This window comes from Pseudorca crassidens, chromosome 2 (assembly GCF_039906515.1).
Source record: "Pseudorca crassidens isolate mPseCra1 chromosome 2, mPseCra1.hap1, whole genome shotgun sequence".
Classification (NCBI taxonomy): Eukaryota; Metazoa; Chordata; class Mammalia; order Artiodactyla; family Delphinidae; genus Pseudorca; species Pseudorca crassidens.
The window spans coordinates 152,683,372-152,826,268 of record NC_090297.1 but is presented as its reverse complement, the minus strand read 5'-3'; the positions used below and the strand labels follow the sequence as shown (position 1 = coordinate 152,826,268).

Here is a 142,897-nt window from a genome sequence, read left to right as displayed (position 1 = left end):
GACCATTTACAATGAAGGCACTTCTGTAGGTAATAAGTTCCAGGAGGGCCAGAAATGAGTATGTCTGTTTCAGCATTTAGCATGGTTTAGCATCTGAGAGGCCGGTACATTATTGGCATATAGTAGACTTAAAAATGAATATTTGTGGGTTGTCTGAATGAGTGGATGTGTGTGATTCATATCCTATTTGCAGGTCCTATGCCCTACAGTGGATTTTCAATGTCAGATTGTGAAAGTACTTATGACGGGGATTGGCATTGTTCCCTATCTAATGGATAAAGATTACACATGAAAGGACTTTACATTGACATCCCAAAAGCCTCATAGGAATTACATAACAAAAAAATAAAATTGGATTCTGTGTAATTTCTAATTTGTTAGCTGGCCAGAACACTGGTATTTCAGCCAGTCCTCTGGTAGTTCCGATGACGTCCCCATGATCACCCAGGCATAATCAGAATGGCTTTAGGATTTGGGAGCCAAAATGTTCCTCAGTATTTACGGCTTTGCTAGTCCATTTAAGAAAATGGACTATTGAAAAAATAGCTTCAGACACAGTATGGCATTTTATGATTTAGCATGAAATCTGAGAAATATAGAGGTTATCGGAAGCCTGCAATGGTAAAGTTCCCTCTGCTATTGAAGTTATTGTCTTTAAACAAAGATTCTACATCACTAATGCTATATATATATATATATATATATATATATATATATATATATATATATATATATATATATATATAAAATATATATATATATAATGATATTCAGGTTAATTTCCTATTCTCTCTAAGGAAGTAATTGGTTGGTTGGTATGAGAGATGGTGTGGCTTCCAAAGATGAAAAGTATTGTTTTGTTGTACTTTTTGGCTACCTAAGGATGGGAGAGGCCCAGGACACTGCAGTCAGTATATTATGTGGAGCAGGTTATATTGTGGTTTATTTATGAACTTTTACATGTTTATTTTCTATGCAAGTTTGTATGCTCCGTTTTGAGTTTTGGTAGATAAGCGGTAACTTTGGAATACTTGGAGTTTTATATATATATATATATATATATATATATATATATATATATATATATATATATATATATATTTAACTTAGTTGTTAAAGCCGTGGAGAGTGTACTAGTCTACCTAGGTTCAAATTCTGGCTTTACCCTATGACTTCCCTGTGGCTTCCTCTGCTCACCTATTAAAAAGGAGGATAATAAGACTGCTGTGGTGAGTTATATACTAAGTGCTATTTAAACATTTGCTATAATGATTATGTATACTCGAAGGCAAGGAACTTGCCCCTTGATCGTCTCTGTATTCCTAGTGCTTAAGAATTCCTAGTGCTTTCCTAGTGCATTGTCTTAGGATAGAGATAGCTCAGTATAGTTCTTCTCACTATAAAGTACTGTTACATTGAAAGTCTTTGCTTGTGTACTAATAATCTATGACATATCTGCTGAGGACAAGGAAAGGAATAGTTTTAAAACTGCAATGGATAACAAAAGATTGTATGATGTAATGCCTTTATTATGTAATTATAAAACTAACAAATGATCATGGTAGGAAATTTGAAAAACTCCTAGACAAAATAGAGAGCAACAAAATTTGGAGTAACTTTCAGAGTGTAGAGTTGTCCATGAATATTAGTGCTTTCATATTTTCCAGGACTTTAAGTAGACTCTGCTTCTTAAGAGTCTATTCATGATATTTTACTTTAATGATGTTTTCATCATGGGGACACACACACACAGAAATCTGTTAAAAAAAAAAAAAGAAAGGCATGTAAATCACTGATGTTTCAGATAGCCACATGGAATAAAATGAGAAAGGTCAACAAGCTGAAAGAATGTGGAGTAGCATCTCCTTAACTGCTTACATAACTCTGATAATTACCTCTTTGTGGATAAAGTAATTAATGGAGAATCTAATTCAAGAAAAATGTATGAACTTCAAGCCTTCTCAAAGCCAAGTATTTCTTTCCACAAAAGGTTACTTTCCACGGCCATGCTTCCTTATTACCTGACAGGGAAAGAGTATTGTATGGCAAAGGATCTTCCCGAAGGATGGTGCTTCCCACACTGATTGTCATAAATGACTTCGGAATTACTGTTGCTGTATTACCAAAATCTTAAACTAGGATATTTTTGACAAATGCGGTCCTTAGTTAATTTTTAGAGCTACAAACTGTCAGATGGCTCTGAAATAACAATTGTCTGGCTATTCTTCAGGGTGATCACAATGTGGTAATGACCTTGAGGCATCACTAAAAAGGAGGAAGGTGTGAGTCTTCCTTTGGTTCCAGAGTGAAATGCGAGTTGGAGTTGGAGTTGGAAAAGAGGCCCACAACCAAGTGATAGAGAAGGAAATGTGAGGTCATTGGTGAAAAACCAGGTTTAAGTTAAGGTGAAGAGGCATGAGGAAATGGTCAACTGTTACAGTATTACAAAGATCATCAAGAAGCATATCCATGAATGTGGTTCGTATTGCAATCTGCTGAAAAAGAGACAAATATCCTGGCCTGGCCTTCATGGAGATTATATTTTATTGATTCTGATAACAGATTATTGTTGAAAAGGGCCTCCTATAAATTATAACCATGGAAAGGCAGCAAGATAATTTTTTTTTCTTTATGTATGTGTTTCTCATTCCTACTCACTTCTCTCTTAGGGGAAGAGAAAATCACAAGAAACAAAAATGTCAAATCTCAGCTATTCATTTTCAAAATAATTTTTTCCCCAAATTCCAGTGGAGGCAATAGGTTAACTGTTAAGATTTGTAAGGCTCAAAAAGCTAGATTTTTACAAAGTGTAGCCAAATTTTATTCCATAAATAATAGCTTTGGAAAGAATATGTGATGGTGCAAAGTTGGAAAAAGCTGGTTTTTCCTCCGTAAATGACTTCACTGTGTTGGGAGAAGAGGCAGAGAAGAAATCAAAGTAATTAAACATGAGGTGAGTTTTCCTTATAGGGGACTCTAGTGCTTTAAAATAGACTAGATAATCCTAGGGATAATCTGAGGGTAGAACAGACCAATGCCTCATTTCCAATCTGGTACCCTGGAAGAAAACAGTGTATTTCCTTTGAGGTTTTTCTTCTGCTTTGTTTTGGTTTTGGTTCATTTTGTAATCAATCTTATTAAGGTATCATTTACATACAATAAAATGCAGACATTTTTAGTCAACGGTTCAGTGACTTGTAATTAATGTATACATTTGTTTAACTACCACCCCCATAAAGATAGATAACAATTCTCAAACCCTAGAAAGTTTCCTCCTAGGCTTTTGCCAAAGTATCCCCATCTCCCACCCCAAGGCAACCACGGATCTGTTTTTTATCTTTAGAGATGACTTTTGCCCAGTTTAGAATTTCATGTAAGTTGAATAATACAGTAGGTGCCCTTTTGATCTGGCTTCACTTGCTCAGCACATGGTTTTTGAGATTCATTCATGTTGGGATGTTTTAAACCAGAACTTTAGCCTGGGTGGCTGATGTTGTCTGAAGGCACCTATAGGTACATCTGAGTCTCTGGCATTGTCACAGTCTGTTCTTGGCTCAGTATTTTCAACTTTACTAAGACGCACAAGGCTGAAGTAAGGAAGATAATTGTCAGTATAATGGAGGTGAAGTGGGTTCTGTTATGTAATATTCTCAGCATAAATTGACCTGCTTGGAATCATTGTGTTGATAATCGACAAGGATACTCTTCCTCCAAAAACCTTGATACTATAAAACTAAAGGACGCTGTCCTAGGACTCTTTTAGTTTTCATTTTTTGGGAAACATTTCTGGAAAATTCAAATGCTCACAACCTGAAAGAAGCAATTATTCACCTGAAGGCTGACTCTGCTAAAGTTGAGTTGTCCGACCTTTACATGCTGATAGAACCCAAATAGCCTTGTGAAACAATGCTCTCTTATTGGATATAAGCACATAGATTGTTTAAGATGGACGTGTATATGCAGTAAAGTGAAAAAACTAAATCTTTGAGTTTCCCTTGCTGGGTTTTTTTATTTTTTCATTTAAGTTTCTATAGCATATGCTAATAGTTTAGGGTAACCTCAGGTTAGTTTTAGGTCCACTCTTTACATTAATGTTGAAGTATTCCATACCCACCTTTTTTCTACCTTCCTTCTTTTCTTCCATCTTTCCTTTCTAACTTCTTATAATCCATTATACTTAATCCTGCATTTGTTGAGGTGGGAATTAGTGTAGGAAAATTGAAAGCAGTGTGAAATTTTGCTGTTCAGAATGCATGTTGACTAAATTCTATATTGAGAAAAGGTCTGAATTTACCCACAGTAACCCTTTCTCAGAGTCTTTGAATAAAGGCCATAGAAACTGGTCTATATATAATATCCTGACAGGTATGTAGAATTCATTGCCCTCAAAGAGCTTACCTGGCGTAGATGCATCTGAATGCATTTAATGATTGTTTTATTGGCAGCAGTGCCAACATACACAGTTTGTTTTGTTTTATATCATTCTCATTACCTGCTGTTTACCACTGTATACATTGCTAATTGTGTGTTTCTATGGCTTGTGAATTTCACGACCAAATAATATGTAATTTATTGCACACTTTAGTGTAGAAGATGGAGACTCCATAACTTTTCGTGTGCTCTTTGCCACTTTGGAATGTATTACACTGAGATCAGGCAAAGTAATAAATTTATTTCAAATGTGCGTGATAGCTAAACATCAATTAGGACTGATGGGCAATATTTCTTCTTCCAGCAACATAACAGTTTTTAAAGACTAAGCCATTGAACGTGGAGTTACTGAACATGGGACTCAGTTCACTGGGATCCTTCTTAGAAAAATAAAGGACAACTTGAATTGGATTTGTGTGGCTTATTCAAGTAGTAACTAATCAGCTACATCTTGGTGAACTTAATTTGTCACGATCGTTCGGTATTTTATTAACTCTCTTCCCCTTCTTCCCCCGACTCTCACGAGAATGGATCATGAGTATCTTAAAACATACTAAGTCGTCTTCCACCCCTGTTAATCTAACTACAAACGCACACTTTCCTTATCCAATGTAACTTACTGTCTTTTAGAGTGGCTGGGGTTTTAATTCTCTACAAAATTAAAACCAGCAAAGAGAAACATTTTCAAGGAGCCACCACATTGTAGAGCTTTAGAAATAAGACTTTAGAATTAAGGGAAAATATATCATTTTATAGGTAAAGCACCTGAGGCCTAAAGTAGGAAGGTAACCATCGAGGTCAGGGAAAGGTGTGGAAGATCAGGTTTCAAGCTGAGAAAGAGACTACAGGAACTCGACCTGAGCAGGTCAAAAACTGAAAGGAGACCACGAATGTTCTGGGAAGGCTGGCATCGGGCCTCAAGTGTGAGATTCAGACAGGGAGTGGGCCCGAGGGGAACTGCGCTTCTGCAGTAGGCAGAGAAGTCCACCTCCTCTCTGGAAAGTGCCACTGACAACAGGGAGTTGAGGGGAAAGAGCAATGAATTCCAGTCCACCTGAGAAAGCAGGCCAATCTGATTAACTCTGAATTTAGGCTTATTTCAGATACTTCTTGAGAAAGAACTTGGACAAGAGCAGGTCCCACGCAGCCTCTTTTAAATCCATGCCCAGTATTTTCTGGTGGAGCTGCTAAACCCTCCAAGTGACTCCAGTATTTTAATTTCACTCTATATTTAATTCCGACAGTTCTATGATTGATTATTTAATGGGCAAATAAGTAGGGTCACAAAAGAATGTGAATGTGTTTTACACATGAGGATGGGTGGAGTGGAGGATGGGTGGAGTGGAGCAGTCTGGAATAGGACACCAATAAAAAGGGATCTTGGTAAAGAAGAACGTCTATTAGAAATGGAGAGGAATTCGCAAAGAAATTTGTGCCTGACACCACGCCCTTCTCTCTGCATGTTTAGAAGCTAGTTTCTAATTTTAGTTTCATAGGAGATGTACCTGTGATGAATTGTCTTTTATCTCCACACTATTTATCACATGGACATATTGTGTAGTTTGTGTGAGAGAAAGTAAGTGTTAGAATTTGTCTTGGCAAGCAGCTATAAACATTTCCTGGAACAATCTAGGGTAGAAGGAAAAGGAAAGGAAGGTGGAAACAAAGGGGAAAGACAGCTAATGATGCTGGAGTCTCTCGCTGGGATTTGTGGTATCTCTTTTTGAAACTAAGTACAGAAAGTCAGAACTTGACTGATTGTTTCTTGATCACGGTTTGTTTTCATTTTTGTTTTTTTCTTGCTCTCTCATCAGTTACTCCAGCCAGTGCCATGTCATTTTCAGTTTCAGTAAGCATGCCGGTCTTGTTTCCATTCACATTATTCATGCAAAAGTTGATGGAACTGATGACCCCGAGTTATCAAGGAAACATTAGATACACCAGTAGATACATTTCTTAATTTTAGAAAAAAATTACCGAGTGAAGGTTAAAATAACTCCTCTTAAATTTGTCATTTAAAAAAAACTTCTCCTAACATACAATACCTCATTGCCTAATAATGCCAGATAAATGAAGAATTCCTATGTATTCATGAATGCAGCCTAGTCTGTATATTTCTTGGCAGGTATGACCGTTACCGAGGGTGACGGCCTAGTTTGCTGGCCATGTCCTGTCTCCTAGAAAGTTGTAGTTTCTGTTGTCTTTCAGTTGGTCCATTGGATATCAGAGGTGAATTTATAAAACTATACTTCCCTTTACACTTTGTTTTGTCTTGTTTTTTTTACTTGAAGTATAGTTGATCGACAATGTTGTGTTTCAGGTGTACAGCCAAGTGATTCAGATACATATATTTCTTTTTCAGATCCTTTTCCATTATAGGTTATTACAAGGTATGAATATAGTTGCCTGTGCTATACAGTAGGACCTCGTACTTTATCTATTTTGTATATAGTATACACTTACTTTGTGTGATTCAGGCTGGTCAGACCACATGATTATTTTCGCTTCTGATGTAATTTTTTCAGGTCCAACCTCAAATCTTTGATAAGAAAATATTTTAAAATAAGTTTAGCATGTGTGTGCTCTAAATCCAACAGTAGATATTAGAGATGTGATTTTGCACTAGGTATTCCTCTCTTTTTTGTTCTTGGCCAACCAATTGAAAATTAGCTTTTACTGTCTGGTTGGTTTGCTAGATGTTTATGACTATAATAAAAATCTTAAATTTTGTCTCATATCTTAAAACACAATCTGAATTAGCAATGGATATTGTGCTATACATAGGGGCTGTGATATAAATATAGTTTCTAACTTCAAAAACATATAGCCTAGAAGGGAACACAGACACATATGCAGCAATTATGGCAACTGCATTTGTTTACTAAGTGAAATAGTACTGAGATGGATAAAGTGCTAGCAAGCCTTGAACAGCCAAATCAGCTTCAAAAATAGATGTGCAGTTCTTTAAAAATCTTTTTAACATTTTTCCAGCTACATGTAGAATGTAACTTAGCATAAAAACGGTATGGGTTTTATTTTAAGTAATTTAGCATTTTGACATCCTCATAATGAATTTAAATCCAGAAGGAGGTTTCTCTCCATGATCTCTTAAAATGGTCCTTGATCATCCACAATATTTCCCATCATCACAAAGGTGGTACCAAGGGCAGGGAACTCCAACATTATTAAAGTTTCATAAAGCAAAGTCAATTTTAAGAATATAATGTCCCCAAACTGATAAAGGTCTTGACAGATAATTTCAAGGGAAGCATAAATTATTTTCTGTTTGTCAGAGGGCAAAAATATTTAGGTTGAGTTAATGAATGGTAGAGTTTTTGAGTGGAGAGTGTACTTAAAATATTACGTAGATCTGTACTGTCAACAGATGCTAGCCACGTGGCATTATTTATATTTAAACAAATTTAAAAATAAGATTAAAAATTCAGTTCCTCAGTTGCATTTGCCATATTTCAAAGATGTTTATTTGCTCCATGTAGCTATTGAATACTGCTTTGCATAGTACAGCTATAGAATATTTTCATTATCACCAAAACTTCTATTGAGCAATACTAAAATTATACCCAGATGTTCACAGAGAAGGCAACCAAGTCTCAAGGAAATAATATAACTTCCCCAAGATCACACAGCTATGTGTTTAAAGAAAAACAAAATGACACAAAGGAAATAGTAACAGAGGCATTAAAGAAACCCAGTAAGTTTCTGGAACAGTCAAAGTAGGGTTTAAAAGTGCATACTTAGCTGTTAGCAGGGTTGAAGCTCTTGATGGTTGGTAAGATCTAGCTGCCTGAATTTGGACATTAGCATTTTATGCAATGAATTAAAAGCAAAAAATCATTTCAACGAATGGCTACCAGCTCCATATTTTTAGCCACTGCCGTGCTTCCAGATTATGTTTATCACTTTCATGTACAGGGCACCACTGTGAAATGTGATGGTTTATCTGACCCCAGAGAAATCAAGAAATCTCGTGGGGGTTATGGCTATATTTGAAAAGGTTGATTTTTAAATGCATCATGCAGACTGGCCCTGTTTTAAAAGGGATTCCTGCCATCAGATAATCAAAATGTAAAAACTCTTCTCACCTTGCAAAAGTCAAAGATAGTCCCTGCATCTTTATTATTTCGTTGAAATCCAAATATTATTTTTCCATTCTCTAACTTGTTTTCCTCACAGTGTGATCAACTATTGCCAAGGAAGGAAAGGTTAGATTTATCAATCAAAGTTTGCTAAAGGCCCCCTAGGTAACTGAACCCTCAGGAGAAACAATCGTCATGTATTCTTTTTCTGTTGTTTCAGTATCTTCGTAAAGAGTCATTTCAATATGTTTGGTTCTGTAGCAGAGGTTCTGTGTAGTGCTTATCCTCCTCAGAGGTCCAGAGAGCCTGCGAGTCTGTGAGTAAAGATGGGTAAGGAGAGAGAGGGAAGGAGGCTAGAGAGAGGCTCAGGGCTGAGATAAGGACAGTGTTCTAAAGCCTCCTGGGGGTGAGGCTGGGGTGCACAAACACCCACAACTAATCTAGACAGAAACTGAATAATCAACGGGACGACCACTATGAAGTCATGTGGTCACCTCTCCCTCTAGAAATAAACATTGCCCTCAGTAAGTCTCCTCCCGCCCCAGAAGAGCATTAGGAAGGTCTGGAGAGGGGGATTATTGGCAGAAATGGAAAAAGCAGGTTGAAGGGATTAGCCTGGAGCAGAGAGACCAAGAAACCCAAGCCAGTAGATGGAAGGCAGACTTTTCATGGAAGTCTCCAAGCCCACGTCAAGTTCTGGGACCACCAAGTACAAGTCAAAGAGTGCTCATTTAACCCCTTTGGGCCCCCACGGGAGTGGAGGAAGGTTGGACAGAGAGGGAGAAGGGGCCATTGAAGGTACAGTATTTACTATGGGATTTAACTCCTCAAAGGCCTCCCAGTAGCTTCAGATCTGCGCAAGAATCCTTCATGTCCTGCTGGTTTGCAGTGAGTGGCTCACAGCTTTAAGGCCTCTTCTGCCAGATGGAGAACTATTTCAAACATCCTGCCTCTATTTTGTACTGTAGCAATGCAGACAGGAAACCTGACCCCATTTTCAGGTTCTAAAGAGAAATTCTAAGTACCTGAAAGATTGAGGAACATGGTGGCTTTTATTTAAGATGTGGAGATAGAGAGCACATACCTGGACTTGGGCCTGCAGCAGCACCAAGAGTTCCATTTATTTTCTCTCGCATCTCTGTTTCTCCCTTTCTCTCTGCTGGATTAGCCACGGGGACTCCAAGTTCTTCATTGTGTGGTTCTGGTACGAAGGTTCTCCTGGGAATTATAAAGCTATTCACCTTCTACATCGAGCACTTCTTATATTTTCCCCAGCAATGTAAGTCATCCTTAAGAGGAGTCAGGGTGCTAGCTTTTAAATATATTTTAGTCATCCCTTTGTACATTAAATGCTCTTTCTTGGAGACTGCTCCTGACAAGGTGTTCACTGTGCTCTCAGCTGGCCTCCTGAAGTTCTGCCCTGCCTTCCCCACCAGGTACAGTTCAGAATCTGCCCACCTCAGGGTAATGGGTTATCTTCTAGTTGCTTTATTCCTTTCCCTTTTACATTTAGAGAATATAATTTGAATACATAAACTTCTCTGTGACCACAGCTTTGTTTGCAACCCCCAGGTTTTGTTATGGCATATTTTCATTATCATTCAATTAATAAAATTCTAATTCCCATTGCGACTTTATCTTTGACCTACATAATGATCAGAAGTATGTTTTTAATATCCAACTCTTTGGTAAAATATTGGTTATATATTTTAAATTTCTTGCTTATTCAGAGTCTTGTTTTATAACCAGAATATAATCAATTTTATAAATGTGCCATGTGCCTAAAAATTTCTGCATAATATATATATTCCATCATTGTTGGTGCAGTGTTTTATGTAAATTTAGGCCAAAGTTTTTAATGATGGTATTCAGATCTTCTCTAATCTGCTGATTTCTTGTTGTGATTCTATGTTACTGATCTAGGTAATTTAGATTTTTCTATTTCTACTTAGTTTTTTGGAATTTCCCTTCATATATTGCATTGAAGTTTAGATTTATAATGTATTCCTTGTAAAGTAACAGTGGGTTTTATTATCCTGCCTTATCGCCAGTGATACTTTTTGCTTTCAAATCTACGTTAACATTAAAAAATCTTCAATTTTACTTATTGTTGTTATGACATAATTTTTGAATCCTTTCATTTTCAATCTGACTCTTGTCTCTTGTAGGTGGCATAGAATTAGGTATTTTGTTTGTTTCAATAATCCTTGTCCTTTAATTTGAGTATTTACAGTTAATGTATTTTCTTATAGACCGTTTACTCCTTGTTTACTATTTGTCCCACCTTGTTATGTTCCTTTTGCTCTTCTTTCTTCCTTTGAGATTCCTTCAAATTCCATTTTCCCTTGTATTAGCTTGTTGTTTTTACATAAGTAGCTGTTACACATGTACCATGACTTATTAGGTCTTTTACTGCTTCTCAAGCAATGCTGAGATCTTAAATTTCTTTTACTACTTTTTCCTCTTCCATTTGTTTTAATGCATTCTAATTTTTGATATATTTTATTATTACTTTTCTGTGCAGTTAGATTTTATTTAGGTTTATCCACTTATTTATCCTTTCTGTTATACATAATTCTTTATAAAGTCCGTATTTTCATCTGTGATAATCTTCCTTCTGCCTGCGTGTCTCCCTTTATAATTTAATTCATTCAGTTCTGATGAGAACATATTTTCTAAATTTTGCTTGTCTGCAAATTTCCTTATTTCATCTTTCCTTCCAAACAACATTTTCTCTGCCTCTAGAATTCCCAATGGGCAGTTCTTTTCTTTAGCACTTAAAAAATGTTATTCCATTATTTTCTAGTATCCAGTCAGTTTCGCTGAGAAGTAGGCTGTAATCTTAATCCTATTGTTCCTTTGAAAGTAATCTATCTCTTTTTCCTCGGGCTGCTTTTAAGATGTCATGTTTTCTTTGCTATTCATAAATTGTACTGTGGTGATCTTAGGTGTGGTTTTCTTTGTATTTGTTCTTGTTGCATGTTTTTAGTGCTTATTGAATTTATGGCTCCATATATTCCTTTTAGTTTTAGAGAACTCTCAGCTGTTAACATTTGTGAAATATTGTTTTCATCCCAATCTCTCTCTCCTTTTTTCTTTGGATTCCAGTTTACACATATGATAAAAATGTTTACTGTGGTCCATATGTCTCAAATGCACTTTTGTGTACTTTTTATTCTCTTCGTTTCCCATGCTTTAGTTTTAATATTGTTACTACTCTATCTTCCAGTCCACTTACCTCTCTTTACCTGTGTCCAATCCACTACCGAGTTTTAAATTTCATATAATTTTTAATTCTATCAGTTCAACTTCAATCAGTTTATGTTTTCTAGTTGTCAAGTTAAATTCTCCACCTTGTCATCTATTTTCTTGAACTTGATAATATTTACCAAAATATGTATGAACTTTAATGTTTAGGTCATCTATGATTCTGATTCTGTTTTGTTTTTTATTCTAATTCTCCTTTTCTTGGTAGTCTTGGTGGTTCTTCAGTGAATACCAGACTTGGGATATGACAAGTTGTAGAGAATCTGAATGACATTACAGTTGCCCTTTGAACAACCTGGGTTTGAACTGCACAGATCCACTTATACATGGATTTTTTTTCAATAAGTAATACAGTACTACATGATCTGTGGTTGGTTGAATCCTCAGATTCAGAACCACAGATAAGAAAGGCCGACCATAAAGTTATATGTGGATTTTTGACTGCACAGGGAGTCAGCGTCTCTAAACCCTACATTGTTCAAGGGTCAACTGTATTTTCTTGAGGAGAGAATTTCCTATTCTTAGGTAGGGAGGAGAGGGGAAGATCACCTCAGTCACTGGACCAACTTCATACTCATTTTCCTTCTTTATAAGGTTCAATGTAGATGTTGCATCAACCTTCCTAACACACAGACACACAGACACACACACACACACACATACACATATATGTAGAGACTTCCAATGTCCTAATTCATATCATTAGTTTTCTATTGGGCCACAAATCTTTCATAGGTTCTGAACCCCAATTTTGTCTCTTCAGCATTATGAGCCAACTAAGTGTTTGCTTTGACTTCAGTTAGCTTTTGTTTGACTTCTTAGCATCTTGTCTTGTCTACCTATTATACATGGAAAATACTGCAAGGGAACACTGTTGCTGAATCCAGCTCCGTTCTCTGAATCTTTACTCTCTCTGTGATTTTGGTCCTTAAAATTCTAGCTGCCTTGTTATTTCTCAATTCCAACTCTGGTTTCCTTAGTCCTATGACATTGTCCTAAGATCTACTGGCTTTTCTACCTCTTAGGAGTCACAGTTGGTTTCTCAGACTTTTGCTCTTCATCAGTAGTTTCTAAGTGACTGGGCTAGAAACGCATGTGCAGAATATTGTTCTCACTTCAGTGAGTCTCTTTCTCTATTTTACTTTCCTAGGTCATGGCTACCTCAGTAGCTTTCTAACGCTCACAGTCAAATGTTGCTTATGATTTATCTGGCCTTTCTAGTATGTTTTCCTAAGGTAAACTGATATAGTTGGAAACAGAACTTTGTACTCACTGTTTTAAAAATTCTGTTTTGTCTTTCTATGAATTCTCTTTTTGTCCCATCTTCTGTCACTTTTTCCTACCAAAAATTCCCATTCTCACAGATAGATTATTTTAAGATTAAAAATTATTATTAAGCTAATATGTTAATTTTGAAAGGAATTAATTTTGCTTTGAACAAGAACACAGATTGGTGAATAGAATACGGAAGATTCCTTAAGACCTTTTTCATCTCTAAGAGTAGTATCCAACCATCGGTACCATCATAAGTTTGTCAACTATGGAAGAAAGCAGTCTTTATAAAATCAGCATTATTCAGTAATCTCAAAAACTGCTTCACTTTCCTGCTCATGCCACCAATTTCCAAATGTTCAGTAGGAGCAGAGAATCATGGGATGGGACATGGAGAAATGGCCTGTCGTAGTAAGTATAAATATTGGAAGAATGGAATTATAAATCAAGAGGGTTTTCTATGAATATATTTGAAGTGTTTGTTCCTAAAGAACTTCTAGAATAAGACTCAAAAGTTTAACGTAGAAACACCTCTTGATAAGTATGAAACTCAGTAAAATTTATCTCATAATAGTTTTTTCTTTTGTGTTATGTGATTGTCAGAGTCACACAAAACTATTTTTATCTGTACTTCACAGATCTTATTTTTACTATGGGATCAGTGACCCTACATTTTTGAAATGTGGCAAAATAGTTAAAATTGGAACATTTCCCCAAAATCCAGGACATATGACTTACATTTCTGTAGAAGGCAATATTATATTTCTGTCTAGTTCTGGGGTAAACATTTTCATACCTGCCAATCCAATTTGACTAATGTATTGTTTTTACAGTGCATTAGTGGAAATTAAATGGTAAATTCAGTCAAACAGTCATTTCATACATCAAAAAGGAAAATCAGTCAACACAACTGTCTGACTGAAATGAATGAAGAAAACAATTCAAGGCAAACAACTGTCCCAGTAGACTTGTATAAATACAGTAGTGGTGTCATGTGCAGAATTAATCCTTCCTCACCCTTAACTGGAGAACACTCTGCCAGCCAATTCAGTCACTCAAATGATACTGAATTATAATATTCCAGTTTCATTTGCTCTCAGTTACTGGTGACTGCCCTTCCTTCTCCTTCATCTGTCCATCAGTGGAGAATGTCAGAGCAGGAGAATAGTAATATTGGCATATTGTAATGTACTGTCTTGAATTCTACAGCTTCAAAATTCTTAGGCTAACTCAATGATCTTAAAGAGTCTGGTGCAGAAAGGATATGTGAATTAAATCACAGACCACTGGCTGACCCTTCCAGCACTAACATCCCTTATTCCTGGTTCTAATATATCACAGAATACTCAAGAGGAAGGTTTTGAGTGGTCAGCAGAAATATGGCTCCAAAGCAGGCACATGGAAAAGAAATGTTGTCATCTGTGATCCACTTTAAACTTGACTTTTCTTTTACTCATAAACCAGATTCAGTGTGAATTCTGTTCTGCTAAATGTTAGAATCTGTTGGAGGAGTGTGGCCAATTCTTTTGAATTTTTTTACTCTCTAAATTTTTTTTAACATCTTTATTGGAGTATAATTGCTTTACAATGGTGTGTTAGTTTCTGCTTTATAACAAAGTGAATCAGCTATACATATACATACATCCCCATATCTCCTCCCTCTTGTGTCTCCCGCCCACCCTCCCTACCCCACCCCTCTAGGTGGTCACTAAGCACTGAGCTGATCTCCCTGTGCTATGTGGCTGCTTCCCACTAGTATCTATTTTACATTTGGTACTGTATATATGTCCAAGCCACTCTGTCACTTCATCCCAGCTTAACCTTCCACGTCCCTGTGTCCTCAAGTCCATTCTCTACGTCTTCGTCTTTATTCCTGTCCTGCCCCTAGGTTCTTCAAAACAATTTTTTTTTAGATTATTCCATATATCTGTGTTAGCATACGGTATTTGTTTTTCTCTTTCTGACTTACTTCACTCTGTATGACAGTCTCTAGGTCCATCCACCTCACTGCAAATAACTCAATTTCATTTCTTTTTATGGCTGAGTAATATTCCATTGTATATATGTGCCACATTTTCTTTATCATTAATCCGTCGATGGACACTTAGGTTGCTTCCATGTCCTGGCGATTGTAAATAGTGCTGCATTGAACATGGTGGTACATGTCTCTTTTCGAATTATGTTTTTTTTAGGGTATATGCCCAGTAGTGGGATTGCTGGGTCGTACGGTAGTTTTATTTTTAGTTTTTTAGGGAACCTCCATACTGTACTCCATAGTGGCTGTATCAGTGTACATTCCCACCAACAGTGCAAGAGGGTTCCCTTTTCTCCACACCCTCTCCAGTATTTATTGTTTGTAGATTTTTTTTAAATGATGGCCATTCTGACTGGTCACACAAAGAGCTTTGGCATGGTGTTCATCATATAGCTAATCCTAACATGCAGACATTTATGAGAGTTAAGTCAGGTCTTTGCCAGAGTGGGTTGCTTATTTGGGCAACTGGGTTAAATCAAGAAGGGCAAATGTAGGCTGCCAGAGTAAATAAGGAGAGGAAAAACAAAAAGAGCAAGACATATCATTCATCAGTGATTTTCCCCCCAATATTCTTAGCCTCCACCTATCTCCATCTTACTGGTAACACAGGAACTAGACTGAAGAATCAGGTAAAAGGTTTCTACAGAAACTGAGGTAATATAGAAAATAAAATAATAAAACATAAAATTGTAAATTTTCTTCCTAGGGATAATTGAGATGATACTTCAATAATAACATAAGATCAGGTGAAGTCTAAAGAAATTTTAGAAAACCTGGATAAAGTAAGAAAACATCTCTTCGCCAGCATCCGAATGTTAGAAAGACACCGAGACATGTGGGCCAAGTTCTGGAGAGAAGGGAAACACAGACGCAAGCTTGACATTTGGTGCAGCTTTTCTCCTTGGGGCATTTGCTGATTCAACTCATACAGCCTAGGAGCTGAAAAGCCAAGGAGTTCAGAAGACTCTAACCACAGAAGCCAAAGGGCAAGAGCTCAAGCTGAAGGCAACAACTAATGGAATGACAAGCTACACGTATCCTTAGTCTCACAGGGCTGGGGGAACCATTACATTTAAAGCCTAACAAATACAAGGGTAGTTGGGAATAGGGAGAATCCAAACGTTCACATGGTAATCCCAAAGGGCAACACCCGTAGAGGAAGGACAAGACAGAAATAGAGCAACCGTCACACAGACTGAAAAACGGCTTTGAATGAGCTCAAACTGAGAATGGACTAAGGTTTCCAGGCCCTATAGTAACTGTCTGCCATGGGCAAAAGGAAATCTTTTCAAGAGAACGATAACAACATCCGGAATGTGGAGGCATTTTTATAGTTTCCTAAAATAAGTTAAGCCCCATTTTAATATAAAAAATAATTGGACATACCAGGAAAAAGACTAAATGATCAAAAGCTCAAAAAAAAAAAAAAAAGAAAGAAAAAAGACAATATAAGTAGACACAGGAGGACAACAGTTAGTAGGCATTGGTTAAAAAACAAAACAAAACAACTATGATTAAACAAAGAAAATAGACACATGGCAAATAAGTGTATGAAAAGATGCTACACATTCCATGTCATCAGCGAATTTTAAATTAGAACAATAATGAGATACCACTACACACCTATTCAAATGTCTAAAATCCAAATACTGAAATACCAAAGTTGTTGACGATGCAGAACAACTGGAATTCTCATTTGTTGCTAGGAGGATACTTGGCAGTTTCTTACAAAACTAAACATACTTTTACCATACAGTGATCTAGTAATCATGCTCTTTGGTATTTACCCATAGGAACTGAAAAGTTATGTCCTCATAAAAACCTGCACATGCACATACACACTCACAAAAAGAGGACAAGGGGAAAAAATCATAAATCTTGCTCTCGAAGTCCACCTCCTCAATTTGGGATGATTCGTTGTCTATTCATGTATTCCACAGATGCAGGTACATCAAGTTGATTGTGGAGATTTAATCCGCGGCTCCTGAGGCTGCTGGGAGAGATTTCCCTTTCTCTGTTCTCACAGCTCACAGGGGCTCAGCTTTGGATTTGGCCCCGCCTCTGCGTGTAGGTCGCTGGAGGGCGTCTGTTTTTTGCTCAGGCAGGACGGGGTTAAAGGAGCCGCTGATTCGGGGGCTCTGGCTCACTCAGGCCGGGGGGAGGGAGGGGCGCGGAGTGCGGGGCGAGCCTGCGGCGGCAGAGGCCGCCGTGACGTTGCACCAGCCTGAGGCGCGCCGTGCGTTCTCCCGGGGAAGTTGTCCCTGGATCCCGGGAACCTGACAGTGGCGGGCTGCACAGGCTCCCCGGAAGAGCGGTGTGGATAGTGACCTGTGCTCGCACACAGGCCCCTTGGTGGCGGCAGCAGCAGCCTTAGCGTCTCCCGCCCGTCTCTGGGGTCTGTGCTTTTAGCCACGGCTCGCGCCCGTCTCTGGGGTCCGCGTTTTTAGCCGCGGCTCGCGCCCGTCTCTGGAGTTCCTTTAAGCAGCGTTCTTAAACCCCTCTCCTCGCGCACCAGGAAACAAAGAGGGAAGAAAAAGTCTCTAGCCTCTTCGGCAGGTGCAGACTTTTCCCCGGACTCCCTCCCGGCTAGCCGTGGTGCACTAACACCTTCAGGCTGTGTACACGCCGCCAACCCCAGTCCTCTCCCTGCGCTCCGACCGAAACCCGAGCCTCAGCTCGCAGCCCCGCCCGCCCCGGCGTGTGAGCAGACAAGCCTCTCGGGCTGGTGAGTGCCGGTCGGCACTGATCCTCTGTGCAGGAATCTCCCCGCCTTGCCCTCCGCACCCCTGTTGCTGTGCTCTCCTCCGCGGCTCCGAAGCTCCCCCCTCCGCCTCCCGCAGTCTCCGCCCGCGAAGGGGCTTCCTAGTGTGTGGAAACCTTTCCTCCTTCACAGCTCCCTCCCACTGGTGCAGGTCCCGTCCCTATTCTTTTGTCTGTTTTTTCTTTTTTTCTTTTGCCCTACCCAGGTACATGGGGGAGTTTCTTGCCTTTTGGGAGGTCTGAGGTCTTCTGCCAGCATTCAGTAGGTGTTCTGTAGGAGTTGCTCCACGTGTAGATGTATTTCTGGTGTATCTGTGGGGAGGAAGTTGATCTCCGCGTCTTACTCTTCCGCCATCTTCCCCCCATATATATCTGATTTCCAGCAGGTCTTTACCCTGCCAGTTAGTAATTCAGGACTAATTAGGTGATTGCTTTCATTTATGGCAGCAGTTGGGGGGGGGGGATGAAATGGCTTTGCCCCTATTCTTGTTGGAAAAATAAATTACACCCACTGTCACTTGAGATCTTATTTTTGCCCCCAATCAAACAAATTAGCGTGGTTCATTTTCCCAGCATTCACTCCTGAACAGACGGCAGTGCCCGGGAACGTGGCTTAGGGCTGCGTGGTCAGTGCAATTGTTTGGGGCTGTTTGTGCCGACAATGACAGGAGACGCCTGTCTCCCAAAAGAAGAGAGGCCCTTGTCTTACTTAGGCCAACGAGCTGCCCAGAGCGCTGCCCGCCTGGCTTCTGAGGAAGATGTACACCGCCATCTAGTGGAAATGGGGGCTCACTGCAGTGTGCTCGTTCTCCCGCTTTTCCTTCTGGCCGGTAAGAACAAGCAATAATGTTTCTTGTAAGTTCCTAAAAATAGGGAGGTCTCTTTATATCACCAGGAGTGAAATGTTTGCCTCAATGTCTGTAATGAAAGTGCAACCCCATGCTTGCACAACGTCTGTCTTGTCAGTAGCCCTCTTTCATCCCGATGTTTAGGTCCAAGACAGGATCGTCATTGTCTGAGCAATGGGTATCTCTGTGAAGCTGGGTAGTTCTCCCTTGTCACAAGTAGTGTGGGAGGAGACAGTCAGCACCTTCAGAGGCGCCTTCATCTCTGCAGCCTCGCCATCACTCCTCATCTCGCCCACAGCAAGCCCGATTCCAAAGTGCACAGGGTAGAGGCGTTCGAAAGTTGGCTTGTTCAACCAGGGGCATTGCCACTTCCCAGCGGGAGCCACAAGCTCACCCACATCCTAAGACTCTTTTCAGTCTTGGCATTGAGGGGGTTCCCACTCTGTCTCCTGCCTACACACAAGTCAGTGTCTTTTTCCTTTCCGCTCATTCTACCTACATGAAGAGCACGTTGATCTCCCCAGTTTTAACACAGGAACGATGATTTTCTTGGGTTTTGTGTACAGGGGGAGAGAATGGGAGAGAGAGCAAATACATCCCAATATGGAAGGGCTTGGTGCCCTGGTTCTCAACCAGGGGCAATTTTGCACCCAGGAGACATTTGAAAGTGTCTTGGGACACTTTGGATGGTCACAGCTTAGGGGAGGCTAAAAGTCCTTCCATCACAGGACAGGCCCACAGCAAAGAAGCATCCAACCCCACCCAGCAGTCGTGCTGAGGCTGAGAAAGCCTGGTTTAGCCTCGCAGATATCGCCCTCTAGCAAGCTGGTGAGAACACTGATTGTCCTCAAATAGCCCACACTGCAGAGGCTGTGGATAGATAATGCATCCTCTCCCAAGTCAGTACGGACCGCCGTTTTTCTTCTTTTAGACTCTTCCATTTTAAACATAATTTAGCTGTCTCTTTTTGTTCCCTCTGCTCTGCTGGGAAGAGAAAGGATTGGAAAGGGGGAGGGGAAGGTGACAGAAAAGGAGGATTAGAGGCCTGACCTGTTTCTCCTGGAGAAGCTGGGCACATTCCTCTCTCACACGTGCTGTGTGACCGAGCAGGGTACAGTTAAAAGCACAATAATTTGCTTGTTATTCAAGTCAGGCATTAGTCCAGGTAATGGTGTGCTTGGTGTAGAGATGGATTTCCTTGTTAGGAGCTAAGCACAGGACTAGCTGAATTCTCCATGGAGAAATCTTGATTGTTCAGGTCTTTCATGTTTTCTACAGAGAATGGATTATGTCTTCCTAAAGAGGCGCCTTGCTTAAAAAGCTACAAAGTATAAGAAAAGGATTTAGGGCAGAGGGGCCTGTGGTTACCTAGCTGAGGGGTACAAGGAATTTCAGAGCCAAGGATTATTTAAATCCATAAAGTTCAAAAAGTAACTGGTTTAGGGACTTACCTGGTGGTGCAGTGGTTAAGAATCCACCTGCCAGTGCAGGGGACGCGGGTTCAAGCCCTGGTCCGGGAAGATCCCACATGCCGCGGAGCAACTAAGCCCGTGTGCCACAACTACTGAGCCTGTGCTCTAGAGCCCGCGAGCCACAACTACTGAGCCCGAGTGCCACAACTACTGAAGCCCACGCGCCTAAAGCCCGTGCTCTGCAACAAGAGAAGCCACCCAATGAGAAGCCCACGAACCGCAATGAAGAGTAGCCCCCGCTCACCGCAACTAGAGAAAGCCCGTGCGCAGCAACAAAGACCTAAGGCAGCCAAAAATAAAAATAAATAAATTTTTAAAAATTTATTAAAAAAAAATTGGTTTAGCACTACTGCATTAGTGCTGGCGAGTACGCTATAAAGACAAGCATGAGCTAATATTCATTTTACTTTGGCTAATTACTGCATGGATCCAGGAGAGGGAGAGGAAAGAAAACATGCCCCCTCCCTAGCAATCAGGGAGGACGTTGGTTTTGGTTTCTTTGCCTTATAGGCACGCTTATTAGTTGGGGTGCCCAGAATCCAGCCATCACAGGGCCTTATTAGTTAAAACACAGGAAAATTGTTCTCTCAAGGCAGAACAGTGAATGCTCTGCTGTCCCAGTGACCAAGCAGAAGCCACTATTCGTTTTAACTCCATCGATTATTGTTAGCCAGAGAGGACATGACATACACAGTCCTGACTTCACCCATGTGCCTGCTGAGCCTGGGTCAGGGGCTCTCAACCCAGAGCAACTCTGCATCCCTTCCCCCAGCTCCACGCCCCCGGGACAATTGACAATTTCCGGAGGCATTTCTGCTGTCACACCTGGGGAAGGACTGCTGGCGTCCACTGGGCAGAGGCCAGGGATACTGTAGGAGTATCCCACAATGCCCAGGACAGCCCACAGCAAAGAATTATCGGACACAAAATGTCACCAGTGGCAAAGGTAAGAGGTCCTGGTCTAGACAGAGGCAATTTCCTCTCCTTGAGTAGGTGAAGGTCTTCAGAATCTCTGCTTCCTCAAATACATAATGGACAAGTCATCAGATGACCATATTTCATGCTAACTAACACGCTTTTCTTCCCCCTTTTCTACACTGGGTATTCATTCTCCCACTTCAGGAAATCGAGTGACGCTAAGAAAAACTTGCCCTGGAAGGATGGTCCGTGGGGGCGAACCGAGACCCAAGTCGGTGCCCGCCCTCTCCTTCCCCGATTCACACACACGCACCCAAGAGAGAAGACAGCGAGCTTCTCTGCAATCCCCTGGTTCGGAGTTTTCAGAAGTTTTATTCCGTTTTCTGACATTACCCACTCCTCCCTGCATGAAGCATGTTCAGCGAAGTCATTTGTCCTGCAACTTTACAGGTGTTAAGAGCCCGCAGCAGTGAGATACCCATTTCCTCCCGGAGAATGAGGACTCCCCATGAGGGAGGTTAATGCTCAGGACAGGAGCATCCCTGGAGCTGGTGACAGCCAAGGGGCTGTGACTCAGGACTGTCCCAGGCAGGCCATCAACTCTCTGGGAGAGCCTCAAGGATGTACTTAGCCTCCGTTTACAGGAGGTGAGGAGGGCAGAGTGCTGCAGACGGGGAGCAGGGCGCCACTCCCAGACTAGACCCTAGCCGGCACCCTGCAAGAGACAGAAAACCTCTCCCCTCAGGTCCCATCAGCCCTGCTCTCCCCTTCTGTGCACCCTCTCCAAATGCCGTTTTCTGCTTTGCCCCCTCCCATTCAATCTGTTCTAGGTACAGCGGTCACGGTGATCCTGGTAAGTCCCAAGTCACATCGTGTCACTCGGAGCTCAAAACCCTTCAGAGGCTCCCATCTGGATTCGAATAAAAGCAGTCTTCTCCCTCTCTCCCCTCCCCATCCCTATCTCTCTCTGTCTCTCTCTGTCTCTCTGTCTCTCTCTGTCTCTCTCTCACACACACAAAACACACAAAACACACACACACACACCGTCCCTCCCCTTCCCTCAAGCCCTTCCAGACACACTGGCACGCTGTCCCTGGCTGTTCCTAGCAGCTCCCTCCCCATAGCCTCTTGCACTTACTATTCTCTCTGCCTAGAATGTTCTTTCTCTCCGTATCTACAGGGGCTGCTCCCTCGGATCTGTCCACATGTACCCTTCTAATTAGGGTAGCCCTCTTTCCCTTTGATGCTTTATTGTTCCCGTAACCTGCATCATCTGGTAACACGCTAAAAACTTCCATGCTTTTATCTGGGGGTCCTTCCCTACCCCACCTCTCACTCCCAGATTGCAAGGATCTTTGTATAATTTTTTCACAGCTGTCTATCTCGAGGACAAAGTACAGTGCCCAGCTCCAGCAAGCACTCAGATATTCATTGAAGAAATTAGGAAATGGACCAGTCTACTTAGCTTCAGAAGCTCTTTCATGGAAGTTCCCATCCCCTCTGTAACAGTTCTCAGCTAGTTGACTGAAGACTAGCACCCTGACAATGAGGCAGCACTAAACCGTGAACGACAAAAATATTTACTGTCTCTCCGAGGGGCACTTGTGTTTGGTGTTTTTTTTTTAAAATAATTTTTTAAATTAATTTTTAAATTTATTTATTTATTTATTTATTTTTGGCTGCGTTGGGTCTTCGTTGCTGCGCGCGGGCTATCTCTAGTTGCGGCGAGCGGGGGCTACTCCTAGTTGCGGTGCGCGGGCTTCTCACTGTGGTGGCTTCTCTTGTTGCGGAGCACGGGCTCTAGGTGCATGCACTTCAGTAGTTGTGGCACACGGGCTTCAGTAGCTGTGGCTCGCAGGCTCTAGAGCACAGGCTCAGTAGTTGTGGTGCACGGGCTTAGTTGCTCCGCGGCATGTGGGAACTTCCCGGACCAGGGCTCGAACCCGTGTCCCCTGCATTGGCAGGCGGATTCTTAACCACTGTGCCACCAGGGAAGTCCATGTTTGATGTTTAATTGTAGTGAAATGCACATAAAATTGTATCATCATATCACTTATGAGTGTAGAGTTTAGAAACGTTCAGGAGATTCACGTTGGGCGGCAGCCAATCTCCAGAACTCTTTTCTTCTGGAAAAACTGGAACTCTCTGCCCTCCAGCAACCCCTACCCCCAGACCCTGGCGCCCACCATTCGACTTTCTGTGTGTATGAACTTGACCACTCTAGGTGCATCATACAAGTGGAATTGACAGCATTTGTCTTTCTGTGACTGGCAGGTTAGCATCATGTCCTCAAGATTCATCCATGTTGTAGCCTGTATCAGAACTTCCTCTTTAAGGCTGAATAATATTCTGTTGTGTATACACCCCGTTTTGCTTATCTATTCATCTGTCAGTGGGCAGTTGGGTTGCTTCCACAGTTTAGTTATTGTGAACAATGCTGCTATGAACATAGGTATACAAAGTATCTTGGAAAACCTGCTTTCAGTTATGTTGGGTATATACCCAGGAAGTGGAACTGGACCATATGGTAATCCTACTTTTAATTTTGAGGAGCCACCATGATATTTTGCACAATGGCTGTACCGTTTTACATTCTCACCAGTAGTGCACAGGGTTCCAATATCCTACATCCTCATCAGCCCTTGTTATTTTTTGTTTTCATAGTAGCCACCCTAATGTGTGTAAGGTGGTGTCTCACTGTAGTCTTGACTTGTATTTTCCTAATGATCAGTGATGCTGAGCATCTTTTGAGGTGTTTATGGGCCATTTATGTATCTTCTTAGCAGAAATGTCTAATCAAGTCCTTTGCCCATTTTTTAACCAGGTTGTTTGCTTTGTGGTTGAGTTTTAGGAGTTCTCTGTACACTCTAGATATTAATCCCTTATCAGATATATGATTTCCAAACATCTCCTCTCATTCTGTGATTGCCCTTTTCCTCTGTTGATAGTGTCTTTATGCACAGATTTTCATGAAGTCCAATTTCTCTATTTCAAAAATTTTCATGAAGTCCAATTTCTCTGTTTTCCTTTCATTGCCTGTGCCTTCGGTGTCATATTCAAGAAATCATTGCCAAAATCTAATGCCATTAAACTTTGGGACACTTGTGCTTTTTCAAAGGAACTTTTAATGACAAGTTCCCCAGTTTGGGGAGTTCAGAACCCTGAAACCTAACTATAAGTGTTCCCAATGCAGAAAGTACTTAAGAACCAGAGTGCTTAATCAACATTTTTGTTGGCAAGCGAGGTTCCAAGGAGCGTGTGGAAGCACACCAGAAGTAACATGGAGGACTTTTAGGAAAGCCCTCTGCCACCTTTGTTTCCTCCCTCTTTCTCCATATATCCCTCCCATTTTTCCTTCCTTCCTTCCTTTCAGATAACATGTCTGGGGCAGGATATGGTGAAGAAAATACTTTTACCTCACTCCCCTATAACAACACTGACCGCCCCATGAGCCTTGGAGAAACAATTTGCCTAATTTGGAGAGAAAAACTCCATTCAAACCCTGCTGGGATTCAAGTTCAAATCTGTGTGACCACAAAACCCACATTCATGGACCCACTTGCCTCTATTGCTTTTTTAAGCTATAGGAATGCTGGATGAGGAATGTTGTCTGTTATTAACTAGAAAAACATGATCCTCCTTTGAGCCTTCATGCCGTTACCTATAAGATGAAAATGGACAAGCACAGCACGTTTCCAGTGTTACTTTTGAAATTTTCAGTGCGATCTTACATGAAAATAACATGAAGACACACAAGCAAACCTGCCTGATTCCCCCTTATGCCTTGACTTCTTGGCCTGTAGAGAGGTCTCCAAGACCCTCCTTGGAAGATCCAGGTTTCCACCCAGCACTGAGCTAGATGACCACGGGCTCCCTTCCAGCCCAGTGAGTCTTTGCATGACTGTTTTGGGTTTCTTTTTCCTAGACTCCCATTTCTTAGAAGTTTAAGAGGAGAGCCAATCACAGACCTCCATTTCACCCGAGAGCTGGCATGCCATGAGGTCACCAATATTTGTTTTATGTACTGCTAAGAGATTAAGTGGCAGTATAATTTCAGAGAAAAGTTAGGTTCCCTGGAACCCCAGCATCCTGCCCTTAAACACTCGAATGACCTTGAGCAATGAAAGGTCTCCAGACCTTCATTTCTCATCTTCAAATGAGAAGACAAATTGGACTACATCACTGTTTCCTAAAGTGTGGTGTGTACACCGCTGTGGAAACTAAGCAATAGGTAGAAAAAAGTTAGGTGCTTTTATCATATGTATATATCTATATATACTTAAATAGCCTCTCAGCTCTACAGTATCTTAGCTATTATTGCTACAGCAAGGCTGAAGTCGGTGACACACACACAAGCAACACCCAATGCTAGTATACGTGGTGAAGGTATCGCACCTTCAGGAATTGTCCTTTCCACCCAAACTGTCCAGAAATATTGACACCGATGAAATGGATCGCTAGTGTGGATCCTCATATACCAAATTCCCATGAGCTTTGCTGAGAAGACCTCAGCAGTGCATCAAAGCATCCCTTTGATGCAATGTGAATAAGGTTTTAAAAAGTTATTAATGTGGTTAGTAACTGACTGCAGTTTGGGCAATCCCACGCTTGATTTCTTGGTTTCTTCCACGTCTAGCTGTCTTTGACGTGTGACGTGCTTAGAAGAAAGTCAGTGTGCTCTCTTCAGGTCAGTCTTAATCTATAACGTGTGTTATACATGTGCCTCATTAAGGACAAACTTTCTAGTTCCAGATGGGGAATTTGGAGCAGGCTCTTTTTTCTCTAAATGAATGGGGCTCTACTCCAAGAACACAGACTTCACATATATGGGTATAAACACATACATACACCAAAGTCAAGTCACTTCCTATCCCTCTATTCACTGTTTAGGCCCTGAAGGTATTGTTTACAGCCCGACACTTGGCCTGCAGGGAAGAATCTCATCCACCTGAGATCTTAGGAACAGTGCCTCCAATCCCCTCCTCTCTTTCTGTTAAATTTCTGCAAAGGCAGGAAGTACCAGAGTGATGCAGAGGTTGGCTGGAAGGTTGAGAAGAGGCCCCAAAGATGTAAGGCTTAGGATGACCCTGAAGAACAGATGGGGTTTGGGCAGTCGGCATGGAAACTAGAGAAAATTCCAACTGGGCAAGGAAGGAGTGGGCACTATAAATGGGGGACAGGGAAAAGACTGGAACACAGGGTTTGGACTGGGAAGCAAAGAGGATGCTATAAGGCAGGTTCAAGGGGTGGGTTAGAGAGAGCATGATGGCCCGCTAAATCTTTTAAGCTCCACTCTGTGCCACTCACGTGCTACAAAAGGATTTATTTCAGTGTGAGGTGAGATGTGCTACTTTAAGAATTTAACGGAACCAAAATGACCTGGGGACCAGGATGCTAGTCTACTGTTATAGGTACTGTTCTCCTGGGGCAAAAAACCAACATAAAATGGTGCATTAGTCTGCTTGGGCTGCCATAGTAAAATACTAGAGACTGGAGGCTTAAACAACAGAAATTTACTTTCTCGCGGTTCTGGAATTCTGCAGTCTAAAATCAAGGTGCCAGCAGAGTTGCTTTCTTCTGAGGCCTCTCTTCCTGGCTTGCAGACAGCTGCCTTCTCACTGAGTCCTCACATAGTCTTACCTGTGTGTGTGCACGGACAGAGAGAGGCCGCTGATGTCTCTATCTTCTTATAAGGACACTAGTCCAATCTGATTAGGGCCTCACCATTATGACCTTATTTAACCTTAATTACCTCCTTAAAGACCCTATTTCCTAATACAGTCACATTAGAGGTGAGGGCTTTAACACAGGAATTGGCGGGGGCGGGGGGATACAGTTCAGTTCCCAATAAAAGGTGTGAACTTGGACCAAAGCACGTGATCACAATGGAAATGCAAGGACAGGACAAGAGGGACTTTGGAAGGATGAAGAGAAGATATTTGTGAAGGGTAGACAGGACTCAAAGACAGCACTAATGTTACCAACCCAAGCACATGGGGGCTGGAGACGCCTTCCGGAAGAGCCCGTCGCATGGCTTTATATGCCATTACCCTCCTCCCCATCACTCTCTCCTGCAGGGTGACTCATGCATTTTCCAATGTAAGAGCAGCCTGTCTTGTATCAAACGAGAATCGTTAGGACCAAGTATAAAGAGTTTTTAGGATGGTACAATAGACTATAACTAAGGAAAATGGGATGGTATTAAATGAAGGGGATTTAGACCTCAGCAAAAAAAAAAAAAAAAAGACCATAATATTGAGCTCTGTTAGACAGGATAATATTCAGTTTCCCAAAGGAAGAGCTGACACATTCATTCAGCGATCCAAAGCCAGTTTCAAAATTGCACTCAAGTGCGTTCGGCAAACCACTGTCAGAAGCTGTGAAGTCTCTTCCCTTTTTCATCTACCTCCCAAGGTACCTGAGATCCAATGTCACCGTCCAGACCATCGTAACGTCCCATCTGACTAGCAGTCGTGCTACCTCTTAATCATTTACATTAAATGTTTGTGCCATCAGAAACCTGAAGATCGTTCACAAGCTGGCTTTGATTGCACTCCCCAGAAGCAGACCCTGAGACGAGGATTCATGCACATGTTCCCAGGGAGACTGGCAAACGGAGGGGGGAAGCAGAACAGAGACGAGATGAAGCCACACAAAGACACACACCCAGCAGGTCCTGCAGAGCGTAGTTTCACCACTCTGAAGTGCAAATGGTGCCTCAGAGCTGAGGCCAAGGAGCTGGGCTTTCCTACCCCCTCATCTACCCATCACTGGCTAAGGGCTACACCAGAGTGATTTCCAGGCACCACAGTCAACCTTCAGGCACTTCAGTTTCTCCAGGTGTTCGGACAAACTCCAGTAGCCCAAGTGCAGTTTTCCCAAAAAGAGTCCCAGGTACCTACTGTGGCAGTGAAAGCACATCAAAGCCAGTGGGAACATAAAAACTGTAAAAAGGAATTCAAGGGAATCTGGCCAAACACACACCCCCTAATTGCACAATTCTACTAAAATATAGGCAAAGGAAAAAGTCATGGATGGGCACAAAGATTTAACTGGGTATGTTTGTTGCAGTGCTGTTTTAAACGGATGTGTCAACTAGGATGCTTTTGGTTTCAAGTAACAGGAACCTCAGCTCAAACTGGTCTCAGTAAAACAGGGAGTCTGCCGGTTCACCCACTGAAAGGTTCAGTAGTAGTTCGAGTTTCCACCATGGTTCTACCTGGGCTTCTCTGCCAGTTCTCCCAGCTCTGCCTTCCTCCATGTGCAGACTTTGTTCTTAACTTGGCTTCCACGTGACTTTTTTTTTTTTAAGGGCTGCAGCTGTTAGAGGAGAGGAATTTTTTTCCCCTTTTCCTAACCACAGAACACATAGAACATAGTACTGAGCTTCATTCCAGCGGAATTAACTGCAGTTCCGTGCTTGCTCCCGAACCAGTCCCTGTGGCAAAAGGGCATGGGGCCACCTTGGGTTAGTTTACACCAAGCAGGGCTGATTTGGGGTGGGGAGGGAGAAGGGAAATCCTACCCTGACCACGCAGCTGACAGGCAGCAGACAAGGGGAAGTTCTAAATAGCCACTAGAGCCAGGCAAACTGAAGATAACCTAAAATATCTGTAAACTGGACACTGGTTTTACCATTTATCTTCATTCGGTGGAATACCACACATCCATTTAAAACACGTAACAAAACAAAAAGATGTTGAAAATATATATAGAAAGAGTAGATTATAAAACTCTTGGAAAGACATACACCCATTCATTAACAGCCATTATCTCTATGTGGTGGCATTCTGTTTGGTTTTAAGATTTTCATGTTGAAGTTTTACTTACCCATATTCATATTTTCCAAAATTTTATAATAAAGTATTTTTCTTTGTAACAAGAAAAATATCCATTCCACTACCTTCATGCTTTTTAAGGGGCTGCATTTTTCTTATCTGCTTTTCCCATTAAACTTCCAAAGTAGTGTAGCATTTATTCTTTTTTTAATAAAAGAAATAGGTCCAACAAAATTACGTGACATGCCCAAGTTCTCACAGCAAGTTATTATAGGAGTTGATGTTAAAAATCAAGGAATCTCGGTTTCTATGGCAACTCTGTTCCAGTTCTCCATGTTCAGTGATTCCTTTCCCTGAGCTGATAAGGATATTCACACTCTTGACACCTTTACTCCAAACGAAATCAGCGCTGACAAAGGGACTTCTCCACTCGGCACCAAAAAGGTTCAACATTTCAAAGAAATGCCAGTTCCTTTCTTGTCACCCCAAAAGCAGTCTAGTGGACCCAGCCCTGATGAACAGGATTATTAGTGACACACAGTGAATGAGATTCTCCAGCCAGCCCCCATTAGTGGCGCATGGCTAACTGCTGACTGCTGGGGCCAGTCCTGTTGGAATGGGAAACCTGACTCTACATCCATGGCTTATTTTGTACTTTGTTAACTGTCAGTGCTGGTGTGACAGAGGATTGATCCAACCATCGGGGCACAGGGACTTCTCCCACTTCACAGGCCCAAAGGTGCACTGGGCTGTCTTTCCAACCTCTCCATGAATAGCAGTGCCAAGCCCTCCCTTGGGAAAATAACGCCAAGGGAAAGATCAAAATACCAGATCCATGTCCTTAGTGAACGACACCACGTGGGATTTAGATAAATAATCGTCACACCCACACCCTCATTACCAGCACCAAATCTCTCAGAACCACTACAAATCATCTCATTTTACGCTTCATGTATTTTTTTTTTTTTTTTTTTTTTTGCGGTACGTGGGCCTCTCACTGTTGTGGCCTCTGCCGTTGCGGAGCACAGGCCCCGGACGCGCAGACTCAGCGGCCATGGCTCACGGGCCCAGCCGCTCTGCGGCATGTGGGATCTTCCTAGACCGGGGCACGAACCAGCGTCCCCTGCATCGGCAGGTGGACTGTCAATCACTGCGCCACCCGGGAAGCCCCTTCATGTATTTTCTATGAAATATCAGCCTTATTCTAAATTTGGGCCATTATTTTAGACTACCCAGGCCATCCGGAACCCTCAATTCTGAGGACAAATGAAAAACATAAGGTCTCTTTAAGCCCTAATGTAAAACTTCAAACTTCTGTGGCTCCAACATCAGCCAACTTTCCGGAGGACATTTGCCTGGTATACGGCTGCACTGTGTACTGTGACATTTTCTTTATCTATGGCAACATCGAGTGCGGGGCTCATCCCCTTCTGGGCACATGGGAAGATTACATCTTTGCTTCTTTTAACTTTGGGTCCCATGACTAGTTCTGGCCAATTGGTTCTAAGGGGCAGTGATATGTGTCATTTCTGGGCCAAAGCACTTGACAGACAGTGAGACCCTCCACTCGCCTCCACCTACATCATCGATCACAGAAGTATGTGTTGAGATGGAGGGGCCACGAGGTTGAAGCGGCCTTTACCATTGAGCCAACCCTTGGAAGAGTCTCCCAGACCCACAGCCAACATCAGGTGAATGAAAAATAAACGTGTGTGTTTTAAAGATACTTAAATCCTATGTTGATTGTTACAATAACACAACTAGACTACCTTGGCTAATACTCATGCTTACTATGGGGTCAGTCACAGTGCTGGGCACTTCACATGCATTATCTCACTTACTGTTCAAAAGTAAGATTGATTCTATTAGGATTCCACTTCACTGATGGAGAAACAGAAAGGTTAAGTAACCTATCCAAGATCACACAGCAACAAAGTGATGCAACTGGATTAGACTCCTAAACGTACATTCATAACCACCACATTGCTAAAGAAGCCAAAGGTGAGCTCATAATAATGAGCTGAGTCAGAAGAAGGAGAGAAGCAGGGAGCAAGAGAGCCTTAAGGGCTAGGATTGAGAAAAATTTGAGGATTAGGGGAAAAGCAGGCACCTTAGAGAAAGGCCTAAGGCATCAACTCCCAAAATAACGTTTGGCAATTTAACTACATCAGAATTATTACAGGTTAAAAACTACAAATATATAAATAAACTAACAGTTAACTGAATTACATTTGTGTAAATGGAACATGTCATAATCAAGATGAGTATAGAAAAGTTTCACCTTTTTTTTTTTTTGCGATACGCGGGCCTCTCACTGTTGTGGCCTCTCCCGTTGTGGAGCACAGGTTCCGGACGCACAGGCTTAGCTGGCCATGGCTCAAGGGCCCAGCTGCTCCGCAGCATGTGGGATCTTCCCAGACTGGGGCACGAACCCACGTCCCCTCCATCGGCAGGCGGACTCTCAACCAGTGCGCCACCAGGGAAGCCTAAGTTTCACCTATTTTAAATGCTGAAAACAATTGCCTGTTTTCCTATCAGGTGGAACACTGAGCCATTTTTCCTTACAAAATACTTTACTTCCAATGACTACTCAGATGCCAGTCTTCATATAAACCCAACAAAAATTTTAGGAGAATAAATTCTATTGACCATTCATTTGTTTAGAATATAACCAGACTTGGCATTCCATTGGACAGTAAATCAAAGAACCCAAAGCAATAACATTGAACCAGAGTCATTGTGGCGTGCCTTAGATGCAGACACATATATTGCCACTTTTAAGAAAATTTTCAAGATGTGATTATAGACATCTCCAGACGTTAGAAAAAAAAATGTAAATTCAAAATTTCAAGCAATAAGCATGAAAGATGATTCTTCAGTAAATTAAAATTCATTTTCTAACAATGTTGGAAAACATCTACATATATATACATATTTATGCATATAACATTTTATTATGCTTTAAGGAAAGCCAATTGGAAGAATCAATATAAATGTATCATGTCTTAATATTCCCAAAGTTTAACTCCACCTAAATACTGACAATGAAAATATCAATTTTAATTTAACCCGTAACTATAGATTTACTTTAGAATCTATGGAACTGTTTTAATTTCTTAACTTGTCTGAATCCACTTGCCCTCCACTCCTGCATTTAGTTCCTGTTTCAATTTCCATCCTTTTCTGCCCTGTAGTCTTCATGTTTTTTCAGTTAGACTGGACTAAATATCAGCAGAGGACAGAGTCACCCCCCGCATCTCAACTAGAAGAGAGGAGATACCATTTACATTCTTTATTGAAATGTGCCTATAAACTCATAAAAAATATCCAAGGAATAAACAAAAACTGAAAGTAGGTTGTCACCCGATGAGACCTTCTCCTAAGATCGTGTCCACTGAGCACAAGGACTCTAAAATGCTTCCAACCTTCACGTTTCACATATTGTTGCCTTTTTAAAGCAATTTAAAGCCCCCCCAAAAGATGTTTTAGAATGGGAGGAAATACAGGAGATACAGGAAAGAACAACTAACTACCCATCTCCCCGCTGTCCCACCTCTCCCCCACACACAATTGCCACTCCAGTTTGACTTCTCAGGGATTCCCAGCACAGCACGCCAGCACTTATTCTCACCCTTTGGTAAATGCCCTTCCCAGATTCTTTTTCCTACCAGAACCTGCATATCCATCCTTCAGAGCCCAGTTCAAGTGCCACTTCCACCATGAAGCCCCCATGAAAGTTCAACCCACTGCAATCTTTTCTAAATTTCTATTGTTCCAATCTTCTTTTATCACACACTCAGGATGGGGTTGTTTTGGTCAACATTTCCATGTGATTAGTCTTCTTCCCCCACCTAGACAGTAGCCTTCACACATTTTTATTTTCCAGGGTATCTAGCATGACATTGATCATTAGCAGAGGCTGAGTTTCAATGTGTTGTTTAGATAACTAAACAACATTATTATGTATAATAATGAAATATTGAAAATGGGATGACAAAAAGTCAGACTTAAGGATTACAATCCAGTTTCCTCAATATAAGTAAACATCAGTCTTAATGTGGCAAACCCAACCCCAATGACCTAATTCATCATTTAAGAACCCATAAATAATTACTTTTTAAATATCCTTTGCTTCTAGGAGGGAACAAAAGGTTACAGCCTTGAGCTTTGACACTAACCCCACTAACACATTCTGTAGAATGGCAGCTCAAAAATCATGCCGCAACTGAATTTCATTATGGCGAGAATAGATGGAAGGCAAGGGCTTCACAGTTGTAGTAATATTGATTTTGGGGAAAACTTGGTTTCAGTAGTACTAGCTTTTGTCCATTAAGCAGCAACCACTGCTGAGCACGTCAGACAAAACTTCTGAGAACAAAACTTCCGCTCCCGCTGCCCCCGCTCCCCAGCAGGGCGCCCCCGCCCCCGCCCTGCTTGATTTTAAACCCGCAGCAGACGGAACTCGACTTAAAATAACTATTTTGACAGTTCAGATGTAAATATGTGAGCGATGCGTGGGGCTGTTTTTCCTTCACACTTCCCCTCACCCCTCGCTCCCTACAGCAGCCCCAACTCTGTTGAGGCGGAAATGATGGGAGAGCGCCGCCTGCAGGATGCTCCCCAAAACGTGGCCAGGGAAGTGACTTGTCCTAGACCTCTCAGCCCCGGGGGGACGGGGAGAATCAGAAGTTAGAGGAACCCTTGCTGACTTTCACCACACCACACTACTGTGCTAGAGTCAGTACGATATGTGAGATATGCAAAATCCACTGCCACTTTTAATTCTTTCAACTAACCCCTTCACTTAACTCACTGAACTCCTGCTTTGTGCCAGGCACTAAGTAAGCATTTTAGCACATGCTGTCTTATTTGATCCTCAAAAAACATGCGGCGAGCATTATTATCTGTATTTTACATATGGAAAACAGAGGTTTGGGGAGATTGAGTTCTCTAGGCTGCCATAGCTAGTGAAGAGAATTGAGATCAGAACCCATGTCCTGTGCTCTTCCCCACCATAGCCAGTTGAGAGGAAGGAAGGTGGAGGCAGAGATCCACCCATTCTATAAGGAGGGAAACCAGAGTTTAGACAGTCGAAGTCACACGTCTTTCTGGCCACTAACAAGCATCTTAGCTGGGGCAGATCCAGGACAGAAACACAGCATCTTTAGGACAGCCAGCCCATGCCTCTCTCCCCAGTCTGGACCCAGGCTGTGTGCTGGGACATGATGGGACATCCTTTGGAAAGAGGGTAGGAGAAAATGTACTTGGAGAAAGAAAAGAGGAGGAAGGGAAAAGGAGGGAGGAGGTCTAGAGAGTGAAGGAGCTTAAGTAGGCATAGACTGCATAGCCTGGCCAGGCAGAGCTGTGACGTAGGGGAAGTTCATTGTCAGAGCTCCCAGCTACCCCTTTCTTTGCCCCCTTTTCCCCACCAGGTGCCCTCTCCCCCCACCAACCCATGCCGCCCTGGGGCCAGATGCCCACTGATACTCCCATGCTTTTCTCCCATCCTAATGAAACCTGCTCCGGGAGGGAATCCAATGTATTCTTTGATGCTGTGGGGCAAATGCCTGATAACTGCCCAGTGTTCACCATCCTCCTGGATGACAAGCCCCAGGGAATCAAATCCTGAAGTAAAAGAAAGGAAGCACTACTGAAATGTCAGACTCCTGGAGAGAAAAGGAATTTGGGAGCAATAGGGCCCACCTGTGACAGGAGAGGCTATGTATAGCACCTGTTTGCAAGGTGACTGCTGGGTTTGCATGTGCATACAGCTATGGGCAAATGTCGTAGAGGTTAGCAAGGTAGAGAGAGGGGTCCTGGGATCTGTGCTTTGAACATGCCTTCTGCTTCATCCTTCAAGTCTCAGCTCAAATTCCACTTCACTGTGAAACCTTCCCTGATCCCTCCCCACTCTCCAAACACTTTGCTTGTACTCTACATCTTGCATGTCACATCCTTCAAGCCTTTGCATGTTGCTTTTTATTAAATCGTGAGTTCCTCAAGGGGCAGGAATGTCTGATTTCCCTGTGTTTCTCCTACAGCTCTTCCCAGAGGGCTTTGCACAGTCAGGACTCAATATTGATGGGACGGATTGAATTGACAGGCGTGCACAGCACACATTTCCCCATACAAGGGGTAAGGACTGGGATACTGACAGCAGAAGGGCCAGGGGCAGGCACCCCAGCTGACTCCTGGAGACTGAAAGGTGTGGGGCACTTATTTGTCCCAGACCATCAGCGACCACTGTTGAGTGCTTATGTACTAGCACTGTGGTGGCTGCTCCGGGAGAAGGGGCAGCCCCTCCAAGGAGCAGCCAATCCACCCTCTAAACTACGGAGCAGCATGTGACACTTCAGCCTCATCCTGCCCCGGCTACTCCATGCCTTACAGGATGCTGGCTCTGGGGTTAAACCTGATGGCTCTAGCTCTCTGGCCCCCTCAGAGCCTCTTGCTTCAGTGATAATTTGGATTTGCTGGCCCTCCAGTCAAAGTGGAGTTATGATATAATAATTCTTTTAAAAGATAGTTTTTAGGGGTAAGACAGGAATAAAGACACAGACCTACTGGAGAACGGACTTGAGGATATGGGGAGGGGGAAGGGAGAGCTGTGACAGGGCGAGAGAGAGTCATGGACATGTACACACTAACAAACGTAAGGTAGATAGCTAGTGGGAAGCAGCTGCATGGCACAGGGATATCAGCTCGGTGCTTTGTGACCACCTGGAGGGGTGGGATAGGGAGGGTGGGAGGGAGGGAGACGCAAGAGGGAAGAGATATGGGAACATATGTATATGTATAACTGATTCACTTTGTTATAAGGCAGAAACTAACACACCATTGTAAAGCAATTATACCCCAATAAAGATGTTAAAAAAAAAAAAGATGCTCAACAACGCTAATCATCAGGGAAATGATGCAAATCAAAACCACAATGAGATATCAACTCACACCTGTTAGAATGGCTATCACCAAAAAGAACACAAATAACACATGTTGGCAAGGATGTGGAGAAAAAGGAACCCTCGAACACTGGGTTCCACTGTTGGTGGGAATGTAAATTTGTGCAGCCACTGTGGAAAACAGTATGGCAGTTTCTCAAAAAACTAAAAATAGAACTACCACATGATCCAGCAATTCAACTCCTGGGTATATATCGAAGAAAAAAAAAATGAAAACACTAATTCAAAAAGATATATGCACACCAATGTTCATAGCAGCATCATTTGTGATAGCCAAAATACGGAAGCAACCTAAATGTCCATCAATAGATGAATGGATAAGAAGATGTGGTATGTGTGTATGTATACACACACACACACACACACACACACACACACACAATGGAATATTACTCAGCCATAAAAAGAAATGAAATTTTGCCATTTGTAGCTACATGGATGGACTTAGAGGATATTATGCTAAGAGAAGTAAGTCAGACACAGAAAGACAAATACTGTATGATATCACTTATATGTGGAATCTAAAAAATACAAGAAACTAATGAATATAAGGAAAAAGAAGCAGACTCACAGATATAGAGAACAAACTAGTGGTTACCAGTGGGGGGAGAGAAGGGGGAGGGACAATATAAGGGTAGAGGATTAAGCAGTACAAACTATTAGATATAAAATAAATTACAAGGATATATTGTACAATGCAGGGAATATAGCCAATATTTTATAAGTATAAACGGAGTATAACCTTTAAAAATTGTGAATCATGGGCTTCCTGGATGGCGCAGTGGTTGAGAATCTGCCTGCCAATGCAGGCGACACATGCCATGGAGCAACTAAGCCTGTGCGCCACAACTACTGAGCCTGCACTCTAGAGCCTACGCACCACAACTACTGAAGCCTGCATGCCTAGAGCGCGTGCTCTGCAACAACAGAAGCAACCGCAATGAGAAGCCCGTGCACTACAGTGAAGAGTAGCCTCCGCTGGCTGCAACTACAGAAAGCCCCTACGCAGAAACGAAGACCCAACACAGCCAAAAATAAATAAATTTATTTTTTAAAAATTGTGAATCACTATATTGTACACCTGTAGACTTATATAATATTATACATCAGTTATACTTTAATAAATATATGTATATATGATCTGATTAAAAAAAGAAGAGGGCTTTCCTGGTGGCGCAGTGGTTGAGAGTCCGCCTGCCGATGCAGGGGACGTGGGTTTGTGCCCCGGTCCGGGAGGATCCCACATGCCGTGGAGTGGCTAGGACCGTGAGCCATGGCCGCTGGGCCTGCGCGTCCGGAGCCTGTGCTCTGCGATGGGAGAGGCCACGACAGTGAGATGCCCGCATACGGCAAAAAAAAAAGAAGAAGAAGAAGAAGAAGAAATGATAGGTATTGCAAATTAAATAAAAAGAAATAATTTCATTAAATAAAGAAATAAAAACGGCTCCTTGGACTTGAATCAAGATGGCACTTGAACTCATCTGCACCTGTGAACACATCAACAATGTATCTATATGTGGAACAACTCTCACTGAAAACTAACTGGAGACTAGCAGGACTCCTGCACAACCAAGGCTTTAAGAAAGATCACACAGAATTGGGTAGCAAGGGAAGAAAAGCAATCAGGTCAGGATCCGTGCCCCTGGGAGAGGACTCAGAGTAAAAGAGAGACTACACAGGTGGAGACCCTCCCTAAAGAGTGAGTGTTTTGAGCCACACACTGGGTGCCCCAACACTCAAATCCAACAAAAGGATGATGAGCCCCTTGGCTGACTGGAGGACCAGTGAGACTAACAGGAGGGCTGTGGGAAGCCTGGACTCTGCTGCAGAGGAGTGCATAAACACTTGCTTCCAAAGCAGGGCAGAGAGGGCAGACTGAAACTGCTTGAGTGACTGACTGGTGTCTTGTGACCACCCTGGTACCTGCCCCAGCCTGAGCTGATTGAACCCTCCCGCACCACTTACCTGGCGTTGCAGCTCCACACTGGAGCAAGGGCTGCCATGACTAAGGAAAAGGCTTGGCTGTGAGATGCCGAAGTAGTTCAAACCATAAGCAGCATCTGAGCAGGGAGGGGGCAGCCATTACAGATGATTGCAAAAGGCAGCCTATCAGAGGCAGTCTGGATTTCTGATAGCAGCCAGACAGCAACACACCATGCTTGACCCTCACCAGATACCCACAACAACCCCTCATGCTCCGGTACTGCTCTCCTCTGGGGCGAGGGTTTCAGTGCTGGGAGGGGGAAGAGCACGCACTTAAAGGGAACTGACTCAGCTTGGAACTGACCCTCAGGGATTCTGCTCCAGTAGCTTGGGACCTGACCCCACCCCCAGTAGGGCAGTGACAGCCACTAAGCAGAGAGGAAGTCCCGCCTCACAGCCACCTCTGGCTCTAGCCCTTCTATTTTCAGCCCCACTTCTTACCAAGGTGATAGCTGCCAGCACATCCTGAGGAAAGACAGGACTTGTGTTCATGTCAAATACAACTCTCCCACCAAAGCCACTGGACACACACAGACTATAGGGAAGCTCCTACATAAGGACACTCCTTCAAGACTGCTATAGGTAACTGTTTCACCTAATTTCATAGAGACAGAGAAATATAAGCAAAATGAGAAGACAGAGGAATTTGACTCATTTGAAGAGCCAGAGAAAAACCCTGGAAAAAAACCAATGGACAGAAATAACCAATTTACCAGATAAACAATTCAAAGCATTAGTGATAAGAATGCTAATGGAATTGGGAAAAAGAATAGATGGACATAGTGAGAATTTTACTTAGGAACTATAAAATATAAAAAAAAAAACCAGTCAGAACAGATGAATACAATAACTGAAATGAAAACACATTAGAAGAAATGAACAGCAGTCTTGGTAATACAAAATAATGTGCAAGTGATCTAGAAGATAGAATAATGGAAATCACCCAATTAGAACAGCAAAAAGAAAAAACATTCTCCAGGATACAGCACATGCTAGGCCACAGAATAAGTCCCAGCAAGTTTAAGAAGATAAAAATTATATCAAGTATTTTTTCCAACCACAATGGTATGAAAATAGAAATCAATTACAGGAAGAAAAATGGGAAAAGAACAAACATGTGGAGATTAAACAACATGCTACTAAAAAACCAATGGATCAATGAAGAAATCAAAAGGGAAATCAGAAAATACCTCAAGACAAATGAAAATGGAAACAACATTCCAAAATCTATGGAATGCAGCAAAAGCAGTTTTAAGAGGGAAGTTTATAAAAATATGGGCCTATCACAAGAAATAAGAAAAATTTCAAATAAACAACCTCAACTTCCATATAAAGGAATTAGATAAAGAAAAACAAACAAAGCCCAAAGTCAGCAGGAGGGAGGTAACAATAAATATCAGCAGATAAAACAGCAGATAAAAGAGACTAAAAAACCCAGAAAATATCAAAGAAACCAAGAGCTGGATCATTGAAAAGGCAAACGAAATTAATAAACCTTAGCCAGGCTCACCAAAAAGGAAAGAGAGAGGACCTAAACAAACAAGATGAGAAATAACAACCAATACCACACAGATACAAAACATCATGAGAATACTATGAACAGTTATATGCCAACAAATTGGACAATCTAGAAAAAAATGGACAAATTTCTAGAAACATACAACCTTTCAAGACTGAATCAGGAAGAAATAGACAATCTGACGAGACTAATCACTAGGAGTAAAATTGAATCAGTAAAAACAAACAAACAAAAACAAAACAAAACAACAAAACCTAGCAAACAAAAGTCCAGGATCCAACAGCTTTACAGATAAACTCTACCAAACATATAAAGAAGAACTAATACCTATAATTTTTAGACTATTCCAAAAATGAAGAAGATAGAACACTTCCAAATTCATTCTATAAGGCCACCATTACCCTGATACCAAAACTAGATAAAGACACTACAAAATAAAAGAAAATTACAGGCCAATATCTCTGATGCAAAAAAATCTCTACAATTATCAGCAAATCAAACTCAATAATCTATAAAAAGTGTCATGCACCAACGATCAAGTGGTATTTATTCCAGGGAACCAGGAATGATTCAATAATCGCAGGCTTCCCTGGTGGCGCAGTGGTTAAGAATCTGCCTGCTAATGCAGGGGACACGGGTTCGAGCCCTGGTCTGGGAAGATCCCACATGCTGCGGAGCAACTAAGCCCGTGTGCCACAACTACTGAGACTGTGCTCTAGAGCCTGAGAGGCACAACTACTGAGCCCACGTGCCACAACTACTGAAGCCCATGTGCCTAGAGCCTGTGTTCCACAACAAGAGAAGCCACCGGAGTGGCCCGTGCACTGCAACGAAGAGTAGCCCCTGCTCGCTGCAACTAGAAAAAGCCTGCGCACAGAAACCAAGACCCAACACAGCCAAAATAAGTAAATAAAATAAATTTTAAAAACATAAAATGATTCAATAATCACAAATCAATGTGATTTACCATATTAACAAAATGAAGGATAAAAGTCACATGATCATCTCAACAGGTACAGAAAAAGCATCTGACAAAATTTAACATCCATTCATTGTAAAAACTCTCATCGAAGTTGGTATACAGGGAACATATCTCAACATGATAAAAGCTATTTATGACAAACCCACAGCTAACATCATACTCAATGGTGAAAAGCCAAAAGCTTTCCCTCTAAAATCAGGAATAAGAAAAGGATGCCCACTCCTGCCACTTCTACTTAACATAGTATTGGAAGTCCTAGCCATGGCAATCAGACAAGAAAAAGAAATAAAAGGCATCCAGATTGGAAAGGAATTCTTAAAACTGTCACTATCTGCAGATGAAATGATACCATATATAGAAAACCCTAAAGTCTCTACCAAAAACGCACTAGAACTAACAAACAAATTCAGTAAAGTTGCAGGATACAAGATTAATAGACAGAAATCTGTTGCGTTTCTGTATACTAATAATTTCTCAGAAAGAGAAATTAAGAAAATAATTCCATTCACAATCACATCAAAAAGAATAAATACCTTGGAATAAACTTAACCAAGGAATGAAATACCTATACTCTGAAAACTATAAATTATTGATGAAGGAATTTGAAAATTATAGAAAGAAATGGAAAGATATCCTGTGTTCTTGGATTGGAAGAAATAATGTTGTTAAAATGTCCATACAACCCAAAGCAATCTAGAGATTTAATGCAATCCCTATCAAAATACCCATGACATTTTTCACAGAACTAGAACAAATAATCCTAAAATTTATATGGAACCACAAAAGATACCGAATTGCCAAAGCAATCTTGAAGAAAACAAGAACAAAGCTGGGGGTATCACACTCCCTGACTCAGTTCATACTACAAAGTTACAGTAATAAAAACAGCACAGTACTGGCACAAAAACAGACACATATATCAGTGGAATAGAAAAGAGATTCCAGAAATAAACCCACACACTTATGGTCAATCAATCTACAACAAAGGAGGCAGGAATATACAATGGAAAAAAGACAGTCTCCTCAGTAAATAGTGCTGAAGAAACTGGACAGCTACATGTAAAACAATGAGATTAGAACATTTCCTCACACCATATACAAAAATAAACTCAGAATGGATTAAAGACCTAAATGTAAGACTAGAAACCATAAAACTCGTACAAGAGGACATAGGCAGAACACCCTTTGACATAAATTGTAGCAATATTTTTTGGATCTGTCTCCTAAGGCAAAAGAAATAAAAGCAAAATAAACAAATGGGACCTAATTAAACTTAAAACCTTTTGCACACCGTAGGAAATTGTTGACTAAACAAAAAGACAACCTACTGAATGGGAGAAAATATATTCAAATGATATGATTGATAAAAGATTAATATCCAAAAAATATAAACAGCTCATACAACTCAATATCAAAAAAGCAAAGAACCCAATGAAAAAATGAGCAGAAGACCGGAACAGACATTTTTCCAAAGAAGATATACAGATGACCAACAGGCACATGAAAAAATGCTCAACAGTGCTAATTATCAGAGAAATATCAATCAAAACCATGAGATATCACCTCACACCTGTCAAAATGGCTATCATCAAAAAGACCATAAATAACAAACGCTGGCAAGGATGTGGGGAAAAGGGAACGCTAGTACGCTAGTGGTGGGATTTTAAGTTGGTGCAGCCACTCTGGAAAACAGTAGGGAGGTTTCTCAGAAACCTAAAAATCAAACTACCATATAATCCAGCAATTCCACTGCTGGATATCTGAAGAAAACGAAAACACTAATTTGAAAAGATACATGCACGCTAATTATCACAGCAGCATTATTTACAATAGCCAAGATATGGAAGCTACCCAAATGTCCATCAAAAGATGTATGGATAAAGAAGATGTGTACACACACACACACACAATGGAATAGTGCTTGACCATAAAAAAAAAAAGAAATTCTGCCATTTGCGGTAATGTGGATGGACCTAGAGATTATGCCTAGTGAAATAAGTCAGATAAAGACTAATACTGTATGTTATCACTTATATATGGAATCTAAAAAATAAAACGAATGTAATAACAAAACAGAAACAGACTCACAGATACAGAGAACAAACTAGTGGCTACCAATGGGGAGAGGGAAGAAGGAGGGGCAAGATAGGGGTATGAGATTAAGAGACACAAACTACTATGTATAAAATAAGCAAGCAACAAGGATATATTGTACAGTACAGGGAAATATAGCCATTACTTTGTAAATGGAGTATAATATATAAAGATATTGAATTACTATGTTGTACATCTGAAACTAATATAATATTGTAAATCAACTATACTTCAATAAAAAGATAACTAAAACATTGACAAGAATGAACAATAAGTTTGTGTAAAAAAAAATTAAGGGACATAAAAGAGGATGTTATTAAATGGAGATGCATACCAAGTTCCTGAGCGGAAAGACTCAAGAGTATATAGATGTCAATTCATTCCCAAATCAAGTCTATAAGCTGAAAGAAATTTAAAAAAAATTTTTCAATAAAATTCTTTCTGGAACTTGAAAAAACATAACAGCTCTTTTAGTAACTTTTACAACTTGTCTCTCTAGAAAGAATGTGTATCTTTGAGTTTGGAATTTAGCAGTGTCATTAATTAAAAATTGCTGCTTTTTAGTAAAAGGTGAAATAAAAGATTTACATGTGTTCGGTTCCATTAATGTGGCCAAAGGACTTAAGAGGAGCTTTGCTTTAGATCTTCATATTCTTGAAATTTGAAAGATAAACAGTTTTGGGGTTAGCACTTCTTTCATTCCAATGAATTAAAATAGTAATTATACGGTTGAAAATGAATGTTTCAGTTAAAACCTTTAAGTCTCCAATAGTGATGGCATAAAAATAGGCTTTATTTCTTTTGCACATTTGATTTCCTCCAGAGTCTCAATGTCTCGGTGTTTTCAACAGGGTATCACATTAGCAGAAATATACTTGCATGTGGGCGTTATGAACTTTTTATTAATGTTGTGAAATGAGAAGGCTTGGTGCTTTACCAGCTGTGTTTTGACTACAAACATCAATCATGGAAAAATTATTTGAAACAATTTTCTTTTAGTTCAGTCTATTAGACCCTTGTTCATGTTATAACTTTAGATAAATTTGAATAGTTCACGACTATAACCAATTACTCAGTTTCAATTACAATTCCTAATTGATTCAACCCTATTAGCACCATCTCTAGCGATAGTCTGTTACACGATGTTAGTAAAAGGCCAGTGGTTTGCGCCTAATGAATGTCTATGTATTGAGTAATTAAAAACAGAAGTCTGCTTCTAAATATGTTAGGGTGGCACTGTCTGGTGGGTCCAACAGTTTGGATTCCTGGTCCCTAAGTACCATGCTTCTCAAGCCAGGGATTAGCACATTTTGGGAGCTGCAAAGAACTTAGAAGGACAAAGAACCTAACTTAGGACACACAATAACTTATTCGTACTGGTGATATTAGACCAGGATCCTGCTCCCTCACAGTTCTGTAACCTTCGCTCGGTTTTTTCTCAATACAAAGGAAAGACACCATTCTTTCCTCATTGATCCTTCTAGTATTAAGTTTGGAGTATGGTGGTAAATTAATAAACTTTTAAGAACCCCTCCCCCAACTTTGAGAATTCAGAAATTTACAGCTTTTGTATAAGAAATTAGAGTTAAGACTCTTTTAGACCCATGTTGGACTATGTCTACGTGGCCTGAGAGATGGAGCACGAAGATGACAATAGATGTGCTTTTGGGATACTGAAGAGAACCTGGAGTGTGGACAGAGGCAGTAGCAGAAAAATCGGGGAGACCATAATGTAAACTCAGCTCTAATCAACGGGATTGTGGGTTTCGGGTCTGAGACACCAAATCACCTTACAAGACGTATGATAAAAAACCCACACTGCCCAGAACGGGCAGCTAAGCTACCCTTAGGGAACCAGATGCAGGTTGATCCTTAGGCGCTGGGTGATGACGTACTGCCTTAGACCAGGTGGTGATTGGTTTCTGAAGAGGGGGGTTGGCCGCCACTGCGACGCGGAGCTCTGTTCTAAGCCTCGCGAGAGCTGCGGTCCTGGAGCGGGATGGCCGCGGAGCCGGGAAGAGCTGGCCTTTGGCTCCTGCTTCCCGCTCTCTGGCCTGAAACATGGCCCGGGGTCCTGGCCCGCTAACCCGGCCTCGCCCCGGCACAGTCACCATGCCCAAGAGAGGAAAGCGACTCAAGTTCCGGGCCCAAGACGCCTGCTCTGGGCGAGGTGGGCGAGGGCGGGGGCGTTGAAAGGCTTGGGGCTGGAAGCAGGGAGGGGGCTGGACAGCACCGAGGCGAGTGCTCGCCTGCCTGCGACGGGAGGGCGGCTGGACTGGGGACTTGGAGTGAGCAGGAAATCTTGGTGGGGAGGAAGCTGAGGAGAGAAGGCCTCCTCCTTTGAGGTTTGGTGCTGTGTTTCAGTGACTGTGGCGGATTATGCCAACTCGGATCCGGCCGTCGTGAGGTCTGGAAGGGTCAAGAAAGCCGTCGCCAATGCTGTTCAGCAGGAAGGTAGGCTTCCGACGAGTCTTTTCAGACTCAGTGAAGAGAGAACTAGGTGCTTTATTTTCCTGGGATTCTGCCTCAGTGTTTTTCTTGCAATCCTTTAGGCATCTTCCTGTAAACATGTTTGCTCTCCTCGATGGTTACTCATATATTCAGGGGAGGGGAAGCATTAGTCAAGAGCAGTAGCAGTTTCTGTAGCAGAAATATTTTATTTCTGTCTTCCCATAAAAAAACAAACAAAAAAAAACCTTTGTGTACTCTTCTTTGGTTTCCACAGCTTTCTTCCTGGTTATTAATCTTATTCCTGTTGTTCACATATATTCTCCACTTAACTCTGCTGTTTGCTTCTTTGTGTAATAACCTTGAAGTATTCTTTTCCTTTTCTCATGCTTCTCTTACTTTCAAGCTTCTTACTCAGGGGTCCGTGAAGCTTGTGTTTTCATGATATGTACTGTCTCCAGCCCAGGAATAAGGTTAAATTGGGTTTAATTCCTCTCAAACACTGCTCCTCAGAATTTATGCAAATGAAAATAGCATTCACCTTTTGCTTTTACCCTGAAGGGTTTATAGTGGAGAATAATTCACTCCCTTTTTCTTCAGGTCTGAAGCAGTTTCTGCAACTTTGGAGTCAGTTTGCTCATTACTTTCCAATTTTTTGTGTTTAAAATGCTATTTTTTTTTTTTTTAAGATTCTCAGCTTCCTTTAGCAGACTCTCACACAGCTTTTGCTTTTTTTTTCTTTTTTCTTTTCCTTATGGATGCTGATATCCTGCCTAAGCCATGGTACTCTGCCATCTCATTCTCTTCTTATTTTCTTCTAGTAAAATCTCTTTGTGGCTTGGAAGCCTCCCAGGTTCCTGCAGTAGAAGCTTTCTCTGGGGCTGGTGAGCCCTGTGACATCATTGACAGCAGTGATGAGATTGATGCCCAGGAGGAAAGCATCCATGAGAGAACTGCCTCCAGAAAAAAGAAAAGCAAGAGGCACAAAGGTACAGGGCTCGCTCTCTTTTGGATTATTAGTCCTATCTGTGGTGATAACTTGAAGCTGTCACTTTGTCAGTAGCACAAGAGGTGATACCAGTGGAGAACCAGAGTTTGGATCTTTCTAGTGGGACAGGACTTCAATATACCAGGGCTTTCTACTTATATCTAAAGTTGAGAGGAAAGGAGATTGGTAACAGTAGTAGCCATTCATTGAGAACATATCATTATCAGGTAAAATCCATGTAGCAACAGGAAAACAAAAAGCCTTTGCATTTCTGGATTTCTGAATGTGTAAGGAAGCAGAGTTGTGACAAAAATGTTCTCTCTCCCAAATATGTGGATTGTATATAACCAATTTCACTTCAGCGAAAGTTAGATTATTATCGTGGACTTTTAAGTGCTCTGCAATTGTTAATGCCTGCTTTGTGTCTAGTAGGTACTGTAGGAAATAGAGAAATGTGTGATGTTTATGTATTAGTGGCAATAAAACTTACACAAATGAAACAAAGAAAGGTAAACTAATGGTATACAATGTGCCAATGCATCATTCACTGGTTTGCTCCAGACTTAAGGAATCAGACTCTTGGGGTAGAGCCCAGAATTCTTAAAGCTAAAGTGGTTCTGATGATCAGCTAGAGTTAGGAGGAAACTAATGTAATAAATGATATGTGTATTTTTGGTCTCAGATCTCTGAGAACTTTCACCTATACTTGAGAATCAGATGACAGACTTTTGCATATGTTAAAATATATTGAAATAATCAATAAATTAATGAGCTGACTTTGCTTTGAAGTTATACCAATTATTGTCAGTGATACCACTCTTTTCCGGAACCAAGAATGTTAATAGACATTCCTCACACTTCTTTGTTCCTTAATTTCTTGCTTTAAATCCCTACCCATCATCATCATTGTATTAGATATTTCTCTTGATTTTCCTTTTTGGTTTTGAGCACATTCCACAGAAGAGCTTACAGACTTTAAAAACATCTTTATTGAGATAAAATTCATCTCTTTAAAGTGTACAATGCAGTAGTTTTAGTATGTTCTCAGAGTTTTTTTTTTTTTAACATCTTTATTGGAGTATAATTGCTTTACAATGGTGTGTTAGTTTCTGCTTTATAACAAAGTGAATCAGCTATACATATACATATGTTCCCATATCTCTTCCCTCTTGCGTCTCCCTCCCTCCCACCCTCCCTATCCCACCCCTCTAGGTGGTCACAAAGCACCCGAGCTGATCTCCCTGTGCTATGTGGCTGCTTCCCACTAGCTATCTGTTTTACGTTTGCTAGTGTATATATGTCCATGCCACTCTCTCACTTTGTCACAGCTTACCCTTCCCCCTCCCCACATCCTCAAGTCCATTCTCTAGTAGGTCTGTGTCTTTATTCCCGTCTTACCCCTAGGTTCTTCATGACATCTTTTTTCCCCTTAGATTCCATATATGTTAGCATACGGTATTTGTCTTTCTCTTTCTGACTTACTTCACTCTGAATGACAGACTCTAGGTCCATCCACCTCACTACAAATAACTCAATTTCGTTACTTTTTATGGCTGAGTAATATTCCATTGTATATATGTGCCACATCATCTTTATCCATTCATCCAATGATGGACACTTAGGTTGCTTCCATCTCCTGGCTATTGTAAATAGAGCTGCAATGAACATTTTGGTACATGACTCTTTTTGAATTATGGTTTTCTCAGGGTATATGCCCAGTAGTGGGATTGCTGGGTCATATGGTAGTTCTATTTGTAGTTTTTTAAGGAATCTCCATACTGTTCTCCATAGTGGCTGTACCAATTCACATTCCCACCAGCAGTGCAAGAGAGTTGTGTAGCCATCAACATGATCTAAGTTTAGAACATTTCTATCAACTCAAATCTATTAGTATCATTCCTCATTCCCTCCCAACACTCTCTCCCACCCATCCCTTCTCCCAGGCAACCACCAATCTACTTTCTGTCCTTATAGATTTGCCTATTCCGGACATTTCATATAAACAAAATCATATAATATGTGGTCTTTTGCATCTGGCTTCTTTGACTTAACATAATGCTTTCAAGGTTCATCCATATTGTAGCATATATCAGTACTTTATTCCTTTTTATTGCTTTTTCTTTGACTGTCATAAATAATGCTACTATGAACACTCATGGACAAGTTTTTGTGTGAACATATATTTTCATTTTTGTCAGGTAGGAGTGAAATTGCTGGATCACATGGTAACTATGTTTAACTTTTTGTGAAACTGCCAAGTTTTTTATGAAGTTTCCATTTTATATTCCCACCAGCAGTGAATGAGAGTTACAGTTTCTCCACATCCTCCTCAACACTTGTTATTGTCTAACTTTTTAAACTATAGGCATTCTAGTTGATGTGAAGTGGTATCTCATGGTTTTGATTTGCATGCTAATGATGTTGAGCATCTTTTATGTGCTTATTGGCCTTTCGTGTATCTTCTTTGGAGAAATGTCTATTCAAATTCTTCACTCATTTTTACATTAGGTTATCTTTATATTACTGAGTTGTAAGAATTCTTATGTATTCAGGAGACCAGTCACTTATCAGATACATGATTTGTGGTTTACAAACTCTTAGCTATAATTCATCTTTTACTTCCTTGCTGCACTTTACCCCCATTAGGGTCCTTCATTCTCATCAAACTGGTCTTTTTTTTCCCCCTCTTTTTTCTTTTAGCTTTTTAAAAATGAAACATATACAAAAGAAGAGAGAATAGTGTAATGAATCCAATGTGGCTATTACATAGCTTCAGTTATCAACTCATGGTCACTTTTGTTTCAGCCACTACCCCCTCACCCCCACCTCAACATACACACACACACACACACACACACACACACACACACACACACACACACACCACATACACACTTGATTATTTTGAAACAATTTCCAGATATTCCATTTTTATGTCTGTAAATATTCTGGTAGTTATCACCAAAAGACAAATGCTCTTAAAAAAATTATCACATCTAAAAAAGTTAGTAATTTCCTTTTTTTTTTAAAGCTACTTTATTATTATTTTTAAAATTTATTTATTTATTTTTGGCTGTGTTGGGTCTTCGTTGCTGCGCGTGGGCTTTCTCTAGTTGCAGCAAGTGGGGGCTATACTTCATTGAGGTGCGCAGGCTTCTCACTGTGGTGGCTTCTCTTGTTGAGGAGCATGGGCTCTAGGCGTGCCAGCTTCAGTAGTTGTGGCACGCGGGTTCGGTAGCTGTGGCTTGTAGGCTGTAGAGCACAGGCTCAGTAGTTGTGGCACACGTGCTTAGTTGCTCTGTGGCATGTGGGATCTTCCCGGACCAGGGCTCAAACCCGTGTGGCCTGTATTGGCAGGTGGATTCTTAACCACTGTGCCACCAAGGAAGCCCAACAGTAATTTCTTAATATCATCAAAATCTTGTTAGACTTGTCTCTTTATTGCCCTCACATGTGTTTTGTTTTTTTAAATATCCAGGCTTCATGTTAACTGTTTATTTCACTTGGAATACTTTTCCCCTTAACCTATGAATATCAAATTTTTTGTCCTTCATAACTTATCTCCATGAAGCTTTCCTTTACTGATTCCATTTCCTACGTTTTGAAATTTCTTAATAATTGTGTGTAAAACATTGGCAGTTTTTATAATTACTGAGTTTTGTCCCTAAAAACAGAAAATTTTTAATAGTACTCTGCTTTGTGAAAGTCCTCATGGGTCTCAGTGGAGGAAATTCTGATAGTTGTTTGCCTTCTCTTTTAGAGAGAGATTTAATGTGGGAGAAGGGGGCCCCAAATGTGGTAGGCTGAGCCTTAAATGGTTACTGGAGATATCAAGAAGCATAAGAACCAAAAAAGACGATGTTGTTTTAGAAGCATTGGTCTCTGTTATGAAGAACCTAATGCAAGAACCTGATTGAGTCATAGGGCTGCAGGAAGCAGCTAGAAAAGCAGAGGCATCTTCAGGGAGGTAGTTGTAGGGGCTTTTTGCTCAGGAAACAGAAAGAAAAAAGCTGTGTTTTGGATAGCTATATAACTAAGTCTCAATTAAAGATTATGGTTAGCCCAGATTCTGGTATCTCTGTGGAGTGTGAATTTTTATTTGAACCTGACATGTATAGTGGACCTCAGGGTCAAGAGAATTAACCCTAATGAGGTCTGAAGGAGGAAGAGGTGGGGATACATCATCACAGGGTATCCTTGAACACTGGATGCTTGTGGCCAGAATTGTAGATCAAGCTGACAATGAAACAAGAAGAAACCAGAAGACACATATCTAAGGCAATTACTGAGTAATGAAAATACACTGTAACTTACTTGTTTTTTTTTATTTAGTTTGTACTTTGAGGTTTCCTCATACCATCTTAAAATCAGTTTTATTTTTTAAGTGACTGAATTGAAGAAAATGTTTGGTGGATGGGGACTGCAAGGGAAATCAAGGGCAGAATTTATAGTGAAAAGCTGGACTTTGGAGAAAACTGGGTTCTGTTTACCTTGAATACGTGCAACGTTCTGTTTTCTTATAGTAAAATGGACACAATAATATTTTCCTTATTTCCACTGAAAAATTATTATAGTTGAATGATATAATGTATGCAAAGGTACTTTGAAAACTTCAAAATAGTATGTGAATAGTGGTTAAATAAAGGCCTTAAGAACAAGACCTATTCACTTGGGCAACAGGAAACAAAAGTTTTCAGCAGCTAGAGTAAGCAGGAAATGGTGAGTTTGAGAGGCTTCCTTGGACCTATTTAAACCATTTTCTTAACTGTGCAAGCCCTGGGAGAATTGAAATGATTGGGGATCTTTATATGTGCATATAATAGAAGATCAAAAGTTATAGTTCTTTTTTCTGTTTCAGAAGATCTGGATGGGGCTGGAGGAGAAGAGTATCCCATGGATATTTGGCTCTTACTGGCCTCCTATATCCGTCCTGAGGACATTGTGAATTTTTCCCTGATTTGTAAGAATGCCTGGACTGTCACTTGCACTGCTGCCTTTTGGACCAGGTTGTACCGAAGGTGCGACCACAGAGAGCTCACTGTGTTATCTGTGTAGCTTATTTCTTGTTGTTTTTGATTTGGAGCTACTCTCTGGATGGTGACCTCTTTTCACTTTCTCTACTGCATGCCTGGGCATGAACCTAGCATTGAATTCCTTGAGCTCCTCTTTAATTTAAAATTGATATTATTAATTCATCTGGTAATTGTCTTCCCTATGGTTACCCACTTTTCTTCAGCGGTTTATCTTAGCTAGAATTTTCAAAAGTTATAGATGCCCATCTGTTTATCTTTGCAACTGGATTTGTTGTTTCTTAGATTTGCTAGTCATCTTGAAGTATCATATAGTCTTTGTAGTTATGCTGCTCTGTGTATAGTTGTAGTGGTGAAGAGGGAGTGAATGATGTGATTAGTAAGAGGGCTGACTTTTGATGCAGGGTTAGAAGTGTAGTGAAGATTGTAAATCGTCAGTAAGAATGTGGTGGAAGGGGATGGTGAGGTATCAAGGAGTAGAGAACTTTCTGAGACATGTGACAAGAGAACTTGGTGGATCTTCCCCAGTGCAGGTTCTTTTTGAGCAGCTGAAGTATATTGTACTGGTATAAAGTCAGAGACTTGCCCCTTTTTTAAAGTGAAATAGTGAGGATTTAAAATTTTTAAATGAATAGAGGAGTGCAGGATTACAAGGTATATTGGGTTTTGCATAGAAGAGACGCAAAAGTAGCTAAGAAGTGAAGGAGATAGTGATTTGTGTGTGTGTATGTGAGAGCACTAGGGACAAACTAACTACTGGCCAGTGGAATAGTATAGTAAAATTTGTACTGAGCCCAGGAGTCCTAGGAGACTGGCCTAGAGCAGAAGAGAGAGGTCACTTATTGGTAGGAGTAATGTGTCATGTTTTAGGCACTACACGCTGGATGCCTCTCTGCCTTTGCGCCTGCGACCAGAGTCAATGGAGAAGCTGCGCTGTCTCCGGGCATGTGTGATCCGATCTCTGTACCATATGTATGAGCCATTTGCTGCTCGAATCTCCAAGAATCCAGCCATTCCAGAAAGCACTCCTAGCACATTAAAGAATTCCAAAGTAAGTGACAATTAGTGTTGGGGTTTAACAAATGGACTCTTGTATAATGGGCCTGTTATCATGGCTTGTTTCCAGCTTCCTTGATGGGGTGGTCTAGGGCCATAAGTACCAGGCTGCTAAGGGACTAATGTAAACTTTCAGGGCTCATGGGTATCTCTTCTCCAAGACATTCCTGCTGTGCTGGGTTGGCTCATGTTATCTTTACCTTAAAGCTTTCTTGTGCTTTTAGCATATTCCTTATTCTCTTTATTTTAATTTATTTTCATGCCTTATACACTGGGCCACTTTAGATGGTTTAGATGGTTTGATGGTTTGGGCTAGGAAGAACACAACTCAAATGGTAGATGTAAACTATAATTCTTAAAAGGTGCTTTAAATCATGATACAAAGATATAAAACGACTTACTAATTTTCTTTTTCTAATGTGACCTTGACATCTGGATTTCCACTTTCTTGTTAACCTTAAAAGATTCTGGTGTGGACTTCTTCAGCATTTGCAAAGTGCCCACTATTGCCAGGCTCAGGGGTGGGTTGTTTCAGAGACTATAAGGTACTTCCACTCATAGACTTTAGCCCTCTAAAATTCTTACTGTGTTCTAGGCCATTCCTTATATCTTGGAATTTCCCCAGTAGTTTATATTTGTACATTGTATTCAAGGTTCTGGCATTCTTCTGATTTGTAAGTAGGTCTATAAGCCTTTGGTCCATTCTCTCCTTTTTTCTGCCATAATGAAATATCTAGTGAACACATCTTTGCCAAGCTAGACTAGTATAGCATATATGATTATTTAGGCAAGTTGATGTCTCGGCCTTTTTCTCATTCAACTAATACTATTGTCTAAATTTTGTATCTTTTGCGTTTGTTAATAATTTTTATTACTCTGTTCCTACCCAAAGTCTGGTGTTCTATAGCACTTCCTATTCTCTTCTGTTTTGTTTTTATGCTTTGGATGTTACATAATGATTCTTTTCCCCTAGTTCAGCTCTAGTGTGATAACATTCTACCTGATACATATTGATTAAAAGGGTACTGTTGATTCAAGATCATCATGGTTCCCCCCAGGGTTGCAAACTGAGGTGGTCAGGGCCATTGGCTGAGCCAATTTAATGTCACACTAGCTGATGGATTTAGGGCAGGATTAGAATGCTGGGTGAGTAGAATTTCATTCCTTCTCCTTGTAATATGAGTGGACAGTGTATCATTTCACATTTATAGTTTTTCTCCCCCAAAAAACATTTGATCTTGTCAGGTGAGGTGGGGATCATCCCAAAGCTAACCATGCTAGGGGTGAATCAATTGTTGGGAGCAGAGCAGCATTGGGCAAACTCCTCATGCTTGACACATCCTCGCGGCTCCAGTGCACAATGCAAGTGCTACTGCCTAAATCTAAAATACCCATGTCTTCATATTCTTATGATTGTATATTAAGTTTTTTAAGTGGACTAAAAAAGTGACTTTTAAGTGGCTAAAAGTCAAGGTGGTGATAACTAAGGTCTTAATCCAGACAGGAAGGCTAGGCCACCTGTCTGCTGCTTTTGTACCTGTTGTTAGAGATCTTCTGAAGAGGATGTGGGACCTGCAGTGGCAGGTGTCCCATGCATGGCCTTGCTAGTATAACCACATCGCATGGCATTCAGGAAGTTGCCAGCATGCCTAAGGGAAGTTGTCCCATGTTCCTGGACTCCACCTTTTCGTATTTGATTCTCCCTCTCTCTCTTTTCAGTAGCATAGCTTGTGTGGGACACTGGAGCCGTTGTGTTGGCAGCAGAAGTGTTTGCCCCTTAAAGCCAAGCCCATTATTTTTGATGGAACAGCAGGACCTACAGGGCATGTCTGAAGGGCAGGACAGCTGGCACGGCGGACGACCCACCCCTTATCCCCTGGGAGGTACTTAACTTCTTGTGTTAACCCTAGCTGTAGCCTGACTTTCCTTGAGGGGCTTACTCTAGACTGAATTCAGCTCACCTCTGTAGTTTCCATACCGGCTGTCTGCTCCCAGAAGGTCCTGAGTGGTTTGCTCCTATTACGTACAGGGCTGGCTGTCTCTGCCTGCCTTATGGCTTTGTTATCATCTTGTCTGGTGGCTACTGGCTGCCCTTATATTTTAATATAGAGGAGTGGCCTGCTGAATCAGATAATGCCCCAGTCTCTAGAGACCATGTTTCTGTCTTTAAAGATGAGAACAATAGGGGTTGACCTCAATAGCATCTGAGGTTGACTTATATTGGTACCTCTTCTCTTTACTGAATAGCCTTGGGATTGTCTCTTTTCATGTTGCACCAGTGTCAAATTGTAGTGGTGGTGTGGGGGAGGTGGGGGTTTCTATCCGTGCCAAAGTAAAAATCTCAGCATTGAGACCGTGGCTGGCTTTAGAGCTAGCAAACAGAAAGGTTATTTTTATTTTCTTACAGTGCTTACTTTTCTGGTGCAGAAAGATTGTTGGGAACAGACAGGAGCCAATGTGGGAATTCAACTTCAAGTTCAAAAAGCAGGTGTGTGCTTTTATCATCTCTTTGCTTTTCAGGTAATATATTACTCTAATTTTACTAGACATAAAATTGCCTCATTAAAATCAGATAATACACATTAAAACATATAATGTCATAAAAATAAAAGAAAACTGTTTTCTATGAAAGAGGCACAAAGATTTAATAGCTTAATGCAAAGAGTAAACCTTGAGTGGATCCTGGATTAATGAACAAAGAGCAATAAAAGACATTTTTGGTACAATTAAAGAAATTTGAGTATGCCCTGGATATTAGATTATATGAAATTATTGTTAATTTTCTTAGGTGTGATAATGTTACTGAGGTTATATATGTATCTTTATTCATGTTGAATAAGGGTGGAATGCCAGTGTTACTTTCAAATGGCTTTGCCTCCCCTACCCCAAGAGTTCATGTGTTTTTTTTCTTAATATGTGAATATATATAAAATGAGAGGTGAGGGAGAGAGAAAACAAACGTGGCAAAATATCCAGTGGTAAAGGGTATACAGGAGTTTATTGCATGGTTTTGTTAACTTTTCTATATATTTGAAGACTTTAAAAGTGGGGAAAGGGAAAAACTTGTTATAACAATGTACTGAGGTTATTTGACTAAGAATTTTTTTGTTTTTCAAAGCAAATGTATTTGTAAACAACAATACTTCATATGGCTTTATATCTGAGGCAGTTTGGGCAAGCCATGGGGAGAGGGACTGCCAAGAGTCTATTTATAAGAAGAGTAGATACTATTGCACCTTTATCTCTGCCTTTTTCTTGGACTGTACCTGAGATCTTGGCTACAGTGAGGATCTGTTCTGCATGTCTTTACTTCTTGTCCTCAGCAGCCTCATTTCCTCCATCTGTCTCCCATACTTAGTATCTCACTGAGGTGACACATTACAAATAGAATTACAGTTATCCCTCACTTGATGACAAGTGTGTTCCAGATAAGTTTGTATTTAAAGTAAATCATATTTTTACATTGATTTTTCAAAAACACGGTTCTAGGGATGAATTTTGGCTCTGATCATTTGCTTTTAATAAGATGTCCACAATCTATGATATCCATTAGATGTTGGTAGAAAGTCCACCATAGCACCTTTTTGGGAGGGAACTGAGGGGCAATCTTTACAGTGTATACAAGCTAAGACCAGAGCTGCTGCAGGAAAGTGAATGCTAAGATTTCCTCTAGCTCTGAGAGTTGTGACTCTTGTTTTATGATGCCTGGAATTCGATGACCACTTCTGCTTCCATCCCTTTTTGTGCAGCAGATGTTCTTTGGAGTCTGACAAGTCACAAGGAATTTGTGATCTCTCAAACATTGGAGGGCCTCTGATAGAGCTATAAGTTTCCATGTCTTGCCAGATGGTAGGAAACACCATCTAAATGAAGCACCCACTGTCACATTTCTCATCCAAATGTGTTTCCATGTCTTTCAAAGGTCAGATTTTCCTTGATCTGTATAGAAACTGATATGTATATTAAAGAGAGAAGAGATAACAGAAAAATGGATCTCAGCAGCTTTAGTTAAGCCATACCATTTTCATTGGTGGAGTCTTAGAGCCATAAACATTTCCTCTAACCCATTAGAGTAATTCTTAATTCTCTTCAGTCCCCTAGATTAAAGAGCAAGTGTATGGGAGGATTGCAGCCTCCCATTCAGTACGAAGATGTTCATACCAACCCAGACCAGGACTGCTGCCTACTGCAGGTCACCACCCTCAATTTCATCTTTATTCCAATTGTCATGGGAATGATATTTACCCTGGTAAGTGGAGACAGGATGTCATCCTCAGCTCTTTCATAGACTCACTATACTTAGGGTTTGAAAGAAATTTGTAAATTTAACCATTGAGGAAGAAATCTTTCAAGAATAATTTTAAACAAAATCTGAAAGCAGACTTGTATACTAGGAATAGACATATTTGTGAAGTTAATTATGTCTGAGAATATTTTACTTCTGTTTCCTTCTCTATAGTGAACAGAATGTTTTTGCATCTCCTGTGTAGTGTTCATTAATGTTTGAGAAACATTATCCTGTTAAGGTTAATGATGAAGCTTATACATGAACACTGTATGTCAGGACCTGAGGCATGCATGTGGTATCATATATGGAATATTAAAATGTAGGGTTACCAGCTCTGTCTTTTGTGTGATGCTCTGACTATTCAAGGTTTAGCTAAGAATTAGATTTTAGCTAAGAATTAGATTAGTAAACAACAAATATGCTTCTGGTGTATTTTCCATGTTTTTAACATTTTTAACTGGATTGGCAACTGGAGAGTTCATGTAATTTATCTTCTCTGTATTTTAAGCTTATGTTCAGAGATGTTTCCCCCTCCACATTGAAAATAGCTTTATTCTTTTTTTAATGGTAAAATAAATAATTCATACTTCATGTGAAGAATTTAAATAATACATAAACACATTGAGAACAGTGAAGGTGACTTAGACTTCCGCTATCCTATAACTGCAGTTAACTTTTGGGGAACTGTTCTTTAATGTATCTGTTAATATATATTCAATACATGTATACACCCACTCTCTTAAATAATTTTGTATAATTGAGATTATGTCATATATCTGTTTTTATTGTAGGCATCTCTCATTAAGCCACATTAATGACTTATTTATATACTTATTATACTCCATATACTTTCTACTCTTAGAATTCTATACAGATTTACGTATACGTAAACATTTAGAGATTTTGTGGTTTATTTTCCAAAACAATGTGATCAGATCAGTTTCATGCATCTTGCTTAACTTGCTCAATAATATCTCATCAGAATCCCTTCAAGTCATCTCTTATAGCTCTAATCCAATTTTTTTAAATTGTCATTAAGGTAGTCTATGTGCATGTGTCCTAATTTGTTCAGCCATTGGAGAGGCTTTCTTTAGCACAGTTTAAATATATGAAGCTAAGAAAAACTTATAAAAATCACCCTTAATTTTTAATATCTTTGCAAAAAAAGATAGTATAGTGCTGTTGGTATAACTTAGAGATTATTTTGTGGCCTAGTTCATGTCAGTTTTCTAGATTGTCTCATTTTAGAGTGAGTCATAGGAAAATAAGGTTGTTTAATTTGAGTACTGAATTTATTTTTCCCTCCCAGTTTACTATCAATGTGAGCACGGACATGCGGCATCATCGAGTGAGACTGGTGTTCCAAGATTCTCCTGTCCATGGAGGTCGGAAACTGCGCAGTGAACAGGGTGTGCAAGTCATCCTGGACCCAGTGCACAGCATTCGACTTTTTGACTGGTGGCATCCTCAGTATCCATTCTCCCTGAGAGCATAGATACTGCTTCCCATCACTGAGGGCAGCCCTGAGCTAGGCCAGTCCATTTGTAATCAGATTCCATTTTGGAAGGGGCAGCTGATTGTATATCTGGTCAGTAATGCACATGCTCTTCAGGTTTCTGGGGCTCCTTCTAGGGGAAGGAGAAGGATTGAATCAGGAGTAAAAACATTATGATTTATAAACATATTTTAATGTAAAATTTTGCATTTGAAAGGTGAAACCTGGCCCTATTTTCTGTGTTAAACCCCATTTGGTGCTACTGAGTTTGTTCTTTATTCTTTTATCCCAGCCAGAGTGGATGATCTCGCTTTAGGGGAAAATTAAACTCTTAAATCTCCAAACATGGAAATTTCAGCATTCCCTTATGGATCAGAGTAACCTTAGAGGCTTAAAATTGTTGCTACTGTTGCTTCCAATTTAGCTGCCCCTCAAATTCAAGTGAATATTTCCTCTTCTCCCTTTACCCCTCTCTAGAAATAAAGCAGGTGACAGGGTTTTCATAAACTTATGAGATTGACTTGTGTATCTTTCTTTAAAAATATTTGTCACATAAATATTTTTTTGCCAGTTTTGGATTTTAGGTATTTTTTTTTTGCATGAAGCTGATAGTAATGATAATGATTTTGTGCTACACTAGGAACTTTTCGTATCTCTAGTTCTCACAATCCTGCAAGGTAGGTGATACTATTCCCATTCTCTGGCTGAAAAAGCTGAATCAGTGACTTAAACAAGGCCATACTATCCAATAAGTGGCAGAGCCAGAATTCTGACCCAGGTCCTTTTGCTGTGCCACAGTTAAAAAGGTCAGTCTCATTATTCTTGTGGTAGATGGTGGCACAGGGGAGTAGGCAGAGTGTACATAGATAGAAAGAGTAAAAGGGTGAGTAAAAAGTTGATTGTGGTATACCTTATCCCTAATCAGCCTAAAAGTTATATAAGATTGATGAAAGAATCTTTTAAATATGTGTTTCCAAGTAAAATGTAAAACAAATCAAGACAGTTATTGCAGGAAGTATAGTGATATTTTCATTGAATTGTTAGAAGGGCATTTATTATGAAGGTTCATTAAAAAATTGCATTCTCATATTGAAACCAGACTCCTGCACTATAAGAATTTAGTGACTCCTTTGCTCTGCTCTGCCCTGTGCTGCCTATGAGAGCTTGGCCTTTTATCCCTGCAGAAATGCTCATGTCCTCTTGGTGAGAGGACTTGGTATAGCTTGTGTACTCTGAGAAGAGGATCATGTTTTTGTTTTGTTTCTGCTAACAAGATAAGTTTGCTGCTTGTCTCCTCCTACCTGCCCCCCACCCAAATTAGCTAGGGAGCTGGATATTAGCTAGAGGTGGCATTACGACCATATTCTTTAAACATGAAAATCTCATGGGGGTAGTTATTATCATGAGCTTGACTGCTAAATTAGTGTGTTGTTTTTTCCTTACCATTCCCTACCCCCTGCTATTTAAAGAATATTCTTAGGAAGCCCCTGCTTAATACAGCTGCTAACAGCTAACCTTACCCTGCACTGAGGGTGGTACTAAAGCTGTTCACACAGAAAGTGAGCCTGGGTCAGTGAAAACCAGAATTTGGGCAGTTAAATGATAAAAACAAAAAAACCCTGAACAATATGCACCATCTCTACAATCAGAAGTTGCCTCTTTGAGGCAAGAGGAGAGAAGCACACAGTCCCTAGTTCCCTGAATTAAAGATGCCATGGAGCAGAAGGGAGTTGTCCTGGTGGATTTTGTGTCCCCCATTTAGGAGTTAACTTTTAGAAGGGGAGTGAAATAAATTTGGCTTAATAATTGTGTTCTGACTGATCTTCCTAGTTTTTGTATGAAACTCCATGGTATGATGATATTGCCTCAGCTGTTCTCTTAGTATAATATTGACAAACACTTGGTAAAGTATGTTATCAAAGGTTGTCATGGCTTCAGCCTTCCCTCTGCACTGACTGAGTTGCCTTTTCTAGGATGATTCCTGATTCATTAGTGAAAGGATATGAAGTGTCTCAGGGATTTCTTTTTGATGAGAACCTGAAACTACCTGGAGAAGAGTTGGAACTTTCTGAACTGCTTTTGTAAAAACTGCTTTGTACTTGTCACTTCCTTAAATATGTACCTTGATTTTGCTCTAAGGGTCAGACAAACAAAATACTTAGCTTCATTTCTTACCCCTCAAATAAATCGGAATTACTCAGATTTTCCTGCCTTCTACCAAAGATACAAGGAAACTAAGCCAAAAGGTGAATATATTGCGGGAAAGAAAAATATTAATTAATTAATGGTTATATGTGCCACTGATCTCAACTACAGCATTTGTTGCTGATATAGAACATGTGTGTGTATAAGTCTGTACACATGGCATGTATATAAAAATCTTTCACACTTGGAGCAGTGTGTACTGGGTATTGTAAAGGATTGAGTAGGCACTGTGATGATACTTCACAAACCAGATGGGAAAGATGCATTAATAGCCACCGGTGACAGGGTAAGGAGCAATTCAAGAAAATGTACAGATTTAACCAAAATTTGTCAGGAATTTTGGCATTGAGACTGTCTTCATACTATGTATATATAATAGACAAACATTTCATTTTATAGTAAGTGTTAGCACAGCCAAATACCTGAATTCAGGCAAGCGACACAATTCACTGAAGTGCACCCTAGGGAAATGTATCTGGATTAGGTTTCTCCACTTAAAAAATGGGTACAACCAGAGTAAAAGTAGTAAATGGGCGCAAGAGAAAGGTGACGAACCATTGGCAAACAATCACAAGGCCAGTACTGAGGCCAATTTAGAGAGCAGGTGGTTAGAGACAAAGGTAAGTTCAAAGGGATATGTGCTGCACCTCACTGGGAAGGAGGCAGGAGTCCGCTGGGCTCTGAAACTTTACTGGCGTTGGGTAAAAACCTCAGCTCTCCGCCACCTCGTAAGGGACTCTCCGGGCAGCACCAAGATGGCGCGCAGCATCAAAGAGGCTCCTGTGTCACGTGTGAGGGAGCGCCGGGGCGGAGGCGTGGCCTCGAGGGAGTCGGTCAGGCCCCGCCCTTGAGGTGGGGCCAGGGACTGTCAGCAGAAGGAGGGGGTAGGACCTTGAGGAGGGGCGCCACGGCGCTGGTGGAGGCTGCAGCTACGTTCGCGCCTGCCCAGCTCCCTAGGACGCGTCGGGCTCCCGGGGTCCGGGGTGGCTTCTTGCTCGGATACGAGCTGCCCGGCCTTCAGTGATTGCAGGCAGGTGAGCGTCCAGAGCCCGGGTTGGGGAAGGATGCCTCTTTTTCCCACTTTCAGCTCCCCTCACAGTTTGGGGAGGGCGTCTCAGTGTAGCGGTTCTGGGGAAACAGCACCTTTTTACTCAAATGTGTCGTCTCCTTTAGACTTCGCTACTGCTTCTTCTGCCGCCCCTCACCAGCCTTTGTAGTGCCCTGTGCCCTTGGAGGTGAGAATGGGGGGACGATGCCCGATTTGCGGGGAGGGCATGGAGTTCGCCTTCAGCTCCATCAGCTTGGGGCGGGGGGGCTGAGTTGGCAACTCTCCCGGTGGAAACTGGATGGACTGCGCCCCCATTTCCCCTCCAGGAGAGTCAGAGAAGAAGAGCCTGGGCCATCTCCGCTCCTTTGGCACAAGAGGTACTGAGGTCTTCGCTCTTCCCGGGGGTCTTATTCCTTCCCACGTTGCTCATATCACCCGTTCTTAATATTGCTAGCTCTCCATTCCTCGAACTGCCAGTCTCAGGCTGTGCCAGAGATGCCCCCATCTCTGCAGTGCCAGGGCGGTGGGGTGGAAGGAGCGGCCAATCCGAGGTCTGGTGAAGGTGGGGTTGAGTGTGGGCGCAACCATAAAAGAGTGCTGGAATACAGATTCCTGAGCTGGGAGGGTGGGAGTGGGGAACTGACTTTCGACCACGCAGTAGGGATGTTTTCCCCGTACAGTTTGGTGGTGGGTGGGAAGAGAGAGGTCCGGTTGAAAGACTTGGAAACGAGGTGTGGCTGGGTTTTTTGTTTTGAGGAGGAGGGATTGAGGACAAGGTGCCACCAGGTGCTAAAGTCACCTTTGAGGAGAGGTATGCTGGTAGAGGGGTGGGGGAATTGGGGCTGCTGTCCTATGTGGTGAGCAAGTGGTTAAGGAGGAGACTCTGCTTAGCATGGAGATCCCCTCCTGGCGGGAGCTTAAGGGGCTCCTCCAGTAGCCACGTTTCAGGTTCTTCCCCCAGTCTTCCCCGTTGGAACGGGTACCTAGTACTTTGTTTGACATCCAACAAATGTTAATTGGGCACCTACTATAATGCCAGACACCATCCTAGGTGCTAAGTCTTCTGAAGGCAATTTAGGGCTATGGAGCACCTGAAAGGCACACACAGTAGACACTGTTAACAGCTCTGCACACCGCCAGCCCCCGCTCCCCGCCCTCCACCAGCCCCAATTTTGTTACATTGCTATTGGATAAGAAAAAGCCAGAGCCCTGTCCACATCCTTTCAAATAACTGTCTGAACTGGATTCCAACCTATCCGCCCCCTACCACTATTAATTAGCAGGGAGTCCCAAGGAAAACTACCTTAGCAAAAGGAACAGTTTGAATGATTTCCTTTGGCTATTTTCTAGGACTTTGTCCTGAGGTGTGAGGAGGCTGCCTGGGATAAAAGGTATCTCAAGATAAAAATGAAGCAATGAATGGCACAATGGTTATCGGGGGCCAAGAATGCACTAGACACCCAGCACAATGGGAGACACCATCTCTGGAAGATAGAAGAGTAGGGGTGGGGGGATGTGAAAGGGAAATCTCGTCCAGTGGTATCTGGGCATGTGCAGCTGAGCACGTCATGATGCCGGAACTATGGCATGTATAAGGAAGGTCTGGCAGCTGGGTGCTAAGGAGAGATTGGAGGGGCAGGGCAGGGCAGGCAGACAGGCTGCTGGGTCTCCTTTCTAGGAGATTGCTGAAATCTTAGAGCTGAAAGAGCTGTCAGGGATTGCTTGTGGATCCTTTCAGAGAGAGCCTCTGAGGATAGCAGGGTGAGAGCTAGGGAGAGGAGCAGGGCCGGGGAGGTGGGGGCCAATGGGACTTTAGGATATGGGGGAGATAGCTGAGGTCTTTCTATGCCAGGGATACTCTACTCTGGGGCTTTAGGCCCTTGGATGGGTTGACATAGAAACAACGTGCTGTTTCTGAGTGGTATGGAGTTGTGTGTGGTGTGTGTGTACTGGAGAGGAGGAGTTGGTATGGAGCACGGAGGACTGAGTGAAAGCTGCCTCAGAGTCTAAGTCCCAGGTAGGGAATTGGGAGAAATGGAGGGGAGGGAGTGGGGTCAGAGGGAGGGGTGAGTGTGTACTGCAGCCACATGAAGTCACCATACATCCCCCCCCTGGCCTGCTTGCTCACTGAGCTATAATTAGCTCTGGAGGGCGTGTGGTGCTGGCTCACAGGAGTGTGGCACTTGGGATGGCCAGCAGAGTAAAGAGTACTCAGAGGTGCTGGTGCTGGGCGAACTCTGAGAGGGGGTGTTTCTAGGGGACCTTTTCTGAATTGGGAGTGGCCTGTTAGGACCTGAGAATGTCATGGGGAAATAGCAGTGGGGGAAGGAGCTCTAAGCCAGGATGGTATGAAACTCCAGGGCTGGCAGAGCCTGAGGACTCCCCTCTTATCTCCTGGCCGCTGGCTCACCAGTCACACAAGAAGCATGATTGCTGCCCAGCTCATTGCTCTGCTTTCGGAGAGCATTGGGAGCTGCAGCCCCCGCCTCCCTCGAGTGTCTTCTGTTCCCCCAGGTGAAGTCAGTTCTAATCCAGAGCCGCTTCTTGCCTGTCAGTCAGGGGCTGAGAGGCCTTGGCTGGGGTTGCTTCATCCTCAAAGAGCTGGAGGAGAAACTATCACCAGTTAATTCAGTTGGTCATACTCCAAGTGGTGCTCAGTGCTGACCCCCAGGCTGTGCCAGAGACTGAATCTTTGATCACATGCTACTCCGTATTGCTCCCAAATGATTACTTGTATATCTTAAGTTCTTTCAGGTAGACTGTGAACTTGTTAAGGGTAAAGATTGTATCTTACTTGCCTTTTGTATCCATAACAATTCCTAGCTAAGTAAGTAATCTACTACAGCATAGGAAGTCTACTGACAGTAATCGTTGGATTGAATTAAAGAGATCTGTCTTCAGATCCTCTGGGTTCAATGAAACCTCCTTGCAACTACAAATATTTAACCAGGAGCAGAGGATCCTCTGGGGACCCAATACAGTGGTATTACATCAGTGGGGGAATTAGATTCTATAGGCAGTGAAGTGAAAATTCCTAAATCTCCCATAAAGCCATGGTATGTGGTTTAGGTTTATAACTCTGAATAATAATACTAATGTACAGATATAGTATATATTATATAGTAATTATAAAAATACATAATGTATACAATGATTTAAAAGAGTATTTAAGTACAAGTATAATTTTGTAGTTAAGTGTCAGATGAAATAGCTGGTTTGCATTTAGAGGCCTTTATTGCTCACTTTGCCCAGTCAGTGGAATTTTATTTATTCTCATAAATTAAATGCATGTCTGATGTGACTTCATGGCCACTGTCTTCAGATAGATAACTGTCATTTTAAAGGAGAGATAGGTTTCCATTTAATTTAAGAAAAACTTCCTTAGGACAATGAGGGATTCCTCATTTAGCTGTGAGCTCCTTATTCCTGAAGGATAATCAAGTAAAGACTGAACTGTCAGGGATGTTGTGGAAGGAGCTCCCTCCCAGGGTGGGAGGTTGGCCTGCATGACTTCAGAAAACCTTTCAAGCCGGAATCTGCAGTTCCAAGTATGGGCAGGGGTGGGGGTCGGCACTGGATGATAGAGGTTCTTGACAGCTACTACAAAAGAGGATTTTCCTGTGTTTGGCTTAGAGCAGGGGTCCCCAACCCCCAGGCCGCAGACAGGTACCAGGCCAAGGCCTGTTAGGAACCAGGCAGCACAGCAGGAGGTGAGTGGCGGGCCAGCGAGCGAACCTTCATCTGCCGCTTCCCATCGCTCCCCATCTCTCACATTACCACCTGAACAATGCCCCCGCCAACTCCGTCCGTGGAAAAATTGTCTTCTACGAAACCAGTCCCTGGTGCCAAAAAGGTTGTGGACCGCTGGCTTAGAGGATAGCTGCTGAGAGGAGGGCCTGGGAAGTGCAGCCAGGTCAGGAGCTTGACGTTGACTGTTCCATGAAGAGTGAGCATTCTGCGAGACTTAGGGGGTGACCACTGCCATCTCTAATGCACACGGAGCCCTGGGCTCGGGAGATTGGGCAGTAGAGCTCTGATGGATGGTGGTAAGTAGAAGGGTGGGCTCGGCCCAGTTCCTTGACCTCAGCTCACACTAGGCCAGTTGTGGAGTACCCCAAAATTTTGGCCCTTGTTTGGGACAGAGCACATGGAACAAGTGGAATTTTCATTCCTTCATTATTATCCTCATCCTTCCCTCCTTTCCCTCTCGTACATTCCCACAGAAATTCAAGACCACATATACACTTACACTCTTTCATGACCAGTGATACGCTTTCATGATCATGCACACACACAAAGCTCTCACGGCACCCATGAGCTCTTATGAACATACATGATTTCATGACTCCCAGATGCATTCTTATGACTGCACACACACATGCATTCTCACGACCACAGTCATATACCATCATGAGCCCTGTCATACACTTATGACCACACACATCCACACACAATCTCACCGTTATACATACTCATGCTCTCTCATGCACATGCGCTCAGGACCCCATTCTCATGACCATACTCTTACACACACACACACACACACACACACACACACACATGCTTCTCTTTCATGATTACACATTTACGCCACAAATTCTCATGACTATGCACTTACACACTCTGTTGTGTGAATATACATGCCTTCCCCCACGTTCTCTCTGTGTCATAACCACATATAGCCCCCATACTTTTGTGACCACATACACATACACACTTTTTGTGGTGCCTATATGTCTCTGGGTAGTTCTGTGTACTCTAGACCTTTCACACCCCAGCACCTGGCAGCACTCCCTTCTGGTGTCCCTGATTACCCCTGAGCAGTTCTGTTTTCTGCTATGTGACAGCTGTCTAATCTGATGGGCTGACCTACAAACGCAGAAACCTCTGAGCAGTTTTTTGTGAACACCAGAGGACCCAGATTTGTCCCACACAGACCTCTAGTTTGAAAGATTTTTATCCTCCAAATAAATGACATTTATTACTTTGTTTCTTCTTTTGCAAACATTATTTGAGGACATCTATAAGTGTTAATCAATGGCTCTGATTAGCAGAAGATGGTTAGGGTTACTGTACTTAATGATGTAAGTTCAGCGAAAGCCAGGTCCTGCCTATCTTAGCTTTTGTAAATAAATTATCTCTACTAGACATTTAGAATGTGGGCCCCCAGTGTCACCTGTGTAGCCTTCCCAGGTTTTTTTCTCTGTTGCATTGATGTGCTGCCTCTCTGAGAGAACATGTATCTATTTTAGCAGAGGTCTCTGTAGACAATACTTACCAGGGATCTTCTAACCTCTTTTAGGCCTGGAACCCTTTTATACAAATGAAACCTTAATCACATGTCCAGTAAAATTGACAGACTTGGAGTTGATGAGATTAAAGAAAGGAAAGAGAGTTCAGAGCCCTTTGTGTCTGTCTCACCTCTTTCCCCTTTTTTTGTCCCGGGCTGCCCCAAAGGTACTCTATCATAAAGCCCAGTTTGCAAATCCCTGGCTTAATTTAAAGATGTAGTTGTGATGGCTGTAATTTTGAAGCGGAACTATTTTGGAGGTGCACAGAGACTTGCAGTCCTTCTTTCCCCACTAGCCTTTGACATTAGTCCTCCTGGGGTGGTGAGAATGAGAGTAACCATACGGCTAGGCATGCCCGGGGCAGCTGCAGTTTATATCTGTGCCCTGGTGTGGTTGTTAACAGTGCTTCCATTCACTATCCTGGTTTGGACAGAAAGTTGTTTGCTTACCCAAATGATAGGCCATGTCTTAGCAAGAGGTGGTTCATAACTAACTCCTGGGGAGCAGCTGGAGGGATGGGCTTCACAGATACGGGCCCAGAGGAACCTGTCAGATAGAGAGGCCTCTTCCTGAATCAACAGAATGCACCGATGTTCGGAAGTTGAGTATCTGGGCTGGCAGTCAGTGCTAACCTGTGCTTGGGTAGCATTTTATACTTTTCAGAACAGTTTCATGTCTCTTAACTCCTTTGACCCTCATGACACCCTGTAAGATCACTGTATCGTGTTGTGTGTTACAACCTTCATTTTCCAGATTTGGGAACCTGATGCCCAGAGAAAGTCTAACTGCTGGGCTTTTAGGGGCCCAGGGAACTGGATGATTTAGAAGTGATTTGTGGCCAGCAGTGAGAAACTGTCAATAAAGCTTTTCCAAGAGTGTCTTTCTCTTGGAAGGCTTCCTGTAGCTAATATAGATTTTTAGTTTTCTTATTGTAATTGGAGTGGGCCCAGCCTTGAGGTGCTTCAGGAGCCTGGGGTGCTAAGAGTTAACACTTACTGAGTGTTTGCTGGACATGGATGTCAACACTTTGCATATGTTAACTCTAGTAATCCTCACATCAGCTATGTGATCAGCTATATTATTGTCATCTCCATTTCACAGATGAAGAACGGAGGCTCAGAGAGATTAGGTGTCTTTCCAGAGTCACATGTCAGTGGAGGAGCCAGCCCATCAACCTGCTCCAGAGTCTTCCTTTCGAGGCAGGAGTGGCCTCCATCTTGCTGTAAAGAAGCTTTAATTTTTCAGAGGGGAAGACAAATGAACCTATTCCCAGGCCTTGAGTCAGTTTTTTCTATTTTAGAGTTCCCCTTCTTTAAAGTTGGTCAGAGATGCACTTCGCAGAATGACTCTGTCACATGTATCCATTCAGCTCCTTGTATGTCAGGACCGTGGTAAGTGTTGGAGCATCCAAAGATAATTAGGTTATGGTTCTTACCTTAGAGTCTTCAGATGAGTCTATGTTGCACAAACAGAGGGAAAGGCTGTGCTGGGTCAGTGGAACAGCCAATCTTATGTATGGGGGGGAATCAGAAAAGGCTCCTTGGAGAAAGTGGTATTTAAGATGAGCTTAGAAGGGTGATCAGGAGTTCCTTAGACTAACATGGAAAGGAAGATTGAGGCAGGCCAGGTGAGGTGCTAGAAGCTCATGAGCAATAGGTGGGCTCTGAGAGCATGACAGTGGGCAGAGCTAGGGAGTAGCAGGGGAGAGAGGGCTTGACTGGGCTTTGGAGAAGAGGATGAGTGAGGGCAAATCTTCTTGGGATGTTGAGCTGGATAGGGAGAGGAACAAGGGAGGAGGAGAAGCTTCTTGATTAGAGGAAAAGAGAGGTGGGGAGTGAGACTTCATGCTACTGGGAGGATGGTATCTGAAAACGCCACAGGGTGAGTGGGGCTGAGGGCTCAGAAGAATGTGTTTCTGTAGCTCCTGTGGGAATGTGGTATGGTATGGGGAACTCAGGCAGTCTCCTTACAACTCAGTATGGAGCCAGCTAGGCGGTAGAGGGAGAGAATTGGGTAGGTGGTAGATGAGGCTTTGGAGACAGGTCACTTCCAGTGGGGAAGTGACTGCCTCATGACCATGATGCCTGCTACACAGAGGCCTTCGCTCAAGCTAGAGGAGGATCAGTGGAGGAGGCCCGAGGTGAGCTATCCCTAGGCTGCCATCTCCCTGGATGAAGGCGACAAGGGCCAGGGCCCAAGTGCCTTGGCCTCTTGGAAGAAACACGATGCCAGAAGGAGTCATGTCCACTCCCTCTTCCTCCATCCCCTACCCCTCTTTGGAGTCAGACAGACTGGACTTGAATCCTAGCTCTTCCTCTTACTAGCTGTAATAGACTTGATTACATGACTTAAGTCCCAATTCTCACATCTGTGAAATGAGAAGAAGAATTGTGTCTTCCTTGCAAGGACTTGTGAGGATTAAAGTAAGTTAATATATGTCCACTGACAACACAGTGTCTGGCACTGTGGTAAATATTGAATAAATCATAGTTGCTATTATAATTGTTATTATTTTCCTAGATGACCACTTCCCTCCCCATTTCCTCAGGTCTTCACCCTTTTGGGTGGGTATCTGACCTTCCTCTCTTACCTCTTTACCTTGAAGCGCCCTCTTTGTGTGGCTCATGGCCCACTTAGACTTGAGCACAGCTCCTGGAAGCTTTGCCCTGGCCCTTTGGCTTCTATGGGAGCTGGTAGCTTTGCCTTTGCTGAGCTGTCTCACCATGGGGGGGCCTGCCATCTGGCAGGGCAGTGGGGAGCCAGCCTGTCTGTGTGTGCATGTGGCCAGCTAGAGCATCAGACCCAAGTGCCCATCCCTCCTGTTTGTTAGGAAAAGATGGGGGTGATTTGGGGGGAGCCAAAGAGGCCTCAGAGTCTGCCTCTTCTGTGTTTAAAAGCCCAGAAGCCTGGTTTTCATCTGACCCCTCCCTCCTCACACACACATCAGCTCAGTCTGGAGCCCTTCTCTGTTGTGTCACAGCCTGCCCACACTCCTCACTTGGCAAAACCCCTCACATATGTTTGCTTTGGGGGCTGGTAGCTTTCGTCTCTGAATCAGGACTTGTGAGTGTTACTTAGAAATTATGCAGGAGTTGAGGAGGCTTGTGTTAGGCTGAGATGATAATTGCGCTATTTAAAGATGGCCATGGAACCAGGAAAAGCCAGGCGTCCTGATGTGGCTGTCTTCAAGCTCCCTTCTGTTCACCATGCTTGTGCAGTTTGTGGGGACAGGGAGAGGAAGTCCTGGACAGTCATCTCAGGGGCATCTGTCTGGCATACATCTCTGGGCTCATCTTCAACCTGCTCTACATGATGCCAGTTCACTAGGGTAAGTGGAGTCGCTACCTGGCTCTCGGTTTGGAAGGAGGCTGGGAAAGGGCTGATGGCACTGAAGCCAGCTTCTCCGTTACCAGAATGACTAGGAGGATTTGAGGAGGCCAAGTCAGTCCAAATGGCCAGCACATCACTGTGGGCAGCCTGAGGTCCTATGTTTCCTTCCTGAGAACTTCCCAACCCCTTTCCCATAAGGAGTCATAAAAACCCACCCACAGGGCTTCCCTGGTGGCGCAGTGGTTGAGAGTCCACCTGCCGATGCAGGGGACACGGGTTCTTGCCCCGGTCCGGGAAGATCCCACATGCTGCGGAGCAGCTGGGCCCGTGAGCCATGGCCGCTGAGCCTGCGCGTCCAGAGCCTGTGCTCTGCAACGGGAGAGGCCACAACAGTGAGAGGCAAAACCCACCCACAGGCCCGCCTTTGCCCACTACTAAGGTAATTCATACTCCCCTACAATTGTGGGGTGCTTCTCCAAACTCTTTATCCATGATCTCATCCCTCTGAGGTGGACTAAATAAGGGCTGTGGGTTCTTACAGTAGAGGCCTTAGTAGGTCATGACAAGCCCAAGATCACTCAGCTGGTCTGGCAGAACTGCAGCTCAGGTCTCCAGAGTCCCCGCTCTGGGCTCCTTCCTCTATATTACACTGCAGGCTGCCTGGAGATCTGTTGGACTGAGTCCCTGAGCTCCTGAGCACACTATACTCTTCTCCAAAAGACAGCCTCTGCCATAGGGGGCTCCTTCCCCAGACTGGCCTTCTTTTCTGCTTCTCATTTCTTCTTGGGATGGGTGTAGGGGAGTGGGAAGGGATGAGGGCCTGGCTGTTGATGAGCTTGGAGAGGTATGGGGGGCCAGTGTGGCCTTTAAACCTCACAGATTGGAGCTTTAGGGTGAAGTGGGTTGGAGAATCAGAGGACTTGCTGTTATTAGCATTAGTGAGATGGCACCTCTGGCAAGACTGGGGTAGCAGCCCCTCCTACCTGCTCCCAGCTGCTCTGTGGGGCAGCGATATTGGTGTAAGGTAGGGTGCAGACCAAGGTGCTACTTTTCACCTCTTGGAACCCTGCCCTTTATGGTGGCTGTCCGGCTTGGGGAATGGATCCCTGGATCAGAGTGTGTATCCAGTTTTTGTGTCTGGGAACATGTGTATGTCCTAAGTCTCCAAGTTCCTGTGTCTCCCTGTGTGCCTGTGTGGGCACGCCCACATGCTGCCTGAACTACTGGGCCCTCTGGGAATGGCTGTGGGTATGAGCTTGGGAGTTCTCAAGCTGGCACTCTAACTTTTATCTTATCCATGCCCAAGTTCCTCCCCAGCCTCACCTTGGCTATCCCCCGTTTCTGGGGGAGGGGATAAGGGGATGACAGGGGGGTTCAGGTAGAAGAGACACGGCCCGTTTTTGGTTCCCCTGCTAGGTTCAATCCTGCCACAGGCCAGAGGTTCCCTGTGTCTGACTTTTCACCTCATACTGGGTCCAAATGCCGCCTGTCCTCTCCCTGACCCTCCCAGTCTGCCTATTCCCCAGTCTGCTACCTGAGGGGTGAACAGGAAGCTGTCTCTGTGTCTCCCAAATGGGGATGGGGTAGGGAAGGAAGGAAAGCAGCATTTACGGGGCTTCTCTGAGTGCCCATTACTGTGCTGGGTGTCTCACATCCCATCTCTCATAAAACAGGAGCTCTGAAGACAGCTCCCTCTGAAAACTGATTAAGGTGGTGGCCTTCCAGCAGTGAGCAGGGAGGTTGGAAGCTGATGGCAGGCAGAAATCCCTAGCTGCATGCTGCCTTCCTCGGTTCACCTTCCTTTGCTCTGACCACTGGGCTTCTCTGTGCCAGGCTCAAGGCGTTACTGCCAGGCTGTCAACATGCTAACCACCCTAGCTGGTGACTTTCTGACAGTGCCAGCATTGGGAAGTTACATGGAGGGAGAAGATTCCCAGACACGAGCAGGGGCCCCACATGGAAGCCCTGCCCTAGGAGAGTAACATCTCCCCCACCTACCAACATGAATCCTTTACATCATTCTGTCTCTGCTCCAACCCAGAGGTGGTAGGCCATGAGTTCAGAATGGAAGCCTGCTGTCTGCCAGGTTTCAGGAGTAGGGGATGACTTGAGCCAGAGCCTCCTCCCTGAATGATGGGCATGGAGCAGGTCAGGGCTGTCTGCCTGCCCCAGTGTCCAGCCTGTGCCTTTTCAAGGAGCCATGTTGTGCCAGTGGTCAGGGTAGGAGGTACTCTGTCCCTGTTTCCTATGAGCCCAGTAGTCCATCCTGTATGGGACTCACACCCACTAAGAGCCCTTTAACCCGTTCTGTGCTTGCCTTGGCCTGAATGTGGGGGAGAAACCTATGGGGTGGGGCAGGGACCCTATTTCCTCTCCTCCCACTCTCACAGCCCCAGGTCTCGGGAGGACTCTGGGCAGCCTTCCGGCTGCTCCCTTGCCGCTTACTGAATTATTTCTATATTTGGCCAGCAAGCCACGTGGGAGGGGGAACCACTCCACTGCGGCTGCACTTCTGACAGCTGTGGGTGGGGGAAGCTGGTGACAGAGGCTACAGCAGTGGGCATGTGCATTTCTTGGGAGAACTAAGGAAGGCACCATCTGAGTGAGTAAGCCCGGAGAAGGGGCATGCGCCAACTCTTCACCCTCTTTCCCCACGTTCTGGTCCACGTTCCTGCCTCCTCTCCCCTCACCCACCTCCTGGATGCCCTTCTCTGCTCAGCTGTTTCTCACAGCAGTCTCTTCTCCAACAGATCACTGCCCTCCGGAAACGATGGTTGTTGCTGGACCCAGCGGGGACTCTGCCAGGCTCCAGTGCTCAGTCTAAGGAAAGGGCCCTCTTCCAGCCCTGCTCTCCCTGCCTGTCATGGCCACACTCAGCTGCTGCCTGCTTGCCTGGGGACATAGGGCACCCAGCCCCAGCGCTGAGAGGTTAAACCAGGCCCTCTCACTCCATTTCACAGGGGCACTCTGGGCACCAGTCCCCTTTCAGACCGAGAGCAACTGATGCCATGGGAGAAGCCCCTGCCCATCTGTTCACTCACCTGGTACTGCCTGCTCTGAGACCCCTACACGGGTTGCCCTGGAGGTGCCAACCCTGTGAAACCCTCCCCTGTGCCCTGACACTGAGAAGGCCCTGCCCACCCCCACCATGTGTGAAGTGATGCCCACAATCAACGAGGGGGACCCCCTGGGGTCTCCCCATGGAACGGATGCTGACGCCAACTTTGAGCAGCTGATGGTGAACATGCTGGATGAGCGGGAGAAGTTGCTAGAGTCCCTTCGGGAGAATCAGGAGACTTTGGCGGCGACACAGAGCCGGCTCCAGGATGCCCTGCATGAGCGAGACCAGCTCCAGTGCCACCTTAACTCTGCCCTTCCCCAGGTAAGGCCCGATAGTCTTGCATCTCCCTCATCCCCTTCCCCTCACCCAGCCTTTCAGAGCCCTCAGCTTCTGGGCCCTCAGCTCTCTTCGTCTATTAGCATCTCAACAAATGGAATTCACAGAGCATTTACTCTCCTTCGCCTTGCTTCATAATACTTTTCCCTGTTACTCCCAAGCTCCTCAGGCTGAAATTGGCTCCACCTGGAGAAAAGGATGGACTTTGATGCAGGAAGAAAACCCAGCCTTAGTTGCCAACTGCAGTGAACCCATGCAGCCAGAAGGTGGCAGGCTATACTGGAAAGACACCTCCACCATAGAGGCTCCTCACCAGGGTCCTATTCTTGGAAGTGGTGGGTGGCGAACCACAGAGAATAGAGATGGGAGAAGCCTTAGAGGTTATCTAGTCCACCTCTCATTGCACAGATGAAAAAAACAAGAGGCATCACATGGAATATTATAGGCAGAGCTGTGATACCCCTCTTATTCTCCTCAATCAACATGACTACTAGCAATAATGGTCACCATTTATTGTGTTTTCTGTGTGCTAAGCACTTTGACTGGAATTTCCTTCACTAAATTCCACAGTGCTGAAGTTAGTGCTGTTATCGCCATCATCTCTATTTTACAAATGATGAAGCTGAAACTTGAGGAGATTGGTAAACTGCTCGTGGCCACCCTGCCTGTGGGGGTGCTGCAAGGGTTAGGGAGGCAGCCCTGAGGGGCCACACAGCTCAGGACTCAGCTCCAGGCCCTCTCCCCACGTGTGGGGAGAAGAACCAGAGTGGCTGAGTTTCCTACCCAGGGTCCAGAAGCGTTCGGGGGCCAGAGTCTTGTGATGCTCTGTAGATAGGAATATGGAGCCCTGGTGAGGAATTGGGGTGGGAGATGGGCCCATCCTATCCCACTGTGTTTGGAGCCCTGAACAAGCCCCCCCAGGATGAAGGAGCCAGTCCCTGCCCCCAGGGAGCTCGAACACTAGAAAGGAGATAGACAAGAGCCCAAATGATAGGAAGAAAATGTGGAGGAAGAGAAGAGGGGCCCCCAAAGGATTGTTAAAACAGTGTCAACACCTAAAATAGCTTCCAGATAATTGATCCTCAGAGCAACACTTGAGGGAGGATTGTCTTTCGGATTAGAGGTTCAAAGGGGTTAGGTATCTTGTCCAAGGTCACCAACGGGCAGACCTGAGATTTGATCTCAACCCCTCACTGGGAGCTTCATGAGGGCAGGGATTATGTCTTTTCTGTTACTGTGTTTCCAGTGACCAGCACAGGAGCTGGTACATGGTAGGTGCTCAGAGTGCCTGTGTTCGTAACAGTTTTCAGAGGAGGGAGAAAGCCTTCCACTGGGAAGTCTGGAAAGGTCCCAAGGAGGTGTGTCCTTTGAGATGGACTTTGAAAGATCAGGTGTTGACAGAAGATTGGGCTTTCAGGGGTCGGGGGAGCCCACTGAGCAAAGGTGTGGAATTAAGAAGTTTACTAGTGACTGTAAACAGCGGTTACCCAGGTTGACCAGGTCTTAGGGTGTATGGAAAGGAACTGTGCGAGAGAAGCTGGAAACCAGGATAATAAGTTTGTATTTAACGGTGTAAACAACACTGTGCTTTGGGAGATTACCCTGGCAGCAGTGTGTCAGAGGGGTTAGAGTTGGGGAGGGACGTTACTAATGCCAAACCAGAAGTGAAACTCCCCTCCATCCACTTCTAAAGGGAAATGTCACTGGATTGTTGGAGAAACAGAAGTACAAAATGGGAGGGAGGACATAATCAGGTTATATTGGTGGCTGGAGGGGGAAGGGGCGCAGAGCAGACCTGGTGGCTTTCTCACTCTTCTATGCAACTGTATTCCATTGCACCCTACCACACCCTTGGAACGCTTCCCCTCTGGAGAAGCACATGCTAGTAGTATGGATGGATAGGGATATTTCTGGGGACAGTTGGTGGAAGTAAGGGACGAGTGAGAGGATCCCACCACTGACTCGGGCGTGCAGGATACTGCTTAGGTGGTGGATCCCCAAGCACTGAGGGGCCTTGGGGGTTTTCAGGAATTTGCCACCTTAACCCGGGAGCTGAGTATGTGTCGGGAGCAGCTTCTAGAGAGGGAGGAAGAGATATCAGACCTGAAAGCAGAGCGGAATAACACGAGGGTAAGTGGGGTGACCTGGCGTGTGTTTGTGCTTTGGGGGTGGGGGGTATGACCAAGGGAGCAGGCATGGCCAGGGCCAGCACATCCCCAGCCCTATCCTAACCTCCTCCTGCCTTATATCACCCTGGGGTGATAGTCAGTTTGTTCAACCATCAGTGCTAGGCTTTTCACCTCTAGTTCGGGGTCAAGGGAAAGGTCGGGGTCTTGGGAGAGAGGCTAGGGCAGGTATTCAGTTGGGGCAGCAGCTGTTTACCCACATAGAAGTATTTCACCATTCTGACAGTGGTACACATGGCAGTACTCGTGTCTGCTGGGTGTTCGTGTGGACCCTGCTTATAGCCCCTGGGGCACAGGCTCACAGCCCTTCCTCTTGCCCTCCCCTTCTCTCTGCCAGTTGCTTCTGGAACATCTGGAGTGCCTAGTGTCCCGTCATGAGCGGTCACTGAGGATGACTGTGGTGAAGCGTCAGGCTCAGTCACCTTCAGGGGTTTCCAGTGAGGTGGAGGTGCTGAAGGCTCTCAAGTCACTGTTTGTGCACCACAAGGCCCTGGATGAGAAGGTACCTAGGCTGGCCCACAGCCTGCCTCCACCCCCAATCCAGCCAGGCTTCCCCAGAGCCTCCGTGCATCCCTTCTCTGAGATTTCTGAATCCTGTGTTTAGGGAAAACTGCCTTCTAGCTTCATAACTGGCTCCCTCCTACCATTAATCCAATTTCCATGTCATCCTATTAGGTTCCCTCTCAGAAATTTGCCCCTTGGCAGGTCCTTCTCTTTGCCTTATGCTCAGTGGTGGTAGACCAAGCCCAGGCTTCTCCAACTTGAGTCCAGTTGGGTCCCTGTTTCTTTCTTCATCTCCCCTTTTATCTTGGACAGGTGCGAGAGCGGCTCCGGGTGGCCCTGGAGAGAGTGACCACCTTGGAAGAGCAGTTGGCAGGTGCCCACCAGCAGGTAAGCTGCTTGCCCTCCCTCCATCTGTAGACTACAGCTCCTGGAAGCCAAGGCTGGTTTACCCCTTTTCCCCACTCTGTTCCTCATCAGATTTCTCCCGTCTGTCTCAACTGGAGACTGTTAGCCAACAGGAGACATCTCTCTCTAGGAGGTGGGAGACTTGGAAGGGTCTGGAATATATAGGAGGTTCTCTTCTCTTTGACTCATTGCCCTGGGGACTGTGCCCTACAGGTGTCTGCCCTACAGCAGGAGGCAGGGGTTCAGGATGGAGTGGCAGAAGAGGAGGGGACTGTGGAACAGGGACCGAAATGCCTGTGGAAGGTGGGTCATGGGGAGCTGCATAGAGGGGACATGTTTTACCCCAGACAGGAGGTGGGGCCCCTGCCCTGCCTTAGTGCAGTAGAGCAACTGCTTGAATTAAATTTGGAGCTTTCTCCAATGGTACCATCTCTCTTTCCTTCTTCCCCCTACCCCATCTGCAAAGAACTCTACAGATTTTTGTTTTAGTGCCCAGTACACACACTGCTAAGCATATAATGTGTTTGTTCACTTGCATTGTTAGGTGCCATGTACCTAAGAGATCACTTCTCTTTCTGAGCCTCTGTTCCCCTAGTCATGCCCCTTCCTAGGTTACAAGAGGCTGAAATAGCAGGTAAAACTAGGCATGATTATTTTTCAAGAGATACACAGGAGAGTGAGAGTGTTTGGTCATTGTCTGGAATGAGCTTCTGGAGGCCAGAGGAAGAAGGGTGTACCTGGAGGTGTGCTCTAAAATTGGGGGCAGAGCTGTGATCTGCTCTGGTTGTGCTGTCCCTCTTCCCACCTCCCCAGGGCAGGGCAGGGGAATGGGATGCCCAAGGCTCTGATGACTGACTGATAGTTCACTGTCTCTGGAGCATGACGCGGGCCAGGTAGAAGAGCTGCAGGAGCTCCTGGAGAAGCAGAACTTTGAGTTGAGCCAGGCCCGGGAGCGACTGGTCACCCTGACAGCAACCGTGGCCGAACTTGAGGAGGACCTGGGCACGGCCCGCCGGGACCTTATCAAGTCGGAGGAGCTGAGCAGCAAACATCAGCGGGACCTCCGGGAAGTGAGCAAGGGCCTGGGCCCGACCCTATCTTTCTGGGTGCAGGTATTTGGCACTCAGGAAGGTAGCTGCTGGATGTCCTGGGTGTAGAGGGAGAGCCAGGCAAGGGCTGAGGTGTGTAAGACTGAACACTTGGTAGGGTCCAATGTGGGGCCGAGTGGTAGGAGGGATGGGTCAAGGTCAGAAACTGATAGGGTAATGTGGATGAGATATAGCCAGCCAGATTTGGTGGGGAGGTGCGGACACGATTAGGGCAGGAAAAAGCTGATGACCTTCATCTCATCCTCTCCTGTACCGCTCAGGCTCTAGCCCAGAAGGAGGACGTGGAGAAGCGAATAACCACACTGGAGAAGCGCTACCTGGCTGCTCAGCGTGAGGCCACATCGATTCATGACCTCAACAACAAACTGGAGAATGAGCTGGCCAATAAGGAGTCCCTGCACCACCAGGTAACTCCTGCAGATGGGGTTGGGGGACACTGTACTTGACCCTGGAGGTCCTAATGATCATGCTGGAACCTCCCCTTGGTGGCCCAGGAGACCCTGAGGTGCTGGCCGCCTTGGGAAAGGGAAAGTCAGGTATCTCTGGGTAGCCAAGAATCAAGATTGCTCCCTGCGGCTTCTGACCTATCACTTGCTCTCTACTGAGGATGGGCCAGGGGGTGGGGGAAGCTTCAGTACTCCCTCTTGACTCTTCTCCCCACCCCCTACTTTGCTAGTGTGAGGAGAAAGCCCAGCATCTGCAGGAGCTACTGGAGGTAGCAGAGCAGAAACTGCAGCAGACGATGCGCAAGGCTGAGACGCTGCCAGAGGTGGAGGCTGAGCTGGCCCAGAGAATTGCAGCCCTCACCAAGGCAAGCGGGCCAAGGGCCTGGGAATCTTCCTCTGTTCCCTGCTTCCTGAGCTCTTATGTAGCCAGGCAGTGAATGGAGAGAGTGGGAGGCACGTTGGGCTGGGGGCCAGGAAACTGCTTCTCATTGCATGACTCCAGGAAACACACTTTGTTGTTGTGTCTGTCACATGGAAGAGTAATCCCTGCCCTCATCACCCCACAGGGATGTGACAGTCCCATAAGAAGGGATGTAAGAGTACTTTAATAAGTAGAAGAAACTGTGCTGATGCAAAATATTTTTATTATCATTTACACCATTGTAGTTAATACTTCCTTTGGGGGGGGTCCGAAGTGGAAAAAATAGGACTTTCATTTCTGGAAAGGTGAAATCTGAGAGGAAATATGATCAAAGTTTATACATCTCTGAATGGGGTGGGAGTTTAGGCTGAGCATATCTTTTTTTTTTTTTTTTTTGTCAAATTGAAGCATTCTAGATCTAGGGACCATCCCTAGCTGTTTGAAGGCTTCAGCTTTTGGACAAATAAAAGGGAATATAATTTTACCCAATGGATAGCTAACTTTATGGAGGTATGCAGGCTGAAAACATCCTAGGTCTGGAAGAGCTATGTAAATGCATGGACATCTACATGTGGTGGCTTAATCAAGAGAATTTAGGAGTGTTTACAGCGGGTCGGAGGCTTTCAGGGGTGCCTCATGTGGGATCACCATAGCTACCCACCCAAGCAATGGAGAGAAGAAAACCAATATTTAATAAGCATCAGACCCCAGAGCCTCTGGAGGATAGAGGCTGGCCATTGTGCCAGTGTGGCAGCTTGGGGGCTCTGGGGATGGAACCTGCAGCCTGGCTGTACCTCGGTAGACCCAGGACCACGTTTGCTTCTGCCACTGACTTGCTCTGTGACCTGGGAAAAGTCACTCCCTCCCTAATTGGGCGTCTGTGTCATTATCTCTGTGATGATGTCATCATCTCTATAATGATGGGGTTGAATTTGGTCGTCTCTAAGGCCTTTCAGGCCCCTAGGAATGAAGGGCAGAGTTTAAAGTGCAGCAGAAGACATTATGTGTGGGATGCTGAGCAGTCAGTTTTAGTAACTCTCAAAACTGACAAGAAGGGATGGACTGAAGTGATTAATATGTTCAAGGGAGTCATAGTAGAAGGGCCTTAAGGAGGGATTTCCTGACTGTAAGATGTGTGATAGTCTGGAATACCTTGTCAGAAGAGGCAGTGGGGTCTCCATCTCTGAAGATGCATGAATGGAAGGGGAGACCACTCCACCCAGGCTGCTTTAATAACAAAGGTAATCACCATGGCTACCATTTGTTGAGTGCTCATTGTGTCCTAAGTGTTTGCCATGGATTATCTCCTTTAGTCCTTGCCATGGGCATAGGTGCTGTTATTACAACTGAGGAGATAAAGGCTCAATAGAGGTTCAGTAACTTGCCCAAGGTCACACAGCTGGGAAGGGAGGGAGCCAGGATTTGAACCAGTCTGGTTTGAGTCCATGCTCTTAAGGGCAGTTCCATCTATCTGGAGGCATAGAGATTTATGGTCGCTCATACTTTCAAGTGGGGTTTCTTTCTGGAAGCATAGGGAGAATTTAGCCTCTTGAGCTGCCAGCTCTGGGATGTTTCAAGGCTATAGCCCTGAGCAGGAAGGAGAGGGTATGGGGGGGGGGAAGCGGCAGGGTTGGGGTACTTGGGAAGAAAGGCAACGGTGGTGGCAATTATGCTCCAAGATGGTAAGTGGAGAGCTTGGCTTCCTTGGTCCCTGAGGCCCTGATTCCCAAGGGCCGCTCTGGCACCTGGGTGCATGGGATACAAGGTCTGAGCAGGAAGGCAGATGATCTTCGGGCTGCACTGATCCATTCCTCCCTCCAGGCTGAAGAGCGGCATGGCAGCACTGAGGAGCACCTGCGGCAGCTGGAGGGACAGCTGCAGGATAAGAACCAAGAGCTGGCAAGGGTGAGCTTACCGGGCCAGACTCTCGAGCCTCCTCTCAACCCCAGGGCGGCATCCCAGGATGGTCTGTGGGTAGGGAAAGGAGGAAGAGTGAGAGCTAGGGAAGGACCTGGCTAGGGACAGAGACAGAGCCACAGAGGGGTGGGAGGAGGTGGTCAGGAAAGCTGCAGACAGGGGCCCCCGGAGGATAAGAAGGGGACAGGTGAGTGGGCTGGAACCACAGCAGGAATGAGTGGCTCCCTGGGATTGCAGTGAGATGGCCCTGGGGTGGCTTGGTGCAAGGTGGTCTGGTTATGCAGGTGCGCCAGCGGGAGAAGATGAACGAGGACCACGGCAAGCGACTGTCAGACACCGTGGACCGACTGCTTAGCGAGTCGAATGAGCGCCTGCAGCTCCACCTCAAGGAGCGCATGGCGGCCCTGGAGGAGAAGGTGCTGTGGGTGGCGGGCCTGGATGGGCAGTGCTGCCCGGAAGGACGGCGCTGGCGGAAAGGGGCGGGGTGGGTAAAGGTGTGGGTGGAGCCGGGCGAGCAGGAATGGTTGGGATGTGAGAGCTTAGTCGGGAGCGGGCGGGGCTGGGGGGCTGGGCGAGGAGGGGAGTGCGGAGGGCTGTGGAGTGGAGTTAGGCTGAAGAGGAGCAGCCTGGGCTGGGGGTGGGGCGGTCTGGCAAGGAGAGGTAGGGCTGGGAGAGCAGACCGGAAGGCAGATCTTGCTGGAAGGGGAAGGCCTGAGCCGGAGTAGAGGAGCCGGGGTGGAGGGGAAGGGGGGCATCTTGGCTCACAGCTGTTCTCCCCCAGAACACACTGATCCAAGAGCTGGAGAGCTCCCAGCGGCAGATTGAAGAGCGGCAGCATGACAAGGTACCCAGCTGCTGGCCAGCCCTGCCAGCCCGGGAGGGCTGAGCTTGCTGTGAGGAAGGAACACGCCTGTGTTTCAAGCAGCTGCCCTAAAACCCAGCACTGTGCTAGCCAGTTTGTTAGTCCATGTACACACATTATTTCACTAATCCTCCCTAAAGCCTATCGTAGTAGATGCATCACCCACCCACCTGTAAAGAAGAAACTTAGCCGTAAGCATAGGGCAGAGAGTGGGTAGCAGAGAGGCAGGACGCTGTGAAGGACTCGACAGAAGGATTTGGTGGGGCCGCAAACCTGGTGAAGCTCTTGCTTTCTGGTGATTTGGGGCGGATTAGCCACTATCCCTATGCTAGCAATGTCTGTGAGGTCTGGGAGTTCACTGAGGGCCCCTCTGCTGCCCAGCCTTATTTGTCATGCATTTGCTTGTTAGTGAGGGCTCAGCAGGCCTGTTCTGGTAGAGTCCTTCCAGACAGACCTTCCTTCTGGCCCTGCCCCTGCCAACCCTTCTACTCACTCTCCAGTTGGACCTCTTCTCTTTTGGTGTCATCTGTGGGCTTGGCCTTGGGTCCCTGGCTTTGGACTTTGCAGTGCTTTCTTCTGCTTCTCCCCAACTCTGCTGTTCTCTTGGTCCTTCTCTCCTCGCTCTTCCCCTCCCTCGCCCCTACCCCCACCATGGCTCTGCCTGGCACAGGGCCGCCTGTCTGAAGAGATTGAGAAGCTGCGCCAAGAGGTGGACCAGCTGAAGGGTCGAGGAGGGCCATTTGTGGATGGCATCCACTCCAGGTACTGGAGCTCAGGAGGCTTAGTGTGCTGTGATGGAGTCCTGGACAGACCTAGATGGGCCCTGGGGGAGGAGACTTCCTCCCACCAAAACACCACCCAGGATCTCAGGTCCTGCTCACATTCAGGGTGGGACACTGAGGCTTAGAGAACTTTGTAAAGTCACCCAGCTCACTTGGGCAGTTTAGAAGGGAGCACCTGTCCTCTGAGGGATGCTGAGAGGCAACTAAAGCACAGGATGATCCTTCGCCACTGCCATGAGACACAGGGCATGATTCCTGCTTCCTCGACAGAGGGCACGCCCTTGAGAGGGGTCTGCTGAGTTACATGCTCACCTACGTCCCACAGGGCCTGCTCACAGGGAGTATCTGGTTCACTCTAGTTACTTTTTTTTTTTTTTTTTTTTTTTGCATTACGTGGGCCTCTCACTGTTGTGGCCTCTCCCATTGGGGAGCACAGGCTCCGGACATGCAGGCTCAGCGGCCATGGCTCACGGGCCCAGCCGCTCCGCGGCATGTGGGATCCTCCCGGACCGGGGCACGAACCCATGTCCCCTGCATCGGCAGGCGGACTCTCAACCACTGCGCCACCAGGGAAGTCCCACTCTAGTTACTTTGAGACACCTTATTTACGGCTCTGAACCTAATGCTTAAATTAGGCCCATGTTTTAGGGAACTTCTGGATTTTTCTTCATATTTTGTGAAGCATTTGGCAGTGAACTCAGACCTCAAACCTGCGCTCAGTTCTTTGCCCAGAGAGGCAGGCTGACGATCGAGGAGACTGAAGTGGATGATGCCACTCAAGGTTCATGGCTCCTGGATATTTTCTGTCCAAACCAAAGTCTCTTAGATCAGAACACATAAGGTTCCCTATGGTCATGCTCTCGTTATATCAGGGAAATAGGGATCAGCTTCTTTGAAGAGAGGTTAAAGGAAAATTGTACATGTATATGTGCAGAGGGGTAGCGCTTAAATTAGGGAAAGAGATGTTGAACGTGAAGAAGAGAAGCCTGTGGGTTTCTGGGGTGTTAGAGACTTGGGTATCAATTTCAAGTTTGTTAGGAATATTTGTATAGGAGTGTGGAGAGAAGCAGGGAATAGAGACAGAAAATGGTAGTTGGAATTCCTCCTACTTCTCCCTTCCTGTAGGTTGCTCAGAAGAGACCAACCCCCTACGCCAACTAAGAAGGCACAGCCCAGAGCACACCAAGCTATTTAGCACTGCTTGCTTTCCTTAGTGGTTGGGAGTTCTTGGCTTTGACTGTAGAAGCACTGGCCCCATCATGGAATTGGGACTGAGTTGCAGGGAAAAGGGGGGAATAAGCAGAAACTCCCCCATCCCTCCAGATAGCTTGTGTAACCTGTTGTAGGCTCACCCTGTCCCTTTGCTCTGGGCTCCCTCAAGTTCTAAACTGGGAAGGCATAGGGAAGAGATGTCAGTAGGGGAGGCTCCAGATATTCCAGAGGATCATTACTGTGATCCTAAAATTTCAGGGTTGGGATAGACCCTTGGGGCAGTCAAAATGCTTTCTCTAGCCCATGTCTCTGATACAGTGTCAGGGCCTCCTGAAGCTTCCTGGGGACAGGGAGTATGCCTGGCTTGAATTTTGGCCAGGGATTTAGTCCAGAGGAAGACCAGAGGTAGTTGCTAGGGAGAAGACCAAGAAACAAAGACGCTCAGAATTCAAAGGACTTTTAGAGCTCATTCCTTCCAACTTCTCTTGGTGCCATGATCCCTCCCACACATTCTTGTCAGGTGGCCAGAGGGTCTCCACCTGAATACCTCTCTGAGGGGAGTGCAGCTTTTTTAAAGCTACCAGTTGCATCATAAGCCAGCTCTTGCTATTTGAAGGTGCCTCTTGTGTTAAGTGAAAAGCTGCCTCCCTAGAACTTTCTCCCCTGGATCATACTGATCCCTGGAGCACCAGAGAATAAACCTAATCTCTTGCTTACGTGGCAGCCCTTAAGGCATTAACAGAAGCTCATGTCCTGCTAAGACTTCTCTTTTCCCAGCTGAAGATCCCTTAACTCTTTGGGCCCAGTGGGTGTAACCTGGGGCTGTCAGTCCTCAGGGCTCGTCTTCTCTCCCCCATCCGCCACTCAAGGGCGCACATAGGCAGTGCAGCAGATGTGCGGTTCTCCCTGAGCGCAACCGCCCACGCACCTCAAGGTCTGCATCGTTCCTACTCAGCACTGCGGGAAGAGTCTGCCAAGGTGAGGGGGTGGAGGGGTGAGTGTGGATGGGTCTACCCTGGGGAGTTTGGGGTCAGTTCAGCCACGCGCCTTGCTCCAGTTTCACAGACGGCTGGTGTGATGCAAATCCTCCCCCTACCCTCCCCCGTGTCAACGACAGCTGCAGCCTTGGGGTTGGGGCCATCACTGCAACAGCTGTGTCTCGCCTCGACCTCCTGGTGGGCAAGAGGTAGAGGCTAGTCAGCTAGTCCCTGAGGCCCCACTGAAGCCTGTGCATGTGTACCTGGGTGTGCAGGCACGTATTTCTAGTGGTTGGGCTGGGGGATGCAGGGGCAAGATGGAATTGGCAAGCTTTCTGGAACAAAAGCTGTGGTTTATGGGTAGGTGAGAGAGGATGACAGGTTAACTGGCCATGGGACGGCACCTGAAGTTTTCTGAGAAGCATGTAGCTCATGTGGAGTCTGCCTAGGGAGATTTAGAGGGAACAGGAAAGATTAGGGGCAGAAAAGGACTGACTTCGATCTTTTGGGGGAAGTCTGATTCCTTCCTAGCCCCATAATTGTTAACCGTGCTCTGTCTCGAGCCCAGATCCTCTACATGCTCTAGGGCACTAGAAGATATAGGTGGAGAAGGAGGGAACTCCTAGTCTGATGGCGGAAGATTCATCTCTGCCATTAGGAAACCCCTAGTGTGAGGGGGGAGTTGAAGTCGGAAGTCATCTCTTTTCTCTCTCCCCTCTCTCCCTTTCCTCTGTTTATAAGAGCACAGCAGCTACCCAGGACCTCAGTCTAAAGGCTGCAGGAGTGGGAAAAGAGCCCTAAGGGGATCTTGGGGGTCTGGGTCATACAGGATGGGGTTAGAGATTACCTCTTTCCTTTTCTTCCGCTGCTCTTCTCACACTCCCAGCCCAGTTCTGTGCTCTTTCTGCTTCTGGACCTTTGTCTACCGAAGGGGTTTGTAGAATGATTTCTGAGAAGCTACCTCCTCTGAGGGTTGATCGGAGGGTCCTGTAATGTGCTGAAACTCTGAGACACAAGACAGTCATGCCTGCTTGGCTTTTTCTCGTTCCCTATATCTAGTCACCTTTTGTGTGAGTAGAAACAGATTGCCTTTACGTAATGCTGACTTGGTGCCAGACCCTGTGCTAAGTGCCTTACGTGCATTTCCTAGTTTAATCCTCAGAGCTACCTATGAAGTAGGTACTATTACCATTCCCACTTTACAGATGAAGAAACTGAGGCACAGAGAGGTGAAACAACTCTCTTGTAGCTTGTATTGGGTGGAGCCAGGATTCAAAGCAAGGCAGTCTCTGGAATCTGTTCCTAGCCATTCTGCTATCTGGCTCCTTGAGTTTGCGTAGTATTTCTTAGACTTTAACATACAAGTAAGTTACCCGGGATTTTGTTAAAATGCAGATTCTGAATTAGTAGGTCTGGGATGGGGCCAGAGATTTAGCTTATCTAACAAGCTCCTAGGAGATGCCAATGCTGCTGGTATAGGTTGGGAGGGTCCTGCTCCTTAGTCATCTGGTGTGTCTTATTACTACTCCTCTACCCTCCTTCTCTGCTAAGGACTGGGAGCCATCTCCACTGCCTGGGGTGCTGGTCCCCACAGCCACCCCTGCCTTTGACAGTGACCCTGAGATCTCTGATGTGGATGAGGATGAGCCAGGGGGCCTGGTGGGCTCCGTGGACATTGTCTCCCCCAGCAGCCACTCAGACGCCCAGACCCTGGCCATGATGCTGCAGGAGCAGCTGGATGCTATCAACGAGGAGATCAGGTTAGGGCAGGGGTGGAGGGCCTGGGAGGTTCCTTGAAGGACAGAGGCTCTTTGTGTTTGGTCACTGCAGGAGAGATTCTACATGTGTTTGCTTGTCTCTTACAGCTGGACCTTAGAGTGCCACAGTTTAGGGACCCTGTGTGGAGCATCAGGCAAGGTTCTGGCCCAGTGCTGGACAGAGAGGGGTAGGACCTCAGATTGACTTCTTAGGCTTCATTTTCTCTCCCGGGTCTATGGAGACTGTGTTCCTGAAGCTCCTGAAGCTAAACGTAACCATTATGAGTGTAGTTCCCACATACTGAGGCCAACTCAGGGTGAGAGCTTTGGTCAGTCTAATCACAGTCACTGGAGGAGACAGCATTATCTCCATTTTATAGACAAGGAAACAAACCAGAGAGATTAAGTGATTTGCCCAAAGCGATGCAGTAAGTGGCAGAGCCAGGATTCAAACTCGGGTCTAAACTCAGTGCACTGTGTCATGCCTCTGGTCTCTAATGAGGCATCAAACAGAAACCATTGGCAGGGAATGTTATGAAGACCTGCACTTCACCCTGCCTTTGTAGAGAGTTTATTAATGTTTGTGACAAACAGCAAGAGAAAATCCAAACCAGAGAATGTCAGAGCTTTACAGGGCTGTAGGGGTCATCTGGTTCAATGGTTCCCACACTTTTGGATTTCACAGACCAGCTAAGAAGAAAACACTGGACACACACACACACACACACACACACACACACACACACAAAGAGAAGGGTACTAACACAGGACTGCCAACTTTCATTCTGCAGAATGAAACATTAAAGATAATTACCATTTCCTATCACAACCATTCTACAAAAGAAAGGATATTTTAACATCCCTAAAGTTGGAAAGACATGCTCTGAGAATAAAGATAGGTCCTGTTCCTAAAGGATAGTTGGCATGTTTACATTAGTTGTGTGTGTGTGTGTGTGTGTGTGTGTGTGAGAGAGAGAGAGAGAGAGAGAGAGAGTGTGCGTGTGTGTGAGTGTGCACACACACATTCCTCTCTGAGTGCCCCCTTCATACACATAACATTATCACTATTATTCTAATTTTTCCCTGGAACAGGAAAGGCTCCATCAGGGATCAGTATCAATTAAAGGTCCTGTGTTTGAGAAATACTGGCCTAGACCATTCCTGACATTGGGTATATTGGGAAACCGAGGCCCTATAGATAGTGGTAGGTCAAGAATTCTGACTTCCATGAAGGTTTATATTCCACTGACTAAATTGCCTTCTTTCCCAGCAACTGCTTTTGTTAAATTAGGGAGTTTTGTTACATTAGGCCAGTTAACAAGAAAGAGAGAAAATTGTCTAAGCTGCAGTGGGATAGAACCAACTCTGCCCACAGGGCCTTGTATGTCCCTGCAATGCCGAAAACAATGGGGCACACCTGGCCTTGCCTTCTACCTGGGGTCACTGGGTGGTGACTGCAGGCAGGGCCCACATCTGCCTCCTGCTCGTCCTCTCTGGGGCTAATCATGAGATCTGGTTTTGCCTGCCTCCCAGGATGATCCAGGAAGAGAAGGAGTCCACAGAGCTCCGTGCTGAGGAGATTGAGACACGAGTGACTAGTGGCAGCATGGAGGCCCTAAATCTGACCCAGCTGCGCAAACGTGGTTCCATCCCCACCTCTCTGACTGCCCTGTCCCTGGCCAGCGCATCCCCTCTGTTCAGCGGCCGCTCCACACCTAAGCTTACTTCCCGCAGTGCTACCCAGGACCTGGACCGAATGGGGGTCATGACCTTGGTGAGAGTCTTGGGGCAGTTGATGAACAACCTTGTCATCACTGGGCTTGGCCGAGGGGAGTTGAGAAGGCACAGCAGGGCTCACTCTCTCTCATTTGGGCCCCAGCATCTTCTTCTCATGATGTGTGCAGACCCTGGCATACCAGGTCACCAGCATGTCCTTCTGGGTCTGGAAAGGGCTATGTAGTATCTTCCTTACCCTCTCCCTTGGGTAATGCTTAAGAAACTCACCCAATGCCCATACCTCTTTCTCTCTTCCAGAGGTAGCCCTGATTTATTTTTTCAAGCCAGTTTTTTGTTGTTGTTGTTGTTGCTTTGTTTTGTTTTGCTGTGATATTCTCTTCAGGCCTGTGTGAGGCACTGAATCCTATCTTCTCATCCTAAGACCACTGGGCTCCCCTTGGGGTAGACTTTCAAGCAACCAAAGGGTAAGTCCAAGCTCACCCTTCACTCTCTCTTCCAGCCCAGTGACTTAAGAAAGCATAGGAGGAAGCTGCTGGTGAGTGCTGCATGATGACACAGGTACTAATAGGTTAATTCTCCCAGGCCTTTCCCTTTTGGCTTCTCCCCACTGGGCCCTTGAATCTGAGTCTGAACTCTGAGAGGCCCCTAGGGCCTCCCCTCTGCTTTTCTCCATGCTCCTCTGCCTGTCTGGGCTGGGTAGGCAGGCCCCAGATCTCTCCCTCTATCCCCTGACGTCTTCACTGTCTGTTCAGTCACCAGTGTCTCGGGAAGAGAACCGAGAGGATAAAGCCACCATAAAATGTGAGACTTCTCCTCCTTCCTCACCCAGGACGCTGCAGCTAGAGAAGCTTGGCCACCCAGCCCTGAGCCAGGAAGAAGGCAAGAGGTAAATGGAGCAGACCCCATATCGAGCCTCTCCATTCCCAAGTTTATCTCGTCCCTCTCTCTGCCTCTGAACAGGCTGCATCTCACTTGTCCCAGGTGTCTGAACATCTCACTTGTCACACCATCGGGGAAGGACAGTTCCATGTCTCCTTTGGTCACATGCTCTGATCATACCCCCTTAACCCTCCCAACTCTGACACTTACTGTAAGTTCTTCCTGAAGTCTAACTTCCATCTCTCATGCTGTAATTTAAGTATGTTTCTTCTCATTCCACCCGCTCCTGGCTGTCATCCTGTAGTGCTTTGGAGGATCCAGGCAGCAACCCCAGCAGCAGCAACAGCAGCCAGGACTCCTTGCACAAGGGCACCAAGCGCAAGGGCATCAAATCATCCATCGGCCGCCTGTTTGGGAAGAAGGAGAAAGGCAGGCTGATCCAGCTGAGCCAGGACGGAGCCACGGGCCATGGTCTCTGTCTCCTAGTAAATGGGTGCGAGTAGAGGGCAGAAGCAGGAGGGTATCCTTGGATCCAGTCTTCTCTGCCTGCCTCCCAGGGACCAGTGGGCAGAAGCCACAGACACAGAGATTCAGCTCCGGAGAAGTTTTCTGTTAGAGCTATTTCACAGCGGGAAGGGCTACCTCATGAGGTGGTAGCTCCTGCCACGAGAAGTGTCAGGCATCAGTGTCAGGCTGTTTATTTGATATGCTGTAGAAGGGGTTCCTGTATTCAGTGTGAGGTTGGACCTCTGAGGTTTCTTCCAATCTGGAGGTTTTCTGAGGTACTGTGCTCAGGACCTTCAGGAGAAATTTCTTAGTTCTTTCTCTAAGAGAGTCAGTTCTTAATTCCTAGTATATCTTGCCTTCAGGACTCAAAATATCACAATGCCTAATCATGACTTTGTAGACATTATAGTCAAGTAAGTGCTTGGGCAAGGGTAGCATTATTAACACCTCTATGACGATATAAAGTTCCAGTGTGTGCTTGGTGTGTGGTAGGTACACAATGAACGTTAGCTGTCTTCCTCTCCCTTCCCCATTCCTTCTTTCCTTTCTTCCTTTCCCTCCCTTCCTTCTTCTCTTTCCCTCATCTATTCAGTTATTTGTTCAATAGACACGTATTGAGTAACTACTGTAAACAAGGCTTAGTATTAGGTATCGGAGCAATAGTGCATTCCTTCAAGGAGCTCAGTTTCTAATGAAAAGGAAAAAATAAAGAGATGATTCTAAAACAATATTAAGATAGCAATAGACTCTGGGTGCTTCTGGAACTCAGAGGTCAGCCATGGAGTGGTGGGGGCGACAGGAGAAGCTTTCTCTGCTGGCAACACCTGGGCAGAAGCTTGAAGGCTAAGTGGGAATTAGCCAAGCCAAGAAGAGGTGTGTGTGGGGGGGGGAAGAGGCGGGGGGTAGGGGGGGTCTGAGAAAGGCAAAGATTCATGGGTATGAGAGTTTTGTAAGCAGTTGAGTCTATTCAGAGTGGGGAGGGAAGAGGGTGGGGGGAGCAGAAGAGGTGAGTTTAGACCCTAGGCTGGGGCCAGCTCATAAGGGCCTTGCAAAATATATTGTGGAGCCAGCCACATATGGGAGGGGGCAGGACTGAGAAGGTCTGGTCAGTGGACGAGGGATCTCGTGTTGAAGCCTTATGATTTCCTATGTTCCCCACACCACATTGGCACCTAAACCTAAGACAGCATCCCAGATTGGCTTCTGGATTACCAACACCCTCGGTCCTCTGTGCACTTGTGAGGAGTGACCAGGGCTTAAATGAATTGTAAAATGCTGCCCCTGCCATGAACTCTAGCATCAGTTCAGGAGATCCTTAACAGAAGAGGACAGAGCTATGCATGTTCCCTTTTGAGATTTGTGCAAGTGAGTGGCCCTGAGAAAGAGGCCCAAACACACATCTCTGAACGTGCCTCTTTCCCCACCCTCAACCCAGGTCAGGATAATTCTGTCTGAGCCTCGAAGCCCACTCTGGCTCTCCGGGTTTCCTTTTTCCCTTGGTTTGGAGGAGGGACAAGTTCTGTCTAGGATTCTGCTGCCGTTAGGGTGGAACGACTTCCATCCGTCTGGCTGAAAAACACCTCCAGGGCTGAGGCTCCCAGGGGAAGGTTCTCTGGGCTTGGGGTGACCCACTCGATGCCACTGTGGGACTGCCTGGTTGTAGGGATGTCATGTGGAGGCTCCAGGAATAATGGGTTGTCCCATCAGACCCTCGGGTTGTCACATGTTGAGGTCTTGCTGGTCTGCTCCCCGGTCCTGGCCCAGGCCAAGGGAGGAGAAGCAGAGAGGGCCTCGCTGATATGCCATCTCTTCCCTTCTAGTTCTGCTAATAGACTCTGAGCTCGGTCTGCAGGAGCCCATGGTACCTACCAAGCTGGGGACCCAGGCAGAAAAGAACCGGCGGCTGAAGAAGAAGTAAGAGCCACTGGCCAGTCTCTGCCAGGGTGGGGTCCAACCCCTCACACACTCTTTTCCCTGGACTGCCATGGGACTGAGCTCAGGCAGCCAGAGCCCAGCAAGGCCCTTTCTGGACTGAGTTGGTCTGGTCTAAGTGGGCACAGCAGGGTTTGGGAGGTTGTTCTTAGGATGACCTGAGTGAGAAGGAGACAAGGGTGCTGTGGGAGAGTGACCCAGCATCTGGGGATCTCTGGCAGAGCAGAGTAGAACGTGTTTCAGGCCATGTGCAAACAAAGCGAGAGCCCTCACCTCTGGGAATGGAGAGGTGTTGCTGCTTCATGTCTTGGTGTCACACTGCTTCAGGAATAGAGCAGGGGTGGCAGTCCAATGGTGGGGAGAAGGGGTAGTGGGAGTCCAACTCTTGGCACAGCCCATGGTCCCTGGGAGTAAGCTTGTTTGAGAAAGAAGGAAGGACTAGTGAGTCTGTTGTTCCTCTTCCTGAAAGACACCAGCTGCTTGAAGATGCCCGCAGAAAAGGAATGCCCTTTGCCCAGTGGGACGGCCCTACTGTGGTCTCCTGGCTAGAGGTAAACCTGGGCAAAGGGAGTCTAAGTCTACTCAGGGGTCTGGTGGGAAGGATGTGTGGACTGGGACAAGGACTCCTTGGGCAAAGGGGTGGTATTTCTAGAATTTTCCCAGCATGTTTCTCCCGTGCCAAGTGCACAGTGCCATACCTAGCACTTAGCCAGAATCGATGCTATATACTCATGCCTCTCAAGTAGCTAAGTCTGGATAAGGGCAATTAATCTTCACTGAGCCATTAAGACTTTCACAGGTGGTTTCATTCTTCCTATAGGTGCCCCCAGGAGCTAATCACCCATGCAATGTTGGTAAAGTCCCTTCACCTTCCCAGGCCTCAGATTTTTCATCTGTAAAATGGGAAAAAGAGGCATTTGATGATGGTCATCTCCACATTTCTAAATTCCTCTGCTCTTCATTTGCTGTTCTGAGGCCATGGATGAGGCCTGGCCCTTGCCTCTCAGTATTGCCAGACTTTTGCAGTGGAGCCCAGATCTCGGGAAAGGGGCTGAATTTACCCTCTGTGCCCCATATCTGCAGCTCTGGGTGGGGATGCCTGCTTGGTATGTGGCAGCCTGCCGGGCCAACGTCAAGAGTGGGGCCATCATGTCAGCCCTCTCGGACACAGAGATCCAGCGGGAAATTGGCATCAGCAATGCCCTGCACCGGCTCAAGCTCCGGCTGGCTATCCAGGAGATGGTGTCGCTGACCAGCCCCTCTGCCCCGCCCACCTCCAGGACTGTGAGTGGCCTCTCCCTCACCCAGGACATTTTCAGAAGCCCCAAAATAGTGTTTACAAAGTTTCATATTGGTCATTGGGAAGATGGTAGCATTTGAGTCCTGCCCCTTACTTCCCATCCCCACAAAGGGTTCCACCGGGTCTCCAAGAGGAGGTAACACTGTTGCTAGCAGAATCCCAGCAGGCCTAGTTCCCTGCTTCCCACGTACCACTCATGAGCTCCATCTCCCCATACCTACCCTGCCAGTAATTTTAGATCTTTGGGCAGAGTTTCCAAAGACAGGACTTCTGGGTTCTGTGTTTTTGCCAGAGGGAGTAGGGCATTTGTAAATTCTGGTCCTCTAACCTCTCCACAAGAATGTAAACCTCTCCATGGACCCCCAGGGTAAAATCTTTCACTGTAGTCCATCTCTGTGATTGGGGTCAGCCCTTATTCCAGATTCACACCATTTATTCATATTCATTCAGGAAACATTTGTTGGGTACTTCTTTGTGCCAGGCACTGTGCTAAGCAGTGCAGATACCGTAATAAAAGGGAGTTGCTCAGAGCTAGACGATGTGCAGAATTCTGGGCTGGGCCTGTGGGAGGACTCAGGGGAAGGGAGCTATGTCTTGTCCTTAGGGCTCCCAGCCTGATGGGGAGCCTAGGAGCTCACACGCAGGACCAGCTAGGTTTCCTCTCTGCTTACAGTCTTCTGGGAATGTCTGGGTCACCCATGAAGAGATGGAAACTCTGGCAACATCCACTAAAACAGTGAGTCTGGCCCTGGGCCCTGGGCCTGGGGTTAGGGCTGCTGACTTGCATGAGGATGAGGGAAAGGTTGTGGGAAGTCAAAGGGGCTTGTAGCTGATCTAATACGAGATTGGTATCCCTGATGTGTGATGGAGTTCTGTTCTCAGGGTGGCGGGTGGGTGGGAAAGAAATGAGAATGGAAACAGTTTGTGTGTGTTGGGGGGGTGGTCTATTCCAGCGGGTCACAAGTTCACCCTGGGCTACTGGTATACTCCAGTGAAGAAGAGCAGGGCTTGGGAGCGTTTTGCCCTGCTATTGTCATGAAGCCACAGAGTCCTTAACCCTTGTGCTTGAACCTTGGTGGAGGAACAGGGAGGGTTGGGAGGACCTGGCACCTCGCCTGACTGTGTTTCTGCCACACACACATTTGATCCCCTCTCACTGCAAACACAGGCACGTGCACCAGCCTTCTGTGCTCTCTTAACCTTCCCAACAAGCTTTCCCTAGTCACCCATTCAGCTACTGGGGTGTCTGCTCCTCCTTCTTGATGGGACCTTGGGTGGAGGCTGCCAGGTTTCTTGACTTTGCCTGTTTCCCCTGACATGCTGCACTCATTCCTAGGACAGTGAGGAGGGCAGCTGGGCTCAGGTAAGACCCCCTCCTCTTGTCTAGAACCAACTCTCAGCAGTTTGGGGTAGTGTTCTCCCAGCAGGTTCGCTCCCCTGCAGGACTCTCTGAGCCCCAGTCTTTTAGGTCCCTCTTCACACAAAGAGTCCTGGGCACAGGTTCTCTCCTCCGCTGAAGCCACCCACCTCCATCCTTCCTCATTCCCCTTTAGCTACTTCTGGTTTTTCACCATGGCAGGTGAGGGGCCTTGGAGGGCTGTGCCCCCAGCATGCCTGCCTCTTCCCCTCAGTTCGACCCTCTTTCCAGGAGTAATGAGACTTAGATTAGTATGAATCCTCTTCCTCTTCCTGTCCCTCTCAGGGGTAACCCTGGTGAGCTGAGCAAAGGGCTTTCATTCATTCACTTGGTGAGCAAGGATTTATTGAGCAGCTACTAGGTGTTAGGCCTTTCTATGCCCTCTGGATACAGAAGTGAGCAAACTTAGTCCTCATGGGGCTTATATTCTAGGGGAGAAACAGACAGTAAACAAACAAATAAATGGATAATATATCAGATAGATGTAAGTGCCATGAATAAAAATGAAGCACGTTGTACTGTTCATACTTGTTGGGCAACCCCATCAACAGGAGACTGGACAGATCAGTTACAGTATGTTCTCACAGTAAAACACTATTTAGCAAAGGGAATGGATGACTCAGACATATAGTGTAAAGTGAAAAGTGTAAGTCCCCAAAGATTTTCTATTAAAACTCAAAAACAAGCAAATTTAAACATATTATTTAGCGAAATATACCTTGGTGACTATAAGAACATTTTTTCAAGCAGGGGCATCATGGACAGAAAACTCAGCATGGTGGTTACCTCTAGGGGGGCAGTAGGGCATAAGATGGGGAAAAAGAGCATAAGGATGGATGCAACAGTGTGGATAACATGGATGGTGTCCAAGGATGTCAACTTCGTTTTTATGCTTAGTAATGAACATATGCTACATATGTTTTATATGTATCAATTGTTTTATTTTAAAAGATAACAAAATAAAATGTTCAATTCTAAAAAAATCAAGGTGGGTAAGGAAAGAGACTGATGGAGGGTTACCATTAAAATTCGTTCTAAGGATAGATGGTTAAGGAGGTCCCTGCCCTCAAGGCAGGAGGCAACGACTAAGTGGAGCAGGCCTCTCAGAACCAGACTGGGTGGGCGGTGGGGCGCACAGTGTATGGTGGGGTGGGGAGGCGGCACACGAAGGACCTAGAGAATCTCTGAAGAGACAACCAAGCCTTAGAGAAGAGCGCTGGCAGGCGCAGTTCACCTTACTTCATTTTTGTATATCTTTAGCCAAACGTAACTCCCTGTGGACCGTGTGAGGCCAGTTTCCCAAGTGAGACTGGCTTTCTTTGTCACTCTGCAGGCCCTCTGTAATGCAGCCTATCCGCTGGGCTCAGCAGGCTTGAGGCTGACTGAAAATCAGGAAGGCGAGTCTGCCTTACAGCACCACAGATGCATTTCAGAGTCGATGGGAAGGATTTCCTATGACTTGCTGCCTAGGTGGCTGCTTCTGTTCATTAGTGTAGATAATTGATAAGTGAGTGGGAATATATCATTCCAGGATCTTAAAAAGCTCCATTTAAAATCCTCACCTCCCGCCTCTACCAGCCCCTCAGTGAAAGTAAGCTGAATTTTTTTTGAACTGCTAGCTGCAACCTGCCTGCGCTGCCTTTGCCCCCAGCCTCCTCCATCTTGTTCTCCAGACCCTGGCCTATGGGGACATGAACCACGAGTGGATTGGGAACCAGTGGCTGCCCAGCCTGGGGCTCCCCCAGTACCGCAGCTACTTCATGGAGTGCCTTGTGGACGCTCGCATGCTGGATCACCTCACCAAGAAGGACCTGCGGGTCCACCTGAAGATGGTGGACAGCTTCCACCGGTGAGCCAGGCTGGAACCCGGGGCCACCTCCCTACACAGGTCTCCCCCAACTCTGGGGGTCTGTCTCCAGGAATAGAGGTGCTTCCATCTCTTTCTTTGCCTGTTCTGGGTGGTAACAGGTCTCCCTTTGGGGAAAGCCAAATCTTTGTCTCCCCTGCAGTTTGAGGGTTTAGTCTTCTCACCTCCAACCCTTAAGACACAGTCATTTCTCTTTAGCTTCACTTGGAAAATTTTCCCCCTAGATATGAATTTTATTTCTTGTCATTGAGCTTGCTGAATTCTCTACATTTACCCTGAGAAGACTCACACTGAACCCAGCATCTATTTTAGGTGTCTAATTCCTTACAAGATGAGAGGAAAGTTCTTTCTGGATGCTTGCCCTGCCAACATCCCAGATCTGAGCCTCTCAGTTTTAAACACACATCCTTTTGTACAGGAAGTCATCCAGTGTTCTCCTCCTCTTTGTTGAAAAGGTCTTCTGTGCAAAAGTATCTGCAGTGGAGGTCACAAACTGGGGGCCTGAGGGCAGAATTTGGCTCACACATGTAATTTGTTTGGCCTACATTGTATTTTTAAAACTGTGACCTTAGCTGCCAATATTTAAACACTAGGAAATGTTAAACAAAATTCTGGATGTCTGGCTTCTCTTGAAAAAGAGAAAGCTCTATGGGCACATCCCAGCATGGAAACAACCAGCTGGAGCTAGGGAGGCAGCCCTCCTAAGACATAGGTTTTCGGTAATGGTTCCAGGAGTTGATAGGTTTTAGGAAGTCCTTTTTAACATCCAACTTCAAATCACACAGGCTGCTATTTGAGCCAGGTCTTTTATCTTGAGTAGTTAATGTGACAAAGGGTGGAGCTGGGAGTGTGTGGCGTTTCAAGGTTCTTTTAGGGCTCTGCAGGTGTCCCTTGGTCTCTCCAACTCACAAACAACAAAAAGTTATATTTGGAAGGGATTTAGTTAGCCTCCATATTTTATGGGTGAGGAAACTGAGGCATGGGAAGGAGCAGCGGCCTGAGGTCACGCAGGGATGCTACCAAAATGCAAGTCTCCTGACTGAAACCCAGTTCTCTTGCCACCACATTGCAGAGCCACCTATGCTGGAACCCCCATCTGTGTCTGCCCTGAGCACCACCCCTCCCTCACCACCGGGGCTGAAAGAGAATCTTTTGTTTCTGTCAATCTGGGAGGCTGCCAGGCCTAGCTGCACCTGTTCCCTCCTCAGTGATTGATAGGGCTGGGGAGAGAAGGGCCATTCCCCACCAAGCTGAGATGTGGCTCGGCTGCTAGAGGATCAGGCAGCCCAACCCTATACAGCATTATGGAAGTCCTTCCCCGACCCTTTGCCCATGAGAGACTCTCAGCCTATATACACGGTTCCAGATTTAGCTCTAAATCTTGGGTACTTCACAGTTTCTAAAACATTTCCACATTTCTTACCTCAATTAGGTATATAACTGCTTTTTTTCCACTTAATATTTCATAAGCATGTTCTTATATCTTTAAAAATTCTTTTAAATCATACTTTTTTAACGATGAGAAAGAGTTATTTAAAAACTCTCCGTTCACAGATGGGGAAAACAAGTCCAATAGAGACTGAGTGTCACCAGGTCACTCAGCCAAGTGGTTACAGAATGGGGCCGGCATCCTTCTTTCTTGACACCCAACTCAGAGCTCTTTTCCTTAGACCATAGTGTTCTATTGAGCAGGTTTCCATGAGAATCTCCTATTTTGATAGGAGAAAAAGCACACACAATAATTAGTAATGTCCTCCCAAAAGTGGTACCATTACTGAATGCCTCTGATGTTCAGGGGCTGGTCTAAGCCCTTTCATACAGGATCACCTTTAATGCTCACAGTAACTCTGCAGGAGAGTTATGACCCCCATCTCACATATGCTGAGTGCCACTCAACTGGGAAGTGGCACAGCTGGCATTCAGATCCAGGTTGATCTGACTTTAAGGCCTTTATATTTTTGCTAAGATGTGCAACAGCTTTGAAAGTCATAGGAACTGAACTGAAAATTATAGTAAGTGAGATTGAAATTAGAGGCATTTCCAGTTAGGAGGTATGTGTGCATCTGCCCCCTCCAGGAAACCAAGGCTTAAACCAGTGGCCTTGAGCAGGATTCCTTAGAAGTGGTGTCTCTGAGCTATAAGGGTTTGTTCTAGGCAGATGGGCTACCTGGGTAGAACTGAGGGGAGAGAAGTAGGGAGAAATCAAGCATAATTTAATCTCACAAAGCAATGGCCTCAATGATAGAGTCAAAAGTATTTGGAATTGGGAGAGACCTATTTTATTCCTCCACTTTGTAGATGACAAAACCCAGAGAGGCTGAATGCAGAGTAGTGTTCAAGTTTAAAGAAGAACACTACAGGGAAAGCTGCCCAAGATGGAATGAGCTGCATCAAGAGGTAGTGAGTTCCCTGTCACCAGAGGTATTTAGGCAGAGGTGTTCATAATACTCAGAAGGCTGTTACAGAGGTGACTCCTGCATTAGGTGGGGAGCTTGGCCTGATAGTGTGTGGGGTCCCTTCTAACCTACGGATTCTTTGATTCGTGGCCTGGCTTAGTAATTATTTATTGAGTGCTTACTATGCACCTGGTACAGTTTAAAGTACTTTTAGTACTTTATGTGAATTATTTCACATCATTCGTTTAGCATTTATGGTGTTTACATTTGTGGAATGTGTCAGGCACCATCCTAGGTGTTTGAGATACATCAGTGAACAAAACAAACCTCCTTGCCCTCATGGAGCTTACATTGTAACTGGGAGAGACAGACAAGGAATTATAAATATATAGAATGTTAATAGATAAAAGGTGGTAGAAAAAAAATTAGACCAGAGTAAGGGGGATTGGTGGTGCTGGTGATGTTGCAGTTTTAAATCAGGTGGACAAGGTAACTACTGAATTTAAAATATAACATTTGAGCAAAAACTTAAAGGAGACAAGGGGGTAAGCCATGTAGCAGACTGGGGGGCAGGGAGGGGGTGTGTTCCAGGCAGAAGGAGCAGCCACTGCAAAGGCCCCAAAGCACATAGGCCAAGCGTTCCTGCCATGTTTGAGGAACAGCAGGGCTCTCAGTATAGGGGCAGATCACGTTGTAGGCCATTGTAAGGACTCTGAGTGAAATGGGGACACAAAAGAATATCTGTAGGGTTCTTTGTCATTCCAGTGCCTGGAGAGGGAGGGATATGTTGCTATCATTCAAAGAACTTTCCTTTGTCAAGCAGGCCCACACCCTGGCTGAGAGGGAGGGCTTGGGGTAGGCAGAGAGAGGGAAGTGGCCTTGTGATGGATTATGTCTAAGCCCTGGAGGAAGGAGGAGAAGGAGTGGGCTGTGATGCTCTTTGTGCTGGAGCATATAGGTCTTGATGGGCTGTGGTTGGTGCTGGATATGGGGCAGATGTGGTAGAAACGTGGCCCCACTGAGGCTCTGGCTCAGGGGGACTGTGTGCCTGCAGAACCAGTCTTCAGTATGGCATCATGTGTCTGAAGAGGCTGAACTATGACCGGAAGGAGCTGGAGAAGAGGCGGGAAGAAAGCCAGCATGAGATCAAGGGTAAGCTTGTCAGGCTCAGTAGAGCCTCCTCTGAAAGTTGTGGTGGGAGCGGCCTTGGGGGAGCAGGGACCTGCCTCACTGATCCCTGCCTTGGGCTGAGTGAAGGGAGAAGAGGCATTCTGTGCCACAGGGAAGCTCCAAATCTAAGAGGGAAGACACAGCCCTTAGGGAGCAGGGAGCTCCCAGTCTGTTGAGGGAGACACAATCCATGCCCAAAGGATGCTGCCATCTGGTGGAGGAAAAATAGCCCCTGCCCAATCAGCTGCAACATCCCCCTCCCCAACACATTAGACGATGGCCACCAACGAGACAAATGCAGTGATCCCCTTGGGTTAGTGCTACAGACTGGTGTGAGAAAGTGCTCGTGGAACTTGGTGATCTGGGTGGGGCTGGACAGGAAAGAAAGGCAAGTCTTAGAAGAGACCTTGAAGGTAGAAAGAATAAGAAGAGGGCCATTCCCGCCTGGGGGCAGTGGATGACTGGTACAGGGGCTCTGGGGAGAAAGCCTATTAGCCTGACCCTGAGTCTTGCAGGCTGGCAAGAATGGAGTGGTATGGGGCTGGTTCTCCAAGAGCCCAGGTGCCAAGGAGGACAGAAAGAAGATGTGGAAAGTTGAGGGGGGTAGGGGTGGCTAGGAGCCAAGAGAACAGGGTGGACTGGGGCTCTGGGTCTAGGAACCGCTATTTCTGTCCCTGGAGGGGCCTTGGCCAAACCTGTCTCTTTCTGCTCCTTTTCTTCCCCTGCCCTCCAGATGTGCTGGTCTGGACCAATGACCAGGTGGTTCATTGGGTCCAGTCTATTGGGCTCCGGGACTATGCAGGAAACCTGCATGAGAGTGGTGTGCATGGTGCTCTGCTGGCCCTGGACGAGAACTTCGACCACAACACGTTGGCCCTGGTCCTCCAGATACCCACACAGAATACCCAGGTAGGCTGTAAGTCTCAATCAGTCTGATCTTGGTCATCAGTCTCAATCTTGGTCTCTCCCTTTCCTCCACTCTCTTGCTCTCTCTCCCTCTGATATGCGCAAGTTTATGGATTGGTGGGAGGGCTTTCTGGAGGCCTGTTCTAGAGGGGATCACAAATGTCCTCAAACCTCCAAGTGGTCCCTGTGCATAACCAAGCCCCCCTAGGAAACAAGTGCCCTTCACATACAGAGCACGTTCAGCACAGGCCTGGAATACTGTGTTAATCCCCACACTGCAGTGAGCACCCCCATCTCCTCCCAGCCCCATCTTTACAGCTGAGACTTTTCCTCTACTTGCTTCTCTGACCTATTCATAGAAGAAAACTAGCGCTGGGGCCCACAAGGACCAGAGAACCCATATCCCCTTTGTTTCCCGCCCCCCCCCCACCCCGCCCCAGGGGTCTGTTCCTGGGTCCCTAGGCTTTAGAAAGTTAAATATACCAAATAACACAGCCCAGAGCTTCTCCATGCCAGGGCTTTGTCTCCCTGTCAACAGCTCAAAAGATTAGACATCTCCTTCCATTACATTTGATAATTATTATGGAGCTGTCATCTAAGAATATACCTAAATTCTCTTGAACCTATTTATATGTTTGGCTTTTTTAACTTCCTGTGGGTAATGGACTCTAGAATTACTACCTGTTGTGTAAAGTACTATCTAATTTTATTTGTCCTAAATGTACCCACAGTCGGCTCCCCCAGGGAAGAGAATTGCCTCATCCTAATTGTCTACGATTTAGTACGGGTATTTGTATTTGACTAGCTCTCACCTTCTGTGATTTCATAAACTCTGATTGTGTTGCCTCTGGGTCCAAGCTTTTGTTTCTTCAGACAGAGTGGTCTTAATTCTTTTAGCCTTTCCTCATATAGACTTGTCTCCATGCCCTGATCATTTTAGCTGCCCTTGTCTGGACTGTTTGCAGCTGTCAGATCTCTTGAAATTCAGCCACCAGAGCTGCACAAGCTATTCTGGGAGTAGACGAGTTTTCGCTTGTGTGAGGATAGGGCTGAGTTGTCTTGTAATTTTGGGTGGAGTGTTGGCCTTTTAGGGGTGATGGCAGCACACTGGGCCAGGGCATCCTACAGTCTCTCTGCAATGACCCATCCCAACCAGTCAGAATGGATAGCACAGAGTCCCCTCGCTCTCTAGGAAGAGCTGAGATTTCCCCCAAGCTGCAATTTTTCTTATTTTAATCAAGGAGTCATTTTTAATTTTATTTATTTATTTATTTATGGCTGCATGGCACGCGGGCACAGTAGTTGTGGCTCGTGGGCTCCAGAGTGCAGGCTCAGTAGTTGTGGCACATGGGCTTAGTTGCTCTGCGGCATGTGAGATCTTCCCGGACCAGGGATTGAACCCATGTCCCCTGAGTTGGCAGGCAGATTCTTAACCACTGCGCCACCAGGGAAATCCCAATGCAATTTTTCTATGCTCGCCCATTTCCAACCCCATCAGCTGCTTTCTTGCCCACTCATACAACTTTGTGAAACGTTTCTGAAGTTTGTAAATGTCATAGTCACCTTTCATTACCCAGAGGAACAGTGTCACCTGGATACTTGAAAATTAACTATGCTTCTCCTTTCTGATCACTTAAAAAAATATTATGTTCCCAATACCAACAAAGACTGTCCCCACAGAATTCTATGGTTAATATTATCTACCCAGAAATGGGCTTGTTTTTCTCTCATTTCCTATCTCGAAATACATCCAGTTTTTGTGGACAGCAGTACATCTGTAAAGAGTAGCAGGGCTACTCTCTGTTGCTCTCTAACCGTTTTTATTATTCTGACCCGTTCATTTAGCTTAGCTATTAGGGGAAGTAGGATCTGACCCAATATGGAATCCTTCATTAAAAATGGTTCAGAATATCTGGTGGTAATTTTGAAAATTTTCTTGTTTCTGGCATTTCTCAAATCTCCTAGCGAGAAATTGCTGGGAGGCCTATAGAGAAGGCCTTTATGCCCCACTCAGCCCAAGGGCCACCAATATCCATGACTGAGCAGTTTTCCTAAGTTTAATTTTTGATGTGGAACTTTATAAAATACATTTATATAATCTAAATAAGTTAAATCTTCATTATCCATGGTCTACATGCTTAATTTACCCCTCCAGAAAGATAGTATGGCATGATATTCCCTTACAGAGACAAACTGTGGGGGTTTTTTCCCCAGTAGGTGAAGTCTGTCCATCCACGTGTTCTATGATCCTACTTTTTAAAAAAATTATAGTTTTCTAATTTGCTCCATATGAAAAAAATTGTAAGGTTAACATTTTGACTTCTCAGAGGACACCGAGGTTAGCTCAAAGGAGCGGCATCAAGGGCTAATGGGTTAAATGCACTGAAAACCCCATCTCTGCCCTTGGACCCCCTAGGAAACAGGTGAAAGATGGCATTAGAGGTCACTAACTATAGCCCCTCCCTTCTCTCCCCCTTTGACCCTGTGGACTCCAGGCACGCCAGGTGATGGAGAGAGAGTTCAACAACCTGTTGGCCTTAGGCACAGACCGGAAACTGGATGATGTGAGTACCTGGCTGTGAACTGGTCACTGTTGGTTTGTTGGAGTTCATGAGTTCTGCTTTCCTCAGGCTAATGACTGGTGGGGTGGCCTAAGGGAGGAGAGTCATAGAGGATGGGCATGATATCAGGGGGTTGGGGAGGCAGGGACAGGCCTAGCAATAGGCCTGGAGAAGTCTCTATGAAACTCCTTCTGGGTACCTCTAGCCTCTTCCAACTCTGTGCCCTAAACCTCCTAACCACACAGGATCAGAGGTTTTCCCCAAAGGTCATCTCTTTGGGATCATACCTTTTTCTTTATCTTTTAGAGCCCCTCTCTTCAGTGCTGTGAGCACAGCATATCTCCAGCCTGCTAAGTTTCCCACCCATCCAATAGTGTGGTTGTTTGGAGGTAGACATTATTCTGAGGTCATTAAATGACAGGTTTGCTCACATGTTCCTCAGTGCAGTTTGACACAGCTAAACACATGGCTCAGGCTTCTATCATCCCAGCTTCCTTTCTAGTTTTACTCTTATGCCCCAGGTCACTGAAGCAACAGTCCCTTCCAACTGAGTTTCATCAGGCCTTCTCCTTGAGTTCAGGTTGGACTATGTCTTGGAAGACTCCGAAGTTCTAGCCATAATGCTCCTGTTAGAGATGCTCCTAATCTAGCTTTAGGATGCTAGATTGATGCTCCTAGCACAATGCTCCTCCTAAAACATACGTGTTTCCTGAGGGCACAGCCCCCTCCCCAGCCCTTGCCTCCTCTCCCCTTCCTCCTCCCTCCTCCCTTTCTTACCATTAACCTTGCCTGCCTTCGCTGTCAGGTCTGCCTTAGCTGCCTTGGTTCCAAACAAGTTAAAAAAGAGCCCAGACTGTTTATTTTTAGCTTCTCCATCTTCAATCAGAACTGTTTCTGATCCCCATTTTCTCTGCAGCACCCCTACCTCTACCAATGCCTCTGTTTAGACTTCTGGGCCTCCTTGTGGGACACCATTAGTGTTATCTGCTTATCAGTTAGTCTCTTCTTAGTTGGGTTTAACAGGGCTAAACCCCACCTTTGTGGAATGACTACTGCACCTCGGTAGATAGGACACACTCAGAAACATACAGAATTTGTGGAGGGGTGTTTTCTTCACAGAGGTGCCTTGAAATTTGGAGTGTGTTATTTACACACACACATATATTACATACATATTACATATGTATGTGTGTGTATGCCACTCAAGGAGAGAAACTGCCAGACCCCACCAGATGTCCCCACTCTGAGATCTGAATCTTCCCAATGCCCCTGCAAGGTGGACCCTCCTACTTATTCCCCACCCACTAGGTTCTAAGCTTTCTTTGATACAGCTTTCCCATATATCTTCGAATGGTGCTTTCTAATTTAGAAAACTCTTTACTCCTTCAATCCTAACAAAAATATTCTCTGAATGCCTACTCTGGGCCAGGCATTGGGCAAGGCATGGTGGTGCAGTGATGACAGACATCTTATTTTATGCTAACAATCATCATGTGAGACAGGTTATTATGCCATCTTACAGATGAGGAATTGAAGCTCAAAGAGGTAACTTACTTGCTGTCACAGATAACTTACCTGCAGTCACAGGCTGACATGTGGCAGAGCCAGACTGGAGCAGAAGTGTATCCGATTCCTGTGTTCTTTTTCCTACCTCCTGCTGCCTCCTAAAAGTGGAGACAGCTGTCCTATCAGGCTTCAGGCATTGGGGTGGTTACTGAGTAGGTGACATCATCTTGGCAATGTAGTGGGGCTTTCTGGGATGCAGCTAAGTGTGGGGCTGGAGGGAACTGATTCTTTAAAAGGAAGCTTAAGTAGAAGGCCAGGTCCTAGGAATAAGGTGAGATTTGGGGGTGGGGGGAGTGGCAGGTGGGAGGGTGGAGATCCAAGAGACTGCCTCCTGTCCAGCCATCCAGCACACCATCAGCAACCTTGAGCTGTCTCTTTCAACTGTTTCCTTTGACAATTCTGGTTCTCAGTCTCCCCTCTCAAGCTTCAAGGCCCTGGAGGGCTATATCCAGTTCTCCCATGCATGGATGTCAGGACTCAAGGGAAATGAGGAGATGAGGAACACAAAGAACATCTGATTATTAGGGGACAGGGGAGAAAAACAGAAACTAGTCCTTAGGGTCAGTTGAAGATAGAAATGGAGAGAGAGAGAGCGTGCAGAAGAGAAGGGTCTCTAGATTAGGTTAAAGATAGGATCATGGCGAAGACAGAAATGATGAGGAAAGTTCCTGATAAACTCAGGGATGGGATGCCTGCCTAGGGAGCCAGCTGCCATTTAGCAAATATTTATCGAGGGCCTATGGTGTTCCCAGGCACTACTCAGGTCTGCGGATATATTGGTTGGAACAAAAAAGATCATAATCTCTGTCCCATGAAGCATAGAATTTGAAAGGGGTGGGGTGGGGGGAGGAAGAGAGGGAGAGAAAGGAATTAATGAAATAATCTCATAAGTACATTTAAAAATGCTATGATGAATGCTATGACAGAGATACACGGTGCTAAGAACTGATGGGGGCATTTGGCCTACTCAGGGCACAAACAACAAACCCTAATGGGGTTGGGAGAGGTTGTTTAGGTGAGAACTGGTGGGTTAGTGTCTCTTATTCCTGCTGCTAGCAGTCTACATGCACCAGTTCCAAGAACATAAGCATTGAGGGGGATTAGGCATGGCTGCCAAGCAGGATGGATGTGGGCTCTGAAGGATGGGGTGGATGCTTGTGCAGAGGGACATCCTGTAGAGTTATGGCTCTGGGTGCCCTCTGGCAGAGATAGTTATTTTGGAGACTTGGCTGGCATGGGTGAGAGGGCAGACAGCAGGAGCCTTTGGAGGAACCTGCCTCTGATTGGCCATCTGCCTGACCCATCACTATCAATGGGTCAATGTTCTCCCCTGATCCCCTCAGGGATAGGCAGCCTGAGAAATAGGTAGGGCAGATGCTGTTATTCCTATTTCACATTTACAGATAAGGAAACTGAAGCTCAGAGAGGTTACTTGCTCAGGGTCACAGAGCTAGTATTGATAAAATGGAAGCCAGGTCTCCTGACTCCTGACCCAGCGCTCTTTCAGCACACCGGTGCTGCAGCCATACTGAGGCCCCAGAAAGGCAGGGAGGAGTGAATGGAGGGAGGCTGGCTGGTGACTACTTCCCATGGATGAGTCTGAGAGGAGGAATACTTTAAAGGTCAATGGGCACCCCAAGCCCAGTTTGAGATGATTGGGGTGGGCAGAGAAACAGAGTTCAACTGCAGGATGCCACATCCGAACAGGGGGACCCCACCCCGCGAGCCAAGAGACAGGGAACTTCAGAGTCGCAAGGGCTCCCCGGAGTCATCCACTTGCCCCATTCACTTTACACGAGGAAAAGCTGAGGGCCTAAAAGCGGACGTGACCTTGCTTCCTTCTTTCCGAAGGGAAAGGTACCCCTAGAACCAGCCATTGACTGTCCTACCCCAGGCAGGGAGTGAGGGTGGCAGTTTCAAGGTAGCCCTGGTCCTTTGCGTGTCCCCACGGTGCAGGGGGAGGACAAGGTGTTCCACCGCGCACCCTCCTGGAGGAAACGCTTCCGGCCGCGAGACCACCATGGCAGCGCCATGCTCAGCGCCTCTGCCGAAGCGCTCCCGGTAGGCTTCCGCGTGTCCACCCTGGGGCCACTGCAGCCTCCACCGGCCCCGCCAAAGAAGATCATGCCTGAAGGTGAGTGGCAGGCTGGCTGGGCATGGCCGCGGCCCAGCAGGACCTAGGTGCCCGGGCGGCGGAGTGGGACGGGCGCTGGCGCTCAGGCGAGGCCGAGGCGGGTGCACAGCTCCCGCGCCGGCGCTGCACTAACTAACGGCCGCCGCGGGCAGGCGCGGCCGGGAAGGCCCCACGGGCGAGCTGTGCGCGCACTAACCCGCCGCTCTGTGTTCTCCCGCGGCTGCCGACTCCTCCCAGCCGGGACGGCGGGGGCGCAGAGACTGGAGACCTCCACGGTTCGGACCTACTCCTGCTGACCCCGCCTCCCGCCCCGGGTCTGACGGGGCTGTGCCCGTGGCTCGGGGTAAGTGGGCCAGGCCCTGGGCACGGGCGCTCTTCGGCCCGCCGTCCGCCCGCACAAGGCCTCCCCGCACCTGTCCCTGGCCTCCGGCCGGCAGTGCCGCTCCCGCCCTGCTCGCGCCCAGTGCCCGGCTTACCCCTTTTGCTTTCTTTGGCCTTGGGCGCTTGGAGCTTGCGAGCACGCCGCAGATACCTTGTAACCCGTCTCTCAGGGACTCACTGCCAGCTTACCGCGCAACGCCTGTCTCTTTCTCTCTCTTTTAGCACACTCTCACTATCTCTACGGACACATGCTCTCCGCCTTCCGGGACTAGCTACAGCCCCCAAGGCCAGCTTCCTTCTGCTTGGTTTCACAGGATCGGAGAGCCCTTAACCCTCCTGCTCGGTCCCCTTACTCCCACGGCTCCTAGTCTCATATCTCAGAATATACTGTCTACCCCCTAGCCATCCCTCTACCCCAGGTCCAACGTGTGTCCCTTGTAAGGCTCTCCGGGATGTGGCTGGGTTTCCTGGTGTTGTGGAGGCAACCAGGTTGTCCATGCTTGTGGGTCTGCGGGAGAGAGAGGAAGGCAGCCCAAGATGGATGGACTCCACCTTCCCTCTTCTGCATCTAGCTGGTCTGGACTGCAAACTCCACCAGAGACCAGGACACAGCGTCAAGGGCTGGGGATGGCCCTTCCGAGAAAACGGCACTCCAGACTGCCTTGCTTGGGTTATTGGGCTTTCTGGTTTCTGTCCGCCTCTTGGTTGTACTAGATGGTCTACAGCTGCTCTTGGCACCTTCACCATTATCCCTCCCCCAACTCATCTGCATAGCTGCAGCTCCTGCCTCACCTCCAGGACCTCCTTGGGGGCTGGGAAGGGCTGTAGAAGGCCCCATTCTTCCTCAGGATGATGAACCTGGGAAGAGGGAAGGCTAAGGTGGAGATTCTAGGCCCTGGTTTAAGTTGAATCCCAAACACCAAGCATAAGGATGGGGAAACTCAGCCCTCCTGCCCAGTGAGAGGTGCAGGCAGGTCAGCTAGAGGGAGAGCCAATGGCCTGTGGCAGCCTTAAGCCCAGATGGCAGCGGGAATGCCTCCTGCCCCAGCTGTAGGGTAGCGCTGCTGCTGGGCTGGGGGGAGAGGGAACTGTGTGGATCTTGGCTGTGGATCAAGCTAACCTTGCACTGCCAGCTATGCTCCCAGGATTCCTTCCCTTTCTGTCCCCCTCTGCCCCACTTCTTTGATAATTCCAGCCCCGTAAGAATATACCTAATGGGTGGATTGAGTATATACATTGACCTTAAAGTCTGGTTTGGGAAAAAGGTAATCTGAGGCTTCCTTCCTCTGATCTCCCAGGAAGAAAATAAAGATTCCCCTGTAGTGAATCATGTCCTAGGTCCAGGAAATCCAGTGTTGGTGAAGACTGTCATTCTCTTGCTTGTCCCCACACCACTACCCCCTTGTTCAGGGCTCTTTTGGTGTGCAGGGACTGCTTCGTCCAGAAATTCCTGAGACCTGCCCAGTTTCAGTTGCTTTCCCCAGTAGCACGGCAGCATCCAGGGCTGAGGGATACAGGTCCCGCTTTGGTAGGAATGTTATTTCCAAGAAATCCCTCTTCTTAACCCATGTACTCATCCTGCCAAGGTGCCTGGAAGTGTTTGGGACCCAAGTTCAGGGTGAGCTGATGGAACCTAAGGTTTCATCCAAATGAAAGGAGAGGAAAAGTGCCTGAAGCATGTTTCCTGGAGAGGAGCCAGTGAAGCGCCACCCTGCAGGTGGCTGAGCAGCTGGTTTGCAAGCTGATGACTTGGATTCTGAGTGGCGGCTAGGCTAGCAGGTGGGATGATGGGTCAGAGCACCCTGTCCAGAAGGAGTGCTGGAGCCTGGGGCAGTACCAGGCTTACAGGTTTCTGCTGCTTTTCAGTAGAGGAGAGGTCCACCAGTGGTGGGGCTGGGTGGGCTCCCATGGGTATGGGCAAGGCATCCAACTTCCCTTGCTCTCCCTCATTGTTCCCTGCACTTCCTGTCTGTCAGGCCACTGGGAATGGAGCTGGAGGAGTTCTTGAGCAGAAAATAAGTTGGATGGAGAGAAAGAGCTCCTATCCCTGGGTAATGGATGTTAAGATTATGGAGAAACCCCAGATTCCTAAGATTGGTGAAGTTGGAGACCACAAGGCCATCTGACTCCTTCAGGGAACTCTGATAGGCTAGCATAGTGGGAAATTCAGCCCCAGCCTCTCCTCTACAACTCAACCCTATCTTAATTAGTCATGTCATAAGGCAGCAGCTGGCAGGACCCAGGTCTGTTCGGGGCATCTTGGGATTATTGCAGGGAGGTGATGCATACAGTGATGGAAGGCTCTTGTCTTGGTGTATCCCTTGCCTCACAGTCAATATACTTTTTATTTGGGGAGTCACTTGTGACCCATACCCCCTCACCAGCTTCCTGTATCTTTTCAGGTCCCTTCTCAGTACCGTACTACCGACACAGTGCATCAGGAATGGGTGTATGGGTCTGTATGAGTGTGAGTGTGTGTGTGTGTGTGTGTGTGTGTGTGTGTGTGTGTGTATACATACCAATAAATAACCTGGTTTTGAGACAACATACATATGGCTTTGGTCTTTTTTTTTTTTTTTTTAACTTTGAGCTTACCTGATACATCTAGCTTATTCCACAGTCCTAAGGGCTGCTGTAATCTGGAAAGTAAATATCAGAGTTTTTTAAACTTGTAGTCAGTAACCTTCTGTTTACTTACATAACCATGGGTTGATAGATTAGTGTTTGAGCTACTTGTGCCAAGGGAGTATAGGAAAAGGAGTGAGGAGTCCTGACTGCTGGGATTGATTTATTTCTTTTTCTTCCTCTGCACACACCTGCTTCACTATCCTCATAGACTTTCCTACTGATGCAAGAGTTACTGAAGCTAAACACCCATTAGTCATATCACGCTGCTGTTCGCTTTTGTAGCAGCTCCCCAACACTGAGGTCCAACTCCTCAGTGTAGGACAAGAGGCCATCATGACTTCTTCCAGTGCCCTCTCCTCCCAACAGTCTTGAGTCCACCTAACTCAGAAATGTTGCGTCTACCCAGGCCCATCACCAGAAGGCAGCACAGAATACTTCTGCCCTTGCCTTTGCAGCTGTGAACCTTCCAGACCCACTTCAAGTATCACCTGGGAGGCATTGCCTGCCTCTCCTCAGAAGAATCAGATAACCAGCAACCTTTTGTGCCCCTGGCACTCTGTGCACACTGTGATGCTGCCCAGCCATTGTCCTTTCTTTGTCTGTTTCCCACTGGGCTGTGGGGAAGCTCCTTTAGGGTTAGGTATATACTTGAATGAATAAATGAACCAACCTTATCTCAGAGGGTTTTTATAAGGATTATTATTAAATAAAGCTAAAAATTATTGAGAACTATTGTGTGCCAGGCACTGTTCTAAGCATGCTAAATGTATTGGCCCATTAAATCCTCCCAACCCTGTGATGTATCCTCATCACCATTTTGCAGAACAGGAAATTCTAAAGCTGAGACCATGCAGCTGGTGAGATAGATGTGCAGATGTTTGTTAAAACTTCTGGCCTGGTACCAGGAGTGCTTAACAGATATTACTTGCTTCTCTTTTAAGTGAGCCCAAGACCTTACACTGAAGTTAAGCCTCTCGCATCTCCCTTTCTCAAACTCTTACATCTGTACCACTCATGCGGTACTTGGCTCCTGTGATTTTCATGGAGCCTTGTTTCTTCTGTTCATCTGAATGGTGAACTCCCTGAGGGCAGCATAATCCACCATCCAGCCTTGTATCCTCTCCAAGGCTAACTGACCCGCTGATGATACAGGATGACAGAGTCCATGGGCACAGATGGCAGGATGGGAGTAAGACAAGGCAACTTGTGACTCAGGGAGGCCAAACAGGCAAGGGAAGATGCTGGCCTAGTGCCTACAAGCCTCTGGGAGTCCCCTCCCACCCTCTCAATGATCAAAGGTAGAGTTGACCAGCCTTGGTGACCAGCTGGCTACAGGAGTGAGATCTGAAGGAATCCAGGAAAACTACAGTTTCCCAGAGTTGCCATCTACTGGGCTGGGGAATGTAGAGGGAACAGGCTCATGTGAAAATGTGAGCTTGATATTGGACATGCTGCATTTGAGATGAGACCCCAACATCATGTTTCTGTCAGCATTTGTAAAAAAGAAAGAAGACTCTAGGTTTCTTTCCTAGAACACCTTCCTTTGCCTTCCTTAGGAATGGTCCCAGCAGAGTGAGAGGCAGAGAATCTGGATCAGGTGGTTGCCTGTGGCTGAGCAGTGAGGGACAGCTAGAATCGCTGTGGGGTTTGGGGATCCCATTTGGGCCTAGGTGGTGCCTCCTTAGCCAAGATCCTAGCCCAATTCACAGCCTTCAGTTCTTCCTGAGCTTTAGCTCACCTCCAGGCATCTCTGCCCTAGCCTGGAGCCCGGAAACCAGGAATTCAGACAAGTCCAGGGGACGTGACATGGTGGGTCTTATCCAAGAAACAGATACCTGAGCTGAGGGGGCTCCTCTTCTCTCACCCTCCATTTTACCCCCTTTACCTCCCTCTCCAGTTGGTCCAACCTCCTACTACTATACCTGCAGCACTTAAAAAGGTTTTTCAGTCTGCCAAATAGGTTACTTTGAGAAGTTAGATACCTAAGGATGTTTATTGGAGTGTAGCAAATAGTACTTTAAGCATTCTGCAATTGACACTATCTAAACACTCCAAGAAGTTCCTCTCTACACACTGACAATTGGTATGTCAATTTCAAATCTTATCTTTTTATTCTAGCAGATTCCCTAAAGTCAGTTATTAGGCAACATTTGTTTAACTTTGATTTATTGCATGTGCTTCCACGGGAGACCAGATGTAAGCTAATTTCCCCAAAGAACTATCACTCATTACTCGTTAATTGGAGTCTTATCTGTAATTCAGTTGGGCAGGTCAAGCATTTGTTAATTTAAGAAAGTCCCTGTGCTTTGATGACAAATGTTTCTTCTGTGAAAATAATGAGTGAGGCTGGGCTCCAGTTTGGCAAAGTTTGCCATTCACACATGTGAAGTTCCAGCAAATTGTTTCTTCCTGGTGGGAGGCTTAAGGACTTAAACACTGGAAAAGAAATAAGCAGACAATGACTACACCTGACTATGGTCAGGAACAATCGACCTTAATAGCCATTGCTTAGAACTGTTCATTCGTAACAGATTATGAATATGAACCTCAGATTCCAATTGACATGATTACTGAAGAGGAATAAACTTAAAAAATATATCCGGCAACCCGAGAGCCTATCAGTTCCTTAGGAGAGATGAGTGCCTTTCTCTTGGCCAGACCGAGCCCACAGTAAGAAGGAGGGCAACTGAAGGCAGCAGGCTTGTATCTACCCTAGGAGCTTGGGAGGTACCAGGGGCAGAGGAAATGAACCCGAGGGGAGAAGATCCCCCTTGAATGGGTAGTTCAGTATTATTGGTGCATAATAAGGGAGTGAGTATAGATTGGAGAGCCAAGGTGTTGCCATCCACACATGTTACTCTCCTCATCTCCAAGGGCAGGGAGCCAGGGAGAGCTAAGAGTTGTGGCAGTGACCTAGGTATTCCTCTCCAGCCTTTCCAAGAAGGTAGAACTGTGCCAACTGAAGAAAAACACACAACCTAAAAGTTGCAAGATATGTTTTACTCAGGGAACTTACTGAGGACTATAGCCCAGGAGACAGCCTCTCAGATAGCTCTGAGGAACTGTTCTGAAGAGTTAAGGGAGGAGCCAGGATATATGGGAGTTTTTGCTGAAAAAAAAAAAAAAATGTAGTCAGATGTCAAAGATTACTGCTAATCACAAAAAACAGGCATATCAAATTAATGATTTTAGTGCTTTTCTATGTATGGGAAGATGCAAGAGTCCAGGCTCACTGAAATTATTCCTTAGGTGTGCATCTTAACAATCTAGGGCCAGTATCCGAAGCACATAATGCTTCCTGTTTTTTCTCCATCCTGGATTCCCCTCAGGGAGTACCTTGCCACTACAGTGGATGATAGTTTGATGGCAGGCAACGTTTGTTGTTTCCTGGGATGGCAGGCAACATTCCCTGTCCACAGCTGTAAACACAATGACATAAACCCAAGAAGAAAATCCCACAAACGGGGACAGATTAGGCCAGTTTATGATTCCCAACAGGCCCAGCCCTGACTGGTGGTTTGGGATGAGCATGCCCCGGGGGGGACCCTCCCTTCTGCACCCTCACCTGAGTTCTGTGAGCCTACTTCACCTTTTGCTTAAATGTAGTTTCTGGAGAAACCTCTGGGAGCAGTGTGTTGACTCCCCTCTCCAGGAACAAATCAAGAGGACAGGTGTGGTAGAGACGGCCCAGCTGAGCCCAGAGCAAGTGCAGAATGGGTATGAGGGCCTGGTTGATAAAACTGGGTTAAGTGTTTTATAAAGGGCCCTGAGGAATTGAATGCAGGATGGAATGTACCACACTCTGAATCCCCTGACTTCTGTAATGATTCTGAAACTTATAAGTTGCAATAAATCAGACACACTTAGCGTGAAGCAGTTGGAATTAATAAAGGTTTTAGTCCATTCAAATTCTAGCTCCTGATGCCTTCTCGGTTAATATTATGCGATCTCTATCCAAATTCTTTCTCCCCAATTCTTCACCCACCTTCTCCCCCTCAGGAAGCCAGTCTTTGGAAGATAGCATCCCACATGAAGAGAGCCCCAGCTTTGTTTCCTTTGTAAGCCCCTTCCCCTACCCCCAGCAGAATTGCCTTCATTCTCTGAGCTGTAGACAGGGACCAGAATCTCTTGCAGCCTGGAGGAATGGAAGGGTGTGGTAAGGGGACATGCTAGTTGGCCTGGAAGAAAGTGATAGTGTCTGACCCTAATCACCCTGATTGAATTACCTCCCACTTCCTCACAGGACTCCTGCTAATGTGGCACCAGAGGAGAGGCAGGGATAAGAGAGGGGAAACCCACAAATTCCAGCTCTACACCCCTGTCTGCTGGCTGTGGTCTGAGTGCTAGGCATGTGAGCATGCTCAGTTAATTGGAAGGGAATGGACCTATTGGGATATAAGATGGAGTGTAGTAGACTGTGAACAGTGTCTATGAATTAGAGTGCAACAGAATGCTCAACAGAATTTCCTGCATGTCCCACAAGGATTTCTGTAGAATCTTGTCTTCGCCTGGCCAATGGACCAGACCTGGCTTCCTTTGTAATGGTAAAAAGAGCAGGGATCCCAGCACCTAGTGACCACCAGCAACATGGTGCCTCTGACGCTTTTGGAGCCCCATCTGCTCCACAAGCCCTGGCCCTGCCACGTGTCTGGACCACTGAGGTGGGAGAGGCTATAGCATTAGTCATCTCCTCCCTCTATATCATCACAGACACTCTTCTAGCACCCAGTCTTTATTCATTTTTTAAAAAAGAAATCCAAATAAGTTAGCAAAAAAAAAGAAAAAAAATATACAAAACAATGGCAAAACCACACGATGCTTAGTTAACAAAATAAATCACCCCAGGAGTCCCTGCCCACCCCCCACCCCCACCTGTCCCTGGCAACGTCAGCACAGAGACCTTGGTCAGATGGCAGCTTTACAAACAACACACAAAACAAAACAAAACATAAAACCATTGGAAGGTTCCCAGCATTCACTGCAAAAGCTTGGCCCCCCCAGTGACTTGGGAACAGAGGATTGTTCCTCTCCCTTCTCTCAATTCAGGGCAGGCCCAGCCTAACCCTGGCATAGGAAGAGACAACAACAGGAGATGTACATAGTCTGTCCAGGTCAGGACACTGTCTTCGTCTCTCAAAGTGTATCTTTTCACGGGGTGGAATTGGAGGCTGCATTATGATCAAAGGGAAGCTCCTGAGTTGCCCCCTGAGCCAGGGGGCTTACACAAGGGGGCACTCCGGTCCCCTGCTTTATCTCCCTGGAAACAGAACTGCTCTCTGCTCTAAGGAGTTAGCTAAATGAGAGCATCCATTCCCTCTCTGGGTGGTGGGTTAACCTTACATGGATGAGGAGGGGGATAGTCTGGCATTTGCAGCCCCAAGGCTGGCTTCCTGGCATCAGGACAGCCTGGCTTAGGAGAGCCCTGCTGCAGAAGTGGTGGCATCTGTGGCCAGCTTGGGGGGCTCTCATGGTTGCCCATTTTGGCAGACAATCTCAGTTGGGCATGGTTTCATCTGGGAAGGCCACGGCGACATCCTCCACGGTGATGCTGTCCACGATGGAGGTGAGGGAGTGCAGATTGTGGACATCCGTAGGGTCAGCTGTGAGCAGATGATCTGTAAGCAGAAGGTAGGAAGATGTTACCTGGGTGATAAAAGTGTGTGAAGACCCAAGACAGGGGCTGAGCCCTTTGGAGTGGCACAGGTTTTCCCGGAAAGCTGGGTGAGAAAAGCTCAGGGTCCTACTCCCCAGCCCATGCCTTTCCTAGTGCTATGTGCACGTGTGTGTGCAGATGTGTGTGTGAACGTCAGTGTGATCTCTCTGATATCCCCTGGTGGGGTTAGAATTCGGAAGCAGTTATTCTGAAGTGGAGCCAGAATGGTGTATCCTGGGAGACTAGAACTGCCCTTTGCTGGCCCAGTTTTGCAGCACTGACTCAGCAATTCCCAGGGACCCTTGGGGCAGGGACATTGTCCTCTCCGTGGGGAAGGTCATCTACCAGGCACCAGCTGGGGAGTTGCAGGAGGCCTAGACAACTCCTTAGCTGGTCAAGGCTTCATGGAGACACATGGCCTTCTAGCCCACCATTTGGGGCCCTGGGTTCAAAAGGTCCCTAGAGAGGCCAAGGGACGAGGACTAGAGCAGGGAGTAAGATAAGAGGGGAGAACTGGGCTTAGAGATAGCCTGTGGGGTTTGAGTCAAAGTAACCAGGGTCCTGGTCTCACTTACCCCCTGGGTTGGGACCAAACTCCAGTGCACTGCCCCACTCTGGACTGCAGGAGGCACTATGGGAGCTGCATTCACTGGGCACCTGCAAGACAGGGCAAAGGCCCAAGGTCAGGGCACTGCCATTCCTGGTGGTGTCTCTTCGTCCAGTCCCAATGGGCAGAAGTACCTGTGGTGGGGTTGGAGGGTGGGCCACAAGCTGCAGCCCTCCAGCCTGGCCCACCCCCTGTTCCAGAATCTTCAAAATCACCTCCCTTCATGCCTTTCTCTGGCCACAGAGCCCCTGCTTCAGGGCCATTCCTAGCATCCATGCTGCGTGGTGATTCTGCCCTCATAGGACACCCAGCCTAAGGGGGTCTGTGGTTTTCTTGACCTTGGGATAAGGGTGAAGGAGGCAGAATGTCTGCCCCAACCAGGGCCGCTTTTGTGCAGGCCTGTTGGGGTTCCATAAGAGAGACTGAGTGGGTTTGCTCTTTGCTCAGCCATACCCAGGAGGGGGTCGGGTGAGGGGCAAAGCAGTCTTCTCAGGTACACTTGGCCTTGACTTTTAGACCCTGTCTTCCCCCTCATCCAGCTGACTTTGGACTTGCTCCTGGATCCCTCCGTCAGTCCCGTTCCACCCCCCTCCACATGCTTCTTCTCCCCACTGCCTTTATCTTGTCTGGAAAGGACACAGAGACACAGGAGGTCAGCTGGGCAGCCTAGCTCTAACAAAGGAAGGCATGCTGCAGCCTCCTAAGACCCTGTCTGGCTCCTGCTCTAGCCATCTGACTGAGCCCCACCGCGGGGTCCTCCAAGGTTATCCAGGTGCCTGCTGCCCCCCCTCCCCCCTGGGGCAGGTGGGTGGGGTGGCCACTTACCCCTGGTTGGGGTCCGCCCCCGCCTCGGTAGCGGAGATCGCGCTCCTCCTGGTTGAGGGAGCTGAGCAGGGCCTGCAGGCGCTCGATGTACTGGATGGCACTGCGCAGGATCTCCACCTTGGGCAGCCGCTGGTTGGGGTTGAGCAGGGTGCTCCTCTTCAGGGCCTCAAAGGCCTCATTCACCTTCTTGAGCCTGCGCTTCTCCCTCAGCGTGGCCGCCCGCCGCCGGTCCACAGACACCGACTTCCTCTTGCACACCTTACACGCCCACGGCAGGCACTGGCCTGGGCAGTGCTCGGGGGTCCCTAGCCCCTTGTCTTCGAGGGGCACTCGGGCCTCGGGGCTCAGGCTGAGCTCAGTCCGCTCATAGCCTGGTGGCTCGAAGCCCTGGAGGTGGACGGGCAGGTAGTTTTCCCCGTCATAGAAGTGGGGTTCCTGGTAGAAGTAGGGGGATGTCTCATACAGCTCCATGGGGTCAGAAAAGACTTGTTCCTGCCACCAGCCCCCAAGCTCCTGCAGCCCCTCGCGCCAACTGCTGGGTGCCATTTAAACCCTCCCCGCTGGCATGGAACCAGAGATAAATATAGCCAACGCCACAGAAACCTGAGCCCCCTCTAAGCTGTTGCTGCACATCAAGACGTTTACAGTGGATTAGATGTGATTCCCCTTCCCTCTCCCCCTGTGCGCCCCCACCCCTGCCCCCAGCCAGCCTACCCCCATCCGGCTCTTGTGCACGGGTAGGGAGGCCATTGGGTGTAATTTGACTAGTTTTCATTTCTCAACAGCCTCCATGGGGGCTGGGGAGGTAGGGGAGGACACACATTCTCCTCTCATCTGCTCCTTTCAATTACTCCTAGCTGGGCGGCCTGCCTGCTTCTAGTCCCAAAGAGGCGGGATGGGGGTGGAGGGAGGAGTAAGGAAGGGGTAGGTTTAGGCTGGAAGGGGCCTTAAGAAGTCAACTTATTCATCCCCCTGCTTCCTCACAGCACCTTACCCAGACTATATCAGTCAGATGAAACTCTTAGAAAGATTCTCCTCCCAGAGGGTGAGAGTGCTTTAAATTTGGGGCATGTATTGATACTCAGTGTCCGAGGTAACAAGGATTGGCAGATGGATTCAACTTCTGGGTTTTCAAAGAAGCTTTGACATCATATGTCACTTAAGTCTCATGTGATTGGGGATAAATTGAGACAAAAGGAATTTTTTGGTCTTATTTTTCTTTTTTGGTATGTGTCAGTGGAAGTTTTCTCTTTAATACAGCTGGCCGGGGTCAGAGCAGAGATTAGAACTTAGCAGTCTACACATCTCCACCTTCCCCACAGAGGCAAGGTCAAGATCAACTGAGCCCTCTGTCTCCTCCCTTTCTCACTCTGAATCATTTATCTGTCCTCCCATGGCACCTCTTCAGCTCTGTTTCCTGCCCCATTTAGACACCAGGATTTTCCTGGCTCCTCACTGTGGATGGGGTAGAAAGGAGAGAAAGCAGAGACCTTCAAACTCAGTTTAAATATGCCCTCTCCTTGACCACTTGGCTTGGTTGTTCTGGTCTTCCCTTCTGAGCCATCAGCTTTACATATATCATGCAGATCTCAAATATCAGGTGGAGGAGGGACTACTTAATCTTCGGGCTTCTTCGTCCACGGACATCTCTCAGCAGAAGATTTGGGGTCTGAGAGGACAGTGGTCCCAATATAGTAGGGGGGCCTCAGAAATCAGCAGTGAACAAGGCTCAATCTTGGGACTGAAGGATTACAGGGATGCTCAAGGCAGGGTCTCTACCCTTGAGGACCTTACCATCTAGTAGACCCTGCTGGTCACCTGGTTCTACCCAACCCCTGATGTCCGAATCCCCTTCCCAGGTGGCCATTGTCCGACGTCTGTTGTCCTCACAAGGCAGCCCATTCCACTGATGTGCAGGGAGACCTTCTGGGTTTTGAACTGCAATCTGCTCCCTCTACTATCTTCTGTCCTGTGGTCCCAGTTTTTTTCCCTAGGACACTCTGGACTAAGTCTGATTCCTCTTCCTAAGACAGGTGAGGCACATGTTATAAGTTCCAAGCAGTGGCAAGGATAACAAGAAGAAGAGGAACTGTGCTAGGGACTCAGGGGAGACTTCACAGAGAAGGTGAGATCTGAATGGAGCTTGAAAAACCCAGCTTTCCTCCGTCTCATTGTCTGTGGTGAGGAGCCAGGAAAATGCCGATGTCCTTTTGGGGTAAGGAACAGAGATGAGGAGGGGACATAACTAGACAATTTTTTTTAAAAACCCAAGCATTTTGAGGGGGAGCAGCAAGGTCTTCATTTGGTTTTGGGCCTTACCACTGTGATACAGAGTGGCAGCCTGGGGGCTGTGGGTTGTAAACCTTGCTTTGACTCAGACCAGATAGGCTGAAGAAGAATCTCTATTTCTAACATACATCCCATCAAGAAAAGAAAAAATAAAAGAAAACCCTTGTCTCAGTTTACACTCTAATCCTCTGAGCGCTGAGAAAAAAAGTGATGTTGAAGTTACTATAGAAACCCAGAAATTGCATTATTTTGTCCTTGGGATCCAGTCTGCCTCGCCCCTAAACAATGTGCCCACATCCTCTAAAAATGGAAGCAGGAGAACTGGGCTTGTTCTGTGATTATTTCTAGGATCTTACTCTCTAGTTGATGAGTGTGGACACTGTGTGAATGTTAAATTACAATGCAAGAGAGAGCTATTTTAATTCAGCAGTAAACATGGGGGCCACGACCAATTGTAAATGAGTGGGTTCATCAAATGAGTGTTGAAGTTTACAGAAAATCAAAATCACCAAAGGCTGGAAGGGGAGGAGAGCCCTGGGCGGTCTTGGAGAAAAGGTAGGATTTGGATGAGAAGAGGAGAGGAGGGTGAAGGGAGCATTGGGTAGATGGGTTTGTATGGAGCTTAGGGTTCAGGTAAGTGGATGATTGGACAAGCCTGCAAAAGATGAGAGGAGGCCCACCTAGGCAGAATGGAGGGACTTGAAAATCTGAGGCAAGGAGATGGCATAGAAGACCATGACAATGACCCCGGCGTGAAGCGCTGAAGACCTGAACAAGCCACTCAGAGGCAAGGGGATGGATTCAGCTGGGAGAGGATGTATGTTTCAGCTGGTAAAGGGATGGTACATGTGTATTATAGGGGAGTGGTTGTTGTATTGATGAAAGGGCACCTGGCACATGGAAACACCTCCAAAACATTAGTCCCCTTACTTGCTTTGTCCTCTTCTCCACTCCTGGCCTCTCCCTCAGGCTATTTCCCTAGCTGTCTTCATTGCTTCTAGGGGACCAAAACAGCAGGGAAAACCTGGCCCCACCCCACGTGTGTATATATTTATTCATTCACTCTTTCATTCAAGGAACAGGTATTGTGCACCTTGTGCTGAGTGTGAGAGTCACTGATGTGAATAAGATGTGGTCTTTCTGCCTGCCAGGTACTCACAGTTGAGTGAGGAAGATGATTATACAAAGTAGGTGATAATAGAGTAGGCTAGAAAAATGCTACTATAATCCAGAGAAGGAATTTATTCATTTACTCCTTTCTCTGCTCAACTCAATTTCCTGAGAGCCCACTCTCTATTATTCCCCAGGCATGACTGGACATAGGCAAGAGCAGCAAATAAGATCAGTCCCTGCCCTCAGTCTGGGTGTGAGTTTGGCCTTAGATCTGTGTGACCTTTGCCTCTGACCAAATGTGAGGGCAGGACTGGGAGGTTAGGGGTGACCTTGTGTGTCTAGGTTTCAATGAATCCCTCCCTGTCTGTGGATGTGTTTGTGTATGTCTGTCTAAGTGAGTGGCTTGGGGACTATGTTAAGTCCCAGCTGTGAGGCACAGACCCTTCCAGGACTGAGAAGATAGGGTGGCCCAGGTGTCTCTCACCTCAGAACCCTAATGGAGCGATTGACCCTTTTCTCTCCTTGTTCCTCTCTTAGAACTGAGCTGAGGAAAAGCTGCCCCTAGAGGCTCCCCCTGCATATTCCTCCACCCCATGAAAACTGCCCTCTGATGGATGGGAACACATTGGTGCCAAGCACAGAACAGCCTTTGTGCTCTGCCACCAGTGGTGATCCATCAGCTCTAACTTGACAGCAGGGCGTCAGGCCTTAATCCTCACCCCTGCTGGCTTGGGCACTCAGGGCCCCCTGCTCTGACTGTAGCCTCCTCCTCCAGCAGTCCTGCTCCCTCCAGAGGAAGCCCTTATCCCTGGCTCGGGCTCCAGGGCCAGGTTGTTTGTGCCCCCACCCTGACTGTCTCAACTGGACTCTGTCTATTTGCATGCTGGGCTGATCTCATTTGCATGGTAGTGCTTGGATTTCAAAATGCTCAGCGATCCCCTTCACCTGCTCCTGACTCTATCCTTCCACATCTGCTGCATACCCAGTCCCAACCTTCCGACTCCCAGCATCTTCCAGTCCCTACTGACCTCACAGGGGGCTGACCTGGGCTGCTAGTTTACTTGACTCGCATCAAAGCAAGTTTCCCATCCCAGAGTCTCACGTGCCTAGGTATAGAGGATCAAGGAGAAGGTTCTGGAAGAATGGGAGCCTCTGGCTTCTCCAAACAGGCCCCACATTTTGTTTGCCTAGGCTAGTTCTCTGGTATTATGGATGAGGACCAGGCGGGAGGTGGGTGGCGGAAATGCATGTAAATTTCAATAGGACCTAGATGCAAGAACAGGTCATGCAAATCAGCATTATTTGTGGGGCTTTGTAGCAGGGTGAGAACAGATCACAGAATCATAGAATGTCAGAGGTGTAAGATAGTCTAAGGATCAGCTAGTGCACCTTCTTCCTTCTACATACTGGGTGCACAGAGCACCAATGTCAGAAGTGTGAACACGAGTGTTGGCTCTTGGACTACCTAAAGCTCTTGGACTGCCTCTTAGGCCTCGGGGCTGAATGAAGGTGCCTCCTCTCCCTCTCTGAGGCTGACAGGTGAAGAAGGGTGCTTCAGGTGAGTACATGCTTTCCAGGTGAGCCTGAGGCCACAGGTGGGAGGCAGTGAGGGAACTGGAGGTGCTCTAGGTTTCAAATGGAGCGCTGAGAGAGACATCAGGAGAGATAGTGATGGAGAGATGAAAAGAAGACACAAGAGAAGGGTGAGAGACAATAGGCTGGGGAGACCAGGGGGAATCCTGAGGGCTTGAGACAGGAGGAGAGGTTTGGAGGCAGATGGGAGCCAGGGTGGAGAGATGAGGGGGAGGGGAGGGCTCCAGGCCTCCAGAGGCCACACATTGTTTCCATTGAGAACTGCGCATCAAATAACCGCTGGGAAATCCGTCCCTGCCTGGAATCTGGAGCTCAGAGCCAGGCTCATTCATCAAGAATCTCTGGCCTTGGGGTGGGGAAGTGCAGGTCTGGAGGTGGAAGGGGATAGGTCCTCGGGAAGTTAGGGTCATGGAGAGGTGATTGGTAGACACAAAGCACAGAACTAGTTTTTTAAATAACCAGACCAGAGCTTAGGAGAGTGTGTGGCAGTGTGAACCTGAGGGCCTTTGGAAATATAGGTGAGGATTTCTTATGAAATCCCTATGAGGGCTGGAACTTCAGCTCCTGGTTGAGACAAATACTGTGAGAAAGTTCAGGGAAAGAGGAAGAAGAAACCCTGGATAAGGAGTCAGGGCATATTACTGTCATTTCTCCTCTCTGGTTCTCAACTCCCCTGTTTGTAAATCCAGATACTGGATTGAATGATTCAAACGGCCCTTTGAGAGGTGACATTCTTTTTCTGACTCAGCATGTGGGGCTGGAGGAAGTGCTCCTGGGGTCGGGGGTAGGAGGGCTGTTTTGAGTGTTGTTTGAATCGGACCTAGCTCTGAAGGTGAGCTCATAGGATCAGAGAGGGCAGGTTTCCTTGGATATTTTGTCCCTTCCCATCTCCACTTCTGCTCCCATATTTAATCTCACTGAAAGGCAACTGGAATGTTCTCTGGACCCATTTCAGCCTACCTAGAACTGCCTGGCATGTATTTGTCATACTCATCTCTGAACCGCAGCCCCTCTCCTGTCTCCCTTCCCTTCCAGCCTCTCAATTCTGCCCTCCTTGTGGGCCGAGAGCCCTAGCATGCCACCCCACCCCCCTTCTACTCCCTGGACAGCTTCTATTTCTGCCTCTTTGACAAGTTGTGACATATTTGGGAGCAGCTGCTGACTGGGTGGAGGTGCCTTTGCTTTTCTCCCAGCTCTGTCTTCTCCTCCCCAATACCTCTCCCAATAGCCACCTCTTCCCAGAATGTGCTAGAAGACCCTCCCTGCATTCCTCTCTCTGGAACTCAGGCACCCAGCTTTTCCTAGGTTCCTGCAGGGGTGCGCAAGTCTCTAGACTGATGTGGAGGGAACCTTGTGGGATAGGAAGTCAGGTGGCCGGGTGTAGGGGATAGGATCTCTTCTGCCATGTCCCAGGCTGTATGGTTTGAGGCAAATCTCTTCCCCTTTGGGATTCATTTTTCTATCTTTAAAATGGGGATGATGAGTACTGTCTTCCTTGCCAACCATAGTGGTTTTGCCACCTATTTACTGTAGATGACTAATGCCACCACCCAGTAGTTCCTCTCTATCTCTTATCCTTCCAAATCCAATTAGTCAAAAGCCCCTCAACCTCTGTTCCCCTCTGTATCTTAACAATTCCTAGCTTCACATAAAGCCAGGAATTGTTTGAACTTCCACTAGTTTTAGCAAGAACCTCACAAAACAGTCACACCTTAGTAGTAAAATGAAGTAAAAGGTACTCTAGATCTGCTTTTAAAAAGTTTAAAAATAAGCCTCAAGCAAAGGGTCGAGCTAACTTAACTTCCTGCCAGAACAAAGTCCAACACTCTTCAAAGGAATATGATAAAATTCAACACTCAGTTATATAAAATTCACAATGTCAGTTATTCAGTCAAAAGTTAGTAGGCAGCAAAGAAGCAGAAAAAAATGTGACTTACAATCAGGAGAAAAACTAGTAAATTGAAATAGTCAGTTGACCCAGAAATGATAGAGATGATAGAATTAGCAGATAGGGACATTAAAAGAGCTATTATAAATATGCTCAATACGCTTAAGGATTTAAAGAAAAACATGAGCATAATGAAGAGAGAAATAGAAGATATAAAAAGAAATCAAAATTTCACTGGATAGGATTATGTATTAGTCTGCTTTGGCTGCTATAACAAAATACCCTAGACTGGATGGCTTAAACAGAATTTTATTTTCTCACAGCTCTGGAGGCTAGAAGTCTGTAATCAGGGTACCAGCATGGTTGGGTTCTGGTGAGAGCTCTCTTCCTGATTTGCAGATGGTTGCCTTCATGCTGTGTGCTCACATGACCTTTCCCTGGTGCACAGAAAGAGAGATCAAGCTCTCTGGTGTTTCTTCTTATAAGGGTAATAATCCCATGAGATGAGGCCCCCACCCTCATGACCTAATTAACTCTCCAAAGCCCCATCTTCAAATATCAATACAATTACGTTGATTATATTGAGGGATTAGGGTTTCAACATATGAATTGGGAGGGGGGGTGAATACAAACATTCAGTTCATAACAGATTAATAGCAGATGAGACATTGCAGGGAAAGAGTTCATTGAATCTCTATACAAAGCAATAGGAAAAATAAAAAATGAAACACAGAGAAAAATTATTTAAAAAAGAGCTTCACTGACATGTGGGACAATATCAAGTGGACTAACAGACATGTAATTGAAGTCCCAGAAAGGGACAGAAAAATATTAGAAGAAATAAGGACTAAAATTTTTACAGATTTAATGGAAACTATGAACTCACAAATCTAAGTCACTTAATGAACCCCAGAAAGGATAAAAAGAAAGAAAACCACACCAAGGAACATCATAATCAAACTTCTGAAAATCAGTGATAAAGAGAAAATTTTTAAAGCAGTCAGAGAAAAAGAGGCACATTATGTCTAGAAGAACAAAGATTTTTTAAAGCTGCTGATTTATCATCAGATACTATGAGGGACAGAAGATAGTAGAACAATATCTTTAAAGTGCTGAAAGAAAAGAAAATCTATCAAACAAGAATTCTGTACCCAACAAAAAATATCTTTCAAGAATGAAGGTGAAATAAAGACTTTTTTTCAAATAAAGATAAGCTGGCAGAATTTATCATCAGGAGATACTCACTATAATAAACGTTAAAGGAAGTTCTTTAGGCAGAAGGAAAATGATACAAAATTGAAACTTGCATCTACATAAAGGAATGAAGAGCATCAGAAGTGGTAAACATGTGGGTAAATATAAAAAGAATTTCCCCCCCTCATTAAAAAAATTTTTTAAAAGATAGTTGTCTATTTAAAGCAAAAATAATAACAATGTACTGTAGGGTTTATAACATAAAAATAAAATATACGACAACAATAGCACAGAGAATGGAAGGTGGGAAAAGAAGTATACTGTTGTTGTAGGGTTCTTACTTATATGTGAAGTGGTGTAACATTACCTGAAAGTAGCAGGTAATGCTACTTATATGTGAAGTGGTGTAACATTACCTGTAATAAGTTAAAGAAGAATATTGTCAAAACTAGAGCAACTACTAAAAAATAAAACATAGAGCTATAGCTAATAAGTCAATACTGGAGATAAATTGGAATATTAAATACTCAGTTAATCTGGAAGAAGACAGGAAAAGAGGCAAAAAGGAATGAAGAGTAATAGGATAAATTGAAAACAATTAGTAAGATGGTAGATTTATACCCAACCATATCTATAATTGCATTAAATATAAATCAGCTAGATTAAAAAAAATAAGATCCAAATATAGGCTGTCTAGAAGAAACTAATGACACAAATACACAGATAGGTTGAGATAGAAAAATGATAGAAAAATATATACCATGAGAACACTAATCATAAGAAACCTGGAGTGGCTGTATTAATATCAGAAAAAGTAGGTTTCAGAACAAAATATTACTTGGCATAAAGGGATACATTATATAATGATAAAGGGCTCAATTTATCAGTAAAACATGTTAGTCTTAAATGTATATGTACCTAATAACAGACCTTCAAAATACATAAAGCAAAAATTAATGCATAAAGCAAAATACATAAGGACAAAACTGAAGGGAGAAAGAGACAAATCCAAAATTTTAGCTAGAGATTTCAAAAATCCTCTCTCAGTAATTCATAGAACAAGTAGATAAAATCAACATGGAAATAGAAGACTTAAACGACTTTATCAATCAATTTTGCCAATTGATATTAGTAGGATATTCCACCCAACAACAGCTGCACAAGGTTGAGATATGCTGGACCACAAAACAAGTCTCAATAAAATTAAAAATATTGATAATAGAGAGCATGTGCTCTGACCGCAATGTGATTAAATTAGAAATCAACAACAGAAATTTCTAGAAAACCCCCAAAATATTTGGAAATTAAACTTTTAAATAACTCATGGGTCATTACCTATTGAGCCCTTTCTTCCAGGCCCTATGTTAAGTGCTAGATAATCTGTAATTCATTTAATCCTCGCAATAATTCCTTAAAGTTACTATTACCACCATTTTGCAGATGAGGACCCAGAATTCAGAGAGGGTAGGCAGCTGGTGAGTCGTAAAGCTAGGACCAGAAACTCATATCTCTCTAATGCCAATGCCCAGCTCATGATCAGTATGTTATTTAGCAGTCAACTAGTTAGAGCATTTGAGATGGGTGCCTCAGAGAGAGGGCTTGTCGGGCTTGGGGTTAGGGGAGTATGTGGCTCAGCTGTTGACGTGCTGTTGTCTCCTTATCAACTCCCCATCCCCAATATTACTTTCAGGCTTGGTGCTCAAGAGCCTTCCCTATGGAAAATCTCCCATTGGATGTTTCCTTGTGTTCTCCCCAACCCTAATTCCTCTCTGTTCTGGGGCTCCTCTGTCCCTAGCCAGCTCTCTCCATGGCAGGCTCATGGGCCTTTCTCAGGTGCTCTATCTAAACTTTTCACAAGACTACCTGGTCTTCCTCCTCTAGGAGTCTCACCTTCACTGCCCTCGCTTCTGGCTTGCTAATCTCAGCAGCCCTGCTTTCTGCCCCAGGCCTGCTTTCTGACCCTTATCCCTGGGCCCTGAGCTCCAAACAAGCCTTAAGACTGCCCATGCTCCTGAGGCAGCCTTCTTGGACCAGAACCACTGTTGCTGGTCACCTGGAATCACCAGTAGTTAGAGTATCCCCAGACTGTCCAGCACTGCCTAGGGGCTTGCTTTTTCTTTCTCTTTTATTTTAGAGACCCTTGAGCCAGACTGCCTGGGTTTTAATCCTAGCATTATCACTTTCTAGCTGTGTAAGTGGCTTGACCTCTCTGCACCTCCATTTCTTCATCTGTTTAACAAGGATAAAAATAAGACCTCTCTCATAAAGTTCTTGTTTGGATTAAATGAGTTCATATTTATATGAATGCTTTTTCATATAGTATGTACTCAGTAAGCTTTAGCTCCATGATTGTTATTGAACGTACCTTTGTCTGTGTGTCCCCCATCAGACTGGGAGGTCTCTAAGAGCACAAGTAGTGTTTATTCTATTCCTGGGAGCTCTCTGGGGAAAGGGGCTGAATCTCCCTAAAGAGTGAGAGCTACCTGATATCTCTCCCTTCACACAGGAACTGTGTCTATGCCTGAATTTCCTTCTTTGCCTGCCCCTAATCACTCTGGGTGTGAATATGTCAGTCCCAGTGGAGCTCCTGGGCAGCGAGTTTGTCTTGGGGAGTGGTCCTGGGAGAGGTCTTATCCTGGTTGAGAAAGCCATGGGATTCTAGACAGAGATTCCTACCCAGGGCAGGGTGGCCCCCACAGCAAGCTCACAGCTCCAGGGACAAGGTCACAAGGCAGCCTCCAAGGACTACTTCTGCTCTTAGGAAGGGGCAAGCCGGGTGTTCTCCCTAGACCTTCTGTCCATGCACACCATTCTGAGGATGTCAGCCCCAGACACAATCTTACTCCTTTCTCTCTGTCAGAAGACAGGAGATGCAATGTGGTGCAGGGCAAAGATCAGATCAAGTTGGCATTGAATCCTAGTCCTGACACTTGCTAGCTGTATGGCCTTTTATTCATTTAATATCTTGGAACTTTCATTTCCTCATAGGCAAAATGGTAACTAGAAACCCTGTTTCTCTGAGCATATCATGTACTCAATAAATGTTTGTTGAATGAATGATTGCATATTCATTTCCTTCCTTTTGGGGGGTTTAGAGAACAGTATAACCAGCCCTGCCTCTGGTAAGTTGATTCCTGCATCTGTGAGCCAAACAGGTCATCAAGATGACATTTAGTTCACTCGCAGCCTTTAATCCATTCCAAGAACACACTTAAATAAGTTCCCAAAATGGAACCTTTGGTAATACATTCCCATTCTTTGGTCATGAGAAAATCCCTTCTAACATCGCTTTATCCCCTCCCTACCCCATCTCTAACGGCACGTCACAGGCATGTTTTGTCTTCGACACTCTTCTGTAGCTGGATGGTAGAATGTGTAACTCATTGGGTCAAGAGTCAGGACATCTATACTCTAGTCCTAGGTCTGCTGATAACCCCAATGTGACCTTGAGAAACAGAAGCTAATATTTACTGAGTCTCTACTGTGAGTTGGCCACTATGCTAAGTGGTCTACATACATTACCTCACTCACTTCTTACAAGTGACACAGTCCCTTTACGAAGAAGCAATCTAAGGCTCAGAGAAGTTAAGAAATTTGTACTAAATCACACAGCTTTTAAGCGGTTAGTTCATGTTTCCCTGACTCCACAGCCTCTTTCAATTGTGCTATGCTGACTTCTCTAGGGGCCTTAGTTTCCCGATCTGTAAAATGAAAGAATTAGATTCGGTGTTCTGGAAGGTCCCATCCAGTTTGACCTTTTGTCACTACCTGCTCAAGGCCTCTGGAAGGATCCTAGGAAACTTCAGCACAGCTTCCTGGCTTTCCCTTTCCTGACCTTTTCTTTTGTTAGTCTGTCTCCAGGCCCTCCTCACAATCCTCTACAGTGAGTCAGTGTGACAAGGACCCAAATGTTTCCCCAAGTCAGGGCAGTTCCATCTGCTACGTTCCCTGCATAGCGAGCTGTGGGAACACTGCATTCCACTCTCCAGATCCTGGTGCCTGGAGTATTTTCCCTGAGCCATATTGCCTCTCTGCATTCCCCTCTTTGTGGGAGCTTGGGCCAGCCCAAAGCAGGACCCATTTGCTTTTCTGCCTCTGAAAGCATGTGGCCTCCTGGAAGTAAGTGTGTAGTTGGGTTAAACTTGCTTCCTGGGTCCAGGGACTTTTCCTCAGCAGGCTGTTTCCATTCCTAAAGTTCCAAGCCTCACTCTCAGACCACCCATGGAATTCACACATCAAAACGTTCACCAGCTCGTATGTTCCATGTCCCCACCCCATCTTGGCTCCATAATGATGGAGACATAGCCCTGACTTCAAATTTCTAGCCATAGCCACTTCAGCCTATAGTTTGCTTTTCTGCATTTATAGATGGGGAAGTCGAGGTCTTGGGAGGTGGGTCAGGGGACTAGACTGGGATAGGATCTCAGGCACCTGCCCTTCCCTCACCCTGTTCCTTCATCCCTGTTCTCTTAATAGGGCTGCTTTCACAAACCTGTGTCTGGCTTCCGAAGTCTCCAGTTGTCTTTCTCATCTTTCTTGACTGTATCCAGATTTCTGAAAGTGACAGTTTCCTTTGTTTGCTAGTGAAGGTCTCACGCTTCCTGGTCCAGGAGTGAGGGGAAATGTTTTCTTGTATTCCTGAACCCATAGCCAGCTGCATTCTCCATCTAGTATCACCCAGTGGGTGTTGGATAGTCAGGGAAGTACCCTGGGCCTGAAGTAGGATTGACTCAGGGGGGACAATGTGACCATCATCACCATGTCATCATCAACAGCTACATCATCATTTAGGACTTTCCTGTTTGCCAGGCACTATTTTGTCCCTACAATGATTCTATGAAGCAGGTATCTTACAATTTTCAGACTGCGAGTTCTAGTTAAGAAATTTTCTAATGGTACTGACTGAGGATAGATGCAGGATTAGAACCCAGCCTGACCAACCTCAAATTCAGTGGACAGTCTTTTCCATTATGGTCTGCTACCTCAGACTCAGGCCTTGGATGACCTTGGTAACCAACTCCTCTTCAGATTGGGTATATAGTAGGTACCCAGCAAGTGCACATGGTGGCTGCACACTACATGCTTACTAATTAGCTGAGCTAAACAATGAAACCCATCAAAGCAAGTCCCTTCTATGGCACAGAGTGAGAGTTCAGGGTCACTTCTCCTCTGGGTTGACCTGAACATCATGGCCCACGTGCTTTGTGACCTGGGGTGAATTCCTGGCCCTTTGGATGTTACTGATACCCTTTGGGGAATAAAAACGAAGATGTGACTCAGAGGGACATAGAATTGTAGACTAATAGAGGCAAGAAGCCCGACACCTTGACCTTAAAAAGGATTGTTGCATTCTGAGGAGTAGATGAGCTGCATCAAGTTGCCTTGGCGCTTTGTTTATTCTGAGACAGCCAGCCTCGCTCCTGGAGTCATGAATTTGGGAGCATTCTATCCACCAATTGGCGGGCATGCCTGGCACCAGCGCATAGCCCTGGGAGTGGATGTTGGCATGATCAGTGGTGCTCATGGCACCTCACTCCCTGCCACACAGAACAGATGGCGCCTCCTGACTTGTCTTCCTTTCGCTTTGCTCTTGCTGGCTGTTCTTGCCAAGGCTTGGTTCTTGGCCTTGGAGGTTGATAGCCAAGATCTTGACTTTTGACCTCCAATATCCCCAACACTCCTCTTCCCCACATTTGCTAACTACAGTGAAATCATAGATGCATAGATAATCAGAGCTGGGAAGAACCTTAGACCAACTGTCTTGTTTTAAAGAGGAAAGACTGAGAACTAGAGAGGAGGAAGTGGCCTGCCTGAGGTGACAGATGGCAGAATGGAATAAGCCATATTGGGCTTCAACCCCTGCCTGCCTTGTCCTCAAGAGCCAGGATTTATTTATTTAATAAGCATTTAATGTCTTCTACTTATAATCACACTGCCTTTATCTGGGTGATCACCTGGATATACACACACACGTGCATTGTTCAGAGCTGCCCTTCTGCGCATCTCCTGGGTCTGCTAGTTCCCTGGCCCCTTCCCCACCCCCATCAACGTTCCTGGTCCAGATTTCTATCCCTGTGATCTTGCCTCTTTAGGTTGCTAAGGGCTGATGTGACAGGGGAAGATATCTAGACCCTTTGCCTCTCCCCCGTCCCACACAAGCCAGGGTGCCAGACAGAGAACTTCACTACTTACAGCTATGAGGTCTTAGGATGGTTACTTACCCTCGCTAAGCCTCAGTTTTCTCATTTTACAAATAAATGCACTTACCTTAGTGCCTGGCACCCAGTCAGCTAATAACATGTTAGTTATTATTATTAGTGGGACTATTATTATTCCTAAAAGTAGCGATTCTTGGGAGGGCTTCCCACCTAACCTGGAGGATGGAGCTCAGGCTCCATAACCTTTCCATGGTGGAACACCCCCTCGCCAAATACACCAAAACCCACATTCTAGGAGTCCTTGTGGAGGTCTCAGTCCTTACCCTGGCTTCATCCATTGTCAGCCAAGCCACTGGCATTTCACGGATCTCAGCTCTGCCTGTTATAAGTTATAAATAACCCCCAGCCATCTGTTCTCTGAAACCCCAATACTGAGACCAAAAGCAGAAGCTTCCCTATCCTTCCCCATCTTATTCTGCTTCTGGCAGGATTTTAATTTTCTCTGCTTTGGAGTTTAAATCTCTTCCCTTTTGTGCCTTCTTCCCCAACCCCAAGCCTGTGTGTGGACTTTCTGTCATTGCAAATATTGAGGAAATCTCTGGGGAACAGTTCTCTTAAGAAGGAAGTGCCCGTTTAAGGAAATTGCATGGAAACAGTGTACTCCCTCCTCAACCCTTGGCCGGGCAGGACCAGCAGCTGCAAGGCAGATGGAATGTGCACAGAAAATGTGAGGGGACTGTGAGACAGGTATCACCCAAGGCAAAGGGACTCAGAAGCAATGGCTTTCTAAGTCCCTAGAGCTAAGCAAGCCCTCAGCCTTGTTGGAGGGAATAAGGTGAGAGACCTTGAGATCTTTCTTCACTCTCATTCCCTACCCCTAAAAACACATATTCTGCATAAGGCCTCTGCGCCTCAGCTCCTCTCAACCTGCCAAAGTGATAATTAGCTAATCTGGGTGACCATATGTTATGGACTGAATGTTTTGTCCCCACCAAGTTCATATGTGAATGATATGATAATGTGATGATATTTGGAGATGGGGCCTTTGGGAGGAAATGTTAGATGAGGTCATGAGGGTGGGACCCTCATGAGTGGATTAGTGCCCTTATAAGAAGAGGTACCAGAGAACTTGCTTTCTCTCTACCTGCACTGAAAAAAGGCCATATGACCAGAGCAAGAAGGCAGATGTCTGCAAGCCAGGAAGAGAGTCTTCACCAGAATCTGAACATGCTGGCACCCTAATCTTGGACTTCCAGCTTCCAGAACTGTGAGAAAATAAATTTCTGCTATTTAAGCCACCCAGTCTATGGTATTTTGTTATGGCAGCCTGAGCCAGTGTTATATTCTATATAAACAGAATGGTTAGAACATTCCCTCTTCTTAGGAAGAGCATTTCAACAGGGCCTTCCTGGAGACAATGTCAACAACTGTGGTCTGCTCCTTAGTGAAACCTGATACAGAGGCAGCCATGTTTTTTCCATCATGAGCCACATGATGAGAAATCTGTATTAAAGATTTATATTTTATATATATTTATATGTAAATATATAATTTACATATATTCACATAAAAGACAAAGTTTTAATTGTATCAAAATTTACTAATTATAAATTATTATTTATTTATAAGGTATACAGTATAAAAACAATTTAACAAACACTTGTATTCCCACCATCCAGTTTAAAAAAGAAAACATGACAGCATTGCCTTTGAATGCCTCCCTGATCTCATCCATTCCCTCCTTAATCTGAGGTAACCCTCATCATTAATTTTGTGATTATAATTCTTTTGGTTTTCTTTACAGTTTTATCATGTTTTTAATCCCTAACTGGCATAATATTTGATTTTATGTGTTTCTGAATACTTTATCAGTGGAGTCAAAGTGTACATCTTCTCTTGTGACTAACTTCTTTCATCTGTGTTATGTGTACTGCAATTCATTTTCTTTTCTTTGTAGTGCAGAATTCCATTGTGTGAATACATCACAACTAACTTCTCAATTCTATTGCTGATAGAAACTAATTGTTTCCCAGTTTGAGAGTACTGAATACTATGCTACAACGAATATTCTTCTTCATGTCTGCTGATGCATGTGTGGAAGAGTTGCTCTAGGCTATATACATAGAAATAGAATTGCTGGCTCGCAGAGTATATGCATCTTAAACCTTGATAGATAATGTAAAAACTGTTTTCCAAGGTATTTGCACCAATTTATACTTCCACTAATGATGATATTTTCCGACTTAATTTTTGTTTGTTTGTTTGTTTATCTGGAGGGAACAAAATGGCATCTCTTGTGGTTAAAATCTGCATATCCCTGATGACTAATGAATATTTTTTGAGATTTTTCTTTGGCTATTCAGATTCCTTCATTTGTGAAATTCCTCTTCAAGTATTTTGCCCATGTTTCCATTGGATTGTTTGTCATTTTCTTATTGATTGTAGGTGTTTAAGGGCTCCTCATATATTCTCAGTAGGAGTCCTTTGTCAGATATATGTATTACAAATATCTTTTCCCACTCTGGTTTGCCTTTTCACTCTCTTAAGATGCCTTTCCGCTTCTTTTCCTTTAGAGTTAATGCTTTTAGTTCCTATTTAAGAAATATTTGCCTACTGCAAGGTCATGAAAGTACTCTTTTCTGTTTTCTTCCAGAAATTTTATTGTTTAACCTTTACATTAGGTCTCTTTGTCTGGAACTGAGTTTTGTGTGTGATGTGAAGCTGTTGGTTACCTCAGTGATGAAAGCTGTCCATGTCTTCTGTGGAGCAGGCCTCTGAGATCTGTGACAATGAACACTACAGGGTCCTCTGTTGTGAAAGTTGTGGGGAGCCTGCAGCTGTCATGGGAGCTGTTGAGGTCCTTAGTGACAAAGTCTTCCAGAGTTCTCCACAGAGCAGGCCCCTGGGAACTGTGATGACACTGATACTTATAGCTCCTTCCCTTCTCCTTTATTCCTAGTCATCTCCAGACATCTCAGTCAAGCCAATCTCCCTAATAATCTCCCTAATAATCTGGTGTGGAAGATTGTCTTTGTTTTTTGTTCCATGGTGTTGCTGTAGTTCTTAACTGGACTCTTGGGCCCTCCCAGAGCTATTTTTGTTTGTAGATAGCTGTCTGTTATTTGTTGGGAGAAAAGTGCTGCTATCTCTTACTCTGCCATCTTGCTGATGTCACTCCAAGGTTATTTTTGCTGTTTGTAAAATGCTACATATGGTTATTTGTTTTCCACACTTTAAAGATGTCATTCCATTGTCATCTGGCTTTCATTGTTTCTCTTGAAAAGTTCACTAATTGTACTATAGTTGCTCCTTTGCAACAATGTTTGTTTTTACTCTGCCTCCTTTTAACATATTCTCTTTGGTTTTGTTTTCTCTAGTTTACTATGATATATTTAGATTTGGGGGGGAGGGTGGTTTTATGGATGTTCTTCAGTCTGTGGTTTCATTTTGAAATATTCTAAGATTTGGAATACTTCTATGTGAAGTATCTCTTCATATACTGCATCTGTCTTATTCTTTTCCCTTTCCTCTGGCACTCCAATTACACGTTATGTTGGGATTTTAACTATGTACTATATGTCTCGCACATTTTCCACCCTTTTGGGGGTATGTATTTTAATCTGAATATTTTCTATTGCTTCATCTTCCAATTTACCAATACTCTCTTTTGCTTTGTCTAATCTGCTGTTAAACTCATCAAATTAATTCTTAATTTATGGTATTGTATTTTTCAGTCCCAGAACTTCCATTCAATTCAAATTATTTTCTTAAATACATTAATCATAATTATTTTAAAGTCTGTATCTGGTAAATAAAAAATCTGAATCACCTATGTGTCTGTGTTTTCTTTTGGAGGGAGGGGTCTTTTTCTTGGATTTTAATCTTTCTTATTTTGTCAGTTTTCAATTATTTGCTGGATATTGTTTTTCTCATAAACTGTAGAAGCACTCAATGATGTTAACTTCCTCCAAGTAAGGCTTTAATTATCTTGTGGTAGGTTATGATCAGATTAACTTGATCCAATTGAGACTTATCTGTTTCCATGTTATCCTTAATTCTAGGCTATCTGGTGGCTAAACTGAAAGCCTGGGGCCCTGAACTCTAATTTTGTCTCCCCTGATCCACAAGCATTACCAAAAGTTTCTACTTGCTTTCTTTTTTTTTTTTTTGCTTTTTATTTTATTTTATTTTTAACATCTTTATTGGAGTATAATTGCTTTACAATGGTGTGTTAGTTTCTGCTGTATAACAAAGTGAATCAGCTATACATATACATATATCCCCATATCTCTTCCCTCTTGCATCTCCCTCCCTCCTACCCTCTCTATCCCACCCCTCTAGGTGGTCACCGAGCTGATCTCCCTGTGCTATGTGGCTACTTCCCACTAGCTATCTATTTTACATTTGGGAGTGTATATATGTACATGCCACTCTCTCACTTTGTCCCTTCTGCCTCCCCGTATCCTCAAGACCATTCTCTAGTAGGTCTGCGTCTTTATTCCCGTCTTGCCCCTAGGTTCTTCATGACCTTTTATTTTTTAGATTCCATATATATGTGTTAGCATATGGTATTTGTTTTTCTCTTTCTGACTTACTTCACTCTGTATGACAGACTCTAGGTCCATCCACCTCACTACAAATTACTCAGTTTCATTTCTTTTTATGGCTGAGTAATATTCCATTGTATATATGTGCCACATCTTCTTTATCCATTCATCTGTCAATGGACACTTAGGTTGGTTCTACCTCCTGGCTATTGTAAATAGAGCTGCAATGAACATTGTGGTACATGACTCTTTTTGAATTATGGTTTTCTCAGGGTATATGACTAGTAGTGGGATTGCTGGGTCGTATGGTAGTTCTATTTTTAGTTTTTTAAGGAACCTCCATACTGTTCTCCATAGTGGCTGTATCAATTTACATTCCCACCAACAGTGCAATTGTTGCACTGTTGCAATTAGACACCCTCTCCAGCATTTATTGTTTTCTACTTGCTTTCTTGAAGCTTTTCCTCACATGTGTGCAACTTAGGCACATTTGTCTTGATAGAAAATTGTCTTTAGAGTGTTGGGCTCAAAGGAGCACATTTCCCTTTGCTTTGGACCTTGGCTCTTCAAGTCATGGCTGCCAGCTTTGTGCCTTCAAACACTTTAATCCAGCTTTTAAAGTTCTCAGTGTGAGGAGTAATCTGATGCCAGTTATTTTTCCAGAGGTAGACATATATTCCCTCTTAGATGAAAAACTCAATGAGAGCAAGTACCTTGTCTATCTTGTTCATCACTGTATCCTAGTGTCTAGAGCAGTGACTAGAATATAGTAGGTGCTTAATAAATGGGACAGCCCAGTCCTTGGCTTCTACATGGGTCACAGCAGTTATCTGATTTGCCCCCTGCACTGCAGGTGAACTTCAAAACCTTGTTGGATGCTGCACCTGAACCACAATGGCATCTCTTGGAATTTTTATTGGAATTGCATTGAAACTATAAAATAATTTTGAGGAGAATTTGGCATCCTTATAATTTTGAGGAGAACTGATATATTTATATTTTGTGTATTCTAAACCATAAATAGGATGTCTCTCTCCATTTATTTTTTTATTTTTTTCACCAAGAAAGACAACCTAATACAAGATTCTATAGCCAAGCTGCTTTGGTTCAAATCCTACCTCTGTCACTCAGTGGATTTGTAACTTTGTGATATTTTCTAGTTTCCTTAACTGTAAATGGGATGATTATAATAAAAGTCCCTTTCTCATAGGAGTGGTTATGAGGATTTATTAGGTTAATAATTGTAAAGCATTAGAATTACTTGACATGCAGTGGGTTCTGCACAAGTGTTTGTTACATGAAATAATAATTTTCCTTTAATGTTTTTTCAATAAAGTTTTAAATATTTCTTCATAAAAATCTTGCAGTCTTTTGTTAGATTTATTCCTAGTTACTTATATTTTGATGTTATTTTAAATGGCTATAGTTTTAAAGGTTACATTCTTTATCTGTTTTTGCTGGTTCATGGAAATAAAATTAAGTGAAATTGATCTTCGTATATTGATTTTTTTGGCCAGTAACCTGGCAAAACGCTTGTATTTATACTAATCATTTACCTGTGGATTTCTTAGGATTTGCCAATAGATGATCTTATCACCTGTGAAAAATAACAATTTTGGTTCCTCCTTATTAATTCTTACAACTTTCCTCTCTCTCTTCCTTTTCTCCTTTCCCTCCTCTGTGTCTTGCTTAAAACTTCTAGGTCAGTGGGGTGATAATGTACATTCTCCTCTTGTTCCTGGTCTAGTAGAGAAGATTTCAAGTATTTACCATTAAGAGTAATGTTCACTGTGAGGTTTTTTTTTTTTTTTTTTTTGCGGTACGTGGGCCTCTCACTGTTGTGGCCTCTCCCGTTGCGGAGCACAGGCTCCGGACGCGCAGGCTCAGCGGCCATGGCTCATGGGCCCAGCCACTCCGCAGCATGTGGGAGCTTCCCGGACCGGGACACGAACCCATTGTCCCCTGCATCGGCAGGCGGACTCTCAACCACTGCGCCACCAGGGAAGCCCCACTGTGAGTTTTAAAAAGCTATCTTTTATCAATTTCCTTCTACTTCTAGTTTGCTGAGAGTTTTTATCATGAATGGAGAATCAATCAAATGCTTTTTTCAGCAGCAAGTAAGATGATTTTTCTCCTTTAGTCTGTTAATATGGTGAATTGTATTAATTATTTTTTTAAAACAATTATAAGGCAACTTTTATTTCTAGGATTAACCTATCTCTGTCAAGATGTAGTACATTTTTACATGTTGCTCTATCTGGTTGCTAATATTTTGTTTAGATTTTGCATGTGTGTTAATAAACAAAATGGCCTAAAATTCTGTTCTCATGCTTTTTTAAAATCTAGATTTGGTATTAAGATTATTCTAGGTTCATAAAATGAGTTCACAATTTTTCATTGTTTATATTTCTGGAAGAGTTTTTGTAAGATTGGAATTACTTAATTCTTGAATTTTTGGTAGAACTACTGACTCAATTTCTTTACTGGCTAAAAGACTATTCAGAGTTTTTTCTTCTTGAGTTAGTTTTGGTAAGTTTTTTTTTTTTTAGAAAATTTTCCATTTCAACTAAATTTTCAAATATTTGGCACAAAATTTTTCTTAATATTATCTTCTTAAAGCCCTTATAGCCTATGTAAATTTGTGTCCTCCCTTTATATTCCTGATATTTTTGAGTTGTGTCTTCTTTTTTTCACTTGATCATTCTTGCCAGAGTTTCAGCAGTTTTATTAGACTTTTCAAGAAACAAAATTTGATATTATTGATCCGCTATATTGTTTTCTATTTTATTAATTCTGGTTCTTATCATTTTCTTCCTTCAATTTCTTTGAGTTTATTTTCTATTTTATTAATTCTGGTTCTTATCATTTTCTTCCTTCAATTTCTTTGGGTTTAATCTATTGTTCTTTCTTGAATTTCTTTTATTTATTTTTTAATTATAGTTGATTTACAATATTATATTAGTTTTGGGTGTACAGCATAGTGATTAAATATTTTTATAATTTATACTCCATTTAAAGTTATTGTAAAAATTTGCTGTATTCCCTGTACTGTACGCTGTGTCCTTGTATCTTATTTGTTTTATACATAGTAGTTTGTACCTCTTAATCCCTTACCCCTCTCTTGCCCCTCCCCCTTTCTTCCCCCCACCGGTAACCACTAGTTTGTTCTCTATATCTGTGAGTCTATTTCTGTTTTGTTATATTCATTCGTTGTTTCATTTTTTAGATCCTGCATATAAGTGATAACAGAGAGTATTTGTCTTTTTCTGACTTATTTGCTTAGGAATAATATCCTCCAGGACCATTCATGTTGTTGCAAATGGCAAAATTTTCATTCTTTTTTATGGATGAGTAATATTCCATTGTATATATATACGACATATTTTTTATCCATTCATCTGCTGATGGACAGTTAAGTTGCTTCCATATCTTGGCTATTGTAAATAATGCTGCTGTGAACTTTGGAGTACCTACATCTTTTCAGATTTGTTTTCTTTGTTTGTTTGTTTTCTCCTGACACATACCCAGAGTAGAATTGCTGAATAATATGATAGTTCTGTTTTTAGTTTTTTGAGGAGCCTCTATACTGTTTTACATAGTGGCAGCAAAAATTTACGTTCCCACTTACAGTATTCTAGTTTCCCTTTTCTCCACATCCTCGCCAGTATTTGTTATCTGTGGTCATTCTGACGATAGCCACTCTGACAGGTATGAGTGTGAGGTGATTTGAATTTCTTAAGTTCAAAGGTTAAAACATCGATTTTCAGTCTGTTTTTTTTTTTATTGAAGTGTAATTGATTTACAATGTTGTGTTAATTTCTGCTGTACAGCAGTGACTAATGTATACATATATAGGTTCTTTTTTATATTCTTTTCCATTATGGTTTATCCAAGGACATTGAACATAGTTCCCTGTGCTATATGGTAGGAACTTTTTGTCCATCTATTCTATATGTAATTGTTTACATCTACTAACCCCAAGCTCCCAGTCCAGCCCTCCTCCATCCCACCCCCTTGGCAACCACAGGTCTGTTGTCTATGTCTGTGAATCTGATTCTGCTTTGGAGATAAGTTCATTTATGTCATATTTTAGATTCCACATATAAGTGATATCATATGGTATTTGTCTTTCTCTTTTTGACTTACTTCACTTAGTATGATAACCTCTACTTGCATCCATGTTACTGCAAATGGCATTATTTCATTCTTTTTCATGGCTGAGTAGTATTCACTCATATACATGTACCACATCTTCATTATCCATTCATCTATTGATGGACATTTAGGTTGTTTCCATGTCTTGGCTATTGTGAATAGTGCATGTATCTTTTCAAATTATAGGTTCGTCTGGATATATATCCAGGAGTAGGATTGCTGGATCATATAGTGAATCTATTTTTAGTTTTCTGAGGAACTTCCATACTGTTTTCCATAGTGGCTGTACCAACTTACATTGCCACCAATGGTGTAGGTGGCAATACTACTACTTATCTCCACACCCTCTCTAGCATTTGTTATTTGTAGACTTTTTAATAATGGCCATTTTGACTGGTATGAGGTGATACCTCATTGTAGTTTTGATTTGCGTTTCTCTAATCATTAGCAATGTTGAGCATCTTTTCATGTGCCTGTTGGCCACCTGTATGTCTTGTTTGGAGAAATGTCTATTTAGGTCTTCTGCTCATAGTTCAATTAGGTTGTTTGTTTTTTTGTTTTTGTTGAGTTGTATGAGCTGTCTGTATATTTTGGAAATTAAGTCCTTGTCAATTACATTGTTTGCAAATGTTTTCTCTCATTCCATACCTCGTCTTTTTGTTTTGTTTATAGTTTCCTTTGCTGTGCAAAAGCTTGTAAATTTGATTAGGTCCCATTTGTTTATTTTTGTTTTTATTTCTATTGCCTTGGCAGACTGACCTAAGAAAACATTTGTACAATTTATATAAGAGAATGTTTTGCCTAAGTTCTCTTCTAGGAGTTTTATGGTGTCTTATCTTATGTTTAAGTCTTTAAGCCATTTTGTGTATGGTGTGAGGGTGTATTCTCACTTCATTAATTTACATGCAACTGTCCAGCTTTCCCAGCATGACTTGCTGAAGGTACTGTCTTTTCCTTATTGTATATTCTTGCCTATTTTGTCAAAGATTAATTATCCATAGGTGTGGGTTTATTTCTAAGCTCTCTATCCTGTTCTATTGATCTGTATACCTGTTTTAGTGCCAATACCACACTGTTTTGATTACTGTAACTTTGTAGCATTGTCTGAAGTCTGGGAGGGTTATGCTTTGTTCTTTTTCCTCAGGATTGCTTTAGTAGTTCTGGGTCTCCTGTGGTTCCATATAAATTTCAGGATTATTTTTTCTAGTTCTGTGAAAAATGTCATGGGTAATTTGATAGGGATCACATTAAATCTGTATAATGCTTTGGCTAGTATGGCCATTTTAACAATATTAATTTTTCCAATCCAAGAGCACAGAATATCTTTCCATTTCTTTGAATCATCTTTAGTTTCCTTTATTAATGTTTTACAGTTCTCAGCATATAACTCTTTCACCTCCTTGGTCAGGTTTATTCCTAAGTATTTTTGTTAGTGCAATCTTAAAAGGTTTTTTTTTTTTAACGTTCTCTTTCTGATATTTCACTGTTACTGTAAAGAAATGGAACTGATTTCTGCATGTTAATCTTGTATCCTGCTACCTTCCTGAATTCATTGATCAATTCTAGTAGTTTTTGTGTGGAATCTTTAGGGTTTCCTATATATAGTATCATGTCACCTGCATATAATGACAATTTTACCTCTTTCCTTCCAATTTGGATACATTTTATTTCTTTTTCTTGTCTGTTGGCTGTGGCTAGGACTTCCAATACTACGTTGAAAATAAGTGGTGAGAGTGGGCATCACTGTCTTCTTCTAGATTTTAGCAGGAGGGCTTTCAGGTTTTTACTGTTGAGTATGATATTGGCTGTGGGTTTGTCATAAATAGCTTTTATTTTATTTTATTTTGATTTTTTATTGGAGTATAGTTGATTTACAATGTTGTGTTAGTTTCTGCTGTGCAGCAAAGTGAATCAGATGTACGTATACGTATCTCCACTCTTTTTTAGATTTCCTTCCCATTCAGGTCACCACAGGGCATTGAGTAGAATTCCTTGTACTATACAGTAGATTCTCATTAGTTATCTATTTTACATCGATATATATGTCAATCCCCATCTGTCTATACGTCCCACCCCCTTTCCCTGCCTTGGTAACCATAAGTTGTTCTCTACATCTGTGACTCTACTTGTGCTTTGAAAATAAGTTCATCTGTACCATTTTTCTAGATTCCACATATAAGCGATATTATGCAATATTTATTTTTCCCTTTCAGCTTACTTCACTCTGTATGACAGTCTCTGGGTCCATCCATGTCTCTGCAAATGGCACTATTTTGTTCCTTTTTATGGCTGAGTAATATTGCATTGTATATATGTACCACATTTCTTTATCCATTCCTCTGTCGATGGGCATTTTTGTTGCTTTCATGTCTAGGCTATTGTGAATAGTTCTGCAATGAACATCAAGGTGCATGCATCCTTTCAAATTATGTTTCTTTACGGATATATGCCTAGGAGTAGGATTGCTGGGTCATATGGCAGTTCTAGTTTTAGTTTTGTAAGGAACCTCCATACTGTTCTCCATAGTGGTTCTACCAATTTACATTTACACCAACAGTGTAAGAAAGTTCCTTTTTCTCCACACCCTCTCTAGCATTTATTGTTTGTAGATTTATGATGATGGCCATTCTGACTGGTGTGAGGTGATACCTTTTGTAGTTTTGATTGGCATTTCTCTAATAACTAGTGATGTTAAGCATCTTTTCATGTGCCTGTTGGCCATCTGTATGTCTTCTTTGGTGAAATGTCTATTTAGGTTTTCCACCCATTTTTTATTGGGTTGTTCGTTTTTTTTGACACTGAGCTGCATAAACTGTTTGTATGTATTGGAAATTAATCCCTTGTCAATTGCTTCGTTTGCATATACTGTCTCCCATTCTGAGGGCTGTCTTTTCATTTTGTTTATGGTTTTCTTGGCTGTGCAAAAGCTCTTAAGTTTAATTAGATCCCTTTTCTTTATTTTTGTTTTTATTTTCATTACTCTAGTGGTGGATTGAAAAAGATCTTCCTGTGATTTATGTCAAAGAGTGTTCTGCCTATATTTTCCTCTAAGAGTTTTACAGTATCCAGCCTTACATTTAGGTCTCTAATACGTTTTGAGTTTATTTTTGTGTATGGTGTTAGGGAGTGTTCTAGTTTTATTCTTTTACATGCAGAAGTCCAGTTTGCCCAGCACCACTTATTGAAGAGGCTGTCTTTGCTCCATTGTATATTCTTGCCTCCTTTGTCATATACTAGGTGGCCATAGGTGCATGGGTTTATCTCTGAACTTTCTATCCCGTTCCATTGATCTATATTTCTATTTTTGTGCCAGTAGCATACTGTTTTGGTTACTATAGCTCTGTAGTGTAGTCTGAAGTGAGGGAGCCTGATTTCTCCAGCTTCATTCTTCTTTCTCAAGATTACTTTCACTATTCGGGGTCTTTTGTGTTTCCATACAAAAGGTAAAATTTTTTTGTTCTAATTCTGTGAAAAATCCCCTTGGCAATTTGATAGAGATTGCATTGAATCTGTAGATTGCTTTGGGAAGTATAGTTATTGTCATAATATTGATTCTTCCAGTCCGAGAATGTGGTATATCTCTCCCTCTATTTGTGTCATCTTTGCTTTCTTTCATCAATACCTTACAGTTTTCTGAGTACAGGTCTTTTGCCTCCTTAGGTAGGTTTATTCCTAAGTATTTTGTTCTTTTTGATGCGATGGTAAATGGGATTGTTTCCTTAATCTCTTTCTGATCTTTCGTTGTTAGTGTATAGGAATGCAAGAGATTTCTATGAATCAATTTTGTATCCTGAGATTTACCAAATTCATTGATGAGCTCTAGTAGTTTTCTGGTAACATCTTTGTTTGTTGTTGTTTGTTGTTTTTCACATCTTTATTGGAGTATAATTGCTTTACAATGGTGTGTTAGTTTCTGCTTTATAAG

At 44.7% G+C, this 142,897-nt stretch overlaps 3 protein-coding genes and 1 long non-coding RNA gene across 26 annotated transcripts; 2 read left to right on the top strand and 2 right to left on the bottom strand.

Annotated features, from left to right (window-relative positions):
* Positions 1-1,176: 1,176 nt before the first annotated feature.
* Positions 1,177-18,237, bottom strand: LOC137219985 (uncharacterized). Of its 2 annotated transcripts, none has more exons than XR_010941341.1 (3): positions 16,949-17,930; positions 9,613-9,746; positions 1,177-1,757 (listed from the first exon to the last, which is right to left on the bottom strand). It is a non-coding gene; the product is annotated as an uncharacterized lncRNA (long non-coding RNA). The 2 variants fall into 2 exon arrangements; XR_010941340.1 differs by lacking the exon at positions 1,177-1,757 and adding an exon at positions 7,865-8,842 and having other exon boundaries at positions 16,949-18,237.
* Positions 18,238-44,370: 26,133 nt separating this feature from the next.
* On the top strand, positions 44,371-58,231 carry TMEM183A (transmembrane protein 183A). 7 transcript variants are annotated; one of them, XM_067729401.1, is made up of 8 exons: positions 44,371-44,585; positions 44,780-44,869; positions 45,685-45,852; positions 50,713-50,869; positions 51,752-51,932; positions 54,365-54,457; positions 56,031-56,186; positions 57,535-58,231. In XM_067729401.1, the coding sequence occupies exons 1-8, from the start codon at positions 44,477-44,479 to the stop codon at positions 57,718-57,720; spliced, it is 1,140 nt and encodes a 379-aa protein (XP_067585502.1). In that variant the 5' UTR covers positions 44,371-44,476; the 3' UTR covers positions 57,721-58,231. The 7 variants fall into 7 exon arrangements, with proteins under 7 accessions (XP_067585502.1, XP_067585501.1, XP_067585508.1 ...); XM_067729400.1 differs by having other exon boundaries at positions 50,710-50,869; XM_067729407.1 differs by having other exon boundaries at positions 54,345-54,425; positions 56,039-56,186; positions 57,535-57,629.
* Positions 58,232-60,802: 2,571 nt separating this feature from the next.
* On the top strand, positions 60,803-108,873 carry PPFIA4 (PTPRF interacting protein alpha 4). 16 transcript variants are annotated; one of them, XM_067729391.1, is made up of 33 exons: positions 60,803-60,959; positions 61,099-61,160; positions 61,300-61,350; positions 72,345-72,976; positions 75,020-75,121; positions 75,515-75,679; positions 75,994-76,068; positions 76,300-76,389; positions 76,965-77,156; positions 77,456-77,602; positions 77,872-78,006; positions 79,884-79,967; positions 80,264-80,395; positions 80,761-80,823; positions 81,512-81,603; positions 83,705-83,813; positions 85,364-85,572; positions 87,103-87,343; positions 87,806-87,841; positions 88,059-88,192; positions 88,490-88,656; positions 90,513-90,606; positions 91,094-91,175; positions 91,708-91,908; positions 92,598-92,660; positions 93,261-93,287; positions 95,015-95,190; positions 98,659-98,756; positions 99,508-99,683; positions 102,176-102,244; positions 105,764-105,941; positions 106,094-106,284; positions 106,545-108,873. In XM_067729391.1, the coding sequence occupies exons 4-33, from the start codon at positions 72,743-72,745 to the stop codon at positions 106,722-106,724; spliced, it is 3,942 nt and encodes a 1,313-aa protein (XP_067585492.1). In that variant the 5' UTR covers positions 60,803-60,959; positions 61,099-61,160; positions 61,300-61,350; positions 72,345-72,742; the 3' UTR covers positions 106,725-108,873. The 16 variants fall into 16 exon arrangements, 15 of the variants coding, with proteins under 15 accessions (XP_067585492.1, XP_067585490.1, XP_067585493.1 ...); XM_067729389.1 differs by having other exon boundaries at positions 76,965-77,198; XM_067729392.1 differs by having other exon boundaries at positions 76,965-77,198; positions 106,179-106,284; positions 106,545-106,685.
* Positions 108,874-113,666: 4,793 nt separating this feature from the next.
* Positions 113,667-116,581, bottom strand: MYOG (myogenin). The gene is made up of 3 exons (XM_067729382.1): positions 116,036-116,581; positions 115,179-115,260; positions 113,667-114,565 (listed from the first exon to the last, which is right to left on the bottom strand). The coding sequence occupies exons 1-3, from the start codon at positions 116,579-116,581 to the stop codon at positions 114,444-114,446; spliced, it is 750 nt and encodes a 249-aa protein (XP_067585483.1). The 3' UTR covers positions 113,667-114,443.
* Positions 116,582-142,897: the final 26,316 nt, after the last annotated feature.

Excerpts from the sequence above, each read along its gene's own strand:
- MYOG (XM_067729382.1), bottom strand. The coding sequence starts at position 116,581 with ATGGCACCCAGCAGTTGGCGCGAGGGGCTGCAGGAGCTTGGGGGCTGG. Across the intron at positions 115,261-116,035 it reads GGGGCGGACCCCAACCAGGG|GTGCCCAGTGAATGCAGCTC; the intron begins GTAAGTGGCCAC and ends CCTGTCTTGCAG. Across the intron at positions 114,566-115,178 it reads GTTTGGTCCCAACCCAGGGG|ATCATCTGCTCACAGCTGAC; the intron begins GTAAGTGAGACC and ends TTCTGCTTACAG.
- PPFIA4 (XM_067729384.1), top strand. The coding sequence starts at position 72,743 with ATGTGTGAAGTGATGCCCACAATCAACGAGGGGGACCCCCTGGGGTCT. Across the intron at positions 75,122-75,514 it reads CAGAGCGGAATAACACGAGG|TTGCTTCTGGAACATCTGGA; the intron begins GTAAGTGGGGTG and ends TCTCTCTGCCAG. Across the intron at positions 91,909-92,597 it reads CCCCGCCCACCTCCAGGACT|TCTTCTGGGAATGTCTGGGT; the intron begins GTGAGTGGCCTC and ends CTCTGCTTACAG.
- TMEM183A (XM_067729400.1), top strand. The coding sequence starts at position 44,477 with ATGGCCCGGGGTCCTGGCCCGCTAACCCGGCCTCGCCCCGGCACAGTC. Across the intron at positions 45,853-50,709 it reads GAAAAGCAAGAGGCACAAAG|AAGATCTGGATGGGGCTGGA; the intron begins GTACAGGGCTCG and ends TTTCTGTTTCAG. Across the intron at positions 50,870-51,751 it reads TGGACCAGGTTGTACCGAAG|GCACTACACGCTGGATGCCT; the intron begins GTGCGACCACAG and ends GTCATGTTTTAG.